General features: G+C 38.9%; 14 protein-coding genes and 1 long non-coding RNA gene across 26 annotated transcripts; 7 read left to right on the top strand and 8 right to left on the bottom strand.

Annotated features, from left to right (window-relative positions):
- Positions 1-10,390: 10,390 nt before the first annotated feature.
- On the bottom strand, positions 10,391-11,317 carry LOC149947803 (uncharacterized). Its single transcript, XM_090170969.1, has one exon. It carries the CDS (start codon positions 11,315-11,317, stop codon positions 10,391-10,393), a length of 927 nt encoding a protein of 308 aa, XP_090027095.1.
- Positions 11,318-11,334: 17 nt separating this feature from the next.
- LOC149947802 (uncharacterized) lies at positions 11,335-13,847 on the bottom strand. The gene is made up of 3 exons (XM_090170968.1): positions 13,227-13,847; positions 12,016-13,161; positions 11,335-11,952 (listed from the first exon to the last, which is right to left on the bottom strand). The coding sequence occupies exons 1-3, from the start codon at positions 13,845-13,847 to the stop codon at positions 11,335-11,337; spliced, it is 2,385 nt and encodes a 794-aa protein (XP_090027094.1).
- Positions 13,848-25,916: 12,069 nt separating this feature from the next.
- Positions 25,917-26,393, bottom strand: LOC149947801 (uncharacterized). Its single transcript, XM_090170967.1, has one exon. The coding sequence runs from the start codon at positions 26,391-26,393 to the stop codon at positions 25,917-25,919; it is 477 nt and encodes a 158-aa protein (XP_090027093.1).
- A 28,969-nt stretch (positions 26,394-55,362) lies between these two features.
- LOC149947800 (DNA cross-link repair 1A protein-like) lies at positions 55,363-59,190 on the top strand. Of its 3 annotated transcripts, XR_016480409.1 has the most exons (10): positions 55,363-55,508; positions 55,590-56,489; positions 56,588-56,721; positions 56,794-56,912; positions 57,069-57,212; positions 57,273-57,418; positions 57,620-57,774; positions 57,842-57,989; positions 58,057-58,140; positions 58,215-58,310. XR_016480409.1 is itself a non-coding variant. In XM_090172350.1 (9 exons), exons 1-9 carry the CDS (start codon positions 55,379-55,381, stop codon positions 59,056-59,058), a joined length of 2,022 nt encoding a protein of 673 aa, XP_090028476.1. In that variant the 5' UTR covers positions 55,363-55,378; the 3' UTR covers positions 59,059-59,190. The 3 variants fall into 3 exon arrangements, 2 of the variants coding, with proteins under 2 accessions (XP_090028476.1, XP_090028477.1); XM_090172350.1 differs by lacking the exons at positions 58,057-58,140; positions 58,215-58,310 and adding an exon at positions 58,913-59,190; XM_090172351.1 differs by lacking the exon at positions 58,215-58,310 and having other exon boundaries at positions 58,057-58,183.
- On the bottom strand, positions 59,139-60,974 carry Ykt6 (YKT6 v-SNARE homolog). 2 transcript variants are annotated; one of them, XM_090172354.1, is made up of 8 exons: positions 60,759-60,974; positions 60,541-60,704; positions 60,293-60,476; positions 60,175-60,233; positions 60,054-60,099; positions 59,642-59,707; positions 59,445-59,546; positions 59,139-59,267 (listed from the first exon to the last, which is right to left on the bottom strand). In XM_090172354.1, the coding sequence occupies exons 2-8, from the start codon at positions 60,645-60,647 to the stop codon at positions 59,229-59,231; spliced, it is 603 nt and encodes a 200-aa protein (XP_090028480.1). In that variant the 5' UTR covers positions 60,648-60,704; positions 60,759-60,974; the 3' UTR covers positions 59,139-59,228. The 2 variants fall into 2 exon arrangements, with proteins under 2 accessions (XP_090028480.1, XP_090028478.1); XM_090172352.1 differs by having other exon boundaries at positions 60,541-60,680; positions 60,759-60,973.
- A 9,126-nt stretch (positions 60,975-70,100) lies between these two features.
- Positions 70,101-71,772, top strand: LOC149947798 (pseudouridylate synthase TRUB1-like). Of its 4 annotated transcripts, XM_090172394.1 has the most exons (8): positions 70,101-70,336; positions 70,564-70,673; positions 70,749-70,832; positions 70,910-70,965; positions 71,021-71,102; positions 71,162-71,380; positions 71,451-71,507; positions 71,577-71,772. In XM_090172394.1, the coding sequence occupies exons 2-8, from the start codon at positions 70,625-70,627 to the stop codon at positions 71,753-71,755; spliced, it is 726 nt and encodes a 241-aa protein (XP_090028520.1). In that variant the 5' UTR covers positions 70,101-70,336; positions 70,564-70,624; the 3' UTR covers positions 71,756-71,772. The 4 variants fall into 4 exon arrangements, with proteins under 4 accessions (XP_090028520.1, XP_090028519.1, XP_090028523.1 ...); XM_090172393.1 differs by lacking the exon at positions 70,101-70,336 and having other exon boundaries at positions 70,470-70,673; XM_090172397.1 differs by lacking the exon at positions 70,101-70,336 and having other exon boundaries at positions 70,470-70,673; positions 70,744-70,832.
- A 201-nt stretch (positions 71,773-71,973) lies between these two features.
- LOC149947797 (uncharacterized) lies at positions 71,974-73,884 on the top strand. The gene is made up of 2 exons (XM_090171770.1): positions 71,974-73,031; positions 73,252-73,884. Exons 1-2 carry the CDS (start codon positions 72,250-72,252, stop codon positions 73,259-73,261), a joined length of 792 nt encoding a protein of 263 aa, XP_090027896.1. The 5' UTR covers positions 71,974-72,249; the 3' UTR covers positions 73,262-73,884.
- Positions 73,885-74,086: 202 nt separating this feature from the next.
- Positions 74,087-80,632, top strand: LOC149947796 (transferrin 2-like). Its single transcript, XM_090171536.1, has 9 exons — positions 74,087-74,358; positions 74,438-74,737; positions 74,800-75,054; positions 75,829-76,169; positions 76,247-77,026; positions 77,109-77,248; positions 77,419-77,534; positions 77,600-77,893; positions 79,451-80,632. The coding sequence occupies exons 1-9, from the start codon at positions 74,307-74,309 to the stop codon at positions 79,966-79,968; spliced, it is 2,796 nt and encodes a 931-aa protein (XP_090027662.1). The 5' UTR covers positions 74,087-74,306; the 3' UTR covers positions 79,969-80,632.
- Positions 80,633-81,651: 1,019 nt separating this feature from the next.
- On the bottom strand, positions 81,652-85,533 carry LOC149947795 (ATP-dependent DNA helicase DDX11). The gene has a single exon (XM_090171537.1). It carries the CDS (start codon positions 84,482-84,484, stop codon positions 81,896-81,898), a length of 2,589 nt encoding a protein of 862 aa, XP_090027663.1. The 5' UTR covers positions 84,485-85,533; the 3' UTR covers positions 81,652-81,895.
- LOC149947794 (DDRGK domain-containing protein 1-like) lies at positions 85,253-87,566 on the top strand. Of its 3 annotated transcripts, none has more exons than XM_090171538.1 (8): positions 85,254-85,957; positions 86,065-86,199; positions 86,365-86,474; positions 86,532-86,633; positions 86,693-86,815; positions 86,877-86,915; positions 86,982-87,038; positions 87,108-87,565. In XM_090171538.1, exons 1-8 carry the CDS (start codon positions 85,849-85,851, stop codon positions 87,306-87,308), a joined length of 876 nt encoding a protein of 291 aa, XP_090027664.1. In that variant the 5' UTR covers positions 85,254-85,848; the 3' UTR covers positions 87,309-87,565. The 3 variants fall into 3 exon arrangements, with proteins under 3 accessions (XP_090027665.1, XP_090027664.1, XP_090027666.1); XM_090171540.1 differs by having other exon boundaries at positions 85,256-85,957; positions 86,982-87,061; positions 87,108-87,288; XM_090171539.1 differs by lacking the exon at positions 86,877-86,915 and having other exon boundaries at positions 85,253-85,957; positions 87,108-87,566.
- Positions 87,567-87,907: 341 nt separating this feature from the next.
- LOC149947793 (uncharacterized) lies at positions 87,908-100,217 on the top strand. The gene is made up of 3 exons (XM_090172298.1): positions 87,908-88,278; positions 97,597-97,990; positions 98,117-100,217. The coding sequence occupies exons 1-3, from the start codon at positions 88,145-88,147 to the stop codon at positions 99,809-99,811; spliced, it is 2,223 nt and encodes a 740-aa protein (XP_090028424.1). The 5' UTR covers positions 87,908-88,144; the 3' UTR covers positions 99,812-100,217.
- Positions 100,218-102,739: 2,522 nt separating this feature from the next.
- On the bottom strand, positions 102,740-104,805 carry LOC149947792 (uncharacterized). Its single transcript, XR_016480308.1, has 3 exons — positions 104,565-104,805; positions 103,872-104,061; positions 102,740-103,154 (listed from the first exon to the last, which is right to left on the bottom strand). It is a non-coding gene; the product is annotated as an uncharacterized LOC149947792 (long non-coding RNA).
- Positions 104,806-110,268: 5,463 nt separating this feature from the next.
- On the top strand, positions 110,269-113,854 carry LOC149947791 (UBX domain-containing protein 1-like). 3 transcript variants are annotated; one of them, XM_090171709.1, is made up of 9 exons: positions 110,269-110,369; positions 111,240-111,321; positions 111,568-111,621; positions 111,685-111,831; positions 111,907-112,038; positions 112,103-112,222; positions 112,870-113,101; positions 113,434-113,614; positions 113,685-113,854. In XM_090171709.1, exons 2-9 carry the CDS (start codon positions 111,269-111,271, stop codon positions 113,729-113,731), a joined length of 966 nt encoding a protein of 321 aa, XP_090027835.1. In that variant the 5' UTR covers positions 110,269-110,369; positions 111,240-111,268; the 3' UTR covers positions 113,732-113,854. The 3 variants fall into 3 exon arrangements, with proteins under 3 accessions (XP_090027835.1, XP_090027836.1, XP_090027837.1); XM_090171710.1 differs by having other exon boundaries at positions 110,282-110,403; positions 111,239-111,321; XM_090171711.1 differs by lacking the exon at positions 110,269-110,369 and adding an exon at positions 110,503-110,635.
- Positions 113,714-116,775, bottom strand: RNaseX25 (Ribonuclease X25). 2 transcript variants are annotated; one of them, XM_090171712.1, is made up of 9 exons: positions 116,237-116,760; positions 116,088-116,166; positions 115,976-116,022; positions 115,096-115,168; positions 114,968-115,035; positions 114,797-114,910; positions 114,289-114,337; positions 114,150-114,221; positions 113,714-114,088 (listed from the first exon to the last, which is right to left on the bottom strand). In XM_090171712.1, exons 1-9 carry the CDS (start codon positions 116,314-116,316, stop codon positions 113,939-113,941), a joined length of 732 nt encoding a protein of 243 aa, XP_090027838.1. In that variant the 5' UTR covers positions 116,317-116,760; the 3' UTR covers positions 113,714-113,938. The 2 variants fall into 2 exon arrangements, with proteins under 2 accessions (XP_090027838.1, XP_090027839.1); XM_090171713.1 differs by lacking the exons at positions 115,096-115,168; positions 115,976-116,022 and having other exon boundaries at positions 116,237-116,775.
- Positions 116,776-133,216: 16,441 nt separating this feature from the next.
- LOC149947789 (uncharacterized) lies at positions 133,217-134,284 on the bottom strand. Its single transcript, XM_090170966.1, has 4 exons — positions 133,969-134,284; positions 133,802-133,920; positions 133,443-133,522; positions 133,217-133,373 (listed from the first exon to the last, which is right to left on the bottom strand). Exons 1-4 carry the CDS (start codon positions 134,282-134,284, stop codon positions 133,217-133,219), a joined length of 672 nt encoding a protein of 223 aa, XP_090027092.1.
- Between the last annotated feature and the right edge of the window lie 5,548 nt (positions 134,285-139,832).

Genomic DNA, 139,832 nt, shown 5'->3' with positions numbered 1-139,832 from the left:
AGCCTTAACCGGTTGAAAATAAAAATGTTAAGATACTCGAAAAAGATGACTTTATCGCCGATTACATCACCGCAACACCAACAACATCAACAACTCAAACCGGATATTGACACGGAAATGGCGGATATTTTAAAAAGCGAATCGATCGACGACCGAACCAAGTGGAAAATATATGAGGAAATGTTACTGAAAAAGCAAGCTCGAAATAAAACGACTGAAAATAACGAGTCGCCCAGTTTCGAAAAATTAGTCAATCTGTTCCCGTTAGGGTATAGAGCTAGCGCCCGAGAGATATTTAATCATTTGATTTCGGACAGCGCTCGACTTAGGTGGGATAACCTGCAGGGCCAAATTTTATTAGACGGCGAAATACAAACGGATTCTGACATTGTTGATTTAGTGTATTATTTAATAAGTACCTACGCGCCGAGACCCCAGAGTTGGTCAAAATTTAATAACCTGGTTGGTAAACTACGAAAAATCCCCCCTCAAGCCTTCCCCACCTCGCTGTCTTCTTCGGTCGCGAATGCTTCCGCCCCCGGCCCCCATCTTTCGCTCGCCTCATCCAATCGAAAGAAAACTTCATCAGCGGCTGGACCTAATTCTTTCGCTACACCTCGACAATCGCCGAAACTTTGGCTTTCGCCCGTAAGGTCTCCTCCTATTAAGAACCGTTTACGTAAAAAAAAAGACCGATTGCCAAAATTTTGAAATGGGAGAGTTACCTATAGCCTTAACAACGCGACTCGAAAAAATATATTTCGATTCTCGAAATCCAGCGAGCTACGGGGGTGTTGAAAAATTATACGACGCTGTCAAAGAGTTCGGAATATCTCGGGAGAATGTCGAAACGTTTTTGCAAACTCACGATGCCTATACGTTACATAGACCAGTCGTTCGAAAATTCCAAAGACGAAAGATTCGTGTAGGAAACTGACTAGACCTCTATCAGACTGATTTGGCGGATATGCGCTCTTTAGCGAGCGAAAATTCCGGCTACACATTTATTCTTACGTGTATAGACTGCTTTTCGAGGGTGGCATTTGCCGTCCCCCTAAAACGTAAAACTGGCACATAAGTATATGTATTTGTACCCCGCTGCTCCGCCTTAAGCACTACAGCGGCTACCTCAAACAACCAGCCCTGGACAAAAGTGCGCTTTGCGAAACAACGTTCGGCCAGTGAGACAGCCATTTTGACCGCCTCACATATAGCAAACAAACGCCCTCATCACGGCCCAACAAAAGGCGACACCATGGGCTGCCCGAGACCCACCCTCGCACAGCTGAGGACTAGAGTGGCTTCCTCTTCCACTGCAAACTACCCTCCTTAGTAGGTCACAGAATGACGAGTGTGGAACACCCATGAGGTTCCAGTGACCCAGCGCCCCGATCACATGACCTTGAGAGCCGGGTATGGAGCCCCCCACAGGCTCCAGTGACCCCATCACACCACTAGATAGGGACAGTGGGACGTAAAACTGGCACAATGAAAATGGCGCCCGTCGCCGTAAACGACAAAAATATTCTTCAAGTTTATAGAAATATTTACAAACCAGGGCAGTCTCAGCACGCCATCAAGCCTCGGAAATGCCGTATCAAAGTCGGCGATTACGTGAGGATTACCAGAACGGCCAGACCGTTTTTAAAAGGGTACAGCGATCAAAATTGGGGGGGGGGGGGGGAGGGGCGAAATTTTCAAAGTGGTTTTCAAGAATACTAAACGACCCCTTCAATTTAAGCTCGTTGATTTGGCTGACGAAGCCATTACGGGATATTTTAATTTCAAAGAAATTCAACGAGTTATAAAACCGGACGAATATAAAATTGACGAAGTATTAAAGAAGAGACGCTCAAAGGGGAAAGTCGAATATTTCGTATCCTGGATAGGGTATCCGGCTACTTTCAATTCTTGGGTTTCTGATAAAGATGTCCGAAGCCTTTTACCTAACGATCCCCAGTAATTCAAATCTCGAGATATTTCCAAATAATACGGTGGCCTGTTTCACGATAAAATTACCCGAGCCTATTGAATTAAAGGGGGGGGGGGTGGGAAGTCGCGTAGGTGGAAATATTGTATCCCTTTTCGTTTTACAACGTGTTGCCCTATGACAATTACGTTTATTTCCGCGTTAGTCCTGCCAAACAGGGGGAACCGACTGACACTGAAATGGTCGGGACCATGAGAGAGATCCCTCCGGGCCATTACTTGAGTATAGACCATTTACTTAAAGTCGTAAACGACAATGCGTTATGCACCCACGATCCACTGAACGGTCACGTGGCTCTGGTTGGAAAAAATATTACTCCCTATGGTGTATTTATGAGTGACGGATTGAGCACCACACTAGGATTTGAAAGAACTAAAACGATTGCCGGTAGACGCGAGAAACCGGCTCGCTTAAATTTCCACATTCCACCCCAAATTTTCGTTTATTCCGATATCGTCGCTGATCAAGTGGTAGGGTCGTCGCTCGTCAAATTGTTAAGAATAATCGCGGTTGACGAATCAGCCCGATTTGGTACTCATATCGAGAAAACGTACATTTCGCCACATTACGTACCCATTGAGAAGAAATACTTTGATACTATCCAAATAGATCTACGCGACGTTTATGGGAAACCAGCTCCTTTTGAGTTTGGTAACCTAACCGTAATACTTCATTTGCGTCCAAGATGCCCTTAAGACACGTTCTTGAAAAAAGACGCTGCGCCGCGTGTCCCTACGCTCAATATTACGCAACTCAGGCGGGTGGCTCTATTCCCGAAGTATACGTAGGGTCGCCGTATCAACGTGGCCACGGGCAATTCGGGAGCGGGTTTGGGAGTTTTTTCTTCGGCCTGTATAAGCTAACCAAACCTTTTCTTTTACGTGGGGCGAATGTTTTGGGGGGTCAAGCCATTTCCACGGGGAAGCAAGTTTTGGATGACGTGTCGACGGGGTCAACTATACGGGAAGCCACCAAACGGCGCCTCACAGAAAAGTACGAGGACCTCAAGCAACAATACGGGACTGGAAAACGTAAACGCAAAACTAAAAAAAACAAAAATTAAGAAAAGAACAAAACGCGGTGGAAAAAATCATTAGTCGGACGGAAACGAGTTAAAAAGGTCGTTGATATTTTCTCGTAAAGTCATGGGGCACTGCGAAGCGCTGAAAAGTGAACTTGATATTTTTCAAAGCGCACCTATCCAGACGTGAATTGAGGGAGGAAAATGGACCACTTTCAAACCCATCTCGTCTCTGAGAGGCGACACCGTAGAGTTTAATATTCCTGAAAGCGGGCACGAGTACATTGATTTACCGCTTACTTACATACTTGTTAAAGCTAAAATCGTAGCCGATGACGCGGGTAAAAGTTTATCAGCGCCAATAAATCGCAAATTGATACTAAGACGAATACCGTGAACAATTGGTGGAAACCCTGCCATTGGATGTTGAGAGGTTGCATAACACTCAGCATTCGGTCCGTCCCAAAGTCATTAAGTAGAAGCTGGAGAGAAAACGCCCGTACAAACACAACATACTCAATATCTACAACCATCATAACACAGACACACCACAATCTCTACACCCACAACCGACATAACACTAACTCAACATGCACAACCATCAAAACACAAACACAACAAACTCAACACTCACAACCGTCATAACACGAACTCAACATTCACAACCTACGCATAAACATTACAAAAACGTAATACACCAAACCGTCACGACGGTGAGCGAAAAAACACCATCCAAACCAAACCGCAAATGAATCCGTTAACGCTCACCGTCACACGGTGGTTTTGCCAACCCTTCGAGAAACTGCGAACGCAGAGATTTCGAGAAACTGCGTACGCAATGATTAACCTTTGCACGGAAAATGCGAACGCGTTCGCAGGACAGACCCACAGACAGACCCACAGACAGACAGACAGACACGGTGATTGTAATACCCCTCCAGGGTACAAAGTCCCCTCGGAGAGGTAAAAAGTCATAACAACCTTTTTTCTTAAAGGAAAAGTTCAGGTTGGGTAAGATTTGGATTTATTTGAAAGATCATGCTTAAATAAACTCAAAAATATCAGTCGTAAAATTGTATCTTTTTGTAATGACGAGAAATTAATTTTTAAACGAGCCAAATTTACCCGCCAAGCGACCTGCCATTTTGTTTTGCGGTGACGTTTTAGGACTTTAATTACGCGCTATAACAGCGCTCTGTTCCCTGCGCAACGGGGGCGCATTCAGAACTTATTCTGGGGAAAATTCGCGTAAAGCTTTTCTCCCGCGCCAGTGACGTCATTGGGTTCCAGTAACTCGAGCCACGGCCGTCTCGAGATCTGCTTCGCGCTCATAGCGGCCCAGGCAAAGATTTCCTCTCCTATGTATTTCCGCGAATACCTTCTTTTAACACTAGGAGCGCTGTCTGAGCCCCCCCTTAAATGTAAAAAATTAGCGGGATATTTAATAGTTTTCTATGGCGGTAAATTCAACTAGTTAATCCTTTTTGCATTGTTGTTCAAAAACTTCTGGAAAGTTTGGGATATACATCTTATGATTTGATCTTTATCTAATAAGTTTTCATTTAAAACATTTATTTAATTAAAGTAATATGCTTATATTGAGTTTTATTAGTTAATTGCTAAGCCTAACCAAAGTTTCTTTTGTTTTTCACAATTTTCAAACCAGTATTCGCATTTTTTATCAGAATTTTAAATAAAGAACCACAATATTATTCATATTATTTAATAAATACCTTTATTATTCTTTAAATTAAGTTCACATTTCTCAAACTTAAGTTTTAAAATATTGCCTATTTTTAATTTGCAAAAATGCCCACCACAAAAATTTGTTGTGTTCCATTCTGTGAATCTAAGAAGAATATCAATGTATAATTTCATCAGTTTCCAGTTGATGAAAGTTTATGCAAATTATGGACTAAGAACATATCTAGAAAAGACTTTGGGGTCAATGAAGCTTACGCATCACGCAAGATTTGTTTGTAGTGGGACATTTTAAGGAAAGTGATTACTATCAAGGTCTAAAGATCCGCAAATTAAAGAAAATATTGACAAAGGAAACATGAATCTATAATATCTATTAGAATAACTTCATTGTCTACAATATCTTGCGTGTCATACCTCCTTAAATCTGGTTTCCAGTTTGTCTTGACAAGAAATTTAACGAGCAATGCTATTGAAATGTTTTTCAGCATTCTCAGGAAAATGGCTGGAGGGAATGACATGCTTGATGCAAGATAAACTATATTCAGTTTGGAATACTACTTTAAGAGAGGCACTATATCATTAACAAAACCTAACATCTAACGTTCCCAAAGACAGCTTCACAGATCTATCAGCCATGATTGATACTAGACTCGATGGATTTTCAACTATTTTTAACGGCAATGAAGTTACGTTACCATCTGAAGTTATGAGTACCCAGATACACAGAGATGCACCTTACGGCTAGCAAGTATCGCATACTTGGCTGGTTATGTAGTACAAATCCTAGAGGAAAAACATTTTTGCGAATTGTGCCTTGAAAATGTATCACAGCCTAATTCTGACTCACCATTAGTTGGATTGATAAAATTGTCCGACAGAGGAAACCTTAGGTATCCGCAGCAAAGCTTTATCATGTTAATGGCTATAGTAACAACATTCATAGAGAGAGCTGTACCCTATCTCCGGGACTCACCTGCCATTTTAAAAAAACATTGAAATCCACTTGTGGCCAAAAATTGCTCTATGCCCTTACATCCAATGTGATTTGAATAATAATCACCGAATGAAATTGCTGATTTAATTTGTTGAAAGGTCGTACTTCCAATTATCACAAATATTACCAAAACTCTGTCCGCAAAATTTGAGAAAGTGAAAGAACTTGTGCATAAGCCTCTTTCTTGAAAAGTACTCAAGTTGTAAATTTTAGTTTTCTAAATTTTTAGTTGTGTATCATTCAGTGGGAAATTCACATTGGTTTATTATATTTATCAGATTTAAATACCTTCCAAGTTTCCATCACTATTTTCATTCATAGTGATCTTCCAAGTGTCAGTTAGTTAATTAAAATTCATTTATTTCACTACTTTAATTAAAATAAATTTTTAAACATTAATACAAAACAAAGGCCTCTGGAAGTTACTACATAGCAAAAATACAGCTGTAAGGAGAACCACGTGTTTATGTTTACATTTATATACAGAAAACGTCGACGGCGACTTCTGGCTCCAGAATGACCAAATTTTAATAACGTTTTTCAAAACTTTACTTTGCGTTAAAAAATCTCAAGAGGTGTTTAACTTTTTTATTATGAATTAACTTAAATATTACAAAAAAAATATTTTACAAAAAATTACACATTACGCGATAATAATTGAAATTCCAAAGTTCCGCGCAGTTCCTCCCATTCGATAACATGGCTGCGAATTTTCTCAAGGGGGGGCTAGACTAGCGCCATAAAACGATGTGAGACGTTTTTGAACTAATTTCCCATACGCGATTTTCGTACGATCGCCTGGGCCGCTATGAGCGCGAAGCAGATCTCGAGACGGCCGTGCTCGAGCAGACGGGCGAGAAAGATGGCTTATATTTATTTTAAAATTGTCTGTCTTTAAAGAATTTATAGACCCATAATATAAATGGGTTATTTCAAGATTCCAGATCTTTAAACTTTAATGAACAAAATATGAGATATATATTTTTTAAGCAAAATCTATTAATTTTCTTAGGTGATGTAGTTTATGTAAAATATAAACATGAATCTTGGCACAATACAGGGTGTCCACTAAAAAATGAACCAGGGCGAATATCTAAAAATCTGTTTTAGGTACGATTTTGAAATTTTCAAGTCGTATACAAGATGTAGGGTGAAACCTAGTGCCAAAATGTCGATGACCTTGAAGACATGGTTCAAGGTCATCCAAAATCTAACTCGAGAACCGTAAGTGGTACAAAGTTGGTTCCAATTAGAAAAGTGTTCCACGTGACGTTTTAAGTACAAATAGCTTTGACCTGATCGGATTTGACCAATAAGAAGCCGAGAAATGCTAGGTGAAAACCAAGAAGGTCGTTAAGTTGATAACGTGTCGAAAGCGAGGTTCGGGAGCTAATAACTCTAAAGATACTCGTGTTAGAGTACTGAAATTTGCTATTCATCCTCATCGGGATTGAGGGTCTTTAGTTTAAAAATTTCAATGACCTTGAACCATGTCTTCAAGGTCATCCATAAACTAACGCGAGAACCGTAAGTGTTAGAAAGTTGGTTCCAATTAGACGTGTTTCACGTCACATTGTAGGTCTAATTAGCTTTGATTCGATCGAATTTGACCAATAGGAAGTCGAGGAACTCTTTTTCAAAATCACAAAGGTCGTTAAAATGAAAATTGAAAGAAAACGCACATAACTGGAAACCAATTCGTGTTACATCGAAATTTCCAACAAACTCATTATGGTGGGAGTTTTCCAAGTTTGTAAAATTGGATGACCTTGAAGAAATGTTTTGATAAATTTGTAAAATTAATCGGAAAAACGACGTTTTTTTCGATAAAAAGCTCAAATTTTAGGAATAATACATGTTTTTTAATCATTTTCCGAAATATTAACCAGTAAATTTCTTTGTTTAATTTTTTTCCCGAAAAAATAACTTAAACATGGATAATGATTAACTGTCCCCGACCTCTACAACTTTCTAACACTTACGGTTCTAGCGTTAGTTTTTGGATGACCTTAACTAAAGACCCTCAATCCTGATGATGATGTGTAGCAAATTTTAGTACTCTAACACGAGTATCTTTAGAGTTATCAGCTCCCGAACCTCGCTTTCGACACGTTATTAACTTAAAGGCCCAGTTTTTCTTCTGCCTGTCCGCCTTGAATTTTTCTTACCTGCAAAACTCCCCTTGCATTTATATTTCCCGCAAAACATGATTTTGGCGAAGATTGAGCGTCGTGCCTGCTTCTGCGACCGGGACATTTTCTGCCTGCCTGTTGGCACCCCGCTGAGTTTGGGACGGGGTTGCTCGGGGATGCTCGCTCCTCTATTCTTTTCAACCTCTCGCTCTTCGCCGGACAGCCGGCGATTATAATACCTTCGCCTTATTGCCAAGTGTATAAAACCGAATTCGTAGAATTTGAGTTATTGAACTCGTACCTCCTGTCACAATGGGATAAAGCTTCACTACCATCGCCTTCGCTATATCTATGTATATATGTGTGTATATGCAGTAGCGGCGCTAAGGTTTTTTTTCACAGGTAGGCTAGTTGTTTGGTGACCCCTTACAACTTTAGTGACCCCTTATAGATTTTCCAGGAAGTGAGAAGACCATAGTCGTTTTATTGTTTGGAAATAAAACTTCGAAAAACTACAGCTGAAACAATTCGATATATTTATAACATTAGCTTTTTAATATGGCGTTGTGTGGTATTTCCAGGGCCGTGCTTAGGGGGTGGGGAGCCGCGCGGTCGCCCAGGGCTTCTAAAATTTTACCGGAGGGCCGCTACATTCAGTTTCGCCCATGCATTTCGCCCGGGGCCGCGAGACTTCTAAGCACGGCCCTGGGTATTTCAAATGCTGGTACCAATTGTGTGCGGAAAAGGCTCTCGGATGGAAGTGTTAAAACCTACAAGTATCAAACTAAAGCCAGAAAAACTATATCGATATATTTTGCTAACCAATTTAGAAAGAAATGTTTTGAAGAAAACTGGAACAAAGCAAAAATAAAATAAAAAAATCCTCGGCTGAAATAATTGACAAATCGATAATTTGATTATTGAAAGGGAAAATTGCGATTCTGAAAATCAACACCTTCCAAAAGTAGGAAACAGCAAAATTCAAAACAATCGAACCTCAATTGAAAAAAAGATAACCCTCACGTTCCAATCCAAATACGCTAAAATACAGGCTGTCCCTGCTGACTATTGACGCGAGTTAGGCAATGAAATATCTATAAATTAGTCAATGGCACTTTGCAATGAGGCTATTTCCATGAGCGTATTTTAGGGCGACCTTTCTGTGTCGACGCACCTGCACGGTCATGGAAACGGGTTTGCGCGATAAAAAGGAGCGATCTTATCGGTACGACAAAAATAGGTGGTCTGAGTCCAAAGATAGCTCTTTTTTTCCATGGAAACGGTCATAGTGTCGTACCCCCTGCATTTTGGGTTTTTTCCTTTAACAAATTCTACTATTTCCTCACTGTTTGTTTAGTTAATTTTAAGAAAGGTTAGAAGCTTAAACGGTAGTCATTTTCCTAATATTTTCGTAAACATATCAGTAGTAATTATGGCTAATAGTTTTACTAACGAAGAAGTTATAACAATAATTAACATAGTTAAGGAGTTAAATGTAATTGCGGCGCTAGACGGAAAACGCCAGAAGAATGCCGAAATTTTAAAAAAATGTCGTGATTGAGTTCGAAAAGTCCGGATTTAAAAATAAAACTTTTCCGGCTCATCCGGTAAAATTAAATTTAAGTTTTTCAATGAAATGGATGAGTTATTGGGCACGAGGCCAATGGTAACTTTCAACGAAGACGGACTAGAAAGTAACGCCATTGTTTCAGAAGGTAACTATTAATTACTGTTGGTTTCCCAAAATGATGGCGTGATTTCAAGAACTTCGAAATGACGGGACTCTTGGTTCAAATTTAAAAAATAAAACATTTATTTTAACAATAGAATAAACTTGAATGATCGTTACATGGTTGACTGGTGAATGAATTAGATAGCTTAACCATATATAGTACTATTAAAAATTGAATATTTTAATTAACATAAAAAACGACAGTTAAAAAATAATTTATCTTGACTCGTTGCGCTGCGATAAGATAACGCCTCTTTTGTAAAAAGACGATACCTCGCTGTGCTGAACATTCCGGGCACCTTGGAAAGTAGACTTTTCAATCGTCCAATGGTAAGTGGCACAACTTAACTGCAGGCCGCTTGAGCTCCTTGTCCGCTGTTTTGACGGTGGTGACTCGAACAAGGTTATCTTCTCCGATATGAACCTTGGTGATGCGGCCCATCTTCCATTTAGTTGGTGGCGTATTCTCGTCTTTTACCAAAACGAGGTCCCCGACCTGAAAGTTACGTCTCGGTGCAACCCATTTGGGGCGTTGTTGTAGTCTGGACAGGTATTTTCCACTCCAACGTTTCCAGAAGTGTTGTAGCAGTTTTTGACTTAGCTGCTAGCGTGTCAGGCGATGCTGCGGCTCATGCGTGAAGTCCGGTTCCGGTATAGCCGTGATCGGGCCTCCGATCAAGAAATGTTGTGGGGTGAGTGCCGCCAGGTCGTTGGGATCAGAGCTCATCGCTGTCAATGGGCGTGAGTTCAAGCATGCTTCCACCTGACACAGCAGCGTCTGAAACTCCTCGAAGTTGAGAGTGATGGATCCCATGACTCACTTCAAATGGTGTTTTATAGATTTGACGCCGGCTTCCCAAAGCCCTCCGAAATGCGGTGCTCCCGGGGGGTTAAAATGCCATTGTATCCCTTCTTCGGCGGACCATTTTGATATCGTCGCAGCTGTGGACGTCGTCGCGAGGAATTTCGTGAATTCCTTCAGTTCTCGATTGGCACTCTTACCTCGTCGGGCCATGAATCTTTTAAGCGCTGCCAAGAACGCCTCGGTCGTCATGTCACTTACGACTTCGAGATGGAGCGCTCTGGTGGTAAAACATGCGAAAACAGCTACATATCCCTTGAAGGTGCGTTGACCTCGGCCTTTCAGGACTCGCATCGTAAACGGCCCGGCGTAATCGACCCCGCAGTTTAGGAAGGCTCGCGCTGGTCGGACTCTTCTTTGTGGTAGCGCTCCCATTAATTGGTTTGCCATGGTAGCTTGCTGCCGAACGCATTTGACGCATCGTTTGACATGGTAGCGTATTACATCCCGCAGGCCGACGATCCAGTAACGTCTTTCGAGGACAGTTGCCATTAGTTGGGGACCTCCATGCAGATGCTTGAGGTGTTCATGTTGGATTATCAGGTCGGTCAGCTGACTTCTCCGTGGCAACAAGGCTGGATGGATTTGATCGTGAGAGAGTGTGGAATGTTGGAGGCGACCGCCCACTCTAATGATGCCTTGTTGGTCTATGAACGGGTATAGAGACCGTAGCTTGGAGTTTGCCGGCAGGGTACTCTTCCGTCGTAGCGCATCGTACTCTTGCGGAAAAGCTTGCTGCTGGACGACGTTGATCCAATGGGACAATGCCTTGGTTCGTTCTTCAACGGTGAGAGGACCGCTGCTTCTGGTCTCCTTGCGTTCTTTAGCGATCCTTGAGTTATGAATGAAACGTAGTGCATAAGCGGTGACCTGGATCAGCATATGCAGCGTCGAGTATTTCACATGAGCGGGTCGGTCGTTTGAGCAGTCACTGCGGTCGTGGTCGTACGTTTCTCTTCTAGCCTACACGCCTCTGGTTCTGGCGGTAGTACAGGATTCGCTGGGGTGTCGTTGGTTTGGAGCCACTGCGGCCCTTGCCACCAAAGGCCATGGTTATGTAGTTCCTCGACCGTTACTCCTCTAGAAGCGCAATCGGCTGGATTGCTTTTCCCTGCGACGTGATGCCACTTGGCTGATGGTAAAGTGTTTTGGACTTCAGTCACCCTGTTCGCTATGAACGTCTTCCAGCGCAAGTGTGATGACTTAATCCACGCCAGCACGATGGTAGAGTCCGACCAGCAATGGATCTCTTGATGCTTCTTCTTCAGGGACTCTTGAACGAGGTGGATGAGCCTCGCCAACAGCACGGCTCCGCAAAGCTCCGGCCTTTGTAGGGTCGTTGGACGCAACGGGGAGACTCTCGTCTTGGCCACTATCAGCTGCACGTGTACCTCTCCTGAGGAGGACCTGGTCTTCAGGTACACCGCCGCCACAAATGCTTTCTCAGAGGCATCACAGAAGCCGTGCAAGCTGGACTCTTGTGCGGAAGTTTGTCCAGTGTGTCGAGGTATGGAAATCTGCTCGATCTTTTGTAGGTTGCCTCAGAATGCTTGCCATATGCTCCCAAGATGTCCTGGTACTTGCTGGTCCCAGTCCATTTTGAGTTGCCACAACTCCTGTAGAAATATTTTCGCGACGACAGTGAGCGGCGCCAGTAGGCTCAGAGGATCGAAGATCCGAGCGGTATCCGATAGGATTGTTCGCTTCGTAATACTGTCTTGAGCAGGTGACCAATGCAATCCTAGGGTCTTTACTGTATCGTCGCTGTCAAACTGTAGCTTCTTCGGAGTTTCCCGTAGCTCTGGCTCCAAAGTCTCCACTAACTCTGGCGCGTTCGAGACCCATTTCCTCAGTTCGAGCCCAGCTCCCGCCGTCACCGTCAGTAATAATTTCTGTAACTTGAGGCAATTCTTTATTGACTCGACCCCAGTCATCAAGTCGTCCATGTAGAAATCCTTTGCTAAAACGGTAGCTGCTAATGGCGATCTTTGTTGTACGTCTTCTGCCAGCTGCTGTAGTACTTTGGTTGCCAAGTAAGGAGCGGCCGAAGTACCGTATGTGACTGTGAGGAGCCGGTACTCCGCTAACGGCTCCGAAGGTTCCTGTCTCCAAATTATCCTTTGCCAGTCGGCGTCTTCGGGGTGGATCAGGATCTGCCGGTACATCTTTGCGATGTCCGCCGCCATCACTATTCGACATTCACGGAATCTGATTAATAGGTTGGTAAGATCATCTTGCAACTTCGGTCCGACCATGAGCACATCATTTAGGGATACTCCAGTAGACGTCTTTGCTGACGCATCAAAGACAACTCGCAGCTTAGTGGTAGAGCTGGATTCTTTGATGACGGCATGATGCGGCAGGTAGTACGACATCTTTGACTCTTGATCGTGTGGAATACGCTCCCTGTGCCCCAGCTCGACGTACTCGGTCATGAATGCGCAGTACTGTTGTTTAAGCTCTGGATTCGCCTGCATCCGTTTCTCCATGTACCGGAACCGCCTAGTTGCTGCTTTCTTGGAGTCGCCCAGTTGAGCGGGATCACACTTAAAGGGTAGCCGCACCATGAACCTTCCAGACCCTTGTCTTGCGTGCGTTTCTGCGAACACCTGCTTGCACTGACTCTCTTCTGCAGTCAGCACTCTTCTGGGATTTAGTTCCTCCAACGCCCAAAACTTTGCTACAGTCGTGGGCTTGGACTGCTTCAGGTGTTGCGACAACGCAATCTGTTTCCAGCGGCCCTCCGATAGCCCAGCCAAAAAACGAATGCAATTGGTGAATCCTTTTGAACACGGCGGTCCGCACTCTCGACCACGTCGAAGTAAACGTCAGCTCCAAGTAGGACGTCCACTGGGCTCGATATGTGAAATGCGGGGTCGGCTAGCTGAAGCCCTTTCATATGAGGCCACGGCTTTGCTTTGAATGAGTAGTTTGGTAGGTCGCCAGTGACTGCGCTGAGTATTAGAGCTTCTACAGACAAGATGTTGTCTTTACCGGTTCTGACTTCCAGCCGCACGCTGCCTCTTGTAGTTCCGATACCGCCGATGGTGACGCTATACCGTGTGCGCTTCAGCTGTAACTGACGGACGCCTCGCTCGGTAATGAAGGTGGATTGTGAGGCCGAATCCAGCAACGCCCGCAACGCCCAAAACGGGCCAGAGCTTTCTTTGACTTGGATGATTGCCGTTGGTAACGGTACTTGAGCGGTTCTGGTCAAACTACGATCCTCTCGGGCTACGTCCTTCATGATATGTACCTTAACCTCGGCGTCCTCCTTCGTTGGCTCTTGATTAGCTCGGTGCAGCAGCGTGTTGTGCTTGAAATTACAAAGCCTGCATGTACCGGACTTGCAGGCGCCCGTCTGATGATGAGACCGCAGACAGTTGAAGCACAGCGAGTGCCTTCTGACCATCTCCCACCTTTCGTCGATTGAAGCTTCGATCAGCGATGGGCACTGGAAAGGTGCGTGCTTTTCCCCACAGAATACGCATTTTCCATTGGTGGCTAGATGAGCTGCTGTCTTTGGCTTCCGTACATGTGATGACTCTTTCGTCTTTGAGCAACCAGTGGCAGCCTGGGAAGCGTCCAAAGCAGTGCCCCCACCAGCAGTAGGCACAAGTAGGCACGTGCCTATGTTCAAAAATTTTAGGCCTATTTTAGGGGCCTCTAAAAGTTTAAAAAAATTGCCTCTGGGGCCTCCAAATGTGATTTTTTAATTTTATTTATTTTTAAAAATTAGTCATCTAGCCCCCTAAAAAAGAACTCCCATTCAATTCCAATTTCCAAGAGTCCTAAATGGCCCTAACAAAACGTTCCCTTTTGAACCACCTATACTCGAAATCAATATTACTTGAGTACACAAACAAAGGCAGCGAACTCTGTGGTTTCTGCTTTTGGTAGTGTACTCTGTTAACATTGATATAGAGTATATGACAAAAGACTGGCCCGGGACGGGGAAGTCCGTCGTGCAAGGAAAGCAGCAAAAAAAACCACCTGTTCGCCTCAGTGATAACTTAGCTCCAACCAACACAATAAACATAAGCTTAGTTTCTAGGAATTCTACAAAAGGGGGCATAAAGTGGGAAACTGGATTTCTTTAATACGCGGAGCTGAAGTCGAAGCGTAAAGCATCGTACCAGTCACTACTTTGAATAGAGAGCGTCCTGGGGATTAGGGTTTTTTCTTTTTTACTCCTTGTCCCTTTTGCGAAATCACGTGATATCAGTGACCACTGATCGTAGAGAAAGGACTTAGACCTTCGGTGGTCGGACTTGTCCCAGATAACGCGCGTTTTTTCATTTCGTTTTCTGCTCCTGAACAAACAGGTAGTTCTCAATTTCGATTCTCTCCCAGTCAAATTTTTTCTAAGTTTCTTCCGAGACTAACTTTGCCAATACAGCCTTTTTAAAGGCTACTTAGCTGTTTTAAGCTAATTTTTAAACATCCTTTTTCAAGGCTAATTAGCTATTCTAGCTAAATTATTCAAAAAGCCCCTTTCAAGGCTAATTAGCTATTCTAGCTAAATTATTCAAAAAGCCTTTTTCAAGGCTAATTAGCTATTCTAGCTAAATTATTCAAAAAGCCTTTTTCAAGGCTAATTAGCTATTCTAGCTAAATTATTCAAAAAGCCTTTTTCAAGGCTAATTAGCTATTCTAGAAAAAATATTCAAACCGCTTTTTTCAGGGCTTTGATATAGCTGGTATTATTAAAAAGTCTGTTTGAAGGCTACATAGCTTTAACTAAGCTTTATTTTCTTAAACCTTTTTTAAGGTTATTTCGCTATTAGTATATAATAGTAGCATTTCAAATATGAGTACCAGAAATTTTTTATCTGGGTCCCAAAAATGAGAAAAATGGAAAAGGGAAGATAGTTTCGTTAGTAATCAGAAAGGTGCAATGGCACGTTTTTTGAAATCGTCGACGCAAAGCCATAACTATAGTTCTGAGAAAAACCTAGTCAAAGAATTGGGAAAGGGTTTAGAATCCTTGGAGACTGATAACAGTCACTGTTTTAGTAATACTGCTGAAGTTCTTCCAAACGTCAGTACTGATATGGAAATGGAACTGACTCATGAAGGAGAAATTGCAGAAGTAATTGCAAACCCCAACTCTAACCATGCACAAAATACATCAAACAACGTGTCCAATTCAAAATAAATGGGCTTACACGCGTTGAATAACTTGGATATTAGTCTAGATAAAGATTGCCTTCCAGTTCAGCCTAAACTAAATCCTTTCCCTAAAAGATTAATTGGCGGTAAAAATCGAGGTTTCAATTCTTATTGGTATGACAAATATCAAATGATGAATATTCAGTTGCAAAGGATGCAGTGTATTGTTTTTGTTGCCGTCATTTTTTAGGCAGTAGAAACACTGCATTTCTAAAGGGATTTTCGGATTGGAAAAACATTCGGACACAATTCGAAGAACACTTCACTTCTAACAAATCTTCTCACCAACTAGCCTACAAAATGTACTTAGACTACATGGAATCCAAATCCCGTGGAGCAATAGTTTGCCAGGTTAACGACCACCATAGACTAGACGTTATTAGAAACAGAGAGGTCCTATCTACACACGTGGAAGTTATTATTTTATGTGCCCAACAAGATTTAGCCCTTCAGGGGAACACTTACACATCCGCCGACAATATTGGGAATAGGGGAAACTTTATTGCAATATTAGATATTTAAAAAAAAATGTCAAGATTTAAAAGCAAGTTTAGTGAGAAAAATTATTGTTCAAGAGGTCAACTACTATAGGGTAGTTTGGGCGCTTGCCCAACGTGTTTAGCTCCGGGGGTCCGAATTAAAAGGTAGTAATTAGATTACTTTGAAATTTAAAATTGTCAAAATTATTTTAAGCACTAAACAAGAGGCTGTTTTACACATCAATATTAATTTAATAAGTTAAAACACAACAATAAAACAGTTCAGCTTGAAATAGCGCGAAACTAGACAATGGCCACTGTAGTCTTCCCCCTTAACAATGGGGGAGACAAGCCTAAATAAGTAGTTGATGAATTTGGGTAAAGAGGTAATCGTAGGGTGGAATTCTTCGATTAAAAGTAAAGTTGGTAATATATATTTGTAAATAATATACTTAATAATAAAAAATTTATTAATTTAATAATAATAAAACTTTTATTAATTTAATAATAATAAAACTTTTATTAATTTAATAATAATAACATTTTTATTAATTTAATAATCATAAAAAAATTTTAATTTAATAATAATAACATTTTTATTAATTTAATAATGATAACATTTTTATTAATTTAATAATAATAAAATTTTTATTAATTTAATAATAATAAAAAATGTATTGATTTAATAATAATAAAATTTTTAAATAATTATATACAATTTGGCTAGTTAAAGAACAACAAAAATTACAAAGGAGTTTTTTATGGGGCCTCTTAATCACGCAGTGCCTACTCGCGAAAAAATCCTGGCGGGGCTACTGGTCCAAAGCCCTTGCGCGTTTCTCCAAAAACGTTGACAACTCTTGATACTGTGGAAGCGTGGTCCCCGATAGAGTCAACTCCCATTGGTGCCGTGATTCTGCATCCAACTTCTTCTTGACGATATGGAGCAGCACCGCGTCCCAATGCTGGACTGGAACTTGAAGAATCTTCAGAGATCGGGTACACTCCGATGTCGTATCGATTAGCTGACGGATGGCGAATGAAGATGCTTCTTTGATCACTGGTTGTCCGAAAAGCCGCTTGATATGGGCGTCTATGATCTCTCTCGCGTTGTGGTATCTGGAACTGTGTATGTCCCAAGCTTCGCCGTAATTGCTATTCGTCAACTGCAAGGAATGGACGAGACGTCCCGCATCGCCATACGTGGCATTCTTGAGGTAATAGAGTTTCTGGGCTCCCGATAACGTTGCGTTATTGTGGACTGTGGCCAGAAACAGGTCGTGAAACGGTAGCCATTCAATCCGGTTGCCTCAAAAACTTGGGTAGATCGATCGGCGGTAGACGGAGATCTGACGATGGAGACACGGCCGGCAGGATATTCGCTGCCGCTGCAGTGTTCTTACTTCGGGCCATCTGCAGCAGGACCTACAGGTCCTCGATCCTTTTTACGAGACCGTCATACTCCGCCACTTGGGCTTCCAAATCCTCTGGCTTACATTTGACGTAAATGAGGTCCTGTACGGAGTCTAAGTCGACGGCTAGCTTCTTGACTTTCTCATCGTACAGAATTACCGCTGCATCTGCTAATGGAACCAGACTTGTGAGACCCGGTGCCTGAAGAGTCACTGTCTCGATCCTGGTGATCTGTGACTTGACGACTTTGCGCTTCGACAGTAGGGCATCCATGACTGGGATCGAATGCTAGGACGCAGTGGGCGTCTGTCCCTCCGATGTTCTTGATGTATCCCACGGAAAAAGAAGCTGGGACTCGTCAGTTGAGGCGTAACTTAAACTGCTGCTAATATCCGGCTCGACGGACCAAATATTTAATCGGTGAAGATATTCTCGATTAATCCTATTTACGAAATTAATCCGCGAATTTCTAAGAATACGATCAGTGTCGTCATTGTGCTTACGCAAACCTAATAATAGCGAATTTATAAACAAATATCCCGCGTTATTGAGGGCCACTAAATCAAAATCCATTTTTACTTCTTATTTCCCCGTTAATAAAAATAAACTGAGTAGTAAAAGAAAATACTCTAAAATGCCAAAGGGAGTGTTACTCCCCGCCATTACCTGCGGGGAGGGGGGGGGGCTAAGCTCGGCCAGAACGGCGGCGCCCAGCGAAATTCCTCAGAAAAGAGTGATCAAGCGAAGCGAACTCCTTGAAAGCCAGCGGGATGCCAACAGTCCGGCAGAAAATGTCCGAGTGACGTCACTCGACCCTCTGCAAAAAAACTGTTTTGAGGAAATTGTAAATGCAAGAGAAAGTGTTGAGGGTAAGATAATTTCAAGGGGGACAGGCTGAAGAAAAAATCTTTACCTGACCAGTTGATGACGGCGCTACCAAGTTGTCGTGTGGTTTTTCACGTTTGCTTATGTTCTGCGACAGTTTAAAACTGTAGCGTGATTGACGCCGAGAAGATCAGGAGAGATAATCCGATTAGTGGCGAGAGCGGGACGGTCAGCGCGAGCCCAACATGAATAGAGGGGTCAGAAGGGGTAGGCACATACCCGCCTGAACCTTTTTTTCGGGATTCGAAGTGGAACTTGGCCTGTAATAAATAAACTGGATTTCAAAGACGAAAATTATTGTAAATCATTTTCATCAGGCATATCAGAAAGTCATTTTATAAGAACAAAACCGTACAAATTTATTTTATAAGTAGTATCCTCCGGTAGAACAAAAACCGTACTTACAAGTGTTTTATAATTAAAAAGCACGTTTCAAACGAGGGGCTAACCACTCTCTGAAAATCTGTACACCGATTACATAAATATGAAAATGAGTACAGCCTTTGCTAGTGCTAAATCTGTACTCACTTACGTAATCATTTTAGTGCAGTCAAAGCTACAGGCTTGTACACCGAATACGGGGAGTGATCAGCTCCTCGGTTTCAAACGAAGAAACCTTCGCCGGTTTATTTCCAGGGGTACAGGCAGAATAAAACTTGGGCCTTTAAAAATATTACCCACGATATCACCATCTATACTTAAAAATATAGTGTAAAACCAAAGGTATCAGCGCGTCTAACTCTTCGTTCGACATTTGAATTCTATCATATTTGTTTCCTGTAAGGGTTTCCCTGTCGAAATAGTAGGTTAATTATAAACCAAATACGGGCGCATGTTACCTAGTAGCGAAGGCGAGGGTAGTGAAGCTTTATCCCATTGTGACAGGAGGTACGAGTTCAATACCTCAAATTCTACGAATTCGGTGTTTTACACTTGGCAGTAAGGCGAAGGTCGAAAAGAATAGACCAGCGAGCATCCCCGAGCAGCCCCGTCAAAAACTCAGCGGGGTGCCAACAGTCAGGCAGAAAATGTCCCGGTCGCAGAAGCAGGCACGACGCTCAATCTTCGCCAAAATCATGTTTTGCGGGAAGTATAAATGCCAGGGGAGTGTTGCAGGTAAGAAAAATTCAAGGCGGACAGGCAGAAGAAAAACTGGGCCTTTAACGAACTTCTTGTTTTTCATCTAGCTTTTATCGGCTTCTTATTGGTCAAATCCGATCAGGTCAAAGCTATTTGTACTTAGAAAGTCACGTGGAACACTTTTCTAATTTGAACCAACTTTGTAACACTTACGGTTCTTGAGTTAGATTTTGGATGACCTTGAAGACATGGTTCAAGGTCATCGACATTTTGGCAGTAGGTTTCCCCCTACATCGTGTATACGACTTGAAAATTTCAAAATCGTACCTAAAACAGATTTGGAGATATTCGCCCTGGTTCATTTTTTAGTGGACACCCTGTATAGTTTTAATGTCAAGTTTTATTGATACTTAGAAAAAGTATCAAACATTTCAAATGTCAGATCTTTGAAATCATAATAAGAAAAATATAACATTTTAAATCCGAACTCTTTGCACAATTATAAATTCCTGTGTTATAAACAAGAGAAATGAAGTTTAATATTAAAATTTTTACCAGTAGTTTTGATTTGATTCTTAGAAGTTTTTAGCGTACTTTGGAAATGGCACTCGTGTAATTTTGACATAAATGAACTTTCGTTGTCCAAGGAAGATTTTATTGTTTTCTCAATTAGAGTTTCTCTAATTTGTAATCAATTAGATTTGATTGGTGTTGAAATATTTGGGTTTTTATCACAGATTTTAATTTTCTAGCATTAGAGCTGGAATTGAATTTTTTTACGAACATTTTTGGTTTTAAATTTAACAGTTCGGATTTAAATCTGAAATAAAATTATCTTCTTTAAATGGCAGGAACAAATTTTTGCATTTCTAGTTCAGCTCTGACTTTATTTTTTCTAACCATATCTGTCATAGACTCCTAGATCGCTTTCCACAGGAAACCTATGTTATGATATGTCCTTGATTTTGGTTTTCTGGACGTTGTTTAAAAATCCGGAAACTGCACATGTGTAACCCGGCATTTTGGAGAGCTAGAACAAAAATATTTAATAACAAATATAGTTAATTATAGAGCAATATATTAAAAAAAATTGATTTTGTACTTACCAAAAATAAGCCTTGCCACTTTATAACTTGGTAACGTAGCCGCTGCATGGGCCAAATAATGATAAATTTTTCATTTTTTGGCCTATGGCATGATGGCCGCTGTGACTCACGGTCCACGGAAGACGGGAAGAGAGAAAAAATGGAGAGGGCAGAGGGGCTTATTTCGTGTTTTCTCTTTACGCGGAACATCTTGGCTGGAACCCAATGACGTCAAAATGAGGGGGCGCTGTCTCTACCCACCATACCGAAACTCGCGGATTTACGTTTTAAAAACCGGCTCCATCAGCCAACCTCTTATAGCATGCACGATTTACGAACCTTGAGACCGCACGTGGAGCAAGCGCGCGCAGGGAACAGAGCGCTGTTATAATGTAATTAAAGTCCTAAAACGTCACCGCAAAACAAAATGCAGATCGCTTGGCGGATAAATTTGGCTCGTTTAAAAATTAATTTCTCGTCATTAAAAAAAGATACAATTTTACGACTGATATTTTTGAGTTTATTTAAGCATGATCTTTCAAATAAATCCAAATCAGACCCAACCTGAACTTTTCCTTTAAGAAAAAAGGTTGTTATGACTTTTTAATGATTGTAGACCATTGGACCGAAATCCGATTCGTCCGAATGTACCATTCAACCGAATTCCCATCGACCGAAAACCGCGTTTTGCGCGGTTTTCATTCAATATACCGTTAGTGATACATATTTATATATCGTAGGTTACGTGACGATAGTATATCTAATTTGGACTAAACTATGTCTTAAATATTTATTATTTTGTACCGACGTGTATTTTTAGACCTTTTCCCTTGAAATTTGATATTTTCCGGGTTTAATTTTGGAAAATAACCTTGATAAGACCCGACGTTAAATAGTTGCCTACCATATCTAACCTAACCCAACCTAACCTAACCTAACCCAACCTAACCCAACCCAACCTGAACTAACCTAACCTAACCTAACCCAACCTAACCTAACCTAACCCAACCTGAACTAACCTAACCTAACATAACCCAACCTGAACTAACCTACCCGAAGTGAAAACGAACCAGATTTAAATTTCCCATTCAACTGAATCCCGCCATGTTGGGCTATAAACGAAAATACTTTTCGGTTCAATGGGATTCGGTCGAACGGGATTCGGTCGAACGGGATTCGGTTGAACGGGATTCGGTTCAATGGTATACAACCCTTTTTAATTTGTCTGTAGCAGACCTTTTGTTGGGCAATAAAAAAGAACTTAAGAACGCTAGATCTTAGGCCCAACCTCGGAGAAGCTAGCGCCGTTATGCCAACAAGACTCGTTTTGATCGCGAATGTAATTTGAAAAGGCTAAATGAGCTTCTAGAAATGTTTTAGATATAAGTGGGCGCTAAAGTTCTAAAATTTATTGAAACCAGCCAAAGGCAAAGCCCATCACGCTGGTATTAAAAGACTACAGAAATAAAAATAAAAAAATTGTGAAAAGCATAAAAAAGCAAGCAATTACACAAAATAAAAGTAGATAATATATATATAGTACATACAAGACAAGCAGTATTAAACAAAAACTACTAATATTCAAATCCCAGATGCAGCTTCACTTCTCAGAAGAGCCTAAAGCGAAGAGGAATGCATTTTAAGTGGTCCGGTAATAAGTTCCACTCTTTGACAGAGTAATGCACAAAAGAGTTGTTACAAATCGAGGTCTTCATGAAAGGAAGACAGCAATTAGGGGTCCGAATATGCCATCGTCTTTGCATGTCGCATGAAACGATGAGCACCAATTAATTTTTATTTATCGCACACGCTTTAACTTGATTTTATTCCCTAGTGTAGTGTAGCTCCCTTTTATCTAAAACCTTCCAAAAACATCAGAGTATTATGAATTTATAGGCATAATATTTGGTTGCTTTTAAGTTATTTAGCTAATACTTCTTTTATTTAAAGGCTGCCACAATTCACTATAATATTAAGAGTCCGCGATCAAAAGAATTTGCGACTTCGACTTCATGCATATGTTTGCCTATTCGCTACCGAAACGAGTCTAGGTGGTGTAACGGCGGTAGCTTCTCCGAGGTTGCCCCTAAAATCCAGCGTCTGCTACAGACAAATTTCCAAAGTCATAACTTTCATAAGAACGGTTTTTCTAAAATAAACTTATCAAAATACAAGTAAACGATGCAAAAATTATACTAAACTGCAAGTATCATTATTTATAAAGTCAAATTTACGAATAACGATACGTAAAAACTAATAGCGTCTGCTTTAGCCGCTACCTATCTAGGTTTCATTGGCGAACCAAAGGGCTCGTAGAGAAGGTTTTCGGTTGCGAATATACATTACATTATAGAAACATCTATTCTGATTATTTACGCTCGCAGATCCGGCGTTTTGACGAGCTAGGTCATTCATATAAACCAATACCACTAGTTGAAACAGCAGTAGACGCTTTATAAAGCACGACCTGCACTCACTATGCGCTACTGAATGGCTATAGCATCTGAGACGAATGCGATAAACGATTTTTCAAGACGATTTTATATTACATTTAAGTTCATATAAACGGGAAAAATTGTCAGTGGAATATTTCTTATATCATTTGGTAGGTTAATTAACGTTTAATTATCGCCAACTTTACATTAATTTCAATGGGGGGGGGGGGAAAAACTTTTAACCAAGTTACGCGCGAGCGCGCCTCTAGAGGCAGCCCAGATGGCGTTACTGTCGTTTTAGCCAAGAATCTAATCGGTGCATTGTCAGCCATTCGATTAAGCGTTCTAGTTTGTTATCCGATTTCTATGGAGATTACCGGATATCGCAGTGGTTCTAGTCTCAGTGACGGCGATCCCGTGGGGGCTCTGGGGCTCGAGCCTCCACGGGGAAAAACAAACGAGGGCAGAGAAATAAAATGGAGGAAAAGTAGCTATCAGCGAACAATTTATAATCAAATTGAGTTGCGCGCCTTTTTGGTTTACCAAGTTATTTTGAGATTGCAGATGCGAGTAGCATTAAGATGATATAACCATAAAATCATAAGCAAAGATAATTTAAACTCGTACCCTAGATTCGAAATCACTCTCTCGCGCGTTGCCGATAGTCTTTACCCACTTCCCGCCGGAACTCAGAAAAAAATTCGCTCCAAGGTTTGCGCCTTACCGCAACCGATGGAGCCCGATTTTTCTGAGGTCACGTGCCGGAAAAGGGTAAACACTTCGTAACAAAACCGTCAGTGCCGTATTTCCGCCTAGGCCAACCTAGGCCGTGTCCTAGGGGCCCATCCTTTTAAGGGGCCCTCCAGTGACCGTAATTACTGTATTCGAAGGCATAAATCTATGATATCAATCTTAATTTATATTGGAGAAGATTTTGTTTTAAAATTAGCAAAATTTCTGCCTGGCAGTTTACGGACGCAGCTTTAAATCGCAATGTTGCATAATTATCGCATATTTTGTCGACGATTGTTAAGAGCTTTTATTTAGTTATATAACCGTAGAGCTCAGACTTCTACGCTGAATCAGGGAAATTCAGGCACAGCCTAGTTCCAGGGATAAGAGTAAATGCAGCACGTGAAAAGAGGGCCCAGACTCATAGATATCTCATAGGTAACTAGAATGCTGCCGCCTACGGCCGAGCTTGACGCCAGTTCGCCTTGAACCTTCAGCCAATGAGAGGCCGTAGAGTGGTTCCGCCAAGGAGGATAATAATCCTCCTTGGATCCGCTACTATAGCGGGAGATAGGTGACGTCATTCTCTCTGGTGACATTAAATTCTTGGCAGAACCACTCTTTGAGCTCTGACTGGCTTAGATCTGGCTATCGTCTGCCACGGCGTTTGGCCCATTTGCCAGTTACACGGCAGCATTCTAGTTACCTATGATATTTCTATGGATAAGGCTGATAAGTGATTTGGTACTAGATTAGAGGAAGTTATCATAGAGTCATAGAGCCTGTGGGGGCATTTGCCTTACCAGAGAGAGAGGGGAAAGACTAGGTGGGATGCAATTTTGGCCCCCCAATCAGGGGCGGCTGAAGGGCCGGGCAACCCGGGCAACTGTCTGGGTCGCCAGTTTGAGAGGGGCGCCGAAATTGAGTTGCGCGCCTTTTTGGTTTACCAAGAATTGGATTTGTTTATAAAAAAATTTATGAAAGCATAGCATAATTTGAAAAATCCTTAGCTAACGAAAATGTCCAACATCATCGCTGAACGTTTTTTCTCTACTATTTACTTTACAATAGCGATACTACAACAATAGAAGGAAGCCCAAAGGAATACAGTACTTCAATGTACTTGCTTGCTATTTCGTTGTCGTTTATCCAGCTTTATGATAAATAAACTAGCAGGCCATCTTAAAGAATTCTATTTGTTTTTTAGGCTCTTATGAACCGGCATTCAATCTTCTAAAATGCATTTAAACCGTTTTCGATGGCTAGTTCCAAAGATAGGGAATAACATAGGATTGGCCGGTTTTCAAACCACGGGGGGCACGCATCCACGATGATATTGTATGCTTGATTGGTGAAAGCGCCCCATTCGCTTTATGGATGATGGAGTTTATCGCCACAAGACGTTTGATGCGGCGACGTGACGCGAGAGTGCGCCAGTTAACATTCTTAAGTACTTGTGAGATACTGATATCCCACGAGTACCCGACCGATGTGGCAAAACGGACGGCCTTTTGTTGAACCATTTCGAGTTTGTGGGTTTCCGCCGCGGTGTGAGGGGACCACACGGCTGAGCAGTACTCCAAAATCCGAGTGACGTAGGTTTTTATGGCTGATGCTTTCGTGGGAAAGGAGTAGCCGTGGAGGGTTCGGCTGAGGAAGCCGAGAGCTCGGTGGGCCCTAGAGACAGTCATAAAAACGTGGACATCCCAGGAGAGCGTGGCAGTTAAAGTAACACCGAGATACTTGAACTCTTGAACGTGATCGATGGCCGTGCCTTCAACTTGGTACCCGAAGGAGGTGGGTTTAAACCCTGGGCGGTGAAGGCTTAGCACTTTGCATTTTTTGGAGTTTAGTTTCAGCTTCCAGTGGCAGCTCCAGAGCATGATTTGGTCGAGGTCCAGCTGCAAGGTGACGTGATCGCCAGGGCAGCAAATTGCTAGAGACAGGGCGACGTCGTTGGCGTAAATGGACAAACGAGAGAATACACCGGAGCCTACGTTATTGACATAAATTGTGAAGAGAAGAGGGCATAGTACTGAGCCCTGTGGTAGTCTGAAGTGACGGGATACCAATCTGACCCGGCACTAGGAAGGACTACACGGAACTCATGCCCCTCCAGGTAGGAGGCTAGCCACCGTATAGATAGCCGCGTACGCCGTAGCTATCTAGTTTCGAAAAAAGAAGCTGATGAGGTACCGTGTCAAATGGCTTTCTGAAGTCTAGGAAGACCACATCCACTTGGGGGGGCGGTCTCCAGACCGGTGCACCAAGCGTCCACGCTGGAGAGGAGCTGGCTTTCGGCACTGTAACCGCGGCGGAATTCGTGCTGGGCTGGAGTAGTGGCATTATGGAGCTCCAAGTGGGTGGTGACGGAGGAGGTGACAACGTGCTCAGCAACCTTTAGGAGTTGGGCCAACAGGTAGATTTGTCTGTATTCCTTAGGATCATCTGGGGGCCCTCCCTTTGGAATATGCGTTACAATGGCGCGCTTCCAGTCCTGGAGGAGTGTGGCCGTGGAGAGTGAGCAAGCAATCATGTCCGCCACCGGAGCGGCCAGCGGTCCCACGCAACGTTTCAGGATTGCCGGGTGAAGTCCATCGGGCCCTGGCGCTTTATGGGGATTTAGCTGGTGAAGGAGCTTTAGGATTCCCGTGCTTGAGATTGTGATATCCTCCATAGGGGGGGGGCAGACCAGGGGAAAGAGGGGGACACCGAATCTGGATGAGATGCTGCGTGAGGGGTGTGACTTTAGACCGCGTCAGAGAGGGTAGCCTTAAAAGTGTTCCTCTTGTCACACATATCCTGGTTTGGGAGGCACAGTAACTGAAGTTCAGCGGAGATAGCTTCAGTATCGCTAGGCAGGTGCGGGGGGGGGGGCAGTCTAGGTGGTGAGGGGAGAGCCGGCAGAGTGAATTGAAATAAGTCATGGTCCCCGAGACCTGGGCTGTGTATCACGTCGCCAACAACTCCTGCGGGAGACGAGAGCGCTAAGTCGAGAATGCTTTCACAGGAAAACGTAGTTCTGGTAGCACTAAGAACGTGCTGCGTGTAGTTGCACGAGGACACAGTGCCCAAGAACTTCGAATCGAGAGTTAAAGGGGTTTGTAACAGATCCCAGTCTATGGATTTATAGTAGAAATTGCCAACTACTAGGATATCAGAGACACACTGGGACAGCTTTGCAAGTAAGGCGTTGACCCGGGTGGAATACGACTTATTGGACGAGGGGGACGATAGACGCAAGCGACTCACAGACATTGGGAGCCCATAGTAAGTCGCACCACAACCACCTCAACGGTATCCTCGGAGTGCACTGGATAAAATTTTATGCTGTTGGCGACCGCGATCAGGACACCACCACCGTGTTGATTTCGGTCGTGACGGTATACGACAGTCCGAGTCAAATATTTCCGAGGAATGTATCGAGGAGTCCAGTTTTGTCTCAGGTAACGCGACAATAGCAGGGCGCAGAGTTGAGAGGTAACCTCGGAAGGCTGGGATCTTATTGCAGAGCGATTCCATGTTGGCGTAGAGGAGAGTCAGTGGAGACCATCGGGACGGTCAGGCTGACACGGTCGCTGAATTGTAAGTGTTTTTTGGCGCTGATACTATTCAGTATGGACATTATAATTAATGAACTTTAGGTATACTAGTCTTGCCACCTTACCAAGTGTATCAAGCTCCATGTAAAATGACCATGTACCATAAAGAAGGTATTAAATATGTTTACACAAAGCATTTAGAAAGTGATTAAAGGGATTATTTATTGTTATGAAAACCTTCGACGATGCATCAACTCAATATAGTTATTATTTAATTAGCAAATCTAAAACAAAAAATATTTACATAATATAATTCTACATGATAATTGAGCGGAGCGAACGAGCGAAGCGAGTGAGTGGAGATCTCACTGTCGTGACTTCAATGGGAAAGTTGGCTGTGTGTGTGTGTGTGTGTGTGTGTGGGTATGTGTGTGTGTCGCACTTGGGGGAGAAAAGAAAGGGACTCTGAACGAGACGGAGAAGAGAGAGGGAAATTCGCGGTAGACGACCGCCCCCCAGTTTTCTCCCCCCTCGCTCTCGGTCTCTCGCTCTCTCTTGAACCCGTTCCGGTTGTCCCTCTTCGTTTTCGCCCTCCCACAGCCGCTAATTAGTCTCGGGCCAACAAATATTTTTTACGGTATTATTTTTCGGTATTCTTTCGCGCATTGAAAGTTAGCGAGTTTTGCTTTTCGCTCGTATTCTTTACCGTATTATTTTTCGATATTCTTTCGAGTTTTGCTTTTCCCGTACCGTATTATTTTTCGGTATTCTTTCGCTCATTGAAAGTTAGCAAGTTTTGCTTTTCGCCCGTATTCTTTACCGTATTATTTTTCTATTTTTTTCACTATTAATAAAGAGTGGACTAATTATAAATTATAAAAAAGATTGGACTAATAATTCACGATTATCGTAGCACCCACGTTCCGCTCAAGTCTTTGTCGAGAATGCCGGCTCCGGGTTTTGAGACGTCCTAGTTAAAATTGATCATCTTTGAAATATCACAAACTAATGTCCCAACTACCACTAATTCTGTGAGGGTGGATTAACTCTTTTTGATGCCAACATTGGTAAATTTGTTAGCTTTTGAATCGTTTTTACACACAATCCTAAGGATTTGTGTGTATTAGAATCTCACGTACAGTGTAGCCAATGCCGATGCCGATGCCGATGCCGATGCCGCCGTGTCGCGCATACCTCTTCAACGGTTAGGGCTAGAAGAGTCAATGATATCTTGTTCGAATGTACATGCATCTCCATTGATAGCCTTTCATAAAGTTTTGAAATCGAAGCCCAAGAAGTTGGGCATTTACCGTTTTCGGTAGTTTGGCTTTGTGTGGTTGATATTTTGTTAAAAATTAAGACCGGTAACGTTAAAAAAAATATTATTCGATAGGTTAGGATTCGTTTGAACTACAACTTCGGTTATATCAGTAAATATTAAATTTAAGTATAGTTTTCGGAGTTATTTACGGGACCCCAATGTTCGTGGTTTTATATTTCCGCCTGGAAGTCGACATAACGTTCCTTAATTTAAGTCCGATTTTCATGAAAGTTATATTTTTGAATAGCTGTGGTTTACATATAACCAAGAGTTGCAAATACGTTGCTTAATTTTAATTCTTAGTAGGGGTGTGCAAAATATTTGGTCAGACCAAATAATTCGATCGAATACCAAATCGAATATTCGATTCGTCGAATCGAATAGCGCTTGGAAAAGTTCGCGAATAATCGATTTTTTTGATCAAATAGTCGAATATTCGAAAAGAGATGGAAAAAGTATTTGGTATTTTCAAATAGTTTGCAAACTGGTCGAATAACCGCGGGTCTTTTTCTAATTTGTTGAAGTTCAAGGCCATCCCAGGAAAGCGTAGTGAAATTTCCGAACTAGTGCTTATTTCTAGCACCTCTCTTTAGGCCGCAGCGTGAAGGACCATATAAAGAGTAGCTTGCACGTCCGTTATCCATACCGTTTGTATTAAAACTTCTTAGCGAAAGGCAGAAGAAGAGAAAGAAATGTAGACTGATCCTCCTAACGTGATTTTTATGTTGATACGTCTTTCTTGGGCCCTGCGTTTGGATATGGTATGCGTCTCGGCTATAGAAAATGAAAATGTTAAGCCTTTGTCTATTGAAATAGTAATAGTATTAATAAAATAATGCTTACCAATAGATCGTTTTTCCATGTTTACGGTAGATGACGGGAGCAAAGCGGATGCACTTCTTTTCAGTTCAGCGTCTCGGAGAGAAATGACGCGTGGGAGATTAATCAGTTCCTATCTTGTTGAGATTAATTCATCACGTGATCTAAACTTCAAGTAACCCTCAAATTCTATCAGCTGTCTCTCTGAGATAACAGTTCTAGACACTCGAAATTAAACCGTCTCGTGCTCGAAACTGCATCTAATTATTCCCATTGACGTCACATATTAATCCACTTGAAAAAAAAACTCCATTGTAGTTTCCTCTCGAGAGCTTGTGATGCAATCATATCCTAGAAAACAATACAATTAATAGAAATTAACATAAAATTAGTATACTTTTAATACCATTTTGTGAACTACAGTGAAAAAAGTTACAATTTTACGGTAGAAACGTTTTCAAAATACCACAAAATGAACTCAAATAAGAAAATTGTAATTAAAATAATCACTACGGCTATAATTTTAGAAGGTTGTTTCAGGACGGCGTTTATGGCTGATGTTTGTACTTCAGTGTCCATATCGGAAATGAAGTTAAATGGAATATTTTGCGTAAATAAGTATAAATTTTAGCATAACCCTAATATATTCTCGAGAACTGAACAAGTTCTTTGGGAATAAGAGATAAACTTACTATCTTCCCCTCGGCCCTATATAAGGAGGTGCCTGAACCGGGGGAACGTCACTCTATTGTTGTTCTTTGTGCGTCTAGTACCAGGATTTTTGAAGCGCGCTCTCTCTCTCTCTCTCTCTACGTAAGTTTATTTTGATTTTTTTTATCGTAATTTTTGGAATTAGGTTTCATTTTCAAAGTAAATTGGCATTAAAATGAAAGGTGTACAATACCCAGAAATTAATTTAGTTGATACCCCGGAAATGATTATAATCGACTCCCCTGAATTGATTTATATAACTGATAACGAGCTCCCGGAAGTACCCATAGTAACTTTACCCGATTCTCCAGAAATGGAAATAATAGATTTAACTGATACCCAAGACCCTACCCTTTCCTTAACTACAGTAACTGATTCGCAATTGGAACGTTTAAAAGAAATGACAATGGTACGAGATTATCTTAGAGAATATCAACTAACCCATCAAATCTGTTCGCCCCCTATCGTTAATTTACCTTCACCCCTTTTAAGACCTAGTTCTATCCCACCTGACGAAGTACGTAATTCGCCCTCGTATACGCCTATGGATGCTCTCTAGAATCAGATGACACGTGTCACTCTTTATCTTTGGGAGATAATTTTATCATGGCGTCCCCCAGTACGGACAGCATTCAGCGCTTAGCTGCGAACGTACAAGTTGCCCGACGGGACGCGGAGGAACTTCCAGCCGCAGCCGAAATGTTCGAGGAAGCTAAAGCGTTGTTAGCTGCTCGTACGGCTAGTAGTAGCAGGCCCCCTCATAATATTTCCCCTCAGCGTAATAATGACCCTATAGCGGTCGCCGGCCCCTCACGAGCTCCGCAGTATTCACCTCCACCGTCTCAGAGTGCTGAGAAAAACGCGAACCCCGAGAACGCGAATTTGGCAGCCCCCACTTCGTCTCCTCCTCAAGTTGGAGGTGGGCTGGTTGACGTTCCAATAACGCCTCCGTCCTTTCCTAATTTACCAGGTTCTGTTAAAATATTGAATAATAATATCCAAAATTTCCCAAATTTTGGACTAATGGGACGGACTTTAAATGTCCAGTTAGAAAATAATATAGAAAATGGTATTTATATATTGATGGAAACCCTATTGGAGGACTGTTTGCCTTCAGATATGGTTTCGGTTTCATTCGTGAACGTCACTAACCCCGGCTTTCAAATTAACGTCAGTTTCCGGCGTCGGGACCAATTAGACTTGCAATGGTTGATGACGTATATCGATGAAAAAAGCTATAGATCCGAGAACGATGGTAGTTTTTTTGAAGGAATAGTTACGGTTACGTTTAACCGAGTCAGATTACCCCATGGAGGAACTAGATCAGTTAGGTTAGGGATTTCCCTCGAAAAAGAGTTTTCTTTTTATAAACAATGCACGATAACGATAAATAACCAGGATAAAATTTGTTTAGCACACGCTCTTGTAGTAGCCATAGCACATAGAGAATACATGGATAATAAAAATGATGGAGAACTTAAAAGAAAATATACTACTATAAGACAGTGTAGAGGAAAAAATATTGAGACGCAATTACAGACCCGCGAAGCTAGGACCCTTTTGGTATATTCTGCATTAACAGACGAAGAATGCACTGGTCCGGACGCTTTAACTCGGTTCCAAGAAATCTTGCCCGAATACAGTATTATCGTTTTTCGATTACGCGATCCCGTACCCTTAGTTATTTTCGGCGACGTCGAAGAAGAGAGGGAACTAGAAGGGCCTCTCCGCAAACGTCTTTATCTTCTAAATATTGACACACATTTCAACGTAATTACTAACCCCAAACCCCTTTTCGCCTTTAATTACTTTTGCGAAAAATGTTTGATAGGTTTTAATCATCTCGCTGACCATAAATGCCTTCTTTTCTGTCGTAGTTGTCATAGACAGCAAGATTGCCTGAAGGACGTAGATAAAATAACTTGCCATACATGTTTAAGAGTTTTCCCTAATCAAAATTGTTACGATTACCATTTATCAGGACCCGAGCCCTTATGTAATAAAATTTACGATTGTAATCTTTGTGGAAAATTTATCAGTATGTTTAAGCGTAAGGCAGTACACGTTTGTGGAGAGACCTATTGTCTTTCGTGTAGTGAGTTTAACCCCGCAGGTCATCTATGTTACATGCAACCTTTAAAGACCGACCGTAAAGATTCTGCCGATAAAACTACTCGTTCTCGAATAAATAGCAATAATAAACGGGTCCACGACTCCGACAATGAACAATCACCACTGACCAAGAGAAGTACTCCAAAAACGGAAGTCTTTGTTTTTTATGACTTGGAATGTAAACAAACAAATCGTACTGACGCCAATGCTTTGATTCACGAACCAATTTTATGCGTTTCGCAAAAAGCGTGTAAATTATGTTTCGAAGAAAAACATAGTCAGTACGCATGCGCTAAATGCGGTAGTTGGCCTCGGGAGAAAATATTTCTCTCAAAAGACCCCGTCGGCGACTTTCTAGAGTATCTTCGTACGCTTAACAGAGTGGCTGATAAGATAATATGTATTGCCCATAACGCTAAAGGTTACGACGCGCAATTTATAGTACGTAAAATGATCGATTTAAAGTGGACCCCTAAAGTCTTGACAGACGGGACCAAATTCATGAATGTACAGTATAAAAAATTAAAATTCTTAGATTCCTTAAATTTTATTCCCTTTGCCCTTTCTCAATTCGTTTCCACATTTGGTTTAGATAATAATTTAAATAAGGGACATTTTCCGCATCTATTGTTTAATACCGTAGACCATGAATTTGATCCCGGCCGTTCAAACGAAACCAATTACGTAGTACATAATGACATGCCTCCGATGGACGCGTACGACGCTAATCGTTTAAGCGGTAAGGCCTACGATTAATTTATCCAGTGGTATAACGATTCCCGGTCCGAAGCTTGCAGTAATCCGGACCCCAACTTTAATTATTTTGATTATAAAAGAGATTTAATCCGGTACTGTCGCCAGGACGTAAACATTCTTTTGCAAGGCTGTTTATCGTATCGTTCTATTTTCATGGATAAATTCGAAATAGACCCGTTCTTAACAGCGATAACGATTGCGGGAGTATGCAGTTTTATCTTTAGGAAACACTTTTTACAGCCCGATACGATTGGTGTAGTGCCCCCTTTCGGCTATCGTATGAACTGCAACCAGAGTTTTGGAGCGATCGAATGGCTTGAATGGGAGTCTCACTTACGGGGGAAGGAAATTTAGTCTGCTTTTAATGGATTTGAACCTAGAATTCTTAACATTAACGTGGACGGACTTCTCGATAACAAAGTGTTTCAATATCACGGATGTTATTTTCACGGCTGTAAAAAGTGTTTTCCTATCAATAGAAACTTAGCGTTATACGGCGACCACACACAGACCCATAATTTGCGATACGCCTCAACCGTTGCTATCACAAACCGCTTGAAACAATTGGGATACACTGTCCATGAAAAATGGGAATGTACGTTCAAAGCCAAGAGGAGTACTAACCCCGCCATCGACGCCTATCTTTCTACCGAAAATTTAAAATTAAAAATTAAAGAGCCAATCCGCCCCCGCGAAGCCTTTTTCGGAGGACGTACGTCAGCCTTGAAATTACATCACAAGTGTAAAGAGGGGGAGGAAATTAAATACATTGATCCGTGGTGTAACAAGTATTTCAAGTTACCCGTGGGACACCCTAAAATACATGTAAAAGCTCCTTTCCCTGACATTTCTACCGTAAACGGTTTAATAAAAGCCACAATGTTACCGCCTCAATCTCTCTACCATCCCGTTTTACCCCAAAGAATAGGATCGAAACTAGTGTTTGCCAACTGCCAAAAATGTAGTGAGTCTCGAAACCAGCAGGATTGTCCCCAAGAAGACTCAGAACGAGAAATAACTGGTACTTGGGTTGCAGACGAGGTACAGTTGGCAATCGAAATGGGTTACAAGGTCATTTCTATTCACGAAATTTGGGAATACGAGGTAGTAAAATACGACCCGATATCGAAAGAGGGCGGTCTTTTCTCCGAGTACGTCAACGCGTTTCTTAAACTCAAACAGGAATCCAGCGGCTTACCCAAGGGAATAGAGACCGATGAAGAGATTAAGAAATACGTTGACGAATATTACGAAAAGGAAGGAGTAAAACTTGATCCTACCAATATTAAAAAGAACCCTGGACTTCGTACCATCGCGAAGCTTTGTCTTAACTCTTTTTGGGGTCGTTTTGGTTTAAACCCTCGCAAAGACCAATCGGCTATTATTAGCGATCCCAAAAAGTTTTTCGATTTATTCTTAGACCCCGACATAGAAATTAAATCGGTTATTCCCTTAAGTCAAACGCATTGCGTGATCAAGTGGGCGTTTTTGAAAGATATTGATCTTGTTTACCCAAACACGAACGTAGTAATTGCAGCCTATACGACCGCAATGGCTAGTATCAAGTTATACTCTTATTTAAGGAGATTAGGCCAGCTTACGTATTATTATGATACGGACAGTTGCATTTATCTAAAAGAACGTAATGGGATAGAGATAGAGATTGGAAACTATCTCGGAGACATGACCGATGAGTTGGAAAAGTACGGAAAAGGCTCGTACATCCAAGAATTGGCAACAGGTGGCGCAAAAAATTACGGCTTTAAAGTACTGAATCCTACGACCGCTAAAGTCTCCTACGAAATGAAGGTCAAAGGGTTCCGTATAAATCAAGGCATTAAAGATTTGGTTAATATGGACACGCTTAAAAGATTGATAGGTGTCGACGGAGAAACGAACGAGCCAGTAACCGTACCCCAGCCGAGGCAGATTTTGCGTCTACCCGATCATACGGTCGTTTCCGTCGACCGTACTAAAATCTATAGACCCGTCGTAGACAAGGTACGGTTACTGGACGACTTCACTACGGTACCCTACGGCTATAAAGCGAATCTAATTGGTCCTGAGGACGGGGGCGTACAGGCCTCCATTCGTTAATTATCGCTAAAAATTAGTCTCTCTCCACTCTAAAGTGAATAAAGGTTTCAGTCTTACGACTCTAAAGTGAATATAGTCTTGCGACTCTAATGTGAATATCAAACCTATACGGGGTAAGGGACGAAATAGGTTATTCGAATATATTTTTCCTCCGCTGAAGAGTCCCATAAATTTAACCGAATTTTAATTTACATTTTCATTTGTACGCTAGTACTCGAAGGGAGATAACCATGCACTTTATTCATCCGTTTAATTGCGTAACGGCAGGCCCGAGTCAGAGTGGTAAAAGCTATTTAATTGAATCTATAATTAATCACGAAGAGGAAATGTTTGTTCCTGGTTTCAAAGAAATACATTGGTATTACGGAGAATGGCAAGCTCTATACGATAAAATGAAGCACAGGGTAGTTTTTAAAGATGGATTGCCTGTTTTATCTGATTATGACGGAAAAAATCCTATATTATTAGTTATCGACGATCAGATGAGCGAGAGTAAAGGTCAACTTGGCGATTTATTCGTGAAAGGGACCCATCACCGTTCTCTAAGCGTAATTTTTATTACACAGAACTTATTCCATCAATCAAAAGATAGCAGAACAATTTCCCTGAATTCGCATTACATAATTTTATTGAAAAGCCCCCGAGACCGTCAGCAAGTGGCTTATCTCGCTAGACAAATGTTCCCTGATAAGTGGCGTTTTGTAGTAGACGCCTACGAAGACGCGACTTCGAGAGCTCACGGTTACCTAGTATTCAATTTAACTCAAAACTTGTCCCGAAGATCAAAGAGTCTTAACTAATATTTTACCGGGAGAAACGTGCTACGCCTATCTCACCAAATAATTAGAACGAACATTTCGTAATTTCAATCAGTTATGAATCATGTCTCGTAGAGTACGTATCGAGAGAGACGCTCTCCGATATCTCGGTCGTTGCAAACCCGTTCAAAGAAAAGCCATTTTAGCTAAAGCCGACAAATCCCTCATAGACGCTATCAGTGAATGTATTCATAACACTTTAATTGGTAACGTAAAACTATCAAATACCCAAAAAACCAGGTTATCTCGTCATAAACATACCCTTAGAAAGCTAGCCAGTAAGCGGGTAGCTTGGAAAAGTAAAAAGAAATTGTTAGTTCAGTCTGGGGGCGGATTTTTCTCGTTTCTTCTACCCGTCGTTTCAACCCTTCTTGGTTCTATATTCGGTAGTAAACAATGAAACACACCAGAAAAATGATTCTCGTCCCTAGCGGCGTTTTAAAGCCCGACCCGTTCCCGCACCCCCTCGCTCTGACAGTCTCTGAATTAGACGTTAAGATGGACCAAATATTAAATATGAAAGATTTAGACGACGCCTCGAAATGGATTTTATACGAACAAGCTTTAATGAGACACGGAAATCTACGTAAGCAAGCCTCGGCTCCTAAAGAAATCGAAATTGCCCCCGCACTCGACTCGCTAAGTAGGGACTGGATAGACGATTTGCCTTTGATATATTACCATAAAGCGCAAAGCATGGTGGATCAGTTGGAAACTGTACCCGAAAGAATACGGTGGGATGAAAACGGGGAGCTCGTAATAAACGGTCGACCTATTAAAGGTTCCAATATTAGCGAAATTGCCAAAGCGTATTGAAAATCCTAAAGCCTACCCAAAACCTATCGGATATTTCGCGTTTATTTCCAATTTAACCCAATTTAACTCTTCACCGGCGATCCCAGGCTTTCCCTCCCCGCTAGCTCCGAGCGCCCGACAACGACGTTCTCCCGTTAAGCGCGAGTATCCGGTTCCTCAAAGAGGGCGCGCGCGCCGGACAGATAAGCCCCTCTCCACTCGTAGACTCGACCGAGATCACTCCACGTCTGACTCTTCTCATCACTCTTATAAACAAACAAGGAGTCGCGCGCAAAAGTCGAAAGTATGGGCGAAGCTATTTTAGAAAAAATATATTTTGACCCGAAGCATCCGGCGTCTTTCAAAGGCGCTGAAAGGTTATTCCAGTCCGTAAAGTCTCACGGCTTAAGTAGGGAAACTGTAGAAAAATGGTTAAGAGGAATCGACGCTTTTACGATGCATAGGCTGAAATATAAAAAGTTTCAACGAAATAAAATAGTAATTAGTAATATAAGGGAACAATACCAGGCGGATATTAACGATATGCGCTCGTTAGAGGCTGATAATGACGGATACAAATACATTTTAACAATTATAGACTGTTTTAGTAGAAAAGCGTGGGGGTTACCTCTTAAAACTAAATCGGGGAAAGGGGTTTTGAAAAATATAAAAATTGTTTTTAAAGACGGAATTCCAGATAAATTTCAATCGGACAAGGGCACGGAATTTAGGAATAAAGAAGTACAAGGATATTTCAAAAAGAATAAAGTTAAATTTTTTAGTACCGAAAATGACGAGATAAAAGCCTCTATCGTAGAAAGGTTTAATAGAACGTTAAAAACAAAAATGTATAGATATTTTACCCATCACTCCACAAATAGATATTTGGAAGTCTTACAGGACTTGGTCGAAGCGTACAATTCCTCTTACCATAGCTCAATTAAAATGGCCCCTAATGACGTTTCGGAAAATAACGTATTACGTGTGTACAATAATATCTACTCTAAATATTATGCCGAGAAACTGAAAATGAAACCGCAATTCCAAGTAGGGGATTTGGTTAGAATAAATACAACTAAAATGATATTTCAAAAGGGTTTCGAAGCTAATTATACCGAAGAAATATTTAAAGTCGTAGCTATAGTTAAAAGACATCCTCCCGTTTATAAAATAAAAGACTTATCAGAAATCGATATAAAAGGGACGTTCTATTTTCGAGAGCTTCAAAAGGTCAGCGCGCCTCGTTCGTTCAAGTTAAACAAGGTTTTACGACAGAGAACTAAAAACGGAGTAAAACAATTGTACGTTAGTTGGCTAGGATATCCTCCATCGTTTAATAGTTGGGTTAATCAAGATGACGTCTGGGATTAAGGAATTACTATCGAACCCTCCAGCCCACATAGTAGATTACAAATATACGTACGACTTCCGCGAGATTCCTCAGGGCTACTACAAAAATCCTCATGAACTTTTGGCTGTACTTAATGAAAGTATTAAAAGTTTGAACCTTGATTTAAAGGAAAGCGCTAATTCAGAGTTCGATAATGATTCATTAGGAAAATTTTAATATAGTTTAGAAAGCGGACACGTACAATACACTTCCTATTGTAAACATTATTGCAAACTCGAGTTAACGCCAGAGTTGAGGAAAAGTTTAGGATTTAGAGATAATTTTACTGATATTTCTCCTAAGCAAGCAATCAGATCAGATACCCCTATGCAATTAAACTTATTCGTCCCCGATCTTATGTTCGTGTATTCCGATTTGGTTGGAAATGAAATGGTTGGGGATACATTAGCCCCCCTTTTGCGAACAATTGTTGTAGACCAAAACGCACCCCATGGATCAACCGTTTCAAAAACTTTCGATTCTCCACATTACCTTAAACTGAGTAGAAATTATTTTGACAGTATCGACATTAATATAAGAACTAGTTTAGGTGAATTCGTGCCATTTCAGTTTGGTTCAGTCACGTGTAAAGTACATTTACGACGAGCTCCGTAAAAAATGGCTTACCAGTACGTTGATAGAAATTGTCCCTACATGCAATATTATTTAAATCAGGCGGGGGGTGGAGTAGATTTACCTTATTTATCTGGGTTTGCGGGACAAAAAGGACACGGAATTGGTAGCTTTTTTTCAGGGCTAGCTAGGTTTGTATTCCCATTCCTAAAACAGTCTGCCAAATACGTGGGAAAAAGGGCTCTATCTACAGGAAAGAAAGTACTCGGAGACGTCTCGCAAGGTCAGGACTTAAAAACGTCAACCAATAAACGAATGACAGAAACTGTGGACGAAATGGCTGCGCAAGAAGGTTCGGGTCGTCGCAAGAGAAGAAAAACTACTAAGAAAGCATTGAAGAAGCCCCGCGCAAAGAAAAAGAGTTCAGTTAAACGCCGCAAGTTCACGCGTACGGTTCGCGATATTTTTGCTCTCTAAAAATGGAAGTATTTAAAAGCGAATTAAATATATTCAACGAACTACCAACTCAACTCAGCGTTGAAAAAGGTCAAACGGTATGGTGTAAGCCAATTTCATCTATCGACAGCAGTTCTATCATCGAATTCGTGGTACCGGGTACGGGAGACTCTTACACAGATTTGGCAATGACAATGATATATTGTAAAGTCAAAATCGTCAAGACCAACGGTGACAACTTGGATGCCGGGTCTAACGTTTCGCTCGTGAACAATTCTCTGCATTCGCTATTCAAACAATGCGAAGTGAAACTCAATGATACGACGGTTTCACCATCGGCCTCGAATTACCCCTATAGGGCCTATATCGAAACCTTGCTCAACTTTGGGTACGATGCAAAAAACACTCACCTAGCGACATCTGGATGGTACGATGACACGGCTGGAAGTATGGATCTGATAACAAACGCCGGATTCATAAAACGTCAGGCTCTAGCCGCTGAATCAAAAGAAATTGAACTTTACGGGAACATTTTTTGTGACATTTTTAATTTCAACAAATATTTAATTAATGGCGTACAACTTAAGGTTTCACTAACTAGAAATAACGATAATTTTACCCTTTTTAGCGACACTGTCGACGCGTATAAAGTCGAATTTATAGACGCTGCTCTAATTGTACGTAAAGTTAAAATTATGCCTAAAATTTTATTAGCCCATCAGCAAGGATTATTACGTAGCAATGCCAAATATCCCTTTACTCGTACCGAAATTAAAGCTAAAACATTGGCTAGTTCTATTCAGAACGATAGTTTTGACAATATATTCTTAGGTCCGATGCCCAACAGAGTCATTATTGGTTTAGCCACCAACAAAGCGTATAAGGGCTCCGTTAAGTCTAATCCTTATAATTTTGAAAATTTCGACCTAAATTATTTGGCTCTATATGTTGATAACGAACAAATCCCTTCGAAAGCGTTGACCCCTAATTTTAATAGTGAACAATTTACGCTAGCCTATCATTCGCTATTCTCGGGAACTGGGATACTCTACAAAGACGAGGGAAACCACATCGCTTTGGCTCACTTTCCTCTAGGCTTTGCCTTATACGCTTTTGATTTAACCCCTGACAATTCGGCCAGTGACGTCACGTTTTGGAACCCCGTAAAGAGAGGGCAACTACGTTTAGATTTAGGATTTGGTACCCCTTTAAAAGATTCTACGGTCGTTATCGTGTACGCCGAATTTCAATCTTGTTTACAGATAGATAAAAATAGGAACATTATTCGAGACTATTAAAATGACTACGACAAACGTTGACTTATCTCAGGCACTGTATAAAACACCGAACTTTTTAGGCGTTTTTTCTTCCGATAATTTAAAACCCATGGTGAAATATCCACAATCGCTTATCATTAATTTTGAAGGCCGAAAACGAGGATTCTACTTTGATTCAATGGGGCTTCCTCCGTTTTTATCACCAATCAAAAAATATTTAAATTCAATGTGTAAGACGTGGACATTTAGTAAAAGACGATTGCAAGGACTAACTAGTAACGTTTGCGGTGAATATTGCGTAATGTATATTTTGCATAGAACTAAAGGACAGAGTACAAAAACGTACTACCAAAGGTTTTCCAAAAATTGGGAAAAAAACGACCGCAAGATATTTTTATCTTTCGCAAATCATGCTAGAAAAATCATCACGTCGAATTTGGCGAATCCATTAGCTAGAGAGAGAGGTATGTATGGTGACTGACTGGAAAAAATCCGGTTCCAGAGGATAAAACAATATATTCCCACGCTATCTGGTATCTTTTAGAGATATGACCCGACCTCTCTCGAAAACATGCGCGCGCTTCTACGAGCGCCAAACCATTTACTTTCGAATAAAATAAACCATCCAAAAACAAAAAAATTAAAATAGAATCAGAAAGTATTGGTATAATAGTTAGGACAACGGGGTGGTTTACGCAATCTAGCATGAAAACAAAACATTGGTAGAAATATATTATTGCATTATTCCCGCACGTTCTATTTAAAGTACTTTCTAAAAGTCATTGAAATCTGTTACCGTCTTGAACCATTGAAAGATGTTTTCTACCCGTCATTAACAAAATATCTTTAGTACACGCAAAATAAGATTGGTGGAAAAAAACATTGCCTTAGATTATTTAACTGAGATTTAGTTAGCTTTGGGCCTTGTAATGATAAAAAAGATTGAAATTTGACTCAGCCATTTTATTTAATAATATAAACTCATGTACGCGAAAAACAATTGTAAACAATTTTTCCTATGTAACTTTTTTCACGCTTAATAAATACTTTAAAATGTAACAAAAAAGACTCTTTATTGAAAATCACTTACCCCTTTTTTCCAGAATTTCGTTAAGTCAACCAGTCCTCTGCAAGAACGTACTACAATGCGGACTCTTATCTGTAAATTTGTTAGACTTTGCACGAACCTAAACCATCTTCTCGTGACGTACGCTAAGAGGAAGATGGTGGAAATCCCCAGTCTCACGAAATTAATTATCTACGAACACTATTTAACACATGGAAAAATTTACCGACTTTACCCACTTATTTACACACTGAATAGATTCCACACTCACTAACTTAGATTTCATCAAGGGAAAGAAGTAGATAGGCTATAGGGGCTAGGAATTGGTGGGGAGGGAGAAAGGTATAAAAACGGGTGGTAAAAAATTAGAACAAATTATTCTGACCTTTTTTCGAACCGGATCAGCTCCAATTAAAAGAAAACAAGATGCGGTAAATATTATTTTAACATTTAAATAACTTTTGGGGACAAAAAAATTTAAGATTTGAATTTTCTTCATGTAGAATTGAAGAGATAAATAGGGTTTTATGGGCAAGCAGGAATGACGATTCTATAAAATTTGAGCTTAGAATAAGGTAATAAATTAAATTTCACGAATTATTTATGCTGTACTAAAGTTAAAATTTTATGTATTGTTCTGTTAGCATTGAGGAGAGAGAGGACGCCGCCGGAAATCGGATGTTCCTACAATTTGTAGAACACCAGTTATACTGGGACGATAGGACCTCCGTGCATAGTAGTAGGATTCTACTCTCCATACCAATTATTATGGAATAAAAAAATTTACTTTTATCACGATTCTTTTTTTTTCCTATCCTACAATAATCATTTCAGTATATATCAACCATTACAATAACCAGGATTATATGCAATTGCTAAAATAGTGTATTCTGCCTAGTTAATAGTCTCTAAGATTTCCTCCAGCGGGAGCCCCGAAACAGGATTAATTTTTATCAAAGTTGTATCAGAAGTAACTTAGAGGCGAAGTAAGCGCAATGTATTTTCAGCTATTCTAATTTGCCTAATTTAACACGTGACGAATTTTTTATTGCCAACCAATGAGCAGTAACCTCTATTTTTGGTTATATTTTACAATCTCCCGTGAAGTCAATTTGTTTCAGCCAATGAGAAATCAGGATTTACTTGTAGTTTCGAGTGTTATTTGATCTCTAGATATACGACTCAGCGTTCTTTTAGTTCCTGGACCTCCTCGAGAAGAGACACGTAGATTTTTGCGCTCCGTACGCCGACCTCTCGACTCTATTTACAGGCAGAGGCTTAAGGATTTCCGTAAAAGTAAGTTACTTTATTATTTTACTGTAGAGGGAAATTAGGCCTTGTTTAAATTTAAGTAAATAGATTTAGATTCTAACCAAATAGTCTTAGAGTCTAACCAAAATAAATAGAAAAACATTTATTGAAATTTAGGCTTAACCAATTAGGCTTAAGAATGTTGACAATAGCTTATAGAAACTATCAGTTTACAGTATGGACATCGAAGCGTATCGACTTGAAACTTTTCGTCACTGGAGAAATCCACACGTCACTAAGGAACAACTAGCGAAGGCTGGATTCTACTATATCGGGGCGATGAAGTACGATGTTACAAGTGCCATGGAATCTTAGAACACTGGGAATCAGGAGACGTACCAGAATGGGAACATGCTAGATTCTTTCCACACTGTCCGTCGAGGGATAATTCACCATCGGAAAAAAAGTACCTTTCGCAAGAATGGGAGATCCCGGCACCACCAAGGTCAGCGGCACTGGAGGATGACGATTTCATATCTATTCCGGTCAGACGTGGTGAGGTAGAACTTTTAATAAAATTATTTATACAAACTGCACTTGCAGAAGGTAGTTCGTTTCAACCCTTTAAATGAAATTGTACATATTCCTTACGAAGATCGAGTTAATTTTTTTTATATTGATAAAATACGATTTAAACGCGTTATTTATATTGTCGGTCTAATATTAGAACCTGTTTTACGCAATCATGTAATTAAAAGTAAAATAAAATTGGAAATGTATATTTCTTGTTTTTTATTGCCTAGAGATTAGAAATTAAGGGGTTCGGAAGCGATAGTGGAAATTATGGTTAACGAGGGAGGGGTAAATTCCATCCTTCAGAAAATCTGCACGAGCAAAACAAATTCTGGAGAATGGGGATGGGGGAAAGCAACTGGTGAACGAGAGAGATAAAGTATCCAGTGAATGGGGATGGGGGAAAGCAGCTGGTGAACGAGAGATAATCTGGTGATTAGAAATTCTGGTAATTAAGAAGGGTGGAAAGCAATGGGGGAAAGGAGCTGGTGAACGAGAGAGAATCTGGTGATAAGAAATTCTGGTGATTAAGAAGGGAGGAAATCAATGGGGGAAAGGAGCGGGTGAACGGCGGGAGCCAAGCAACAGCTTTGTGTCCATCCGGTGAATGAGAATTTCATTCTCATTCACCGGATGGACACCCCCCTCTCTTGAAACTGATCGAACTAGTCTTTGTCGTATAACCAGAATAAATAAGTGTGACACTCAACGGCTGACTAGTAGTAACAAATACGTGTGATCAGAAGTAAAAAATAAGAGTGACACTGATCGAAGGAATCTTCGATGCTTTCAAAGTATGACTAAAAGTAACAAATAAGTGTAAATACAATTGTGTGACCGTGGATATATACTGGTTGTGATACTGGCGTTGCAGGTTGCTGTGAATTGCTCAAACAAACTTAACACATTAGAAGGATTGTGTGTATTCTGACCGTCGTACGTCTTGTTACAGCGTAAAATTAAGATTAAATTCGTCGATTTAAAATTAGCTAACCCGTCTTAAGCGCTAGAGAAAAGTTGTAAATGTGGAAAGGTTATTCGCTTTACTCGGGCCCTTTTCCGCCTTGATTCTGAGAAATTAAGTCTCTTACCTCGGCGTACCCCGCGAATTGTTTAATAGAACGGAAATTTAATATTTGTACGTCGGATCCGGCGAAAGTAATGGAAATTTTTAGCACCCTTACGAAAATGAGTTTTTCGCCTTACCCTTCGAGTACGCGAAATCTTCAAATCGTTTTAGAAAAAAGCGTAGTTTAACGTGACCCCTTCAGCGAAATCGTCCTCATTCCTGATGCTTCCCCGGTTACCGAAGAGGAAATTTTAATTTCGCCCAGGAATATATGGTACGGAAAACCGGGAGGTGACGGCCCGAACCCCGGCTGCAGTTGGAACGGCTCGGCCATTGCCGTCCCGACGCGAGCCGTGGAAACCAAAAAGGGGGATCTCTTTTCAATTATTTCTTCCGACTTAATTAGAAGGAATTTCACCGAAAGGGGGGAGGGGGGCTGGTGTCCCGGTGCCTCTATTCTGCTCTCGTAAACTATCTGGCGCTAAAATGACATAATTTCCGAATTCGTTTTTATTGGCTTAAAAAAGTAAATCACTCGGATGGCGCGAAAATAGGCTCCGCCCCACGTTCTCTCAGAGTATACCGTGGCTAATGATAGAGTTGGATGTTCATGGCTTAAATAGATTCATGATATTACTCATCTGGATCCGTGATGAGATCTTCTATGGCTGTATTTATTCGATTTATTTCATTCTGCTGTCTCGTAATTGATCAATGTATTGCACCCATGTCGGTCCTAGTTGTTGCTGTAGCTGACGCTCCGATTGAACTGGAAATTTTATTCTCCAGCTTAGTCGGGAGTCTTCTCATTGTAGAATGCTTCTTCGTTAACTTCATTAGCCCATTCATGGTCAGTTTGGTCTCTTAAATACCTTGAAATTCCAAAAGTCCTAACTACGACTGAATTTATCTAAAGGTCGGAAATTGAAATAATAAAATATACAAGTAACCTTTAAGAAGTTTATTCTACGATAGAAATCGCACGTTACATAGTTGAGCACATAGATAAGACGGGTTATTTTAAAAATTATGTTAACTATTTATTAAAAATAAAAACACGATAATTAGTTCACTCTTTACTTGATTGTAGAGAACTTCACAGTTTCTACTAATTGCAGTTGGATGCAGTGGCAGACTGGGTCTAATAGTTTGGGCTGCCAGAAGACAAAGGGCCCCAGCTTTAACAACTATAACGCTATCATGTTTGAGGGGCCCACTTCATGAACGGTTCGTGGGGCCCACCTGCCATCGGGCAGCTTCACTCTATGGTCAGTCCGCCACTGGTTGGATGTGGAAGTACTGAGGACGCGTCTATATTTCCATACTGAGCACCGACGACTATTAGTGAATTTGTTTCAGTTTTTCCTTAGAAATAAGCTCACGGTCAGGAGTTAATATATCCTCTGATTCATAAATCATACTAATAATAATAACCGATAATTTGACAATAGTTGTCCTCCCAGAAAAACCGTTTTGAGGAAATCGCGGGAAGGCTACCGGGTACCGAAGTCAAACCAGAGATCCTATATAGCCCTTAGCGTAGCTATATAGACTAGCGATGACGATGACCGCCTATTGGAGAACTTTCAAAAACGAAACTAAAAGTAAAACCTCGATTTTCCATTTGAAGGACGCCAACACGTACCCTCTCTGACTAGAAAGCCCCCCCTTAAAGGGCCCCACCGGCGTTTGAAATTCATCAGTTTCCCGCGCGAATAGCGGACATATTGAAAGCTACGACACGTCGTCTGCTACCTGATTTTCTGGATGAATTTTTCAAACACCGGTGGGGCCCTTTAACGGTCATTCCCCGTTACAAAAACAACGTACGAACTACGAAGTTACGTAGGGGAGGGCGCTGGGTGAATGCGACTAGCAAGCGCGTCGCAGACTGAGACTCGCTAGAGCTCGAAATTTCGATGTATTTACCCCGAATTTCTCTGCCGGCTGCTTTCTCGAGTCACTAGAAAGTGAAAAATCCATTCCCGACCATTCCCGAACTGAAATTTTCCATTCCCATCCATTACCGACCCGAATTTTTTCATTTCCATCCATTACCGAACCGAATTTTTTCATTTCCATCCATTCCATTACCGAGTATAATTTTCACTTCCATTACCGACCATTCCCGCGGTTACCGTGGGAATAGGGAAAATACCGTTTCCATGTAGCTCTCCCATTCAGAACGCTCATCGTCAACAAACAGATTCATTTCTGAATAGTTTTGCTATTGAAGCGTTTGTTACAATTTAGAATAAGTTTGCCTCGTCGGTTTATTAATATTCAAAAGTAATAAATAACTGAAACTTGTTGAAGCCGTTTATGGCCAGAAGTTTTAAATAAGTGTGGCACTTACTTATCGAAGCCGTGTATGGCCAGAAGTAATATTTCACTAAAATTCAAGGTTTATTACTAATTCATGATTTTATGCTACTTGCTTAAATAGAATACGGGCACGAAATTATATTATCGCCTTCTTGGTGAGCTTGTTTTATTCTTGATGAGGCGTTTAAAAAATCTGATCAAGAAATATTTTAGCAGATAGTACCTAAATGATAGTCCGTGATGGTAGCGTATTTTCACGCACAAAATTAATTTGAAGATCCACCATTAAGGGCTGCGTTCAGTTACTCTCAACGAAGTATCGGAAAAATTACTTTCGTTGAGACCGTTGCCAGGGCTGCCTTATCCATAAGGCCAGTGGCGGACTGGGTCTAATATTTTGGGCTGCTAGAAGACAAAGGGCCCCAGCTTTAACAACTATAACGCTATCATGTTTGATGAACGGTCCGTGGGGCTCACCTGCCATCAGGCAGGTTCACTCTATGGCCAGTTCGCCACTGCATAAGGCAGACTAGGCAAAGTGCCTAGGGCCTACACAAATTATTGGAGACATTAGGGCCTACGAAGGTCCGAAAAGTCGGTAAATGAGATATTTTTGCCTAAGGTCTAAAGAAAGTTTAAAACGGCCCTGAGCCCCTGACCGTTGCTAACGTGACGTAGGATCTTGTTGAACGCTTTTTACGCTTGTTGTAAATTTTGTAAGATATGGTCTGTTGCGGCGTCTGCAGCTAGCCTTACTCCGTGCTGCGACTAAAAGTTCTGTTGGTTTAAAATTATATCTAACTTTATCGAATACATTAGATACTTCAACTGAAAATATTGATAAATAACTTAAAGCTTCATCCGTAACACCAGGTATATGATGTTCCCTTAAAGGGAATAGAACCTCCAACGCGTTCTTTATGGAAGACGCCATCAATTTCCTTTATTCCCATCACAATCAGCGATTATCAGCGCCGCAAGTGTGAAAAGTCATGGGAGGCAGCTTACAATATTGGAACCCTCGGAGGGTGACAGAAGAAAGTCTATATTAACAAGAGTATTTGAGAAATGCATAAGCTGAAATATGAATCATGCAATTATTCACTTTCACAAATGTCATATCCCGTGCTTCAAATCCTTAAATCTCCTCTTTTTGTAACGACATCAGTTTCGATGCATTTTCCAAAATCTTATTTAAATGTTCGTTGATAGAATTTTCGTTCAATATTACTTCTATTAATACACGTGTTTATTATACATAATCATACATTCATGATAAAAGCATAAAATTCCAAAAGATAACCTAAGATTATATTACTCACCTTTGGTTTTCTTTCGTTTAGAAACCTTTTTAGAGCTATAGCCTATAGGCATGATCCATTATTGTTGTAAAACAATTTAACGCAAAAAGTATCTGGTATCTTGAAAACCGCAAGTTAACTAGATGACGGTAGCGCTGCCAACTCCATGGAGGCAGATTTTTCCGACCTCCGCCGGGAGCTCAGTAAGAGCCTGCGTTTACGCGCAAGGAGCTTGATTTCGAATCTAATGTACGTATTGTCTCAACGAAAATAATTTTTCAGATACTTCGTTGAGGATTACTGAACGCATCCAATTTACTTCACGATCAGGGATTCCACTTTGAGGGATTTTATTTTTGAAGAGAGGGAAAAAGGGAAAATTAAGTAATTTTTCGAAAATTAATGATTTTGAGAATTTTCCTAATTTTAACTAGAAAGATTTTGGTCTAGTACTTCAAATAACGCGCCTCTTCCTTTATTGGAATCCACGAATGTAATTAACTGGGATTCGGAAGCGTGTCATAGATTTTAAATTTTTTTGAAGAAAATTATTTTTCTTTATATAAGGTCTAAATATTATAAATCTTATTGTTTTAGTTTAAAAAATGTGAAAGGGATAAAAGGGGATTTATTAGAACCGACAGAGGGAGAAATGAAATTGTCCAAGACAGTGGAGTGATGTTCCAGGCGGTACATTTGTACTTTTTTAATACGTATTTAATACATTTTGTAAATTTATGATACAGAAGTAAAATTTTAGATACGTAGTTAGTACATTGTGAAAATACATGAAACGAAAATACATTTTAATATTTTTGACATATATGTAGTACATTTCTTAATTTGGGGGATTGTTTAAAATTTAACAATCACATATTTTCTGCTTATCTCCAAAATCCCATTTTTTTAAAACAAAGGTGGTTAAATTTGGGTAGACATCTAATTTTGGGTAAATATCTAATTTTGGCTAAATCTCTAATTTTAATGGTCAGATGAGATCGGCGGAGCTCAAATTGTCGGCTTTCCTAGCGGAACATAATGTTTCATTTAACGTTATGGAGCATTTGCCACAACCAGAATTAGATCTAATTCTGCCACAACTGTTAAAAAGTGCGTTCCCCGACTCTCAAATTGCGCAAGGTGTAAAATGCACAAGAAAAAAATGAACAACTCTTGTCGGTATGATAGGGAATGAAGCTCTGGAAAGTTCAATAGTTGATTTTATAAAATAAAAAGTGGTCTTGCCCAACTTGTTAAAATGTTGCTCTTATGTCACAAGACCCAGCTTTATTTGTGTATTCTTCGCACGAGCGATTTGCACGCGCTCTAGAAAAAGCTATATTCCTCGATCGCGACTGTAGCGCGCGCTAGTAGGCTTGTCAAAGTAAGAGACTGTGACGTAAGAGCAACATTTCTACAAGAAGGCCACGTTAGTTTATAAAAAGAACTATTAAATGTATGGCCGTTGTTGCCAGATATTTTGATGAGGGAGTAGAAAAAGCTCAAGACAGTTTTGTAGGAATGGTTGAGGTTCCAAACGCAAACGCTGAAACTCTGGTCGCGGAACTGTTCGAATTATTGTCGAAATTGGAAATACCGCTATTAAATATGATAGATTATGCCGCGGATAATGCCCCCGTAATGATGGGCAACGTAGGAGGAGTTAAAGCCCTCTTAAAAAAGCAACGCCCGATTTATTTGTAATGGGTTGTTCGTCGTAGGCGTGTTTGAAATTGCCGCGAGCCATGGAAGATCTTTCTAGAGATGTGTATTCTTATTTTAGCCATAGTGCTAAACGCATAACGGACTTCAAGCAGTTTCAAGAATTTGTTAGCGTTAAATACGATGGCTATCTTTAGGGGCTGTTGTATTGAAAATGTTGGAACAATGGCCAGCCCTAATTCTCTACTTTCAGTCTGCTGCCCTTGAGGATAACATTGCCAGATTGCCTCTGCTGCAACCATTTTAAATGCCTTGAGAAATACGATTTATCGGCTTAAACGGCTTTATTATGAATTTTTGAACTATGTGTTAGGACGGATTAACAAAATGAACATCCTTTTTCAAAGTGAATCACCACGAATTACAAGACTTCACACCGAATTAAGAGCGCATTACTTAACAATGTTAAGAAACTTTCTACAAAAAAATATATTGATGAAACTCCTGTAGAAAACATTAATCCAAAAAATCAATCAAAGAGGCTAGCTCCAAAAAACGTTTACGTTGGTTCAGGAGCAAAAAAAAATGTTTTCCGATAGAAAAATATGCGAAAATGACTTAAACATGTTTTTCAATCGAGTATTTGATTTTCATGAGGAATTATGTGTCCAAATTAAGGAAAGATTTCCATTTGAAGACACAATTTTAACAAAATTATCTTGCTTCGAACCAAAAGTAGCGGTGTCAAAAGAAATAACGAGTATAGCTTTATTAGCTAGACGATTTCCCAACGTAATTAAATCAAAGATAATATAACTACGTACCCTAGATTCGAAATCAATCTCCTTGCACATAAACGCAGGCTCATAGATAAAAAAACTTCGTATATAGATAGGAAACTTCATGTTGTAGAAGTGACGCCAGAATTTTGGCCGACATCTGGTGGCGGCACCCGAATAATATTATTTGGTGAAGTTCGCACTACTCGAAGTCCGTATTAGAACCTTGGTGTAACGCAATCCCAATTGCAAAGGCTTAAGCGAGCTATATGTATTAAAAGTACTTTTTTCTGAACTGAGAGCAAATTTAAAATAATAGCACTAAAGAAATAGCATTCAGTAAAGATTTCAAGTTTGTTTTAAACGCTATTTCTGGTATATTTGAAGACATTTACCTTGCAAAATAAGTTTATTCCCAAATTTCCGACCTCAAATTCCTCAATACGTACTACGCTCTTGAGAGTCAGTTTGCCCCATTGAAGTTTCCTATCTATATACGAAGTTATTTTATCTATGCGCAGGCTGTTACTAAGTTCCCGGCGGAAGTCGGAAAAAACTGCCTCCATGGAGCCAGTGGCGATTTTCCCCACAGGCGCACGAGGCGCGCGCCCTAGGGCCCCCGATTTCTAGGGGCCCCATTTTAACCGAAAAACCGAAATTCATTAGAAATGTTTAAATGTGCTAAGTAGCTTCATTTTTCGTAATAAATATTTTAAACAAAATTAAATTTATAAAAATTAATAATTATTTATTTACATACAACACTTGTTTCAACATGAAATAAAATTTTCAGGCCATACTAAGCTACTCTTTACGTTATCGGAAAATTCCCGAAATGGAATCCTGGATACGCCCTTGGCTTAAATGGCCTTGTGAAAAAAGGGCCCCCAAAATCAAACTGCGCCTAGTGCCACAATTTACCTAAACGCGCCGCTGCATGGAGCAGCTGGCAGGGCTACTGATATCTTGTTAAACGTCAAGTTTTAGTGAAAATTGCGCCGTGGTTTATGACTTGCTGTTTTCAAGATACCAGATATTTTTGCAGTATATAGTTTTAAAACAATAATGGATCATGCCTGTAGCTCTAAAAATGTGTCTAAACGAAAGAAAACTAAAGGTGAGTAATATAATCTTGGGTTATCTATTGAAATTCCTTATTTCTCACCCTGCTATGGAGCCCGATTTTTCCGACTTCCAGCGCGAACTCAGTAAAATCAAAGATAATGGCTACGTTCAGCAGCAGTCAACGAAAAAAAACCCGATGGATTTGATATTTTCCACCGATGAGCTTTTTCGTCATAATGACGTCGTAAGTTGCTGAACGCTTTTATTCAGTCATCGGTGTTTTTTAAAATGCCGTAGCTTTTATAGTAGTTTTACGTCAGAAATGACGTCAGTCATCGGAAAAACGACTCTTCCAACCGATGACTGTCGTGACGTCAAAACCAGAAACGCGACAAAGCGTACAGTAGGAAACCGATTAGTAATCGGTGAGTCCGATGAGCTCTGCTGAACGTACCCAATTTAAACTCGTACCCTAGATTCGAATACTGAGAGCTTTCCCATTGACAGTTTTGTTACGAGGCGTTTACCCTTTTCCGGCACGTGACCTCAGAAAAATCGGGCTCTATCGGTTGCGGTAAGGCGCAAGCCATGGAGCGAATTGTTTCTGAGTTCCAGCGGGAATTGGGTAAACGCTATCGGCAACGCGCGAGAGAGTGATTTCGAATCTAGGGTACGAGTTTAAATTATCTTTGTTGTTACGAAGCGTTTACCCTTTTCCGGCACGTGACCTCAGAAAAATCGGGCTCCATCGGTTGCGGTAAGGCGCAAACCATGTGGATAATTTTTCTGAGTTGAAGCGGGAAGTAGGTAAATGCTATCGGCAACGCGCGAGAGAGTGATTTCGAATCTAGGGTACGAGTTTAAATTATCTTTGTTGTTACGAAGCGTTTACCCTTTTCCGGCACGTGACCTCAGAAAAATCGGGCTCCATCGGTTGCGGTAAGGCGCAAACCATGTGGATAATTTTTCTGAGTTGAAGCGGGAAGTAGGTAAATGCTATCGGCAACGCGCGAGAGAGTGATTTCGAATCTAGGGTACGAGTTTAAATTATCTTTGTAAAATCCTCACGAGAAAACGCCCAATCGAGAAACGCCGTGATTTCGAATCTAGGGTACGTAGTTATATTATCTTTGATTAAATCTAATGAGCTCGAAACTCTGAATGAAGAATGGTGAATGCTGCCGGATTTTGACATTTTAAAAAACCTGGGAAATTGTAATGCCTCTTTAGAGGAGTTTCGGTCTGAAGTGGGGAAAACCAAACACTAGTTGGGAAATGAAATGTTTCCAACACTTTTTAGCTTTGCGAAAGCTATAATATGCTTACCTCATTCGAGTGCAAACGTGGAAAGAATATTTTCAAATTTAAATTTAATTAAAACAGACCACCGTAATTTATTATGCACAAAAACATGCGAAAGAGTTGGTAGGTAAAGGGTCAGACAAGTGTTGTTTTAAATGGCAACCAAGTGATAATTTAATTAAGAAAAAAATTTTGAAATCTAATAATTTTAATTCCTTTTTGTATTCACAGATTTTTTTTAAATGTCATAATCAGGGAATATTTGCCATGATTCTTTGCTTTTTTTTCGAGTTAAGCTGTTGCGATGTCTCTAATTGAATTATGCTTGGAATGGAATTTAATCTTAAACTAATCTTTTATGTGTGTTATTACTCTATAATAGTTCATGGAAAATGTCTTTAGTTGTTTCCTGTAAACCAGTTTTTGAAAAATTACACATTTTTGTTTCCACTCATTTCTTGTATTTGCAATTTTCGCGTCCATCATCTAATTTTGTGTATTGTAACAGGGGGTAGAAACGTACGCGAAATGCGTTGCCTCATGCGATTCATAACTTTTATATTACATTAAATCTCCTAGTTATGTTGTATATTAAATCTCCTTATTGGGTTAAATATTAAATATACTTGTTGTGTTAAATACTAAATCTCTTCGTTGGGTTAAATACTAAATCTCCTTGTTGTGTTAAATACTAAATCTCCTTATTGGGTTAAAAACCGTTAAATACTAAATATCCTTAATTTCACCTAATATATATTATATTTAAAATTTCAAGACTTTTCAAATTATTTAGAGATGTTGTGCATCAAATTGTCCAAAAGAGGGGGAACTAACTGATTTACAATATTTCTAGCCAATATTTCTGTGTGTTGGTGAATTTTGGAACTCTTCTGCAGTTTCAGGAGTGTGTCTTGCCAATTTTTCATCCAAAAACTGGGTTATCTTTTATATATAGAAGTTGGCTATTCAACGACATCTCATCATTTGCGATTGATACCACTTTCTCGTGATAGTTTAATTTTTCCGCTTCTTCTTGAATTTGTTACTCATTATTATGTTGGTCAATTTTCTTGTTTAGTCTCCAAATTGTAGAATTGAGTTTATTTACAGTTTTCTTTAAAAGCCCATCTGATTCTTATTGAGTAATTATTTTTGTCATAAATAAATAAATATTCTATGGTTTTATTTAATACTTAGATTGAGTGCGCTTCTGGGTTTTCAATGATAGAAACTTTTGAATTGAGCATAGTTTTTTCACTGTTTTCGGATATAAATAGAGATAAATCAGATCTCTCTAAGGTTTTAATTGTGTTCTTGTTATCAGTTATCCAAGTAGATGTGATCTTGAGACTTTTTTCCCCTCACTTTTTCTAGACATACTTTTCGACTCAAATCCAATTTATTTTATTTTTTTTGGTAAACTATTTTCCTTGCAATGGCTTTAAGCCATTCATTACATAAGATAGGATCATTAGGAATCTCAAGGAAAGACAACCCAGCGGTTTTATTTTTATCTGTAGATTTACAGAACGGTAAACAACAAACTATTACCATTTTAAATGATGTTTATTACGGGTTTTTTATTGAAACATAATAATTGAAGTTAAAAAAAGAGGCAAAACTGTGTTTTATTTACTATTCTCAGTTTTACATTTTTAAATCTCACGCGCGCGATACGACTCCAAGGCTTAAAATCCGATGAGGAGACGCTTCCTCACCTTAAAAATATCGGTGATTTCAAAAATAGATTGTGAGCGAACCAAATGATGGAAAATTACGATATTAGGCTTGAATTTATTAATGAAACTTACCTGAAATCATATAAGAAACTCGGCACTGACGTAAATCGGTAAAGTTACGAAAAAGGTTCGGAAAAGTGATCCACTTTACAAAATATTTTCCCATAGGAAAGCATTAGGAAGGTACTCCCGTATTTTGGCGCCCCAAGCGGAATATTTTCGAGTAAAACGTGAATTTCTCATACGCTCGTTAACATTGAGTCGTTTCAAGCTGGCGGGCCTTCTTGTGCGAGTACAGCGAGAACAGATCTAAGTTGGCCGTGGTTCAAGCCAATTATATGAACCTTGCGTTCAAGCGTCCGTAGCGTCACGTGGTCTGTCCAAAGAATTTAGACCCCAGGAATGGAAACTGCAGCTCTATCTAGTATAATTTACTTGTCCCTAGCCTCCAAAGGCAAACCTAGGTTGACGGGCTTATTTCCGGTTCTATTGATTCGCCTAGCCGGAAGCTCTCCCGTCAACTTGAGAGGTGAGACATTAACGGTTTTTCTTTCGATTCCTGGGGTCTATATTCTTTGGTCTGTCACTGTTGCCGGCAGTTATTTATAAAAGTTATTTACTATGGTCGAATGACAGGTCAAGTATTTCAAGAACATGTAAATCTTTGAGGAAAACACTTAAAACGACTACAGCATTACTTTTAGATTTGAAATTCCCGCCAAACTAGCTAAATACGTCATAAATGGGAGGTGCAATAATTTTGCCAAGATTTCAATAATTTTTTACCGTCGATACCATAATTTCCGTTTTAAAATCTGACAGCGGTGATCCCAATGGAATACGCTATCAGTCGGTGGAAAGTCATGGCTATGGTCATGGCGAGTGATGATCGTTGTAAAATTTGCCTAGTTCCACTTTTAAGTTTAATGAATTATGGTGATAATTTGTTATCTCATGAGAGAGATTGTGTTAAATCGAAAATTTCAAAGCGAGGTATTTTTTTTATATGTTAGATTTTATATTTAGTTATTAACTCTTTGAAAATTAACCAAATTTCAATTAAAAATATTCTAGCCTGTTCCAAGGGAATAGAATGTCAGGCAACTTTACCATATCATTATAAAAACTTTTCCCATGATGTACTTTCAAAATACCTATTAAAATGCATATCAACAGTTGATTCCAAAAAGACCAAAAGCGAACAAACTGTGTGTGCAAAAAGAACATCAACAATACTTGATTATGAAAGCCAACAAAAGGTTAATAGCGAGTCAAAAAAGATGAAATTCAGATCTTCCAAAACCATTCCTAAATTAGAGTCTCACACTCAACATCTTCATTCTGATAATCCAATTAAACCAAAATCAAAACTATCTACAACATCAACTTGTGGTGATATAAGTATCACAAGTTGCAATTTTTCAAATCAGGATAATGAATTGGAAAAAATCACATGTGATGTTGATGTAAATAGCTGGTCTTTTAGTGACTTTATGGATGAAGATACTCTACCTTTAGAAAATAATGATGTGAACCAAAATAACTTTCAAAAGAGTTTTGAACACTGTTTGAACAAACTCAATGAAAATGTTGTTGGGGAAATAAGTTATGTTGAAAATGACCAAGCTACGAAAAACACTGGTGATGAAGTTGAGTTTCAAGTAACAGATTCATTTGATGAAGAGATGTGTGATATAATTGCAGAAATTAACAAGGCGGATTCTCGGAAGCCTAATTTTCAAACAGTAGAAATAAAAAATGGTGGACCAAAGAAACAAGTTGCTATAACTTCTTATTTTGGAGGAAAAACTACTCTTAAATTTGTTGAAGAAAAACCAAATGCAAAATCCCCTAAAGCCAAATCTCACACTCAGAAGACAGAACGGAGTGTACATGTTAATGAAATAACATCAACTATAACTCATGAACCTCACAGAAGGCAATGGCCTTGCCCTTTTTACAAGAAAATTCCAGGTATATTTTGTAAGCTTTTATGAGACATAAGTACTTAAGATGGTTAGCAAAAATGATACTGTAAAACTGTTTAAGCTTAAGTCAGTTATACAATTCAGGAACCACCTTTGCTGTGGATGCATTTTGTTATGGAAATGTTCCTGGAGTAAAGCATTATTTTCTCAGTCATTTCCATTACGATCATTATAGAGGTTTAAACAAGAAATTTCAAGGCAATATTTATTGCAATAATGTAAGTTACAGTTCTACCAGAGTGCTACTATTTCCTAATTTATAAAATTTAATTTTTATTACTTTTAAATAGATAACTGGAAAACTCATTTCATTAAAACTTGGAATACCAGCTGCTTCCCTAAATATATTACCTATGGAAAAATCAACTGTAATTGATAATGTTGAAGTTAAACTCCTTGATGCAAATCAGTAAAACAATTTTTTTTATTTTTACTTTTAAATATACGTTGTATTCTATCAGAACCAGTTAATGTCAAAGTCAAAAAATGTGTGCAAAAGTTTTGATTCTCTACCTGTTTCCTTGGGATTTTCTAGTTTAATTTGTGTGTTTTCATAAAATGATAGTTGCCCAGGATCGGTTATGTTTCTATTTCGCCCTTGTACTGGCCCAATTGTTCTTCATACTGGTGACTTTCGTGCTCATCAGAAAATGGAATCTTATCCTGACCTTCTAAATTGTAAAATTGATCAGCTTTACTTGGACACAACGTAATGCAGAGATTTAATATATTTTATCTCTTTTTTTTTTTAATTCAAAATCATATCTAGGTATTTGGATCCGGTGTATAATTTCCCCTTACAAGAAGACATCATACAATTTGTAGTTACTCTTGTTCAACAAAATCTTTCAAGAAACCCAAAAACTTTATTTATTTGTGGTAGCTACACCATAGGGAAAGAAAGGGTTTTTATTTGTGAGTTTCATTTATTTATTACTGTTAAGTTCAAGCTTGTAGATGAAGCTTTATTGTGTATAATCATCGACAAATAACATGTTATTTGTCGATGGTCTAATTTACGTTCCGACAAGTTGCCCCTACACGTTTTTGAGGGGTGGCTTAACCTGTCGAATCTCACTTGAACTTTGACATATAATTTTACTTTCCATTTCTCAGCAATTGCAGAGAAGTTAAATTGTAAAATTTGGGCGTCAACTGAGAAATTAAGAATTCTTTCCTGTATAGAGAATACATCATTAGAAACAAGGTTAACGAAAAATCCTAATTTTGCACAAATACATGTTCTTGCTATGAACCAACTCAATTTCAAGGTACTGTAAATGTTTTTTGACAGTTTATTTTTTGAGATGAAAGAATAATCTAATGAAGTTTTTGCAGGGACTCCAAGATCACCTAAATAAATTCAATGGTATTTTTAACACAATATTAGCTATAAAACCTACAGGTTGGGAATATCAAGTAGGAAGTACTATTTCCACCTTAGCAAATACTAGGCCAAAGTCCAGTGGTTCGGTTACTATTTATGGTATTTATTTTTAAAGAGTAGTAGCGCTTTTTCACTATTTTGATTTTGTAAATTTTGGTGCTATTAGAAGCTAAAAGTTAGCGTGGCAGATCGAATTAAGCTAATAATATTTATACATTTTCTTTACATCACACTCCTCCAATAATTTAAGGTGAAAGACTACTATATAAATGGCGTTTTAGTTCTAGTAATATTTACACCCAAAATCTTTATTTCTGTGTTTAGATGAAGCTTTCCTTCAGTGCTTGAAATAAATTTGGTGATTTTTAATTCAATAGTTTAACAGATATAAAATCATAATTCAAGTCTAGTTTTTAGTGAGTCCACCTTTTTTACACCTTGGAATTGGTTTTACATAATAATAATATAATACTAATTTTATTTTGAATGTTAAAATATAAAAACTATTTTAACCACTAGAGGAAAGTGCATGAAAACTAGTATTACGAATGTTGGTAGAAAAATTAAAGCTTTCTACTTTTAATAAAACTATAGAAGACAATGACTACAGTTCAGGATACATATGTCACAGATCCCAGCCTATGCGTTGGATCACAATGTGGTGTAGCCAGCAACTACTCTTTCTGCATTGCGTTTGCAAGTTATCTCCCCTCTGGTTAAGGGGGTTTTCCCCTGAGTTCTTCAGTTTCCCCTTTTGATAAAAACTTGTGGAGGTTAGTGTAGGCAGATTTTGGCTCTCAGCCTCTACCCTGCTAAGCATTGTAGACCGGCCAAATGAAATAAAAGTCAATAAAATTCTCTAATGACTTGGGCCTAAGGTGGTGCTTTGGGTATTAGCGTAGCTGGTTATTAACTCTTAAATTGCCCTGTAATATGCTAAAACGTTTTTATTTGGTGAAAGAGTGCTCATCCATTATTTAAGCAATTAACAAGTTCATTTTTAATTTTATAATTTTTTACAGGAATACCTTATAGTGAGCATTCTAGTTTTAATGAGCTGAAGAAGTTTGTGAAATTTTTACATCCAAAGAAGATAATACCAACTGTTGGAGGTAATCCAAAAAAGAGGAATGAAATGCACAGTATACTTAACTCTTGGTTGAGCTAATAAACATTTGCAAGTTTTTTTGTTATTAAATTCTAGTTAAAATTTTATAAAAGATTTATTGTAATGAATAATAATTACTCTATGGTTTGTGTTTTTATTGTATTTTAATTTCCACATTAATAAAAATAATACACAAAACAGACACTTTTTACAATAAGATGGTTTAATTTTTACAATATGACACATGAACATTGATTAGTCTTCTTCGCCTGAAATGTAAAAATTGTAGATTTCCAAATTATTATCTTGACTGAGAAAAAAAAAGTTATTGAAAGAAACAAATTGGTTTTAATATCCTAAATTGAATATACATGCGAAGTAGATTTTTACTGAATTTTTAATCACTCTTAATTCTGGAAAGGGTAAGAAAAAAAATTCCACTGTACCGTTTTATAGAACGCTTTAGAGTGGTCAGTTAGAACAGCAGATTTTTGGACCAGTTCATCTAGGTTCTCTCCTCTTTGCAACACAGCTTGTATTGTGTTGTGCTTAAAAAGCAAACATTATTTTAATGCTGAAGTTTCTTATATGGCCATTAACAAACCAATTGCATGTTGGCCTAGAGTTGGAAAATTTTTTATACCATTATAATTTTAGTTTCATCAAGATCCTCCTGAATTTTAGTCATTGCATCCGCTTGTTTAGGGTTCTATTCAAAAATATTAGTTAAATATTCATATCATAATATATATTTAGCTTGTTGATACAAATCAAGAGTTCAAAGAATACTAAAAAAGGTTAAAAATTCCATAAAATAAGGGGTAAATAAATATAATTAAACCATAATTATTATTTTTTATGCGTTTTTGATTCTAAAACTTATTTGTTCAGAGTTTCGCCCATTTGTTGTTCCCAATGAGTCAATGACCTATTGGTACAAGTAACTCTTAAGTTTTTTAAATATCTTTAAATTCACCTAGGGTTTAGCTTTTTTGGCGTTTGATTTATGGACCTTTTAACCTTTTCACATTTTTATATTATTTAATTTAATTTACTTGGTAAGTGGCCAAATATTTATCAAGGCCTATGAAGGGTGTTGCACTAAAAATTAAATTAATTTACATTTACTAGAAATAAACTATTAACCCTCTTATTTCCAAGTTTATAAATACTCACCTTTGCTCACCTTCAGACCATACATGTGCAGGGACTTTTGAGGCAAAATCATCTAATACCTTAAATAAACAATTTAATACAATCCCAACAATAGGAGGAACACTTTGATATTACTCACTTTCATTAAGAGTGTATGTGCTACTCTGCTTGGATATTCTTGGTCTGATATCACTACTCCAGCTAAATTGTCTGCTCTTACATAACAGTGGCAGGTATACTCTTTTTCATGAACTGATGAACGTGTAGTTGACAAAGTTCTTTCTACAACAACTTGACTGGTGAATCGCATAAATTCTTGCACACTAGTAATAGGTATGAAATTAATTACTGATCATCTACAAGTAATTATTATTGCTCAATTAATACCTAGAACGTTGAAAAAAGCTAAATGATGATACATCGCTACAAGATTTGAGGTGTGTTGCTTTAGTTGGCATTTTGTAATACACCCCAAGATAATATAATTTGACCATTTTGATTTTTAATTTCTTCAGTTCCAGAAAATCCTATGAAATATGGAAGCTGTTTAACTGAAGAAACTAACTGTATAGTCATAAATCTTTTATTATAAACTTAAATTTTACTTTGAACCAATGTGAAGCAACTATAGTGAAAAAAATGGAGTCTGGCCTAATTATTTAATTGGTTTCTACAAATACAAAATTATAATTTAGTGCTTAAATGAAGCCTTTCCTTACACGACCATTTAACACCATTGTTGACTCAGTGTTGCCAATGTTCGAAACTTGAAATTCCGATTGCTGAATTGTAAATTTACCACGAATTCCCACAACCCTATTTAGCCCAAGTGTTTCCACTTTGCGGCGAAAACCATAGAAATCTCATAGGTAACTAGAATGCTGCCGCCTACGGCCGAGCTTGACGCCAGTTCGCCTTGAACCTTCAGCCAATGAGAGGCCGTAGAGTGGTTCCGCCAAGGAGGATAATAATAGTACCTACAATACTTTCACAATGGATAATTGCTGTAAATCGCGACAACTGGACACCTTCAAATCATGATTTAATTTGTAATGATCACTTTTTAGAACGGGATATACAAATTGTAAATGGCAAAAGGTGGGTCACGCGGCAGCCAAAAAACTCCGGTTTTGTTTCCATAGAATTAAAACAAGTAAAAATAGTCTACATTATTTTTTTATTTAATGTAAAGAAATTACATCCACTTGAAAGTAAAATAGAAAAAGGCGGTGATGCTAATGTCTCACCTTTAAAGGGGTCCCTCACTCACAACAGGGGGAGGCACAGGGGTCACAAAAAAACTGGTTTTGAAGCACACTGCAAGTCTGGATTTTATGTTACTACTATGCCTCCCCCTGTTGTGAGTGATGGATCCCTTTAAGTTTTGATCAAGGATCATTTCGTGTAGGTTTAATTATGTTATTATAATTTGAGCGAGATCTCTTTGGTTTTTAGCCAACTTTGTTAAGTTGTTATGAAGAGATATTCCTCTCTCTATAAAAGAAATGTAGTCTAAGAACTAGAACTTTCTGTATTACAAAATATTGTTCCCAAATCTCCAATTCTCCGCGAACATTTGTTTGATGCTGAAGTTGGAATCTAACATCATCGCATCAGTTTGATTAAGAAAGTTATCAATTTATATTACAAGCTCAGACTCCACAAATTAGCGCAGGACAAAAATATAGAAATGATGGTTCAAGCTATCAGACTTAAATTGTCAAAGCTAATTTTATTTCAGGGACAATAGCTACATACCTTTTGTAGAAGCATCCATTTACTTTTGTTTACAATTTAGAATCGCAGAATATTCCCATAACAAGCCATAACCACAACACCTGTATAGTAAACGAGTTACTTAAGCCTTTGACAAAATTCGTCAATTAGAATTTTTTAATTTTTTATTAAAAGATCATCTGCTGCTTTTTATTAGGGTTTCGAAAGAATTAATTGACTTATTAACAAATTATAATTAAAATTAACCTTATCACAGCCGAAATATTCGCGAATCACGTCTGAGTACCTAAAAGATTACAAACACGAACATGTGTGACGTGTCACGTGATGATTTTATATTTTATCACCTAATCGACAGGCGTCACTTAAACGTGGACCACAGGAATACGGAACAAATACCGGTTGTCTGCTTGGCGTCGCCTCCCTATTAACCGCCCGTAGAATCTTGGGTCTATTTCTTTATTATGTCTATGATAGGACCGGCGAAAACTGGTAAAATTGCCCCTAAAATAGGCGAAAATCTCGACGGCCGAGTGGAAACACTGTTTAAACCCCGCCCACAACGAAAACTCTACGGAAAACATGCCCAAAATTAAAAAAAAAATAATTTTAAAAAGAACTTTTTAAAACTAAGTTTTACACATTTTGATTGATTGTAGTATTACGAGGCGCCTCCTTTATACTTTTAAAAAATTCCAAAATTCACGAGTATACACTGTCATAGAAAATTTTGATCATACTATTGATAGTCAAATAAAAAAAATAGGATAAATACCCGCAGACATGGAAATACCATAGTTATAAGAAATGTATATAAAGGTCTAGATAAATTTCGGGGCGTCTAAGCCTAACATAAAATACGGAATTGACACCTAGCAGACACCGAGGAAGGCACGTGACCAAGAGCGCGAGCTCTCTTAGCATTTTAGTACTAAGTGCTTGACCTTTCCGCAGGCCGTTGTCTTTAGACACCATCTGCTGGTGACTTTTAGTATCATTTTTAAGCAGGAGACAATGGCTCTCGCGACGATAGCACAAGAGCTTTCTTACCGATAGATAGCGCCTTATAAGGATAGCCTGCATAAATTACGCGTTTCTGCTAGCTGTCAACTCCGTATTCACTCCCTTTGAAATATTTTATCTAGACCTTTATATACGTTTCCTATATCTATGGGAAATACCCACAAAATCTACGTTTTTGAAAAAAAAAATTACTAGGGATGTTAATTTTCCGGAAAAATAAAATGCGGAAAATTTTCCAGAAAAGTTTCCGGAAAGTTTTCCGAATTGCGGAAAATTTTCCGCAAATCGGAAAAATAAAAATTTGAAACATAAATTACCTTTTAAGGGTTTTTAATGTTTTTAACTTTTTATCGATATAAAATGTCTAATATCAGTAAACATACTACAAAACATTAATAGCGTTACATTGTTAATCGGTTTAAACTAGTCTAGAGGTTTAGTTTTACTTTCAGATTCGAAAAAATGAGGAGAAAATACCGCTTTATTTCAATTTGCAAACAAAATATTAGACTAATCATGGAATGAAAACTTTTTTTTATTTTTTTCGGAAAAATACGGAAAATTTTCCGGAAAAGAGGCCTCGGTCATTTTCCGGAAAATTATCCGAGCCGGAAATTTTCCGACTTACAACACTAAAAATTACCCTTTTCCCACAGAGTCAAAATGGTCCCCAAAAATTCCCACAATATGGGAAATTTCCACAATTTAAAAAACATATTAAATTAAAATTTAGAGGGCTGGTGTGCAAATATCATTTTTTGGGGATCGAATCGAATAGCAAATATTATTTTTCAAGGCACGTCAAATATCAAATCGAATATTTATAACTTCATATAATTTGGTCGAATATTTTTAGAGCAAAATTTTAAACCAGTTAACTGATCAAATACCAAATAGTATTTCGAATACCACAGAATTCAACGTATTTGGTTTTGAAATAACCAAATAGCTTGCATATTTGTCAAAAAAATAAAAAGTAATAGAAATCACTGTTCATTTTACTTGCAATAGTAAAATGTATAATTTATATTTTATTTTATTTAATAAATTTAAACTATAATACTAAACTTTTTCAAAGAAAACGTTTACAAACAAAATTTGAAATACATTTTTAAAGTTTAACTACCCCAGGTCCAAGTCAGCTAGCGACTTTTATTTTTTAGTAACTACTAACTACAATTAAAATCAAAGTATCTGCTATATTTTTCATGCTTCGGCCCATGCTTTCGCTAAGAAGTTTTAATACATACGGTATGAATAATGGACGTGCAAGTTACTCTTTATATGGTCCTTGTCGCTGTGGCCTAAAGAGAGGTGCCAGAAATAAGCACTAGTTCGGAAATTTCACAGCGTTCTCCTCTGATGGCCTTGAAACTCAACAAATTAGAAAAAGACCCGCGGTTATTCGACCAGTTTGCAAACTATTTGAAAATACCAAATACTTTTTTACTATCTTTTCGAACATTCGACTATTTGATTAAGAAAAACAAGTTAGAAGAATCGAATATTTGATTTGGTATTCGATCGAATTATTTGGTCTGACCAAATATTTTGCACACCCGTAGTAAAATTATTGCACTAACCCCTTGCGTAGTTTAAATTTTTGGCATGACTAAACTATTAATAATAATACCTTATTGTCAGGATAGAGGAAGTGAGATACACTTATTGGGCTCCTGAATACGCACTTATATTACGTACACGAAGCAGTCAAAGACAAGAATAACATAAAACCAAATAAAAGAATACAAAACAAGATTATCAATACCAACACAAGAAAGAGATTTTAAAAAAATAAACAAAGGGGGCAAGTGATTAAAGAGACGGGAAATGACATACAGTTACGAAAAATTAAATTGTGTTTTCCATTGGGATTGCTCAAAGATTGACAAGCAATATTTATGGAAGACCCCTTCAATTTTTAAATTTCCCTGTACAGTGGCGCCAAATATTTTTAAAGCCAAAGGCAAGAGCAGCTAGAGCTGCAAGGTTTGGTGTTCCACACCAAATACCTGAGGTTATATTCCCTTTAAGGCATAGCAAAAACACGACGTTCTATTAAGAGGTGAAAAGATTCCATTATTTTAACAAGCAATTACTTGTAGGTCCTGGCGCTAGAAGATAATGATAATACAAGGTGGAGAATTCGAGTGAGCTTTTAGAGTTCGAGTGACTTTATATATACATTGTTAAAAATTAAACGTTATCCGTTAAAAAACTCCGTTACAATGAAAAAACCATTAAATCAGGGGGGAAAGGGAAAAATCGATATCGTTTTTTTCAACCGTGCAAGCAGCATGTCTTCTCTGCACGAGACGAATATTCATAAAGGCCAGTTATTAGGCAACGACTGCCATGGTCTGCTGTCTCATTGCCTGGGATACCCACATGAGCAGGGTACCACAGGAAGGTGATTGAGCTTGGGTATTTTTCACATATATCGTGAATAATCGTAATCACAGGATCCTTAGACCAAGCGCAAAGTTGGAAGAGGGTACTCATTGAGTTCAAACAAACCACCAGGGCCCCAGTGAGATGAGCTGACCCATTGTATCCGAGATTGCGATAGCTCCGCCCGCCAATCCCGAATCCAGAGTAGTGGAGCTGTTTGTATCACTGTGGCCACCCAAGCTTAAGGTTCGAGAGTCGCGTACGCAACGCCTCCAAGGTACTGTGGGTTTTTGACGACGAGAGCCACCGCGGGACAAGTTCCGGCATTACAGCCACATCGCCTCACTCCCAGGTGACTGATGAAATTGCACCAACTGCAGCAAAGATCATGCCTTCGATCCGCAACAGTACTACGAGGCTAAGGCTTTCTGCGTAAACTGTAAGGGACAGACAGTTTTAAGTCGCTGTACTACCACTCCTACAGGAGAGAGAAATCGGTGCTACATTTCCGGAAAGAAGGAAATGTCTCCAGGGACATAGTGCGCCAGAAATCGTACGACATAGAAAGCAGGCTGACATAGGAGTCCAACACCGAAGCGCCCCCTCCACCAGCGGGTGCTTCTAGGAAATTTTGACTTCTCTCGGGTGCGGGATCTGCAGGTATAGTGGAGCCCCTTCCTGGTAACAATGGACATGATCAGACGTCTTAATAAACTCCAGTGGAACATAAACGGCCTACCTGCGTGGCTTTGAAACATTTTATCGCCTTCGGATACTTTGAACTTTAATTTCGGTTGCTACGAGATATTTTGAGCGCACTATCTTTCCAAGCCTCCTCTCGCTATGAGGGCTTCGACGGAATTCTTCACACACCTATTATGTGGCGTGGACACATCGTCCATCATTGTAGGGAACTTCAATGTGCACAACTCTCTCTTGGATCTCCACCATACTGACACTCAAAGGGACGCATACTGACTTGGTGGCAGGCAATTGACTCTCTGGTTCTTCAAATTACTGGGAACGCCACTCGTCACCTAACTCATAAGTCTGATGGTGTATTAGATCTGGCCTTCACTAGCCCGGAACTCGCCCTGGATCTTCCCTGGGTAGTCTTAAACCCAGGTACCAAACCACCTCCCCATCTCTATTGGTGTCTCTCAGGCTGGCTCTACTCGTCAGGCTGGGCCTGCTCATTGGTGCTACCAAAGCGCAGATTGGAAACGCTTCAGAATATCTATGGATAACTCCCTTGCCAATACTACTCTCACATACGCACTACGCAGTCCGTGGTGGAATCGTTGGAAATTCTTGTGTTAGAAACGGGTCTCGCATCAAGGATAATCTTGTATTATCCTTCCATACCATACAGGTGAAAAGTTTCCATTATTCTAACAAGCACTATACAAATAGTAACTTGCAGGTCCTGGCCCTCGGATATATTACTTTTTGACGATTTCCTTGAAGATGTTTAATTGAAGCGCCTCAGGAATCCATATCTCTACTTGGAATGCTTATCCTGCCGTATCGCGTATGGTAATTCACTCCTGACGGCTTTGGTCCCGCCTATGAGAGAAAAAACCCCTCTGCGCGCACTTCCCTCTCACGTAGTTATTTGTTTAGTCAAAAAAACCGTCAGCCACATCGAGACGAAAATCTGCTGCCATAAGCATTCCAAGTAGAGGTATGTATTCCTCAGACCCTATATAATTTATATATTGTATATTGATTTTGGTGTGAATGCGACGTTGCCATATACACCAATAAATCCTTTTAAGAAAACGATAAAACCCCAACTATCGCACGTGGTGTGAAGGCTCACCGCCACATACACCATATTCACTGCCTAACGTTTCAGAAACGCATTATCACCAAAAATGGCATTTCGAGATAAACCGATTTTTTTAATTCTTATGAAAAATAACAATACTACAGTATTTAAGTAAGTGAAAACCATAGAAATCTCATAGGTAACTAGAATGCTGCCGCCTATGGCCGAGCTTGTCGCCAGTTCGTTTTGAACCTTCAGCCAATGAGAGGCCGTAGAGTGGTTCCGCCAATCATCCTTCTTGGTTTCGCTACTATCGCGGGAGCTAGGTGATGTCATTCGCTATGGTGACATTAAATTCTTGGCAGAACCACTCTTTGAGCTCTGATTGGCTGAGACCTGGCTATCGTCTGCCACGGCGTTTGGTCCATTTGCCAGTTACACGGCAGCATTCTAGTTACCTATGAGATTTCTATGGTGAAAACTAGTTGTTAGGGGTTTCTTTTAGTCGAAAATCCTAAAAATAACCACGAATATCGCCAAAATTAAGTAAATCTCAGAATAATTTGACATAATGGATTTGTACGTTTATATTTGACAAAAATCTTGGAAGAAACGCATTATGTGGTATAATAATACTGAGTAACGGCCATTCCGACTGTTATCCATAGAAATCGGATAACAAACTAGAATGGCTGGCAGACCACCGATTAGATTCTTGTTTAAAACGACAGTAATACCCTTTATTGCCTAAAATTTACCAACCTTGAGTAATACCATCTACACCGCGCGCACGAAGCTTATTTTAACTGGTGATCAGGTCTACTATGTGAATAACGTATTTACAGGTGTTGTTGATTCATTAGTGGTCTTTTTCACTTTCTTTAACGGTTTTAGCTGTAAGTGCAAAGCAAGATGTGGTTTCGGATTCATATTTTTTGAAAGGTAAATACAGCATTTCTTTGTTATTTTACGAGATGATAGATTATCTTTTGAATAATTGTTGTAACTTATCTTTATTATTAAAAAAATAGTTTAAGGTATTTAGGTCTAGTAAGGCCTAGCCGTAAGCTAATGTTATGCAATTATATGTTACCTAGTTAGCTCATATCCAAAGTTAAATTTTTCTTCTCTGTTTGTTGGGAATTTGACCTTGGTCGCATTGGCCTAACTATTTATAATACTTAGTTTATAGTAGGTTTTCAGTTGGCTTCTGTTAAAATTAGATGTACTTTTGTTTAGAGAAACTGTCTTTGCTAAAGGATTATATAAGGTATCAACCAAGTATATTCTTGCTGGCTCTGAGGTCTACATCTAGCGTTGAAATAATACACAATGTATATACTAATTTAAAGTATTAAATATAATTTATTATACGTTTGATTCGCTCGCGTTCTACAAGTCAAAGAGTCTCATCAGTGTCGTGTTTTCTTTTCAAAGCATTGTGGATTTAATCCTTATTCAGACTCACATCATTTTATTTCACACAACCTTCACAATAGCTTCATTTTCAAGCGATTTATTGCAGAAATAACAAGAGTTAGCTGGGTGGTAAATTTTAAACGCGGTTACATGAAGAGCGGCGGACGCGTTTTAAGTCAACGAAGGCGCAAAATTGTAAGACGCGTTTCGGGTACAACGTTAAAACCGCGAATACGACACAACGATTGCTCGTATGAAAAATGTTCATAGAACATTTTATGTAGGAAATAGCTGGGCCCTAATGTTCGTAATTGGGTTTATAGCCGTACATACAATACTAACGTAGATATTCGCGATAAACAATTACTGTAAACCGGTTTCCCTCATAATCATTGCGGGTAAAACAACTATTTCTAACAGTAACCTGTGAAAAGATATGTTTTGTTTGAGTAATTACTCCTAAAATATTTAATTAACCACTCTTCATTTCTTTATTTAAAAAAAAGCTTTCTATGATTTGAAAGAAACGCGTTTTCTAGTGCGTTCTTAGCGATTGGAAATTATGTTAAAAGAAAACTATTTCTAACACCAAAGATAATTTAAACTCGTACCCTAGATTCGAATACTGAGAGCTTTCCCATTGACGTTTTTGTTACGAAGCGTTTACCCTTTTCCGGCACGTGACCTCAGAAAAATCGGGCCCCATCAGTTGCGGTAAGGCGCAAACCATGGAGCGAATTTTTTCTGAGTTCCAGCGGCAAGTGGGTAAACGCTATCGGCAACGCCCGAGAGAGTTATTTCGAATCTAGGCCTTCTAGGGTATGAGTTTAAATTATCTTTGCTAACACTAACCTGTGAAAAGATGTTTCCTTTTGTGTATTTACTCTTACACGATTTAATTGCGCAATTTTGAGCCATTCTTCAACTTTAATTAAACATAAGTCGCTTTAAAGATGTAAAAAAAACCGCGTTAGCGTCGAGCTAAAGTCGCCCATTTAATCTTAGGTGAAAATAGAGTGTTAGTTCACCAGTTAGGCGCAGATGGCGTAACTTTCGTTGCCAGCCAAACGAAAAGCATGGGCCAAAGGCAGGGGTTTTTTTAAAGTTCTAATCGGACCACGCCACAAAATTTCAAAAATCGTTCTAGTTTGTTATCCGATTTCTATGCTGTTATCCTGGAAATTCCGCTGAAGAAATTAGAGCAGACTAAATTATACGAAATGAAGACTAATTTTGGTTAATAACAAGTTTAACAAGCCAGGAGTAGTGGCTCACTCCTGTAATCCCAGGCGTCCGGGAGGCAGAGTTTGTGGATGGCCATGTGAGGACGACCACCAATCCCCCAACGGGTGGTCGGAATACTTCCGCCACGGGTGTCCCCACCCCTGTCCCCACGTATCCCCCCGCTGGCGTGGCCGTTACACATATCTCGCCCTGATTAAACAGATGGTGTCTTCGCCGGGCCCGCGGTCTTCTCAGACTCATATCAGCCCTTTCTTCTTTGAATAAAAAAAAAAAGTTTAACAACATAATACGTTTCTGCAAATTTCAGACGGTCGTTAATGCGTTTCTGAGGAGTATTTTCGAAAACTTTCGATTGTAATGCATTTTTGCATTTTAATATCTCTGAAACTAGACCAGATAGAAAAAAACGTACTTCAAAAGTTCAAATTTAGAATCAGCGCCCTAAAATTAAAATCTGAAACGTAGGGCAGTCCAACGTATTCTTCTGACCTCCCCCCCCCCCCCGGGCCCTCCCTCGAAATTTGTGCGGTTTTTCAAGCCTTCATTAACTAACTAAACTAAAAACAATGAATACCAAACTTTCCCAGAGTTACTAAAGTAAATGTTCACGTAAATATGATTGTTTTTGCAGGGAGTACTACCTGGCTTAGTAAAACCAGGGCAATTTTGTCGCGAAAAGAGATCTGGCATCACTGTTCTCTTGCACAATTTTGTGTTTAAGAAGTTATAAATTAATTTAGATTACATTAAATTTTTATTTCCATGGTTTTCCTAAGCATTTTTAAAAGACAGTGTATTAAAGTGAACTCTAAAATTCTTTCCAGAAAAGTTAAGGAAGAATCAAAAAATTTAAATGGATTTTTCGCGGTATTTAAAGAGAAAAATATGTCACAGGATGATGTTTTATTACTCATATCAGTAACATTAAACAATGGTATGAAGATTATTTTCTTATTTTTTTTGCAATATATGTTTTATTTCTTACTAATAATAAAATGATGTAGAGTAGAGTTTGGATGGACCCTTGAGAATACTAGTCATAAACGATTTCATCTGGGACCATTCCTGGGCCCAAGCAGTACTGGAGTTATGGGTAAATATAATTTGAAATAAAATAGAATAAACATGTGTACTTATATACATATATAAATATATTTATTTATTCATTAGCGTTGCACTTTGGTCAAGGCGTAATCTACAAGTTATTGTTTAAACATTCAGATAAGGTATCAATTTAAGTAAATGAAATTTTTTTAATTACAATATAGACAATAATTTTAGAGGTATCAGTCAATTTTTAAACTTGGAACTGAAACTGAAACATGTTGCACAATTGGGAAAATTATTAGTGAAAAATCATTTGGTAAGGAAAGCATTGCATATTTTGGTAATAAATTTTAAAAAAATTACATTTTTGTTTAGATCATATAACTAAAGATAAAATAGATGAAACCTTAAAAAAATATGTAGGAATACCTCTAATGCAAGTGAGCCCACCTTATTACAGTCAACCAAAGGGAATCATGTTTGATAAAATTGAAAAAATCCAAGATCAACCATTGCTAACACCAAAAATAGTTAAACGTACTGAAATTTATGGTGTTCAGTGCAAATCTTATAATCCACCTTTAATAACCCTGGGTATAATATGGCACTCGTTAAGTGTAATTCAAAAAGTTTAAAAAGTTGTTTTTATTTGCCCACTTTCCAGAATTTCACACAAGTTGCTACTTTAATGTTGAACGGTTTTCTTCGGATTTAGGAAAAGGTTTGTGTCAATTATGGAATATGGTGTCATGTCATATACTTCTAATATTTTTAATTAAAAAAATATTAGAACTGGGTACCTGTGCACACGTTTTAGAAATAGAAAGAACACATTGTGGTTTTTTTGAGAAATCAGATGCTCTCCCTCAATACAAATGGTATAAAAAATATATTGAAGAAGAAATGAGAAAAAACCAGGAAAAAGCTTTCCTTACTTATAAAAACTTAAAAAATATTTATATTGAGTAAAAGAAAGTGTAAACAATTAGCGTAATTTATTTGTATTTTATTTGAAATAAAATAATTTTCCAAAAATGAATTAATGTTTAAAAAATAAATTATTTTATTCCGAACTCAGAAAACTATAGTATCAAAGTATTTTTCCCGCCAAAAACCGGTAAACATTTGATTTGAAAACCAGTTCGCGCTGGTTTGGGGGAACGTATTGAAACGCAGTAGACCGATTCTCTCCTCTCGCGCAGCGTGCTTGTTCCCGCGCTAAAACCGCGGCACGATCGTCCCTTGTCATTTTAGGACCGTCGTTCGCTTCGCCATTGTATTGTTTCGGAAAGTGTTTTCGGTTGTCCAGTTTTAATTTTCTAAATTAAACTGTTTTTTATCATTCCGGGAGTATTTTAACACGGTCTTTTAGAGTACCAATTGATCTCGAGTCTTCTTGCGAATTGTCAGCCATTATTTTTGAGTAGGAGCTCGATTTTCGTCAAAATAGAATATCGACAGAAATGGCGGGTAAACGAGGAGCTACCAAGAATGCTAAACGCGGCGGAGCCGCTAGCAACCCCAAGAAATCCAAATTGGAAGACGACACTAGTTCCAAAAGCGACGGAATCGCCGAGGATATTGAGGATAAGGTGGAAGAAAAGGCTACCGAAAAAGTAACCGAATCTTCCGACGAAACGAACGAGAAAGACAGCCGCGACGGAGAGGAAGATAGCGGAGCCGAGGAAGAGAAAAAGGTACCGGTGAAGAGAGGCCGCGGCCGCGTAGCCAAGAAGAAGGAAGAGTCGGAGGATGACGATGCCGAAAAGGATTCCGAAGAGGAAGATGTTAAGCCGAGGAAAGGTCGCGGAAGGCAGAAGAAGGCCAAAGTTAGCGAAGAACCAGTGAGGAAGGTTCCTGGTCGGGCCAACAAAACTAAGAAAAATTACAAAGACGACGACGAAGAAGAGGAGGAAGATGAATTCGATGAAGACGATGATAACGACGTGTACGAACCAGCAGAGAAGAAACGCAGAGGCCGACCACCGGCGAGAAAGGCTCCCGCTTCACCCAAGAAGAAACCCGCCGCCGCTGAAAAGAAGGGAGATGGGAAGGCAAAACGCGGTCGTGGACGACCCCCAAAAAAAGTCGAGGTAGCCAACGGTGATGGGGAAAAGTCTGCCGAGGATGAGAAGAAGAATTCCGCGGGCGAGGAAGAGGAGGCCGAGTCCGACGGTGCCGACGAGATTGCCGCCGCCGACAAGAAGGAAGCTAGGAAAGGGGGAAAGGTCGAGGTAGAACACTGGTAAGTCGCCATGTTTATCAAAACTAGATTTTCCAAGGCTACCTACACTCCATATTTAATTCATTGATTTTTAACCGTTATTCCCGAGACCTTGGTTTTATTTATTTTTCCCATTATATTTAACCAATTTTATTTGTGTTTTTAAATCAAAAATTATTCTTTAAAATGTTTTGTTATATTTATTAAAATTTTAATAAATTTTTATTTTAATATTATTTAGCACATCGTGACAAGTTTACAAGAAAAATGCCCTTGGTTTGGTTGTTACTTTGCGAGAAATATTTCCCAATATTGAAGCAAATATCAACCCAACCAAGCCGCGAAGAAACTCCTTTGAGATAACTCTTGTGACTGATTCTGGTGAACGATTGCTATTGTGGTCTGGGTTATCTAAAGGACCTCCACGTCGTGAAAAATTCCCTGATCACCAAATAGTCATCGAAAACTTGAAAAAATTGCAAGGGTCTGTGTAATTTTTTAAAAAGAAAGTTCATTTCGTTTGTATAAAGCAAAATCCGTCATGTTTAGAATATTTAAGGAACTTTGGGAAACATCTGAGTAATCTTAACTGTAGTTTTCAAACAACCTGCACCACCAAAAAGAACACAAAATAATTTTTGCTTCATCGTTTTCCCCTTTATATGATAAAACTTGTACAAAAAAAAACATTTCAAACTGTTGTACTCAAGTTTTTGATGCTTTGTTGTGGTTCAACAGATGCGCAAAGATTTTTTGTGTCCTAAACACCAACTTGTATTTTTTTTACCATCACTTTTTACCTTTATTTGTAATTTCAATCATTTAATTACAAATGTCATTTGTGTTTATAAAGTAGTCAGTTCAGTTCCTTTTTTAAATAAAAAAATCGAAAACTGTTTGTTTCCAAATTTTTGAAATCTAGTACTTAAATTTAAAATTAAGCCCATAAAAGTAATGCAAGAGATTTGAATAATTATATTAAGCGTACGAAAATAAACCGAAAACCTAGTTAGAATTGTATTCAAGGTTTTAGGGTTTTGCGTCACGTCTGTCTCGTCTCTGCCTTCCCCCTTGATCGGCGTCCTATGCTTTACCTGGAAAGAAACCACGTTGTCTCTACCGCGCGTATTGAATTTGAACAAATTGACCAATGAATGAATGAATGTTCGTAGGGGTATGCACTAACGCCCTTAGTCCGAAATATTTGGGTAGGGCTGATAGTTACTAATAGAGCAGTTGAAGAGAATGGCCAATAAAAAGTCTACTTTTAATTAATTTTTCGATTATATCCTAACAATGAATTGTATGTGCAATATAGTATTATTGCTTGTTAGTCTTTTAACAGCAGGTATGTTTATGCCTTTTTTAGTTTTGAGTGCCTATGCCTTTGCATGGTACCATGCCTAATGTACTACGATCTTCCTAAGGTGACTGTGATGCCTACAATCCACCAATACATCCAATTAGTGATTCAAAAATAATTTCATGGTGTACCACAAGCGATGAAGAACAGCTAAAATGTGAAAGGTTTGCTAAAGTAGTCAAGTTAGCCAATCGAACACCGCTGGCAGAAGAATTTTTATGTAAACAAGCTCTTGATAAAGAGCAATGTATGTTGCTACTTGAGGAACGGGCAGCTGATTTAACTGTTTTGGATCCTGGTGAAGTCTTCATTGCTGGTCGATATCACAGTTTAGTTCCAATCATGGCAGAGAGATATGGCGCAGGTAACATTTCATTAATCATAATCATTTTATGAAATATTAAAATTATTTTAAATAATTTTCAGCTGAAGATTCTGGTTATTACTCAGTAGCTGTTGTACATGCCAAAAATGATATTCGAAATCTGTATGATTTAAGGAACAAATCTGCCTGTTTTCCTGGGGTAGCCCAACTGGCTGGATGGGTTATTCCTTTAGTGACGCTGATGGAACAGCATGTGATGAATATAACAGATTGCAACAATCTTGTAAAATCTGCTTCAAACTTCTTTGGGAATAGTTGCGCTCCTGGATGTCTTATAAATAAATATAACCCATCTGGTAATTATTAGTCAATATTGCATTGTAGATCTGACCAGTGGTGCATCCAGAAATTAAAACTGGATGGGCAGGGGTTTATTTAAATCTAGGATGAAACGTAATAACTAAAATAAAATTATTTAAATCTATGTTCTGGTGCGGCTCCCGCCGGGGTGCACCACTGTATCTGAATTTGTGTTAGATCAGCTCTTGGAGCTACAAATTCAAAGCACTGCATCATTAAACAGCTCTATTAAGCAGTATTAAAAATACGTAACAGTTATACAATATAATTTTTTTTTTAATAGAATAGTAGTACTCCGTAGCTTTGGCCATGGCTGCCATTTTGTTCGCAAATTTTATTTATAGGAGAGAGTGTGGGTGACGTACTAGCACGTCACAATGGGGGTAGTTTTGTGTGTACAGACTTTTCATCCTAAAAACAATCAAAGAGCTTTTAGCAGCAAAAACATGAAATTCATTGGTCCACCATTGAACAGCATTAAATGTTTTGACAGCAGTCTTTGAATCTTGCCACTAGGGATAAGTTGGGAGGTTGTAAATTACATAAACCAAGGCAATTCAAAGATATGAAAAAACCTTATAGGCTTTATACATAATTTGAATTTCGGTCACGTTTTAAATTTAATTTAGAAATCAATCAAAATTATCTATGTTTATGTGCTGAATGTTTTAACCTGAAAATCATCAGTGATATGCTATTTTACCCACTAACATATTTAGCCAAATAATTTACATTAATTTGATCTATATAAAATCTTTTTCTACTGTTAGGGGACAATCCTTTAAAAATGTGTGAATTGTGCAAAGGCAGCAAAGGATCAAGATGCTCTGGGGGTGATCCGTACGCTGGTTTTCAAGGTGCATTCAAGTGTTTGGTGGAAGGTGGAGGAGATATCGCATTTTTAAAACATGATACAGTTTTGGAGGTGACAAATCAACTATGGTATAGAGGACCAAGACCAAATGAATTTAGTTTACTCTGCCCTAATGGCCTGGTCTCACGTTTTGACCAATATCGTTCATGCAATTGGGGTTATGTACCAGCCCATGCGGTAGTTGTGTCTTCAGCAGTTTTACCAGAAAGACGTAAACAGTTGCAGAATTTTTTAGAGGTAAGATAAAAATGGTATGTGGCAGAGCTGGTGAATTGGCATTATTTCTTGAAAATGCTTTTTTAATGTTTCGTTAGAGAGCTGCTACGGAATTTGGAAAGAAAAACTTTTCTGGGAGTTTTTACAACTGGAATTATGACAAAGATCAACCTCCAACATATGGAAATTCTTCCACAAATTATTATAATAGAGATCGCAGTGATGCTTATAATAGAGATCGCAGTGATGCTTATAATAGAGATCGTAGTGATGCTTATAATAGAGATCGTAGTGATGCTTATAATAGAGATCGTAGTGATGCTTATAATAGAGATCGTAGTGATGCTTATAATAGAGATCGCGGTGATTCTTACAACCGAGATCGTAGTGATTCTTTCAACAGAGATAGAACTGATTATCATAATGACGGGTTCAATAGAAATCAAAATGAAACAAATTACAACAGAGAACAAGGAAACAATACCAATGGCCCTTGGAATAGAACCACTGATTATAGGAATCGTCAGAATACTACCACACTTGATGACCGATGGGGTGATTCAGATCGAAACACAAACCAAACAACTGATTATCCTTATAATTGGAACAGAAATAGCCGTGACATGAGCTATGGGAATATTTCCGAAATTTTGTCCAATTTCAATCTATTTACATCAAGCTCTTATGGGATGAAGATTGATTTGTTGTTCTTAGATTCAACTTCAAATTTAGTTCCTATTTCTGAGAACAGGCAAACATTCAAAGGATATCTAGGAGACTACTCAAATTTAATACGAAGACAAAGAATGTGCCCCAATCCGCCTGCGAGACTGTGTGTTGTTTCTGATAAAGAATATGAAAAGTGTCTCAGAATGAGGGTGGGTTTGTAGTTTTTTTTTCAATAATTCATATGATAGATTGAGTGAATGCGTTAACAAATTTTAAATATTCTTATTTTAGGTTGCATTTAAAGCTCAAATGTTAAAACCAGACTTAAGTTGTGTTAAGGTAGAAAGTCAAATTAGTTGTATGTCGTTGATAAGAGATAATGCAGCTGATCTGGCTGTGTTGGATGCTGGTGATATATACAAGGCTGGACAGTAAGTTCACCAATTTGGTAATTAACAGGGTTGCTACACTTTTTAGAAAGGTCAGGATACTTGATAATGACTGCTAAAAGTCATGAAAATCTTTATAAAACTGGATTTTGTTTAAACCCTAATCTAATTGAAAATATTTTGTTAAAAGTCCATTCTCAAATCCTTTGTAGGCTGTACAACTTGATTCCTATTATTAGTGAGCAATATGATTTAAATGAACCTTCTTATTACGTTGTTGCCGTTGCCAAACAACCTGATAAAGAGACCGATTTGTTATACCTTAAAGGTATATTTGCTTGTACTAAATCTTGTCTTTCAGTAATTTTTAATTGCTCTTTCTTGATATTAAAGGAAAGAAATCGTGCCACACGGGCATAGGAACAGCAGCTGGATGGGTTATTCCTATGGGATTTTTATTATCTAGTGAACGTATGAGAAGTTATGGCTGTAATTCTGTCAGAGCAGCTTCAGAATTTTTTCAAAAGAGCTGTGTCCCAGGAGTTTTGTCACGCGAGTATACTCATGGAAGTTGGGGCTATGATAATCTTTGTGATCTCTGTCATGGCAGCAGCAGCCATTATTGTGCTCGAGACAGTCATGAACCTTTTTATGGTGATGCGGGTGCACTACAGTGCATAGTTGAAGGTATGAACTAGATTTTAAATACTTCCAGATGTTGTTTTTGAAAGGGGACAGCTAATTTTGAAAATCGCTGTGGGGGGGTCTGTAATTCTAGTATAGGTAACACTGTAAGTATATAATATTATTACATAAGTGTGACACTTCCTATTTCACATGCAAAAGTTTTACTGAGAGCTATTCAGCTCACACGTCACACGCAGCCTTTGACAGCGCCTCACTAGAGGGAGATTTTCTTCTTGTGATGACGTCACTTCGTTACTAACTCTCAGTAAAATATTCCCCAAAGTGACAAACTTATGGAAAATATTATAGACTTATGGTAATACATTAAGAGATATTCAACAAAATAATAAAATCTGAAATATATTTGAATTATGTTAACTGATACCGTGAACCCTCTAATACAAGAGTAGTACCATAGTTAATATTTACGTGTTGCTTATAAATAAGAATACAGCAATATCTAAAATAACTTTGAGAAGGGGGTGAAATTTTAGTACAGCCAAAGTTATACCCAAGGGGAGGGGGGTTTGGACATGGAAACCATCCCTTGTCTACGAATCTGCTCCGTCATAACCTAATTACAAAGTGCATGTTCCGTGGTGGTTAATCGTCGACTGCACGTTACTAGCTGAGCTTGCTATTTTAAAATGTACAATACCTAGCGCCCTGTAGCGAGCACTCCCTTGACATCTCACCTTTTTAGTGGTTTTCTTTTGCTAAGAGTGACCTGGATAGACCTTTATTGGTTCTCATCTTGTAGTCCTTCTACCACGTTGATTTTACTCTGTGGGTACTTGGCCATAGTCTCGGGAACTGCACTTCGTTCCCTCCTGTAGACATACTCAAATGTCGAGCTGATCTGGAACTGTCAACAGTTAAAATGTGTAAAATTAATTTCTTCTTACGTAACTGAAACCTGGCACACACTATTTTAAATTTGTCCTGATTTCAACTTGCGAATACAAGTCAAGCGAGACTATAAGTACCTATTTTAGAAAAATGAATTCTTCTTTTATATCTCGATTAATAACAATAAAAATCTAACAATGGATATATACTAGTAAGGTTAATAAAATATTTAATTTAATTAATTTAAAAACAAACTGAGATTCTTATTTAAATTTCTTTCAAAAGTCATGTATCTCAACTTTCTTCATTTTTGTTCTCAGGTAGAGATGTATATAATATCATCATTAATTTCATTTAGGTCATATTAAAGTGATTTATTTTGGGTGAGGAGTAATGGACTTTGGTTTTCAACATCATCAAATTAGCGACCTTTTTAGGTTAAGTAAAAAAACTAGTAGAGTTGTGGTGGAAGGATTATGACCTATTTGTGTGGCCCCTGGTTTTCAGTCTATAATTTTAAGAAAACACCTAAAAGAACGTTACTGATATCGTGGATGAAAAAGAAAAGAGAAAAGGTGGTACATTCTCTAGGAGGAAAGTAATCTCCCAGGGCCCCATATAATGGCCACTCTAGTACTTCTACTCTTTGCAAAACAATTGTTAACAGAAAATTAAATAAATATCAATTTTTTTTTGTGTATTTTCTAGGTGGTGGTGACATTGCATTTGTCAGACACACTACTATTCTGGAAAATACTGCTGGAAAAAATACGGATTGGTGGTCTAGGCCAATGATGCCTGATGACTTTGAGCTACTCTGTCGTGATGGAACTCGTACACGATATGACAAATACACAACATGCAATCTAGGAAAAGTTGCTTCTAATGCCATAGTTACCCTTCGATACAAAAGCCAAGAAGAAATTGATTCTTACATAACTTTGTTTATGTATGCTCAGCAATTTTATGGGTCGAAGTACAGTGAAGATTTTACTTTTAAAATGTTTGTTTCGGATGACAACTATCATGACTTAATATTTCAAGATGCAACTCAGTTACTTAAAACTGTACCAGATAATAAAAGGGACTATAGGTCATATTTAGGACCCAGTTTTGTACAGTCAGTGCGTTTAGTTGATTGTACTGCTGGTACCTCATTAGTACAGTTCTCTTCATTTTTAAGTTTTACTTTATTTTTAAGTTTATATTTCACTATATTGGTATAGAAAAAATGATAGGTACTTTCTGTTACACAATTAACCTTTTTTCCCTTTAACACTTCCTGGATATACAACCAGCATAAACTCGCTCGATGACTGGGGCCTAAGGTGGTGGAGCTAAATATTGTGTAAAAGGGCAATATTCAGGAATTGTTACTTAATAATATCAGAAGTAAATGAACCGAAGTTATCGAAATAGTGCTCAGAATCTGAGGGCGTTTTCCTTATGAATTGATGATAAAATAGAGTCAAATAAAAGCTGTTTTGCATCCCCGTCTTTTGACGCGATAAATTGCACTTGGGAATTGAGGCTATAGCAATTTCTATGTAGAAAAAATGGTTTCATAAAACAAAAACGTTTTTTTCGGCTGAGGAGCGCGCAAAGTTTTAAATTCGAGGTCAAAATGTAACTTATAAGGTAAACGCCTCCAACATGGGGAGTAAAGCAGCCTGATCATTTACTTCTGATATTATTAATGCAGAAGCTTAGTTTGGTAATGGTATCAGAAGCAAATAACTGAAGTAACTGAGAAAAACCTACTTATTTGCAAACACAGTATTAAATGAAATAAGGCCGTAAAGAGTCACGGTTAACACCCTTTAGAAACGTTCTTTAGTTTTAATTCGTATTAAAACAATGAAAATAACGGAAACGTGTATTAAAATAAAAGCCTACCTAATATCAAATGTTTGCTTTATTTTATGTTTCCCTTATTTTCAAAAATATGAATAAGTAAAATTATCATTGTAAAAACGTCCAAAACCTCCATTAATAATAACTTGACACTTATTGTTGGATTTATTTTTCATAAGTGCAATATGAATACAAGGACTATATTGATAAATAAAATAAAACTATGCATAGGAAAGGTTTTGATAGCATTGATCATTGAAAGCAATGATTGTTTGGTTACTTACTTCTGTTAGCATGTCAGAATCTCATTTTGATTGATCTGTGCAATTTTAAGTAGTTAAATGTGTTTGTACATGTAACTGAAAACCTTGAATTTTTAAATCCTATCCACATGAGTCAACATTTTTGCTTTACTTTGTCAGTGAGCATAGTTTTTCAGTCTAGTTTGCAAAACACATTTAGTGTGTTAACTGGTGAATAAAATTATTTGTAATTCTTAATAAGATTAAGGTATTTACCCCCCCCCCCCCCCCCCACAAGCTCTTCAATTTCCCCTTAGTGTACAAAAATTACTAGATTTAAATATTTGGATCTCAACATTGATCATAAAAATGGCCTTTGTTCAAATAGTTTTTGTACCCAACATGTGGTGGAAATTTGGCGGCATTTCCACAAAGGAATTGTTTGTGACCCATTTTGGCCAATTATGTTTTTGCAAAAATGTTGCCCCTTGTGAATATACCATTGCCATTCAAACTGTCTATCATTAATGTTAAAATATTTTTACTCAATTTTTGTTGCCAAGAATCTCATATTTCTCAAGGCGCTGGACATTTTATTCTATAAAAATGGGATTTTGTTTTTTTTTAAATTCAATATTTTTCTTCGTGTAATCTATAATTTTGGATTTTCATCAGTTTTGTGAACTGGTCAGACCCCTTGATATTTCTCCCTTCACTAGATGTTTAGCAAATTTTATTTCTTTTTAACATTAATTCTACCCGGTTAACATATACTTTGGGAACTCTATTAATATTTAAATTAGTTTATTTTGAATAACTTTTATTATACACGCAAAATGTGGCAGTTTTAAAGAATGTTTATATTGTTAAATTAAATTCGTCCAAAATCCATCCATCCATAGGCTCCTAAGGCCTTTTGAAATGAATTCATTGTGCTAGCCAAAATGTTTCATAAAATCAAACTATTTTCATAACATTCCATTTTTTAATCCAGAAACTTGTATACACATTTATAAAAAAAAAATCACTATATATTAAAAGGTTTTTACAGAAAGGATCACAGGATATCTTTTTTCTTATCAGTATAAAACTTTTTTAATGAGCCAAACATGGGCCCAAACTTTTCATAGCTCTTTAACTGTTGAGAAATCCATTGAGGCAAAGCTGATTGTACCCATTGTTTTTCGTATCTATTATCTAAAAGTAGAATAACTGCATAATCGTGTTTGTGTCGAATGGCCCTTCCAATTGACTGATTAACAGCTCTCATGGTGAGAGTCTGTGGTAATTGTTTGCCATCCTTGCCAATTGATTGCATATACTTCATTCTTTCCTTCAGTTCTGGAGATTCTATGTTAGGATAGGGTAACCCTACCATAACGACTAATCTTCCAAGATCATCAGAGAAGTTTATACCTTCGCTCATTTTGCCTCCAACAATGCTTAATAGAATAGCACCATTTTGGGCATATTTCTTATTATTGATGGCTTCAGCATAATCATTTAATACTTGATTTGTTTGAGATGATACTTTTGGTTCACGGAACACTCGTTTCTTGCCACTTAACGTAAGAATAAGGCCACTTTTTTCCCATTGAGTGTAAACCTTTTCCTCATAACTGTAAGATGGGAAAAACAATATGATTCCACCAGGTGTAATGGAACACAAATTGATGATTAATCTTCCTAACTCATCAATAAGTTTGACACTATCTCGGTTCTTATATGTGAAGTCAAAATTGACATTACTGGGCCCATATAGTAAAATTAATGGGAGTAAGTGGTCTTTCTCTATAACATGGCCACAGCTAAATAACTCTATATTTTCATCCTTTATACCACCAGCTTTAAAGAGGGACTCTGTAAATTCTGATACTGGATGCATGGTTCCACCAGCAAGTATAATAGACCGTGCTTCTTTCACTATATCTAAAAAATAGAGTGCTGGATTTAAAAGTAAGAACTTCATGGATGATTCATTCAAGGTTTCTCGTTTATCCACTATAATTCTTCCATCCTTGTTTGAATTTGTTAAACATTTTAAAAATTCTTGAATAGATATGAATGAAGAGGTGGATGAAAATTCTTCATTACTCTGTTGAACTGTATTTTCTGTCACTTTTTTGGGATTTTTTAGATTTTCCAAAAACGTTTCCAATGGAGTTTTACTATTGATAGTACTTTTTGAATAAGTAATTGCTGGGTAATTCATGGCTGAGAAACTACTTAACTTATGAGCGATTAAGCTTTTCTCACAATATTGCAAAATGTTAAAAAAATTCAGGTTTTCAATCTGTGTAGTCATAAGGAACTGGTCTAAGCTGTAAATTTGTATAGATGGTTCCTGTTTCGACAACTTAGGATTTAGAGTACTCTTGGTGGATCCACCCAAAACTTCGACAAAAGCTGATAAAATGGAAAGTATTTGTTTAATACACAACAGATTGAATGCATTCAGTCGACTAAGGTATCTTTCCATGTAATGTGTTAATTGATTAAAACAACTGGAAATTTGAGATCCATACAAGATTACACTATGTATGTTTGAAATTGTTTCCAACAAGTTGTGAGCTTCATCTACAATCACAATATTATCTTTCAAAATAATGCCACTAGCTTCCCTCATGGATTTTTGCAATAAGATGTTGTAAGGAAGAACAACAATTTCTGCATCCGGGACACTCAGTCTCATGCTATAGTATGGACATGCCTTCATTTCTTTTCCAGACTCAACTATTTGCTCAATATCCTGCACTTCCACCAAAGAATAATCTCTCAAATCATCCATAGTGAATCGTTTGAAAAAAGGGCAAGTTGATTTATTTTGTGGCTTTTTAATTTTCATAAGGTCTTTTTCAAATAGTTTTTTGTTCTTTTGCAACTCGACACATTTTTCATTCATGAGAGATAAATTATTTAATTTCCTAACATTTTCATTTATGCATAAATTATTTCTTGATCCAAGAGTAATAACCCGAGCATTTTCACCAAATGGACTTTTCTGAACTTCCCTCACAAATTGGGCCAGTTGTGAATGCGTGCGACTGCAGTAAAATATTTTTAGACAATTTCTTTCTACCGGTGTATCATCTCCATCATCACTTGGGTAATCATCGTCACTTTTCGATTTAAAATCAAATGGTAAAAAATCGGAGTCACTGAGATTGCCTTCTTCATTTACCATATGATTATGATCATTTTCTGGAATTTTTTTTGCATTTCTCATCAAATCTCTAAACTGCAAATCATCTCTTTTGCGTTTATTAGTGGCTTGTTTTTTCAGTTGTTTGATTCTTTCTTCCTCTTCTTTCAGGAAATTTAGTTTGGTTTTTGACTCTGCTAGTTGTTCATGTTTTTCCATTTTCTCACTATGTGCTGCAAACCAGTCCTTTGAATTGTCATTTTTGGATTCCATTTCATTTATTTCTTTTCTAAGGTTATTTCTGTCTCTTTCCTTGAAATCTCTTAACCATGTAAGTGAACCACAAATTATGCTTAATGACTTGCCAGTACCAGTTGGGCTTTCAAACACTCCCACTTTTCTTTTTTCCAAAGTGTCAAATAAGCAGGACATAAATTTTTCTTGAACATCATATGGTTTGAATGGAAAATTAAAGTTCCTACTTTCTTGTATCGCATCACTCATTATTATTTTAAATTTGAGTGGCTTCAACCAATCTCATTAAACGAAGCAAGATTTTCCCGCCAAGCTTTTCCGCTGTTCCTTCCACCATAGAGGCATAGACAATATTGTCTATGATAGAGGAATCCTCTATGCTTCCACCGTTGCCTCCCGCAGCCTCCGTGATTCTCTCTGATTGTGATGTTAGAAGGATATGAGGCGAGGGACGAAAAATGGCAGCACCGTCGGTGGGTCATGCGCGATCATAGAAATCTCATAGGTAACTAGAATGCTGCCGCCTACGGCCGAGCTTGACGCCAGTTCGCCTTGAACCTTCAGCCAATGAGAGGCCGTAGAGTGGTTCCGCCAAGGAGGATAATAATCCTCCTTGGTTCCGTTACTATAGCGGGAGATAGGTGACGTCATTCTCTCCGGTGAAATTAAATTCTTGGCAGAACCGCTCTTTGAGCTCTGATTGGCTGAGATCTGGCTTCGTCTGCCACGGCGTTTGGGCCATTTGCCAGTTACACGGCAGCATATGTGCGCGATAGAGAGTCCGTCTTTAGATTCCGTCAAGGACAAAACTTGGAGGAAGCACCGCCAAAATTTGTCCTTGAGGGAATAGAAAAAAGACGTCCCACGTTTAGAGGCTCTCTTAATATCGACGGCGCTGCCGGCGTTTTGAAAACCCGGGCTGGCCGGAGGGCTACCTATCCTTCTAACATATAGGATCCTTGATTGTATGGTCTAAAGGCTAGGTGCGACAGTGCGTTGTCCTTGGCTTCCCACAAAAAATGCCTCACCGGCTTCCAATCGGATCCATCTGCTCGCCGAGCCGATGGATCCGATGACCATCGGTTTTGTGACGTCATTCGACAGTGAAAGGCGCGGTAGCAGACGATTTTTTTTTCGTTGAGGTTAAAAGTTTACGGAAAACGAAAAGCGTACAACAACCTCTGATCAGCGCTTAAACATCGCGGAAATTGGAATAGCTTTTTAGAAAAACCGTCTTATGGTTGTTGAACGTACCCCTTGTGTTTGTTGCTCCTAGAGTTATGTCGTCTGCTAGATCTTGAATCGTGGAAGAGTTGGATCTTGGATTAATAATAGTAGTTCCTACCTGGATATATCACTTGGAAAAAAATCTGATCAGCAAATGGCTTTTGCGATAGCAGCGTCGCTTCGGCAAAGTTAACGGAGAATTTCCGAAACTCCCGAAACACGTAGCCTTCTACAAGGCAGAACCCGTAACAAACACTTAGCAAATGCACGCGGAACTATAGAGTGATATATCCTGGTAGGAACTACTATTATTTATCCAAGGTTGGATGTTGACAACGACTCTCACGTTCTCTTCCATAAAGCGTTTTCTATTTAGTTGAAGTACAATGGGTGATGTTGTACTAATTTTATCAATTGCGATATCGTTTTTCTCCGTATTATTCATCGCATTATTAGTTTTCAAAGGGTTTTTTTCTAAAAAGGATGATACAGATGGTGAGCTTTTGTTAAGCCTTAGTGACTCTCTAGAGGGACAGAAATTAAAGAAATTATCGAATGAAATTTATAATTATTTTTATTGTCAACATATGCAAAACAATTAGATCCTCCTAATGCACCATTCAGGCCACCACCTGCTCGATTGGGTGGTGAACAAGGGCCAAGAGTGGTTCGACCTCAACGTAATGTTAGAGCACGAATGAGAGCAGCTGCTAGAGCACCAGATCCAGAAGATGATGGTTGTCCATTTGCGTAAAAATTAAATCATTTCAGAATATCTCCACACCCACCTAAACAAACAAAATTTATCTAAACTTTGTTAATTTAACACAATTATACATATGTGGAGATACTCTGAAACTAAATAAATATGTTATATAACCATTAATGCCATATAATAACAGAAGACGAAATTGACATACTTGGTGATGAAATTGCACTTCCTGATGGCAAAATTGGAGCTAAGAAGAGGAAAAAGCTTGAAATGAAAGCTGAAAAGAAAGCTGCTAGAGAAGTAAAACTTCGGAAATATTAATTTTATATTTTAGAAAAGTGACATTGGTCATTTTAGAGGGAACTGGAAGAAAGGGAAGAGAGGAGACAAAGGCAAGAACAACAGGAGGAAGCACGCCAGAGAGAAGAACAAAAGGCTAAAGAGGAAGAATCCAAAAAGGTTTGGTTGGTCATTAATTAGTTTATCACTATTTGCTTAAGTACCAAGCTTAATAATAGGAAGAAGAGGAAAAAATATTAAAAGAAGAGAAAGAAAAACAAGAATTGGAAGAATATCTCAAAATGAAAGAAGCTTTTGCGGTAGAAGAAGAAGGATATGATGAAAATGCCAATGAAGACCAAGTACATAATATTTTTAAACTCTATGCCATTTTTTAATTGATAACCTTTAATTTTTTAATAGGCTCAAAACAAGTTTCAAGAATTTATTAACTATATCAATGTAATTCTAATGGTGTTTTTAGAATGTATTTCACTGCTAAAATATATTTTTAATTATTTTATGTAGAATGAAAAGGTTGTTCTGCTTGAAGAGCTTGCTGCACATTTTAAACTCAAAACTCAAGTACAATGTTTTCATAAGCATAGGTAATTAAATAATTATTTTCAATGAAAATAATATAAATTTTTTCAGGAATGCATTGATAGGGTGCAAGCTTTATTAGAACAAGAACAGTTAGTAGGAGTGATTGACGACCGTGGAAAATTTATATCTATTACAAATGAAGAATTGCAATCTGTTGCAAAATTTATCAGGCAGAGGGGAAGAGTTTTAATATCAGAACTTGTAGATAGCAGCAATCAGTTAATTAAATTGCAATCTGTTACCACATAACAAACGATATTTAGTTTTAAAACTTGACTTTTGTACAGATTTATAGTTATTTAAAATGTATAAATGGTGAATTGAAAAGTGCATTATTTGTGCAATGATTGAGTTACATTAAGATCATTTTTGCATGAAACACTGATACAAGTTTATTGTTTAGGTATAGTTGGTTTATTTACCTGCATTTTAGACCCTGACATGTACTGGTATTTTCACATGCAAAATTTATTTAGTTTGCACCATTGTTTTTCTTGGCTAAGCTTTGTGACCATATAATATCATGGCAATTAAGATAATTATACACATTCAATAAAATGGTTTTTTCTTTGCATTTTTAATGCAGTTTTTACTTTATTGCTACGCATACGCGAAGTCTAAATTACTTTGACAATTGATTTCTGAGTAAATTTTGCCTGATCATTTCGTTTAATCAACATTTTCAATCTAGGCCTACACATGTATAGTTTTATTTACACAACCAGTTGATGACTAATTTCGGGATATCCCAAATACCCATTCTCGCTTCACTCTCTACGTATCTTTGGAACTTTGAAAGTGATTTGGTTACATTTCACAAGGATGTACCAATAAACCCGAAAGCGTTATCATAAACTGACGATTTTATTTGATTATTTAATAATCGAGTGGTATTTTAGTGTAATTCTTGTAAGGTTTTAAAATGAATCTTTTTATTAAACTCTACGATAAAGTGGACTAGTGTTAGAAAATATAGTTGTAGGCAAGCATTTCCTCGGGAATTTCGTGATCTGCGCATGCGTAGATCATTAAAGGAGAGTTTTTCGCGATAGTGATGAGGGAGAAAGGCCCGTCTAAGAAAAAGTATGGCGGACGTTAGAGAATTGAAAGGGACTAGAATTTTGGTTAACGTAGAGGAAGCATTATTGGACGTAATTGTTGTTGCCTTTCATTTCGGAAAGCATGTATTTCAAGGTGCATTGTTGGACGTCGGAAAAAAGTAAGTTTGCGTCTTTATTATTTTAATTTGAAGATTAAAAAGAGTGTACTAATGGGCGCGATTTGGAGAGGGTCACTTTTTATCACCACGCGCTCTCCCCTGTTGCCTTTGATTTCTCAAAGCCTACTGGTCGTGTGGCGATAAATCATACATCAAATTAAAGTAGAGGTTAAGACCTAGCGATTGATGTATAATACGTTAGGATTAGTTTATTTCTTGTGATTTTGCCCAAAAGACTAAAATCACTCAGTTGGAGAACAAAGAGAGGTCCCTAATGTGAGACGTATGGGCCCCTTAAAGTTTTTTTATTTTAGAGTTTAGTGCCATTTCTTTTAAGTATTAATTTCAGAATTTGTTTAATGAATATTAGAATTTCCCTACAATAAAATTTTCGCATCATTTTAATGTGTACAACATTCCTCTATTACCACGGTGTATATATTCAAAATTTGATATAGTAGCTTTTCAACCAAAATTTGTTTAACTGCAGTGCTCGTCGTGGCATACTAAACAGCAAACATTTAGGATTTGTACCTATTACTATTTGTAATTAACTACTATACGAACTAACAATTACTCTAGACCGACTACTGCGTATTAAAGTTTTGATTTGCTTTCGTTTTGTTGACATTTGGTGCTAACCAAATTTTTAGGTGTATGGCCATCTCAATTAATATAACTTTCTATAGAAGCCTCATGATAGCATACTCAGTATAAAAAATTATTTCCCAAATTAATTTAAAATACGGGAGTGTCGATATATGAAGCCGTTCACGTTACCTATGTTTAATGTGAACAGGTGATTTTATAGGCTGATCAAGCCTTTACTTTGGGCGCTCGTGTGTTGTATTCACACCGAAAAGGACAACTTTTTTCTGTTAATGCAAAAGATGCAAACTAAGTGCTAAAATACGTGATAAGATAAATGTAATGAACGCCGGCAATCCGGCATATACTCCGGCGCCTCGACGGCCCTTTCGTTATACGTACCCGCCAAATATATCCTCAGTGCAGCCGGCGATCAAATGGTTATCCTAATTTACTAAGTACTAACAAGCAATTAGATACCGGTTTCTTTTCACCTTCCCGTTTGTCTTATGATCCTTCCTTAGTCTTTCTCTGTACAGATTTATCGAGGTAATCCGACAATCATCGGAATTATTGGAAAAATTTTACTTCATTTATTTATAAAGTTATTTAGACATTTTCCGAAGATTCACTGGTTTTAAAAATGGGCATCATAGGAGGCCACAGGAATTTTTCAGGGGGGGGGGGGACTTAATACCTTTATTAGAGCATTAAAAGCTCAGCAAAGGGAAAGGGAATTTGCTCCTCCACTTTTTTAGAGAAAAATCTATGTTAGTGGCAAAAAGTGGCTAGTAAATAATTTATTGCATCAAAAATCTGATGTAAATAAGTAATTTCCGCTAAACTATTTCTTTTTAAAAAATGTATTATCCAAGTATAATAAGTGGTAACACCGTAGCCTGCTGAAATTTAATTCGTCATCCGAACATCCGTCTTTATTCTCACTTAGGAATTTACGTTTATGTGATTTACCGGCGTTATCGCCAGAGTTCCGAAGTGGAAAGATCCAGGTGGAAAATAGTGGAAAATTCCGGCCTGGACAAAAGTTAATTTAGTAGCTAATTTGGCCAAAAGTTAACAATATTTTTTTTACTAGAAGGATGGTCAGATTCTAATTATTCTGTATTTTTCTTTGGAAAATATTAATACTATCATTGTTCAGTGTAAACCAAGTAATATTCAAAATAAAATAATTAATTTTCCCTTATTAGCCACTTTTCCCCAATTTTCCACTTTCGGGCCCTATTTGCCAATGGTCGGGACTTTTCTTCGAAAAAGTGACTTTTTAGAAACACTGGTTATTTCTAGTCGACTGCTCATTCTAAAAAAGCACAAATCTTAAATGTTTTTTATGACGATTTTTTGGGATTAAAAAAATATTTGCTATATTAGTCAGTAAAGGTATTATTATTCGGAACACTTAAGATGTGGGCAAGAAAATATTTAAGTCCCTCAGAATAAACATCTCGCCAATGTTCAATGGATAACTTTAAAATGTATATACTAGTAGTAAGAAATAAGTGTGATCAGAAGTAAAAAATAAAAGTGACACTGATCGAAGGAATCTTCGATGTTTTCTAAGTATGACTAGAAGTAACAAATAAGTGTAAATATGTATATATGTGTGACCGTGGATATACTTTGGTTGCGATACCGGCGTTGCAGGCTGCTGTGAATAGCTCAAACAAACTTAACACATTAGAAGGATTGTGTGTATTCTGACCGTCGCGTCCGTCTTGTTTTTAAATAGTACCCGCGACACTAGCGTCCCTAGTAGGAATTCGGGCGAACTCACGAATAACGCATTTTCAAAGTGTTACGTTCGTCAAATGTAATCATGCGCGAGGGGAAAAGAACATGACGGGGTGTTGGAAATTTTCATGGCACACGGGGGCAGCGTCGAGGCAGACTCTTTTTCTTCTTGCTATAGTAACGAGCGGGATCCGAACTCGAGCCTTCTTGCATGACAGGCGAGAACCACCGACACATATCATATTACAACGATATTTAGAGAAACAACTTTGGTTAAAGTCCGTCTTCCTTTACGTTTTTATGAACTTATTAATGTCAATTTATTCTATAATAAATTTACGTTAGTAAGTTTATGAAAATCAATTAATTCTATAATTTTTTTAATATTTATAAATATAAATAAAGTTAAAATTAATTAATTATTTTAATTTAAATACCGTCGTGGCTCATGAATCGAACCCGGGTCATATTCTTAGCAGTAGGACCTTTTACAGCTTAGGCCAGGCGCTCACAGCTCTTCGTAACGTCTCCGTCCTACCTTTCACAAGCCTTTGCTTCGAAACTGAGACAATGCCTTGAGGAAGGCAGGACGGATACGAAACGGAGAGCCGTTGGGCTCCTAGCCTTAGCCATTGACTTCCACGTCTTCAAATTGAAAATAAATAATATCATAGACAAACCATGGAGGAATAACAGGAAAAGTTTAAATTTAGTACAGCCAGTTGACGCTAGCATCTCCTTTCAAAATAAACTTGCATAGTCCAAAGGCTGAGTCGGCCCTCCTGTTATTTCTCCGTGGACCTTTCGTGGACAAACTCTTCCGAGGAGAGGTATATTTTGGTTTGCCAACTTCTTCATTAACCAGATGGTGCTAAAACGTGTAGTAGTATATATGTAGCTTTATTTCGCTGACTTTACGTAGTACTACGCTTCCCTACTTCACTTGTTTTCTAATGCACACACGGGGACGATCTCTCGGGGGATCGTACAGCGCCCGGAATTTGAGAGAAAGAGAGGCTCGCTGTCTCGGCGGCAAAGAACGTTCCTCCGCGGCCGATGCCATCTCCTGTCGCCCGTACAAAGGAAATAGGCGCTTAATAAAACATCATTCAAGGAAATCGCCAAGAAATATTTCCGAGAGCCAGAACCTGCAAGTAACTGCTTATATAGTGCTTGTTGAAATAATGGAAATGTTGATTCTTGGCTATTTCCTTGAAGATGTTTTATAATAATAATAAAATAATAATAATAATCAGCTAAGCTAATACCCAAGGCACCACCCTAGGCCCAAGTCATCGAGCGACTTTTTAATGTTTTTAAACAAGTGTCCGGGTTGCAATGTGTAGGCGGGTGGTGGAAAGCCCTTCATGTCACGTGAGCCAACCGCTTCCTACACTCACTATTACCGTTAACCACTACAAGATTTAATGGAAAAGGGAAACCGAAGAACTGGGGGTAAAACCCCTTTAACCAGTGGGGAGAGAACTTGCAAACTCAACGCGGAAGGAGTAGTTCCGAGTTTTCACGCAGTGCCTATTGGGTAAAGGGGAACGCCGTTAAAGATGGACCCAGGAATCCACACCTCTACTTGGAATGCTTATCGCGTCAGATTTTCGTCTCGATGTGGCTGACGGTTTTTTTTGACGTCACTATGTTAACTTAACAAACAACAACGTGAGAGGGGAGCGCGCGCAGAGGGGATTTTTTTCTCGTAGGCGGGGCCAAAGCCGTCAGAGTGATCTTACCATACGCGATATGGCAGGATAAACATTCCAAGTAGAGGTATGGATTCCTGATGGGCCACGTGGTTTGGGTCCAATTGCGCAGTTTCCATTTGCGCACTTCCCACCTGCGCAGTTTCTGTTTACGCACTTTTCCATTTGTGGAATTGCCATTTGCGCAGTTTGTCAATTTGGTGGTTTTTCCCGTTAGCGCGGATTTATCATTTTCGTGACTTAAATATTCATTATTAAGCCTTTTTTCCTTGACAAAAGGGTTATTTCTGGCAGATAATTTTGAACATGACCTTGTTTACCATCCAGCTGCACTGCTAGTCTATGTTTAATGTCCGGTCGCGCTGTAAATACCAAAGTTTTTCATGTTTCGCTTAGGGGAAATATCATTTGTTGAATGAGTCGCTTGAAAATATATCACCAGTCAAGCAGCGACTCGTAGCTACTCGGCCCTTAGGCTAAGATCGTTGTGTAATAACTGTTTACTGTCTCGTTCCAGAACTTATAGCCTCGACTTTAGCCTATAATATAGCCTGTACTATGTCTTCAGTTTCAAGTTGACGTATACCAAGTATTGGCGCCTGACGGCGCCGCGCACTATTCTAAAAAAAGCGGTGGGCCGTCTATAACACCACCTAGAGGACAGTACCAAGCCTTCAGGGGCGTAGGAACGTTCTAGAAGTTGGAGGGGGCAAAGAGAAACGAAAAGGGGTTTAAAGAATGGTGTTGAATTTTTAATGGGGTGTAGCTTCTCCGAGTGCAAGTGTAATTTTTACTTTTATGTGAATTGGTGGGAAAACCCTGAAAATTAAACACAGTTTTGGTTCTATAAGCTTTATATGCGTTTAAAATAGGCATTTGAGCCTTTTGAAGATTTCAACAGACCAAAAAGTTGGAGGGGGCAATAACGTTAGTTGCCCCTCCCAGCAAAATTCTAGGGAGGGGCATTTCCCCCCCCCCCCGGTTCCTACGCCCCTGAAGCCTTACGCATCAAGATTTGTCCAACCCGATACTAACCCAACTAAGCACTTTAACACTTAAATAACCTTTTTGACCCCTAAGAAATTAAATTGCAGTATTTTGGAAAAAGTGACATTTTTTGTGGCAGGCACTAAGCAATATTGTGTGGCAGGCATTCGCTTAAATTGTTAAATTTTTAAACGAAAAATTCTTAATAAGCTGAACCTACGCCAAGGTAAGCTAAATCTAGTAAAAAATAGTCTTGCCTAAGCATGTGTTCTTTAACAAGCCAAAACGTTTTCATAGCGAGTGCCAGAATAATTCCGTTAGCGTTGCAGATATTACATGTTTATCTTAGCCCAAATTCTGAGAAGCTAGGGTTCGCTGTTTGACTGAAGATATATTCCCAACAGAATAATTCAACAAACGATATTTCAACTAAGAAAAACTTAAAAATTACTGGTATTTACAGCGCGACCGGTAATTAAAACTACACCAGAAGCGCAGTTGGATGGTAAAAAAGTTATGTTAAAAATAATCTTCCAGTAAAAAACCTCTTTCAAGGTAAAAAGGCTTAATGTAATTAAAGTCGTGAGAAGCCGCGGAATTGAAAAACCTGCGCAAATGGAAAACCGCGCCATTTAGAAATCGCAAAAATGGAAAATATCTGCGCAAGTGGAAAATCGCGCCATTTAGAAACCGCGCGAATGGAAAATATCTGCGCAATTGGAAAACCGCGCATATGAAAAACCGCGAAATTGCGTATGCGGTAATGGGAAATGCGCAGTAGTGGTTTTAATAAAAATCTCCATCAAAGAACTGCCTAGGAGGTGATATACTCTAGGAAGGGACATGGAACGGTCTGTAGTCTTTGGTTTTTATTGATTTTTCGGGAAACATGTTTGCCAGCTTGGTGACGTTTTTAGAACTGGGGGGCGATTCTGTAGAAATTCGAATGGGAATTCGAACTCGATACCCTATACCATGTCGAGATCGACTTCGACAATTTGCATTGATTTATGCTTATTCGAAATCTTTACCGAATACCATTCGTCGAGATCTCGAAGTTCGAAATGTAGTTTTCGATCGAAAATTGGATTTCGAATATTTACAGAATAGGCCCCCTGGAACGAGCTGAACTGAACTCCCATCAAAGTCTGAGGGGGCAATTTTTGTAGGGGGAGAGAAACAAAACAGCCTGATTTTATGAAAACACCTGTTGGCCCATTACCGGGCCACGTAGCAGCGTAGCAGTGTATAGCGCCGATTGAAAGGGATAACAATTTTTCCCCCTTGTTTGAAACTTCGATTCATTTTTAGTTCCACATGATATCTATATAATAAAAAGCTGTTGGTTGGGTGGTAGGTTCGTTCGTCAACCGATTTCGGCGATTTATTTATCTACGTACCCTACGATTCGCGTTGTCGCATCTTGGATTAATAATAGAAGCTAACGCTAGCTTCTATTATTAATCCAAGGTCGCATCGAGTCGGCTTCGATTTCCGATTTGGTTTTTAATTTTATTACAAATTTTCAAAAGTGACGCAAATGTCAGTTTCTAAAAATTATCAAAATCTGTCGCCCCTTAGAGTTGGGCCGTGTTTGTCCCAACCCGCAATACACCCGAAATTTTCTCTCCACCGTGAATTTCGGAGGGGGCGGGGAGGAAATCGTACGGGGTAGTTTCAGCTTGGAGGAGGGAATATACTTCCCTCCTCCAAGGTTTCAGAAGGCCTGTGAGTTTCGGAAACGGGGAGGTGGGGGGGGGGGGTTAGGTGGTCGTTCCGATTTGAAAGTCCCGTGGCTCTCTGGGCGTACGTTAGTCCCGTGGCCTTTATGCATCAGCCATTGGATACAGGGGGTTTAAAGGGGTACAGGGTTGTGTTATTTTTGCGGGGAAAAGGGTGCCACGGAAATTCTCGCATTGGAAAGGAAGAGGGGAGTACTACGGAAATTCTCGCATGGAGAAAAGGGGGAGGGGGTACCACGGTAATTATCACATGGGAAAAGCGGAGAGGGGGTACCACTGTAATTATCACATGGGAAAAAGGGGGAGGAAGGGCCTTACTGGGGTGGTTCTACTATGGGGAAAAGGGTACCACGGTAATTATCACATGTGAAAAGGGGGGAGGTGGGTACCACGGTAATTATAACATGGGAAAAAAGGGGAGGAACGGTAATTATCACATGGGAAAAATGGGAAGGGGGTATCCCGGTAATTATCACATGGGGAAAAAGGGGAGGAAGGGCCTTACTGGGGGTATATATATATATATCGAGTGGGACTTGTTTTCGTTAGAATGTTGTTAAGTGTCGTCGTCGTCCACATTTGCAACACCTTCCATATCTTTTTAACGGAGTGACATAACCAGGCTGTTTTTTCTAAGAATACTTTATAGGGTTTCCACTATCTGCACAACCAAGTTCCGCGCGTTAAAAGTAGTTAGCGGCGATGTTCCAGCCCCTTCTATCCGACCCCTTAAGCACTTTTAAAAAAAATACGCAGTCTAACAATTTTGGAAGTGTGACATTTACTTAACGGAGCCGTGTATGGCCAAAGCAATTCGCGTGCGATTTGAGGTATAACTTTGAAACTGGATGTAGTAATTAGGATGGGTATTGCGGATATTTTAATAGACTTAATTTTAATTTAACCAAGGCTTAGCATGTTTTGGGCTAATTTTAACGCAATTCGCGTGCGATTTGAGGTATAACTTTGAAACTGGATGTAGTTATTAGGATAGGTATTGCGGATATTTTACTAGAATTAATTTTAATCTAACCAAGGCTTAGCATGTTTTGGGCTTATTTTAACGCTATTTGCGTGCGATTTGAGGTATAACTTTTTACAAGACTTAATTTAACCAAGGCTTATTAATTTAAAATTTATTTTGTAACAGCTTCATCCCTATGTCACTTATACTAACAGCTTAAAGTGATCCTCGTTACTTTCGGCAGTAGGGTTCCGTTTGCATTTGCTATATCCTCCAAAACTTTAGTTAGCTTTGATTAACTATGCTTGAATCTTATATAACCCGTAAAAAAGGTTAGTGAGCGTATGCGGATTTTCTTCGTAGTTCCTAATGGATTTGAGACACAGAGCGAAACTTTGAATATAGATAAAGAAGTTAACGGCTCACGCTATGCTTCACAATTTTAACTAGCGACAAGGCTTACCGAAAAATTAAAGGTTTTTTGAGCAGTCTTGTTCAAATTCGATTTTTCATCATGAATTTTCCCACTTTCTTTCCCGCGTGGGCTTTCCCGATGTGGAACTAATATTACGGCCTTGGCTGACTTGTTTTTTAAACAAACGTAAATACTTCGGCGGGGGCAAATAAATAATTTTGGTGACGGCTTTTGAGCAACGACACTACGCTCTAGCACATAGGGATAATGACTATTATAGCTATTGTTATCCGAAAACTATGGAGTTTTGAGTGTCGATTTCGCTTCCGAAATGACAGTAACAAATGAGAGTAGCGTCGGACAATATGTTCTAGTTGCCCCCGTCACGAGAGGGGGGAGGAAGGGAAAACGTCACCGGCGTGTGTCGCGTCGTAACGGAGGTCTTGGGGATCCGATGAAGTACCGGGCTGATTACCAATGGATTGGGATCACAGATCTTATTTTTCGGTTAGGGAATAGAGGGAAAAGGTCATTGTGAGTTCGAGAATCGTTGGCAATGGATTTTCCTCCTAGTCGGTACGAGGGGTCGGACACTTGCCATTATTTTGTACGGGATTTCGGGATTTCGTAGAGATTTTGGCGATTTTATCATTACTTTTTGAAGTGATTTTGTGATTTCAATGTTAATTTACCATAGAGTGAGTTAAAAGATTTTGAGATTTTAGACAAAGTGTACGGGATTTTGGTAAATGTCCGACCCCTGGGGTCGGGTTGCGTTGAATCGGGAATGATAAATTTGATGCAAAATTAAATGGCTGTAAGACAAGTATTTCTCTACTATGAATAATGAGCGATAAAATCTGTCGTTAATTGTCCAGTTGGTTTTATCCCCTCACTCCAACTCGTGGACGGAGAAAAGTTTATAGTCAATAGGGAAAAAACCCATTGAAAATTCCCGTGTCTTCCGTCTAAAATAATTATTACGATACGTTTGGGAGTGAAATGTATAATATGTTAAACCCGAGAAGAGAGATAAAAAAATAATGGTTACCAACTTCCTTGGGTATAGCGAAAATTATTTTCAAGCACCCCTCTCCGGACGTAGATCCGGAGTAAAACGAATCATTATTAACCAGAAAATTTGATATTTTGTAGGAACTGTCCTTTTGGGATTGATCCGTACCAACAACTTCCCGGGCAAAAGTCTAGTTTGTCCGGCGAGAAGACGTCAATTAGCGGCGGGGAGAGGAGGAAGGGTCCGACGAAAAGCGAAGAGGCGGATGACCCTCTGCACGCCTTGAAGCAGCGCTTCACGTACTTCCAGCAACAGACAGCCACCCTTTACGCGCCCCTCCACCTGCACTCGCCGTCCTTGGTCGTGGGGAAAAATGGTCGGCGGGCGGCGGGCCGCGGCGGCGCCCGGGATCAGGGCGTCCGGATGAGACGACTTCGACCCCGTCAGGTACTATGCTCTCAGTGCAGATCCATATGCAACGAAAATTCGGACAACGTGCAGAATATCAATACAAAGAACAAAAAGAGCGAAGAGGTAAGACTTGGTCGCGTCAAAGTACTCGCCATGTAAATAAAAGCGATTCCTCACCCGCGTCTTGTCTTGTATTTTTGAACTATTTTGCTACGGGACCGCTAACCATCTTCCGTTGACCTTTTCTAGCAGGCTGATACGGGTAAAAGACAGGAACCCGGGGATAGCTCGGTTCCCAAACGAGATGTGCACCCCATAGATTTCCGAAATAAGCGCCCAACCGCGATGGACAACCGGCAAAAGAACATTGACGAATACCGCTTAAGACCGGCGGGCGGGATTCCGGGTCGCATGATCCTTCGCAAAAGGAAGATCGAGGACGACGACGACGACGACGACTTCAGTCGGGAAAGTAAATCGCTCCCGCCGTCGACTTCCGTTCCACCGGAAGAATTCCAAGTTGTGGAAGACGAAGAACCGGAAATAACCTCCGACGAAAGTAACAAAACGACGGAAACGGAAAATGCCGTGGCCAATCAGCGTCGACCCGTCATAAAAATATCTTTCGCTAATCCCCAGGGACACGACACGGTGGTTGAAATTCCCGCCAGACCCTCTCAACAACACGCTTACAGCGACGCCAGTGCCAAAGCGGCCAAAAAGGCGCTGAAAAAAGCCAAAAAAGAAGCCCAAAGAAAAGCCTCGTCCTTAAATAACAATTTACAGAGTCAATCTCAACATCCGTCGCAACAGTATTCCGTTTTGGTTCCATCTTTCTCCTACCCCGGTTCCTCGCCTTCCCCCCTCTCTGAAGCGACCAGCAATAGCCCTGGTATGTGCGTAAATAATCAGCCGCAACCACTTCGAAGGCATAAGCACCATAAACATCATAAAGTCAAACGAAAGAGACGCCGAAGAACTTTATCGGGTGACAGTTCTTCGGGTAATGGAAACTCTTACGACGGGTCCCAGCAAGACGAAAATCGCATGATAGGCGTAGACGACGATTGGGGTATGGTGAAAACGACCGCGTTTACCGTAGCCGACATAAGACCGTCGGATGGCTTATACGAAGAGGTACGCAACAACTGCTTGCGCCAGAAATTGTCGATCAGTTTGAAGCGGTTAAGCGCCAGGGCTTACGCGCGGTGCAGCCCCAAACCTCATCGCTCTCCAGGCCACTTCCAAGAACGTGACGATCCCTTTAGTTTCGCCGGGGCGAGCGCCATAGGCTCCGAAAGCGATAGCGACACCGAAGAAGTCCCCGATTTTCCTAAACACGAACCGTTGAGTTTGCGACCGAAGGATGTCGTACACAATGCCGTCGCCATCTCGCCCGGTTCGCCGGTCAACGCCGCCAACAAAACCACCAAATTAATGATGAGAATAAGCACGCGAAATGTGACTCATTGCTATTTGGAAGGCGGTCGGGAAATGGTGATCGGGGATATTGTATGGGGAAAAATTCACGGTTTTCCCTGGTGGCCCGGTAAGGTTTTAGCCCTCAGCGTTTCTCAACGCGATAACGGTATGACCATCAGTCAACAAGCGCACGTAGCGTGGTTCGGCTCTTCCACATCGTCTCTTATGCCTTGTCAACAACTGTCACCTTTCCTCTTAGACTTTAAAAATCGTTACAATCGCAAAAAGCGTGGCCCGTACAAGGAAGCGATTAGACAGGCCACCTTGGAGGCTCAGCAAGTGAAAATGAAGCAAACCCTTCAGGCATCCGTCACCTCAACAACGGGTAGCGACGAGTCGGCCTCCTCCACGTCCGGTGCTGTGTTGTTCGTCAATTCCAGTCAGGATAAAAGCTCACAGCCCATTAGGAATAATTTGGCGCCGCCCGCCAACGTGGCAACCGGCCTAAGCCTAGTCACGTGATCCGTGTGTGTCTCTTCCTCGGCTTTCCCACACCAGGAGGCCCTCCAGTTGACTTTCGTAAGCGTTAGTGGCGTAAGTCCTTTGTCCAAGTCAAATGATTCATCTCGATTTAGCCTATTTACAATTTGCTCAAATCTCCCAAATTTCCTCAGAATTTGAGCTAGCGCTGGATGGAAAGAGAGTTGAGAAATTGGTGCTTTTTGATAAAAAAATGAGACAAAAATGCAATGGTTGATTATTTGTAAACATGTACCGTGGTTCTTTACTATCGTATTTAGATGTTATAATCACTATGAATAGCCATATCTATTGATTTTTAATGGACCTAAACAAATTGATACTAAATATATGAATTGAAGAGCGGGCATTAGTCATTACTTTTTCTTTTATTGCTTTATTTTTATAAAGTTTTAGCCCGAAAGATGTCGTTAATAAACACAAAGATTTGTGTAATTTCCCTGCGCTTAATTTCACAATGAATGCTAGATTAGTTCTTAACAGTTATCTGATATATAATTTATGCAAATTTTATTTCCGAATGCAAGATAGGAAAAAAAAAATGAAATATTTTGTAGCTTATTAGCTAAATGGCTTTTCGTCGAAACAAAGAAGCTAGATACAATTCGGGAACCAACTCCGCGAGCAGGATATTTTATGCTTATATTAGGGGTCACGTGGGATAAACAACAAGCAGTTGATAGAAATCACTCTTATGACTGACTAGCATTCTTAATATTATCATAAGTTACGTAACAAAATAAGTATAACAATTAGCAAAAATTATCACAAGTGATTTTCAGAGTTCTTGCGCAATCAAGGTTTAGTTCACCACAGAACCCCCTAGTGTCTAAATATATCAAAGGCGAAGTACACTATACTACTAATAAGGATAATATACTACTACAAGTCCAAGTCGCAGAGCTGGGCGAAAGTATCAGTGTTGAAAAAGGTTCGGTAACAAAATGGAAAAAACTACAAAACAAATAAACAACTGGACCCGTGCTTGGTTTTTTTAGAGCAGCGCCACAGTGTACGATATGAACAGATTTCCACCTAAATATTAAACACGTGAGCAATATAATAAGCCTATGTAGGGAAGATAGCCTACATTTCGCAAACGGGAAGCCAGTCGAGGTACGTGACTTTTGAAAGAAATTAGAAAAAATAACCCTGCAGTGGTTTTACAATATGCTAACTGATTATTTTCTATATTTAACCCTTTTAACTATATTTTCATTACAAGATTATTTTTGCTATTATTACAGATTTTTTTTCAAATAGGAGTTATAGATTTGGTTAGCTTTTACTCTAAGGCAGCGCGTTGTTAGGTTCTTAATACTTCGTAACGAGTCTTCAAATATCCACCGACGATTTTAGTCTGAATAGCCTTTGGCGGACATACAGTACTAGCTTAGGGCGGGCTTCAGCTAATTGCTTTGGGGATTATTTCTTCCAAAAATTATTTAAACAGCATGAGCAAGAGCAATAGAATATAGTTCTGTGCTAGCCTAAGTAAAAAGAAATATTTTAAAAAAGCACTGAAATCGCGTACAATACAGTTATTGTTATCATTTAAACTTTTTACGTACCTTAGAATAATTTCCTTATAAGCTATGAGTTTTCGCTTGGTTGAAATTAAAAGAAAATAATTATTTTGGGCCAGCACAAAATCCGAATGGTCAAATCCATACGCCACAGATAGTGGGATGACTCTCCAGGCGTAATATAAGACTAAAGCCATACGCCACAGATAGTGGGATGACTCTCCAGGCGTAATATAAGACTACACTCTTAAAAGAAATTGTTCAAAGTTGAACAATTTAGTGTGCAAAGGCTCACCACACCAGTAGCACGCATTATTGTTTAAGTTTGAACGCGATTTATTGCGTGCTACATCGCACACTAAGACGGTGTTCAATGGTGATCACTTTTTTGTGGAATGTAACACGTCTAAATGTTCAATAGTGAACGGTTAGCTTGACTTAAATAACCGATTTGGTTGGAAGATTTGGTCACCAGGTGTGCAAGAAAAAACGAAATGGTTGGCATTATTAAACGTATTAGTTACCAAAAGCAAACGCTGGCATTATTAAACGTACTAGTTACCAAAATCAAACGCATTAGTTTTCAAAATGACACGTATTAGTTGGCAGAATTACGCGCATTAGTTGGCAGTATTAAACGTATTAGTCACCAAAATCCAACTCATTAGTTTTCAAAATTACACGCATTAGTTGGCAGAATAACACGCATGAGTTGGCATTATTAAACGTATTAGTTACCAAAATCAAACGCATTAGTTGGCAGAATTATACGCATTAGTTGGCATTATTAAATGTATTAGTTCGCAGAATCGCACGCATTAGTTGGCAGAATCGCACGCATTAGTTATCAGAATCCAACGCATTAGTTAGCAGAATCAAGCGATAAAATTGGCACAATAAAACGTTCTAACTGGCGCAATCGTACATTTAGTTTGCTGAAATAGGACGCTTATTTAGCAAAACCGCACGTTAACGCGATAATTGTGGTTAGCAAAACCGAACGTTGCTGTTAACATAATCGCACGCTGTGCTTAGCAAAATTAATTTTCATTGTTGACTAAATAGAACGCAACAGTTGGCGAAATAAGATTTTTAAGACATTTTAACCAATTCGTGAAAAAAACGAAAGTGCCTTTGACAGCCGAAGTCAGTTTCGTTATTTAACAAATTTTTTAAAATGTCTCTTGAACATGCCCTTAGATTGTAAAATTGTCTTGTTAATTTGAAATATGTAATTCGGACGCCGTTAGTTGTGAAGCCAAAGTTACGACTGAATGACGTATTTCAAATCGACTAGGCCTCTCTTGAAAGTCCCTTTAAGTAATTTTAACGATAGGTTCCTAAGATTGAACATTAGGGTGATAATTTATTTTGAACCTAAAATATTATAAATACATGATTAATTGATTTTTTAATGTTTTGATATCGATTTACAAATTAAACAATATTTACTTATTAAATTTTAATGAAAGTTTGTTTATCGTATTTATGATAGGCGTTGACACATTTTTACAATCAATTTTAAATACAACTTTTTGCAAATATTCCATTGTCTTCGATAGTTTCTTTGGGTACTGCAATTGGAAGGTGTAGAACCCAGAAAAAATGGAGGCAACTGCGCTTTCTATAGTAGTAACTTCACAGCTGGCCTTCTTAATTAAAATTTCAAATGATGATGTAAATAAATCGTGTATGCTTTAGCCATTTTGAGACCGTGTGACGTTTTACCACTTCAGTGCAAATAGTACAAAAATAAACCATGTTAAATATGACCACTCTTTCCGTTTTCTAATATATTTCTGAAAGTAAAGTAATTTCCTAGTCACCTGACAGTTATAAAAAAGAAAGTAATAAGTAATTTGGTCTTGCGTAAAACAGAAGGCCCCCAAAACTTCAAACACTGACGAATTTTGGGTTTCTAGTTCTAAATCATTAACCTTAAGCTCGAGACTCGTGTTTTTTAATTACTTATCTTTTCAAGTAACATCTAGAACTAATCGAAAGTTTTAAATAAAAAAATAGACAATCAAACAAATTATATTAAGCTCTGATTGGGTGTTGGCGAAAGCTTTAATTAAAAAGGGCTGGCAACCTACGTTGCATATTTGAATTTCTAGGTCCTTAAATTATTAGCTAATGATTCCCTCTGCGAAGCTTCGCGCCTACTTCGTATTCCCACTATACCCAACTTTTCACAAATTTCTGCAATACAGGTTGAGGATCATTTAATAAATTTAACTTTGTTAATAATCTACCTTACTATTAAATACTTTTTACTTTTAACAAAATAACAAATGCAATAAATGACTGTAGTTTACATCTGTCCCAATACTAGTTTTGGGTGACGTAGGGTACGCGACGATTGTATTAATAGTTGTAGACTAAACTAAGATTTTAGTTTCTTATTATCTTAAAAAATGTTTCCTATTTGTCATTGTTAAGTTAGGTTAGGTAAGGTTGGGATAGGTTAGGTTAGCAATTTCTGGTTCTTTTGTAGCTGATTCGTAATTAATTACCTTGTTATACATTGGAATCAGTCATCTTTGGCTCTTTGTAGCTTCTCCGAATGTACATTCCCTGTTTTTCATTGAAATAAGAAATTTCTGTTTCTTTTGTAGTTATTCTGTATTTAATTACTCTGTTTTCTATTGAAACAAGCCATTTCTCGCTCTTTGGTAGCTGATCCGTATTTAAATACCCGGTTTTCTATTGAAACAAACATTAGTTTAGTCTACAACTATTAATACAATCGTCGCGTACCCTACGTCACCCAAAACTAGTATTGGGGCAGATGTAAACTACTTCCCATAGAGATAGAAAATAAGTAGAGGCCCAATGAAATCTGAGGGTTTGTTCCGCGCTGCTATCCCCCTTCACGAGCCATGCGTTATAGGGAAGAAATACGTGGCGCCACAAACGGTCATCTAAGAAACTAAACTCCCTTTGTGGCAACCAGCTGGGCTCTACGACGTCATTGCAAAATCCACGTAACTGCTTAATACTTGCGTATATAGTTACGTGGATTTTGCTTTCAGGCGACGATTTCTAGTTCCTCCAGAACGGTGTGGTGGCGCTACGTGCTTCTTCCCTATAACGCATGCCACGGGGGGGGGGGGGGGTGAAATTTCCATAACAGAAAGCAGCTCTTTTTTTCCCCTGTCTGGGCCTCTACTTATTTTCTATCTCTATGCTACTTCCCAATAAATTACCTTCGATTTAAACTGGGTCTCCTAAAGTTGAATCGAGTTGTTTCTTGGACCGTAGATTTTTCTTTAAATCCCTTGCGTGGCTTTGCCGAAATTGCCGTTGACCGTCTCTTCGCGGAAGTTTCCGAACATTCTGATTAAACCTTTAGACCCCGTAGAATATTTCGGGATGGGTGCCCAACGAACCAGTATTAAAAATACAATAATTTAGTAATATCAATCTTTGAATAAATTAATTTTATATACATTACCTGTAGATATATGACAAGGCCTAAAACACAATTATCACCACGACTTACGCTTGGAGGAATAAAACAAGTATACAGGAGTTGCGGAGAGCTGCGAAAACGATTTCGTCAGTGACCGTGAAGTCGCGCGAGACGGAGGGGTTCAAACGCGACTAGCGCCAACTGCATACGGAATTTTGCAACTATTCTCATTTTATAACATTGTTTTCGCGTCGTCTGGTTGGTTTTGAAACATTTCAAAATTCATTGCGCCTTTTTCCAAAATGCATCGTATTTGTTTGGAGGAATAAAAAAACCAGACGACGGGAAAACAATGCTATAAAATGAGAATAGTTGCAAAATTCCGTATGCAGTTGGCGCTAGTCGCGTTTGAACCCCTCCGTCTCGCGCGAGTTCACGGTCACTGACGAAACCGTTTTCGCAGCTCTCCGCAACTCCTGTATACTTGTTTTATTCCTCCAAGGACTTACGGTACGAACGCACGAGGCGACTTGCCGATAGCTGGAGCAGTGTTTCCCTTTCTTTGGAGCGGATAAATAATTTTTTTCCGTTTTCGAAAACCGTTTTTCCCCATAGAAATCTTATACTCCTACCTAGAAGGCTCCCGTCTGCGGGAGAACCTGACGCCAAGACATTTTGTAGCAACGACTAATGATTATATAGTCTTTGCTTAAGCTTCAGCCAATCAGCGGCCATTCATTGACTACGGCAAGCCGCTAGCGCCATAGCATGGCGGTTAAAAATAGTAAAAGATCAGACGATTCTTACAGGATCCATCCGATCCAAGCTCGCAAAATTCCCATAGGTTTTTGCTGGAATTTTTCACATGAACCACTTCAACGTTTTTGGATTTTTATTTAATAATAGCAGAAGAAAATAGGGGAAGTACGTATCTGTAGCTTTGAGCCATAGAAGTCGTCGTGTGACCCACGAAAATGCCTTTTTACGCATAATAAACCAAACTGAAAAAGTAGTTCCACTTTTGTTTTGATTCAACTCGGCTATAAACGACGAAAGCAAATACGCCTTAGCTCAATTAGCAGAGAATGAGAAGGACATTATGTTACAATTGATCTATTTAAGAAAAATTGATTTTTTAAACGATGTATTCATCCGCGATTTCCCGCCAAACCGTTTTGGCGCGAAAATTCGTGAAAAGTGACGCCTTTCCAAAGCTGACTAGAAGCGTACTTCCCCCTATTTTCTTCTGATAATAGTGTTAAGATTTTTGAACTTTTAGTTTTGTTTTAATATTTACTTATTATATGGAATATTTAAATGCCATTATGAGGAAGATAAATAAGATTTCGTTTAGGTTCACTTTGAAAATATTTAAGCCTAGGCCTGACATAGGCCCAACTTTTAAAATAGCAGACAATGTCAACGGAAGTTTTGGGAGAAGCAGTGACTGAAGGTCGTTAGTATTAACCTTTGTATTTAAAGGTTATTTCACATTTAAAGTAAGTAATATTATATTAATTATTATGTTTGTAGATAAACAAAAACCTTATGAAAGAGTAATTATATCCCAGAAAAAATACATTACACTAAAGAATGACACTTATGACGAATTGACGACAGTCATTGAATTAAACAGCAACAATCATACTGATAATTGTCTAATTTTTCAAAACTTTACCTATATAACTTTACCTTGCATATAAGAGAAAAATCTTTACGATTAAAGAAACAGTCTACCATGTTTAAAAACTACATTAAATATATTTGTAATAAGGAATCTGTAAAGCTATTTGGAAGAAGATAGCTCTGTTCATTTGCAGGTGCGCTTCATCTAAATTTCCCGCCGTGTATTAGCCGAGGCCTAATGTTTATTACCTGAAAATTACATATTTTCGCGACCGGAATATCGACGCTTTTTACACGATGGAATAAAACACCGCAAAGGCATTTTTGTACATAAAATATCAAAAATAATTAAAAAAGTTATGTCTGCAGAAAACTTGTCGTTCGCCGAGAGCGCCGTATTTGAAGAACTATGATTAAATTCGGTTTTGGTAACGTAATAAAAAATAATGAGCTAGGTGACGTCATTCTCTCTGGTGACGTTAAACTCTTGGCAGAACCACTCTTTGAGCTCTGATTGGCTGAGATCTGGCTATCGTCTGCCACGGCGTTTGGCCCATTTGCCAGTTACACGGCAGCATTCTAGTTACCTATGAGATTTCTATGGACTACCTAATGCAGTTCGATTTTCATGGTTGAATTTTTTGAAATGAATACATTCATGGTCAACGATAATTGCCTGTCTCCGGTGTGTGCTCAAGTGATTACGTAAAACGCAAAAAGGCACCGCCCATCTTAGCCACAGATGGTAGAAAGGGTAATGATATAGTTCGATATTCATGGTTGAAATGAATACATTCATGGTTCAGGGAAGAATAAAGTTCGTCAGTTTTGAGGCTGTGTAGGGGTTTTTATGGGAGCTCATATTTCTGAAATGAAGCACTTTAGGACCTATTTTTATAAAACATTTTATTACTCATAGAACACGCCCCTGAATTTCTTACATACTTATCCGTAAAAACCTGTATTTTGTACATACATTTCGCTAGACTGTGTACACCTTTTACGGTAAATTTAACAATTCGCTTGTTCTGGTGTATATAATCAAAGGTAACGGCTACGTTCAGCGGGACTCAGCGGACTCAGCGCTGAGCTCAACGGTCAGCGGTTTTTTGCTGAACGGGTTTTTTGACTTCCGGTTTTGACGTCACGTTGATCATCGGAGACTCAGCGGAAACATCGGCTGAGCGAGATGGTTTTTCCGTTACTCATCGGTGTCGTGACGTCATTCGACAAAGTTAAAGGAGGGGTAGCAGACGATATTTTGTTCGTTAAGTCAGCGAACTATAAATCGTACAACAACTTTTAGATTTTTGTGACGTAGCGTTGATTAAAAGAACTCAACGATAACTCAACGGTTTTTCTCCGTTGATAGTTGTTGAACGCAGCCAACGTAACTACGTACCCTACATTCGAACATAGAAATCTCATACGTAACTAGAATGCTGCCGTGTAACTGGCAAATGGACCAAACGCCATGGCAGACGATAGCCAGATCTCAGCCAATCAGAGCTCAAAGAGTGGTTCTGCCAAGAATTTAATGTCACCAGAGAGAATGACCTCATGTAGCTCCCGCTATAGATACGCGGAACCATGGAGGATTATTATCCTCCTTGGCGGAACCACTCTACGGCCTCTCATTGGCTGAAGGATCAAGGCGAACTGGCGTCAAGCTCGGCCGTAGGCGGCAGCATTCTAGTTACCTATGAGGTTTCTATGGATTCGAAATCACGGCGTTTCTCGTGAGGCTTTTACTGAGTTCGTGCCGGAAGTCGGAAAAATCGGGCTCCATAGCAGGGTGAGAAATAAGGAATTTCAATAGATAACCCAAGATTATATTACTCACCTTTAGTTTTCTTTCGTTTAGAAACCTTTTTAGAGCTACAGGCATGATCCATTATTGTTTTAAAACTATATAACGCAAAAATATCTGGTATCTTGAAAACCGCAAGTCAAAAACCACGGCGCAATTTTCACTAAAACTTTACGTTTTAACTAGATGTCGGTAGCCCTGCCAGCTCCATGGAGGCAGTTTTTTTCCGACTTCCGCCGGGAACTCAGTAAGAGCCTGCGTTACGTGAAAGGAGCTTGATTTCGAATCTAGGGTACGTAGTTATATTATCTTTGATATAATTAACTTACACTGTGAATTATTCGTCAAGTTCAGATTATTGGGGGCCACACTTTTTACTCCTCCTCAAAAGAAGGAGTAAACTTATAAGATCGTCTGCTTATCCAGAATTTATCTGGTAAATTGGCCACAGGCAGCAATTTAGGGAAAACTTATTTATCCTGACTCGAACTATAATTCGACACCACAGAATCTGAGAAAAATGACGTCATATGGTATTACTTCTTACCCTAGCTTCTACGAAATCCCAGAAAAAGCGAAAAGCATCCACCTATTTTATTTTGGACAATAGAATATAAGCTGCGTTCAAATACTAAAATCGTAAAATAATCAATAACATAAACCGTTTGGTTCGATTACTTATAGTGACGTAAACGGTTGTTGAACGCCAAAACGCTCAAAACCCGTTTATAATGAATCAATAAAAATGACCCATGCTTATACACTCTTTTTCGCAGTCTTTTCGACCCCTCTTTTTGGCTGCCCGAGCCATTACCTGAACCACCGGTGGGGGGTTCTAGGCTCGGGTCTTTGGTCCCAGGATATGGAGAATGGGGGTTAAGGGGGTAAACTCAACATGAACGCGCCCAGCAAAATTCCCAAAAAAAGAGTGTATAGCCTAGGAAGATGAAAGTACCGGAGTATTATATTCCTAGGTATAGCAAAGATAATCCATACCTACGTACCCTAGAGGCTTTGAGCTTAGGAAATATAGCGCCATCTGCCTTAATATCCGTCAACTAAATAAATGTTTTTCGGTTGAACTTTCAGTTGTTGCACAGAGATAATTTTGAACGAGCAGACAGCTTTCATAAATTCAATTTAAAACTCGGTTGATAGGCGGCGATACTTATGACCAAAATTTTAACTACGCACCAGACTTGGAAATAGTGATATTTTTTAAGGGGGCCCTGCGGGTCCCCGACCCCCCTTAAGTTTATTTTTATTCAGAGCCACTGGCCCAAGCGGGGGGGGGGGAATTGGGGGAAAAAATTAAAATTAGGTAGGGAAAATAGGAAAATAAAAATTGGTTACGTTACTTATATAACATTTATTAACTTTAAAACAAGCAAGTATATTATAATATCACACATAATCATTTGTAACGCTAGATACCGATTCAAAAACGGCGTACAAATCATGTTCCAGAAATTTCCGTAAAATGTTTAATAAATATTTTTTAATTAAATTGAGAGCCCCGGTGGCCCGCAACCCCCGTTCGAATGATTTATTTTAAGAGCCCACTGATTTTTATTAAGAGCCATTGGCCCCAAGACTCCCGCTAATTCCAAGTCTGCTACGCACGAATCCTTTAAGCTCTATCCATACAGTGGTGTTACTGGTGTAGGAATAGCCACTGTCCCCAATAATATTTTCATTAGACATTATTTACTCATTGGGCCCCATAGAACACACTGCTAAATTTTTTTTATAAACGTATGCGTAGCACCCTGTTTATATCTTTTAACCTCCGATATTCGTCTGTTTACGCCATTTTAAACTGGCGATGATATACTGTTTTAAAACCAAAGTTTCTTCGGAATATTTGTTATAATAAAAAAAAAACAAGTGAGACCTGATTTTCACATCGCTCCCCCAAAAAGGCGAATCAAAACCAATTCAACTTCTTTTTTTGACGTGTCACATATGAAATTTCATTTTAAGTTTGTTATGTGTTGTCTCCCTACGGCAGTCTTAGCTAAATAACTGGGTGACCACTATCCGATTATAGGGTGTATACGGCCTTTGTCTAACACCATACTTGTTAATTACACTTTTTTTAATGTTGTCTGCTGTGAAACATTGACAATTTCATTGTCGAAGAGGAACACGCAAGGAACTGAGGTTTGTTGATGTTGACTCGTTTACCTTTGGCACGAATATATTTATTGTAGTTGCTGTGTTGGATAAATAATAGAAAGGCAGTGTCTTACCCCAAATGATATAAGTAATTTCCGTTTTCTAAAATATGCCATGTCGTCTACTCTAGTCTGTCTACAATTACCTTAAATCTTGAACCTGACTGAGTTAATTTATGAGATTTTTAAGGAAGCATAACGTGATAAATTTTGGAGCCTAATCCAATATATCTTGTTATAATAACAATACACGTTAAAATTGCATATTTAAGGTTGGGTTACCAATGACAACTAATGGCTCTGCTCCCACCATAACCCTAATGTAGTAGTATAAATCTTGTTATAAAAAATAATTCAGAAACCTGAAAAGTATTTAAGTTATCATGATCATATTAAGTTACTTTTTCCAGGTTGTATTAACATATTTCTTAATATAACTTAATAGTTACCTTATTGGTTAGGATTGTGATCAAAGGCATAAAAACTGTGATTGCTCTGACCTTTCATGATCTAGTCTTGAATAAAATTTAGTAGTAAAATTGGTCCATAATTTAGGAGATTTCAAAATTTAATTATATAGCACTGATTGTCGTGGCATATGAATCATTGGCCAGCAAAGTTATCTATAGCCAATATTAACCTGTTGTTAGGGAATGACCTTGAAAACCTATATACCCTTTATATAGATGCGTTTCATCTCAAAATGTATGTTTAAAATTTGTCCTGAAGTGATAGGTCTCGACCTTTGGTCAGGCTTGCAAAAAAATTAAAGAACATAATAAAATTTAACTAATTATAAAAGGGATGAGGTAAATAATCAATCGGTCGGTAACTCGTTTCTTATATTTTATGGTAGCGGTATTTTTAAGCCACACAACAACAATTATGACAAGTACACTGAATGCCTTGTTAGAAATGGGATTTGCAAAGCTTAAAGCGTAAGTTCTGTCGATGTATAATTTACCACCACAAATTTGGCAGAGAAAAACAGTTGGACAATTATCTTAAAAGGGTTCTGAAGTCGAATTATCCATGCAATTTTTCTGCCAAATTCTTTGTGGATAATGAAAACTTTTCACCTGCGCCCCACTTCAGCTTGTGTCTATTAATCTAAATTAGAAAATGCAGGCGAAAAGTTTATAATTTTTCAACCATAACTGCAAAAAAAATTCATTTTTTTAAAGTGAAAAAGCTTTAGCTGCTTCTGGAGATCGAGGAATTGAAGCTGCAATGGAATGGTAAATAGACTATTGCTTTTTGGTTTTATGTCAATTATTTCTTGAATCTGACATTGTATATAGGCTTTTGGAGCACAATGATGATATTGAAATGGAGGATAATCAGAACCAACCAGCAGTTGAAAATAAAAGTCCAGATGTTGCTAAAGAACCTGATCAATCAGGAGGAACCTCAGTTGATGCTGAAGTAAAATCCTATAAATGCCTAGAGTAAGTTTTATGTCATTAGGTCTATTCTTGAGCATCTATAAAATTTCTGTATTGCATTTGTAAATATTTTTTTAGTTGCAATAAACAGTTCAAATCAGATGGGGATTTAGAGTTTCATGCTGTGAAGTCAGGCCATGTTAATTTTGAAGAATCAAGTGATGACATTCGACCATTAACTGAAGAAGAAAAACAACAACAGCTACGAAAGTATTACTTGAACTCGCAATTCTAAAAGTAGATTTTTTAATTTTTCAATTCTTTCGAACAAAAGTATTCAAGACCGTATGAAGTTACGGCGTGAAGAGCGCTTAGAGCGAGAAAAGAAGGAAGCCATAGAAACTGAGAAAAACCGCCGTCGCATGGGACAAGAACTTGCATTGGCTAAGCAGAAGTAAGAATTTTTACCATATTAATATTTTACAAACTTTCCAAAAGCAGGTCATGATGCCCAAATATTTATGCCAGGGTTTCCACACGTTAGGGAAATCAGGGAAAAGTCGGGGATAAAAATGGGCCTAAAAAGTATGGGAAAGGTTGGGTAATCTTAAGAATTTGTAAAATGTCTGGGAATTCAATTTTATCTTGACACTTTTTGAAGGTAATTTTACTTTCGTTATCTGCCAAATTCTTTGATTATTATTTAGTTCCTTTTAAGTTTCGCTAATTTTTTTAACGTTGCAGTTATACTTTTGAACTGAAATATAGGTTGATTTCATTTAATAAACTTCTGATAAAAGTAAAATATAAAGTTAAAAATTGTCTAATTTTGGTTTTAAAAAGTCAGGGAAAACCTCTTAAAATGGTCTGGGAATTTGAATCTGAAATTATTATGGCAACCCTGAATGCTCAAAAATTATATTTTATTCAAGAGTATAGGGAAATATCACTCCGTAGCTTTGAGCATTTCCGCCGTTGTGGGGGGAAATTTTTTATCAATAGGAAAAAGCACGGGTGACGTAGTGGCACGTCATACTGTAAACTCCCTATTCTCAAGGTTTGAGACTTTGTACATGACCTAATTATAGTGTGATAATTTAGACTTGAAGAACAAGAAATGAAACGCGTTGCTGAAGAAAAACGTATGGAAAAATTAGAAGCAAAATTAGCCAGGCAAAAGGTTTTAGAGCAAATTGAATGTGATAAGCAAGCTCGGAAAGAAAAATTTGGCATGGCAACTGTAAATGTGGATGTTCCTTCTACTCCAAAACCTGCAACTCAAATTGTAGAAAATAGTCAACCTAAGAAAGAATATGACCAATGTAGAATACAGGTAAATAATTAATTTATTAAAAAACTAAGCATATCCTGGGGAAATTTCAATTGATACTAAATCAGACCAAAATTGAATGAACCTTAACTGAGAATATGAAGGAGTACCCTGTTCGCCTCGTAATTTAGAGAAGAAAAACTGTCACTTATCTTTTCCAGCTAAAGTAGAGAATATGGTCTGTAAAATCACTAAAGCAGAGGTTATAGTTGTGCTTAAGTTATCTTGATTAAGATGAATTCATTCTTGGTCAGGCCTTTTTGGAGCTGACCAGTATTGAGCAAAAATATAACACTATCACTAGTTAAATTTTTTTCTCTTCTCAATTTGCTTAGATACGTTTAACTAATGGAGAGGCCTTAACCCAAGCTTTCAAACCTCAAGAAGAGTTAGCAGCTGTTCGACTATATATACAAATGCATCGCACAGATGGAAATGAATCCTTCTCTCTGATGACAAATTTTCCCAAGAGAGTTTTTACTGAGGAAGATATGTGTAAGCCTTTAAATGCTTTAGGTAAGTAAAAATAAATATTTATGAGGTTATATTGTTCAGAAATATCAAGATGTTTTTAATGACTTTTTAGGTCTTGTTCCATCTGCAGTAATAATTGTTAAGAAAGGTACTAGTTAAGTTTAATTAAAGGCAGTCCCTGTATCAGGGTACAGCTCCACTTTATGAAAAAACTATGCGCTTTTTTTTAATTTTATATTTCAATAAAGTTCTGTAGAGTTACAAGTTCATAATCTCCATAAAGCTTATCACAATTTAATTTCATTTAAATAAAATCTTAGTTATATTAGTTCTTAAAATAATTATTGGATTCTTCGCAATGATGATTCAGAGTTCATCGTTGCTTTTGTTAGGTGTATAAGGCCAATAAATTAGAGTTTTTTTGCAATCTAAATTTGTAGGCTTCGTTGAATCTATCAGATTTAAATCTCCATCAAAAAATAATTCTATTACTGACAGCGCTGATTCATTCACTCCCTAAAAATTGTGTTAAACTTAAATATTTATATTATTATTTTTAAGTATCTTTAATACAAACTTCAATTTTTGAACATTCCACTGATATGTTCTTTCCCAAAACTTCATTAACCTTTTGTAGGAAGACATCAGTCTTGAAAGAAAAAAACTTAATACCTAGACCGCATGGCATGAGATTTTGTTGGCTGTGAGTACAGTACCTCTAAAACTTTCTGGGTGTTAGGGTAAAATCCAGCTTTGGACAATACACTAACATAAAAAATGATATTTAGTGCAAAAGATAAAAATTAATAAGATAGTAATTATAATAAAACATTGTACATTTGTGCATACCAAAAAACTATTCCAAACTATTTGTTCACATTTTTAAAACATAAGCAAATCTCTTTTCATATACTGGATTCCAACAAAATTGTAAAGGACCATTTGTGCACAAAATTTAATGGTGGAGATACTTTTCCTGATAAAAATACCATTTTCCAAAATAGGCTTACACCATCCTCCATACCGTAACAAAATACAATTTTCAAAATCAAAATTTAAAGAGTACCAATTTTAAATTTCAGCTCTTTTGGTTTAAAATAAACCAAACTTCTCAAATTTTATGATCGTCTGAGCTGGTCACGGCAAAAATATCCATATGTATAGCCTTTCACCGATACGATATGTTCAAAGGAGTAGTACAAATTCTTGATTTCTTATACTAACCGATTAATGTTATACTGATCATGTAAATTTAAAGCTGTGGAAAAATATTTCAGCATAGAATTGAAAAGAGTGTTTTCAGCAGCACATGTTCCATGTTTTTCCCACTCATGAGACCTTTGAATCAATTAGATGATTTATATTTGTCCTTATTTACAAATGAAAATATTTTACCAAAATGAGTTAGGGCCTTTTGTTCCAATTAGTGATGGCCATTTAATTTCCATTTCATCCACAAGTGACTTTGAAAATTATTGTCAAATCATTTTAAAATAGTAACATATTATAGTTTTTAAAAATACCTCAATTTCACTTATGTTAAAACTCCATGATTTATTGCAAAATGAAACATCGTTTCCATCAAATCTATCTGGCCTGTAATGTATCAAGACACATATTTTCGTAACAGTTAATATATGACTAGCCGGCATGTGTGAAATAATATTCTTGAATAGGGTGCTACTTTTTAGTAAAAAGATCACCTAACCACATTTCTAGTCTTCCAAAAGCAGTTTCAAATTACACCCCCTACGCCTTTGTATCTCATAGTAAGAAAAATATGAACTAGTTTTAACACTTTATGGGATCAAAGAAAATATAGAGTAATAAATTTTTTATCTTGGAATATGTTAGGGCAGCTTACTTGCGGTTATATTATGACGTGACAGGAAGCAAGAATTTATATGAACAAATTAATGCTGGATGTTTCTCACTTAAAGTTCTCGACTTTTTTTAAAATAATAAATACCATAAATAATACCTACAAATATAAGAGCTTAAATAAAAATTAAATGTGGGATTATTTTATCTAAAACTTCTGACTAAACGCGTTGAAATTCGCGCCATTGGTAGTCATTGCAGACGGCGCTGGTAATACCAGGAAAGTTTCGTCTGCTCCATTGTTAGGTTTCCAATACTATGGCGAAAGTAATTTTCCAAAGGCCTAGTTATTCTAGAGTGACTAACGCTGTGCAAAATAAAAAAATCTAAAGGCTTATCACGGTCTTCACGACCGTTTGGGATTAATAATGTAGTTGTTTCTACTATAATTAATCCAAGTTAACTTTTCATAGCAACAGGTCACAAGGAAGCTACTTTTGGTGATAAACTTTATAGAGTTGTATTAATTTGGTTTCACAATTTCTAAGAACCCAAGTACTATTCGAAGATTGGTTTACTAACCATAAGCCATGAATGGTCCAAATGCTTGAATTTTTTGGAATAATACACTATTCATGGAAATTTTTATTCAGTGATGTTAATAATGTGTCGCAATTTTATATTTTAATGTTACCTTTTGTTTTTCTGGATTGTAGCATAAGGCTGGTGGCCACTCTTGAGTATATACCAAATAATCCCATGTTAATTTCTTACTAATATTAAGGTAAACTTGTATAAATATATTATCTGATAAATTACTTGCATGATTTTTATGATATTTACCTTTCTGATATTGTTCCGAAAATAAAGTACACCAAAACTAATAAAATGGTTGTAATGAAAGGGCGTTTTGACATGTTCATTGGATTGCGTAAGCAGAGTTTCTAGGGCTACGTTCAGTGAAGCTTAACGGTATTACGTTTGCGTTAATTCCGTTGAGACTTGCTGAACGCTTTTTTACGATTGTTGTAATTTTTTTTTAAATATCGTCTGCTGAGTCGTCCGCAGCTAGCCTTCCCGTGTGCTGTGACGTCACGATTCCGTTTAACAACGAAGAAGCCATGCTCTTTCAATCGTTGAGTTTGTTGAGTTAACGTTGCCAACGTGACGTCAAAATCGGAAATTACAACAAGTCGGTCAAGACCGTAATATTACCTCTCCTCGGTGCAATTGTATTAGAGTTTCAAACCTCCTGCGCTGAATGAAATAATTGAGCCGCAACAACCAAGTTCAATTTATTCAAAATATTCTAAACTACATAGTAGCAGTGAAAACATAATTCAAGTAAACTCACCATTACAACAAAAATAAAAACATATAATAACTCAATCGATAAGGTTTAAGAACCAAAAATTAACAATAGAAAAATATACAGTACCCCAATCGATAGTTTCAGAACCAAAATAACCAATAGAAATTTTTTTGATAACCTAATCGGTCAGGCTTCAGAGTCAAAATAACCAATTGGAAAAATATAATAACGCAATCAAGCAACAAATAATTTCAAATTCAAATACTTGGAAACCAAGCCATTTTAAATTAATAGATAATAATATACGGCTGAAAAAAACCCAATAATACTAATGAATAAATATTAAATCAAAACGTTATCTCGATCATTAAACAAAGGTCAACAAAATTACAAAAAGGCCCTTCCTTAGCCTGGAATTCAGCAACTTAAACATTACCATATTAGAAAAAAATTATTTCCAATATTGATTTAACGTCATAAGTTAAAAAAATTGAGATTTTTTTAACAAGCATAACAGGAATCAATGCTTTGACGGCAGAACATCGAAGTCCGAAAACCGGGTTCCCGATTTAGTTTCCGACAGATAAAACAAAAGATAATTAAAATAAAAAACTGATCTTAATAACACGTGAAATTTACGTACGTTCTACGTCACGCACATTCAGTTTCGAAAACTAGAGTATCAGAAAAAATAAATAAAAATCTATATACTTCCCGCTAAACCAAATCCTGTATTTATTTTTATCGCGGTTTTTACTTCAACGATTGTTTATGATGCTTTCTATTTTCACTACACCCGCATTAAAAAAATTATCTACATAAATTGTTTGTATTCTTCACGTAAAACATTCCTCCAACAGTCTGTTTATGACATCTTTTATTTTTACGGTAACAACATGGACGTCATTGCCCCGCGGCAAGACATCCGCATTGTAACAATGAAACCCGGGTTCTATTCCTGGTAATGATAGTATTTTACATTAACAAAGTTAATTAATTATAAGTTTAATATATACATAATATATCTATAAAATGTTATAAAATAAATTGACGTTATTAACTTCATAACAGCATAAAGGACTTTTGCCAAAGCTGTTTTTAAAAAACACCGTCGCTTAGCAGGCGCCAGGCGTCGGTGGCTCAGTTGTTAGAGTAAATCTCTGGCACGCAGCAGACCCGGGTTCGATCCAGGCCGGCGCCAATAATTCGCAAATTGACACTAAGACGAATAATTGGTGGAAACCCTGCCATTGGACGTTGAGAGGTTGCCATAACACTTAGCACTCGGTCCGTCCCAAAGTCATTAAGTAGAAGCTGGAGAGAAAACGCCCGTACAAACACAACAGACTCAACATCCACAACCATCATAACACTAACACCACAAACTCTACACCCACAACCGTCATAACACGAACTCAACATTCACAACCTACGCATAAGCATTACAAAAACGTAATACACAAAACCGTCACGACGGTGAGCGTTAACGAAAAAACACCATCCAAACCAAACCAAACCAAACCGCAAATAAATCCGTTAACGCTCACCGTCACACGGTGGTTTGGCCAACCCTTCGAGAAACTGCGTACGCAATGATTAACCTTTGCACGGAAAATGCGAACGCGTTCGCAGCCCAGACACACACAGACAGACACGGTGATTGTAATACCCCTCCAGGGTACAAAGTACCCTCGGAGAGGTAAAAACCGTTTATGAAAAAGTTGTCAACGTTGAGACCGTTGAGCTTCACTGAACTTAGTCTGAGTTTAAAAGGAGATTATTAAATGATTTCTCAAAGACGAGTCATAGCCCAAATAAAAATAGAAATCGCCCAAAAACCGCCCGCCGTTTATATTGTTTTTAAAAAGTAGCCCAAAATTCGCGACGATTAGTTTAACGAAAAGGAACCTCATTTTATAGCCTAATTTAAATATACATTAGATAATAAACTTTTAAGGAAGCCCACATTCTCGTGTAAATAATTTTTAATTAAATAAATAATAACATTTCCCATTAGGAACCTCCGAGCACTCCCGGAGTGCTCCTAAATCAAAATCGTATTCCATTGGGAAGAAAGGGGCATCTCCGAGAGGGAGGATCGTCTATTCAGCCCTTGATTAACCATTAGGCAAAAAAGCAATTGCTTAGGGCATCAAGAAATATAGAAATTAGGGGCACCAACAAAATTTTATTCATTAGGAAAAACTAAAAAATGTGATAATGATACAATGGAACTAAAATTAAATAAGAAATAACTATATCAGTATAATTATATAATATTTATAATAATATACTGTACTCCTTTGAAGCGTCTACTGACATCGGCAATTCGCCAAAACGATTTCCTCCATAAATATATTGAATACCGCAGGCCTGGTGGCGGGAACCAAAAGGCTACATGAAATGTTTTGACTATACTAAATATACTAAAGTGACGTATTTTGGTAAAATTTTTAATTATTAAAACTCACAGTTCAGTAAATACATTTAACTCGGATTTTTTTTTTAAATAATGGTAGTCTGGCATCGTCTATTATACTTTAGTATAGTCAAAACATTTCGTGTTACCATTTTGTTATCGCCACCAGTTTTGCGGTATCCAATATATTTATAGAGGTACTGAGGTAGGGTGGGGTGCATTTGTCCGCTTGCTCATATGTCTGAATGCCCATTTGGCCGACAGCTCATTTGGTCGACTTTTCGGTCGGCCAAATGAGCAGCCCATTTGACCGACTGCTCATTTGACCGACTGCTCGTTTGGCCGACTGCTCGTTTGGCCGACTGCTCGTTTGGCCGACTGCTCGTTTGGCCGACTGCTCGTTTGGCCGACTGCTCGTTTGGCCGACTGCTCTTTTGAACGACTGCTCATTTCACCGACTCTTATTGCCTGTCCTTCTCTCTATGTCTTTAGGGTTAGGTTGACTTATAGAACGGGCAATGTATTCTAAGTATTGGCGCCGCGAACTCACTTCGCTCGAGCGCTGGGGGCCCGGCCCGGCGCCCCCTCAGCCCCGTTTTTATAACCAAGCTGGACCTTCTAAAACGCGACCTAGAGGACAGTACCCAGCCAAACGCACCTAGTATCATCCTAGTGCTCGGCAGTCGATTAATTTTTATCCATGAATAAAAAAGCTCGGCTATATTTAAATAATATTTATTTAAATAACCAATAGTTGAATAAAAATTGTAAAATGTTTAAATATTCGAAAGTGAATAAGCCTATTATTTAAATAAATACCACTTTTATTCAAATAAATACTTGGTTGCGTAAAAAACATAATTAAATAAGTTAAAATGATATTCTTTTTACCAACGTTTTTAAAATAAATCGGAAAATTTGTGGATAAAGAAATAAACAATTCCGAACACTATATCATCCAAATGCCAAATGAGCAGTCGGCCAAATGAGTAGTCGGAAAAATGAGCAGTCGGTCAAATGCACTGTCCATTTGGCCGACTTCTCAGTCGGTTAAATGGACAGTGTGTCAGAATTTATAGCCCGGTGTACCTAGTAACAGAGACCATACCACCGGAGGCCTATCATCATAGTGCCCTACGCCACCGTCCCCCTAGCCCGGACAGGTGACAAATCCAGCATGGGTAGCAGAACCCTACTACTGATGGTCTCACCTTTGACGCAAGCCACTCACCCCAGCAGAATGTGCAGCAATGGGTGGACCAATACCCACTTCGCACACAGCAGTGGGATTTAGAATGGATGCTATAGCAACTCCAGCCGACACCCTACCTATGAAGGTAAGGAGCCAAACCCTTTGGAAAGAGCTCCTAAAGGGGAACGACGAGCACACAGCAGCCCAAGTAACCCGGCACAGCTGGCACCGGAGAACCCGGTGGGCTCCAAAAGGCCGGGAAACAGGACCGCCGTGCCCGCATATGGAGGCTCGCCGCCCCACAGCAGGCTACCCAATCCGCCGAGGCGGCCAGTTTGCCTGGACCCTCTCCGTTAGCCTGAACCGAAGTTCAGTATCCAGCCCAAACCTCACCGAAGTCGGAGGTGGAGATAGGACCATTTGATCAGAGCTGACATCTCCCAGTGCGCCACCGCCCTTATGGGTCACAAGAGCCGGACCCCGACTCCCCGGTAAAGCCACCAGTTATTGCACACTCTAACCCATTTAGGGCCCGGTTAAATGGACAGTCGGCGTAACGTGTATTTTGTGGTCGGCCAAACGAAACTCTCCCCTGAGGTAGTCGTTTTGGCGAATTGCCGATGTCAGCTGTAGACGCTTTGCCTTATTTCAGTGGCGGATTTACCATAAAATTTAATTTAAAAAATATAAAAATTTATCCTACAAAATGTATCTCATACACGTTAAAAAAATTAAGTTACGGAGTAAAATATAAATAACATATAAATGCATCGGTATTAGTATTATCCAAGATTCCAAATAAGAATTTTGTTTTCCTGAGTCCGGCGTCTACTAACTAATTAGGGGGGGGGGGGCACAAAAATTCTTAAATTGCTTAGGGCAGATATTGGGGTTAATCCGGCCCTGGGGGGAGTAGTGTATCAAAACTGACGTGAGTGCACACCACCGGTGGTCCTCATCATATTGCCCTACGCCAGAGTCCACAGACCGGACAGGTGAAAAATCCAGCATGGGTAGTAGCATGCATGTATTCATTTCAACCATGAATATCAAACTGCATAAAGAAGTCTGGCCTCAGTCGCTAGGATGGGAGGGGCTTAGTTATTATGACGGTGGTCACGCGCCACCGCTCAAAAATGGTAAGAATATTAATAATAATTTAGTGTATTTATGATTATCAAGTAATTTGGATAGAGTACAGTTATTTTTCTAAGAATCACGAGTCATTTTCTTCGCCAGTTAAATCGCGCAATTCCGGAAACGTTTTGTGGATCAACTCAACAACAAACGCCTGTCTTCTGATTGGCTCAAGCGATTACGTAAAACGCAGAAAGGCACCGCCCATCCCAGCCCCAGATGGCAGAAAGGGTAATGATGTAGTTCGATATTCATGGTTGAAATGAATACATTCATGGTAGTAGTACCCTACTACTGATGGTCGCAACTGTGACGCAAGAAACTCAACCCAGCAGAAGGTGCATTAATGGGTGGACCAATTCCCACTTCGCTTACAGCAGTGGGAGTAAGAGTGGATGCTATAGCAACTCCAGCCGACACCCTACCTTCGTAGGTAGAGAGCCACACCCTTCAGAAAAGCTCCTAATGGGGAACGCTGGGCACAAAGTGGTCCACATAACCCGGCACAGCGGGCATTGGAGATCCCGGTCTGCCCCAAAAAGCCGGCAACAGGACCACTGCGCCTCATACGGAGGCCTGCCGCCCCACAACAGGCTACCCAATCCTCCGAGGCGGCCAGTTTGCACGGAACCTCTCCGTTAGCCTGAGCAGTTTCCAGCCCATACCTGACCGAAGTCGGAGGTGGATATAGGACCATTTGATCAGAGTTAACATCTCACAGTACGCCTCCGCCCTTATGGGTTACAAGAGCTGGACCCCGACTCCCCAGTAAAGCCACCAGTTATTGCACACTCCAACCCTTAAGGGGGAGTAGCTGTTTTACCAAGTCTACCCGGATATTTTTCAAGTTAAAAACTAGACCTCAGTTTACCGACTATCCAAAACTTTGGGGGGAACCTCGCACATCCCCTAAGGTACGCCTCTGTAAATAACGATTATAATATAATAACTTATTTTAAGGCGTTTAAAATTATTTAAAGCCTTCAATATGTTTTCCCAATTCTAATACGTTAAGTCTAGCAGGCTGCCCACAAAGTTGAAATGTCTGGTTTCAGCGTTTTATCATGAATATATCTAGCTATGAATATCCAACCCTACGATATAGCCCTTCTATCATGTCGATTTGATTTGGGTGGCAACTTTAGAGACCAGTGAAGCGTTTTCAGCCAATCAGGAGACTGAGGGAAATGACGGCATGCTCCTCACTCGGTCGGAGCAGATGTGATTGATCACGTGACTAGATAAGCCCAACCCAAATTTTAGCGGGAGGTTAGAGAGGCTATTGCTATTGTATATTCATAGCTAGATATATTCATGGTTTTATATATTAGCCTATATGGAGAAATGGCCCTACAAAAGAAAAATGAAGATGGCGTCAACGGTCACCGTCGAGCAGAGGATGTGGCGGACGACTACCCGCTGGTTGGTCGGAGTACAAACACCTCTTATTTTCTTGGGGAAAAGAGGGATATAAAACCTTACGAAGGTACTTTTTGAACTCTATACAAAGTGACTTGTAGGCAGTGTCCACTTAAGTGTCGCGTTCATACGTGGGCTTGCAAACCAAATGTTCCAATTACAATATCAACTAAATTCTCCGCCAAAGAAATGCGGGGGTAATTCGTTTTCACTGGAACTTTATTGTTTTTTTACATACAATCCCTAAGGTATTTGTTTCTATTGATATAAAATAGCTGTTTTTGGGATAATAATATGATGTAAAAATTCTGGCATATTCTCATGTTTAAAATGGATATTTGCGGTTTTTAAAAGTATTTGGATTAAGTTTTTTTTTACAAATGACCTAATTGCCTTTACGGCATTATTTACTTTTTCAAGTAACAGTCTTCTGACGGATTTTGTTTTATTATGCCCACTCTTTATAAAGTGTTAATTGATGTTTTGTATATGGTAAGTTGAGTTTTTTTATTAGTGCTTTAACTGTTAATGTAGTGTTGGATGCGGTTTTATAACAACTATTTTCTCAATTGGTTTTTACAGATAATTGTATGTCGTTTGTCAAACTAAAACAGAACCATTTGCTTTTCATCTTTTTATTAACTTACAAAATCAACCAAGTTTAGCTAAATATTTCCCGTTCAAATAGTTTTTATTTATATTTATGAACACGCAATTTATTAAACACTATCAATAATTACTTCTAATGGCGTATACAAAGCTAATTTTTATTGGAAGTACTAATACCCGGCTTAACCTAGAGACGAGTCGGGCCCCCGATTGAATCGGGCTTTTTATGCCCGACCTGGCCCGAGCCCGCTTCGGGCCGGGTCGGGCAGAAATAAATTTTAATTTTTACGGGTCGAGTCGGGTCGGGCAAATTTAATTTTTGAAAATTTCGGGTCGGGCTTATTTTCCAAAGGGCCGGGCTTTCAAAAAAGGCCCGACCTGACCCGACCCGACGCTTACCCGCGACTGCGTACGGCTTGTGAAATGTTTCGTCCCTTCGGGTGTTGTACGAAGTGGGATAGATGAAGAGAGAGGGTGTGGGTGAGAGATAGACGTAGTGACGTAATGAGTACTGCAAGTAGCGCGACTAGCGTCTATTGACTTTCAATTCAAGGTCGTCTCAGTCTTCCGATTCGTCTAAACTTCCCTTACGTTTAGTTTTTGTTTTACTTTCGATTTCCCGGCGTTAAATTGCGAATTTGCAAGTCGCGTGTCTCGGCGCACTTTGAAAAAATATAGCTAGAAGAATTCTAGGTATTCCCGCGTCACAAACGAGTGACAAACGCGTATTTTCCAGCACGGGACTGACACTTGGTCCTCGAAGAACAAATTTCAACTGTTTCGCAACTAACTTTTCTTCACAAAAATTGTTTAAATAAATAAATGCTTCTTGTTATATTTTATAATGCCTATCTACACCTACACTATATAATAAAATAAAAAAAAGCTTCGTGCTATGGGCTGTGGCGGTTCTTCGGGTCGGGTTGGGTTTTCGGGAATTATCTGGTTTTCGGGTATTGTCGGATTTCCGGGCCGGGCAAAATCGATTTTTTAATTTATCGGGTCGGGTCAGGTCAGGTCAGGTAAATTTATTTTCATTTTTTACGGGTCGGGTCAGGTCGGGCTAAATTTAATTTTAAAAATTTTGGGGCGGGTCGGGTCGGGCAAAATTTTATTTTAATTATTTCGGCCCGACTCGTCTCTAGCTTTGTCCGAAGTCTTAGTTTTAATGAATTAGATCTGATTTGTACGTAAGAAAGGTAAACGCTGTAGCAAAAACGCAACACGCGTAGCAAAAACATAACACATGTAACACGCGTAGCTAAAAGTCCTGAACTACTTAAAAATCCCAACTAAACATCCCCTTCTACGAAGTCCCTTTCTTTCACACTAACCCGTTAAAAAAGTTTAAAGGTCGGGACGGGTGCAAGAAACTCAAGTGAGGAAAACCAACCGGGCGACGTTTTAAAACAAATAACGGCGTGACCACGCGACATTTTTTCAAAATAAAATAGATCTGAAAAATGGACAAGGGAAGTAAAGAGGTGCAAGTCGGAACCAGCGGGGAGTCTAGCCGCATCCACTCTTTGGGTGTCTTTAATGGAGGATGGGGCTGAAAGGGGAAAACCAAACATGGACGCGCCCAGGAAAATACCGCCGAGACCAGCCGGTAAATAGATAAGAGAAGCAAAGAGGCGAAAGTCCAAAGTCGAGTAAATAAATAGTAATTGATTACTATTTGGAATTAGGCGCGTTTAATTGGAAATCAGGCCCTGGACATAGAGTTAAAATTTAAAATCTCTAGAGCTAACCATTCTCAAGTTTTTAGGAACATGACAACGGATTGCCATGGCGGTGCAGAGAGGCAATGCGGCCTCAGTATTAAACGCTTTCCCTCCAGACGCTTCACTCGGTGATTGTTTGTACCCCCTAACGCACCTTGCACCTATCCAATGCATTCCAATTCAGTGGTCCACCTTTCTTGAGGTTTTTTCATATCTCGACACAGGTGGTCTCCAGACATTGAGGCGGCCCTTCGACCATTTCGACATTAGAACTCAGGAGGGCCTAATCTTTCACGTGCTACCTAAGGTACTTGCCGCAATAGGGTAGAAATATTGAGCAATTAATTTGTTCTTCTGAAATGTATTTTACACTTTTTTCCAAGACGAGTGAAACTACATTGTTAAGTTCTAAATGTAAACGAGAGTTAAACGATTGAAAACTCAAAAATAAATTTAATTATACATCCTACATTAGCAAACAATATACTAGGTTAGTATTGTTATTGCACAATTCGTATATTTATATTCCCATTTTTAACTATACATACTTAGTCAACAATATTATAGATTTATGTTTACACTAAATACCAAAATGAAGGTGAAAGGGAGAACTCGTTCGAAAGAATAGCCGACCGAACATCCTCCGCTGAAAATCAGAGACTAAGTTTTCAATTTCAATAATATCGTTACTACTTAACGTCGTAGAGAGAATGACCAGTTTCCATCGCCCTTATCCGGAACTGGCGCTAAGACTTAGGCTCTGCTATGGTATTGAGAACTTGAGAATAATAATGTATTCTTGCTCCATTGTAATATATTTTACACTCTAATAGCACCGTCCAAAACAGTGTAAATGTAATGGTTTGAATGATAACCAGCTTAAGGTTAGACGACGGAACACACGACGTTTTCGATTGTGGTCAAAACTCGTGTTTGATAGTGCCCAACTTTAGCCATACAAAAATAAGATAATAAAACAGCAGCCTACAGTATAAGCACGGCTAAAAATCTACTTATCAACGGTTAATAAACAGCGTTTTTAGCATTCCGAAAACTGAATTCACTACTAAAAATACCTCAGCTAACCGTAAGGTTTTATATCCCCCTTTTCCCAAAGAAATAAGTGGTGTTTTTACTCCGACTAACCAGTGGGTGGTCGTCCGCCACATCCTCAGCTCAGAGGCGGATTAACCCTTTCGGCGCCTTTAGGCACAGAATAATTTTCCGCCCCTGGGCATTGTCTAACGGGTTGGTCAGCTAAGTCGGGGCAAGCCAAGTACTTCGACCGTGCGGCTTTATCAAAGTTTGGCGCCCCTAGAAAAATGGCGCCCTAACCACGTGCCTACTCTGCCTAATGGTTAATACGCCCCTGCCTCAGCTTGACGGTGACCGTTGACGCCATCTTAATTGTTCACTCTTTTTTTAGGGTCATCTCTCCATATAGGCTAATATATAAAACGCTGAAACTAGACATTTCAACTTTGTGGGCAGCCTGCTAGACTTAACGTATTAGAATTGGGAAAACATATTGAAGGCTTTAAACAATTGCAAACGCCTTAAAATAAGTTATTATCAGAAATACATGAACCGAAATTATCAGCGACCTATCCCGCTTTTACTAAAGGCGTTTTCCCCGTCTCCCCCTCTCTTTACTCGGTTGTAGTCCCCCCCTCCGCGGAATGCAATCCTCTACGGGTCCGTGGTACAGATTTGAATACTCACCCTGGTGGCCGCCGTGAGAAACTTTAAAAAAACACGGACTAAAAAAATACTTAAAAAGTACCTTTTTCAGTCAGTGTAAAGAATTACAGCTACCATTATATCAGATATCAATTTAGTTAAAAAAAACCTGCTTTCTTGACGCAACAAACGGGCGGTTAAGGTTTTTTAAATATCCTATCAATTTATCACGTATTCTTAAGTTTTCTTCCATTATTTAAAAAGTTAAACTACTTTCCGACTGCATACTAAATGATACTACAACTTCACAATCTATCAACTAGTAAGCCTAGGTTCGCAGACTATAATACGTTCGATAATTTCAACTGGAACTATTTCATTTTTCACTCACTAGATGGCATAATACTCTACCCGGCATGCACTCAAAAATATACCTTGGCCGCGGGTGGGTTGAAATATTTGAATGCTTCCTTGTCACCCTCCCCTAGCGCTGTGGGAAAACGCCTCAGAATAAAAAAGCAGTCGCTGATAATTTCGGTTCATGTATTTCTGTTATTATATTATAATCTTTATTTCCAGAGGCGTCCCTTAGGGAATGTGGGAGGCTCCCCCCAAAGTTTTTGATAGTCGGTAAACTGAGGTAAAACCGCTACTCTCCTCCCAATCCGACCACTGATTACATTCGTAGACGATAAAACCAGTGGCGGCTTAAGAAGGCTGAGTCTCCGGGGCGGCAATGTTTTGTGACGCCCCCCAGGACCGTGCAGAAGTTTTCACTGGTCCATCGTGTTGCACCCCCCCCCCCCTCTAGCTTATCCGATGGCACCCCTGGCTACCCTGCTACCCGGGGCGGACCGCCCCCCCCCTTACACTGCCACTGAATAAAACACTAGTGTAACAAAAATTTGGTTTCTTAAAGGGTCATATGACGTAAACTAGCATTTACTAATTGTGAGATAAAAATGTTTGCAGCAATCAAGTCCCCGAGATTTCGATGAACCTGTTACATACGGGGGTAAAATTCAATCTGGAAGGGGTTTCGTCGTTCGATATCTCGACGGCCGATATATTTTCATAATAAAAGAGTGCAATATAGATACGAAACTTTGCGTTTTATTTTATCCAATTGTTTTTCGTATTCCTTTATAATATTTTTTAATTTTTGCGGTTAGTATTGGGCACCCTCGGTTCCGCTTTTTATTTAATTTTTAGAACGCACAAATCGAGGAGAAATTAAAGAAAAATATTCATCCCGTCACTGATTATAACAATTAAAAAATAAGTTATGATGATAAAAAATTAATAATTTGGACACGTAGACCTCCCGCCGAGTGAGCGGTTGTGGTCGAAAAAACCATCCGGTCGCTCACCGTGATTGAGATTCGTCAGCCTTAAAAAATGAATTCAATCGCTCAGGTAGATCTCTCTCGACTTTACGGCAGCGCTTTTTATTGAACGAACTATTTGGCCGCTAGACGACGCGGCGCGCCGGGAGTAGTGGCTCACTCCTGTAATCCCAGGCGTCCGGGAGGCAGAGTTTGTGGAAGGCCGTGTGAGGACGACTACCAATCCCCCAACGGGTGGTCGGGTTACTTCCGCCACGGGTGTCCCCACCCCTGTTCCCACGTATCCCCCCGTTGGCGTAGCCGTTACACATATCTCACCCTGATTAATCAGTTATTGTGTGTGTGCTGGTGTCTAAGGCCTCGGGTCGACACCGATGTTTGTGTATCTCAAAAAAAAAAAGACGACGCGGCGCTCAGAAGCGAGCATGGTAACGCGTCGATCGGCCGATCTCGCTCAAAGCGCCGTGAACGATCTGTGATTGAGATAACTTTTTGGCGCTCGGCCTGAGCTGGCTCAGTTGAAGAAAGATTGAGACGTTTTTCAAATAGGATGAAGCTTAGATTACGTACTCATTCAACAGATTAAATTAATGGGCACAGACTTCAGGAATTAGTTTCGTCATACTTTAATACACTAATAAAGATAATTATACACACCAAAAAAAATAAAGTTAAACAACATTCTACATTTACTAACCTACACACTAAAACCTAACCAAGACTTTAAAAAGCTAACTTAATTAATTATACTAAATACATTGTTTTACGTTCGAACTGGCTGGTTCCCCAATTAAATTAAATTGATTGATACGGTACCGCATGAATGTTTATGAAGTTACTCCACGGTGTTACGAGTCCGACGAGAGGATCACTGGCGTCATGCGGGGCTCCACGGCCACGGCATTACGAGTCCGACGAGAGGATCACTGGCAACATGCGGGGCTCCACGGCCACGGCGTTACGAGTCCGACGAGAGGATCACTGGCAACATGCGGGGCTCCACGGCGTACGAGTCCGGCTAGAGGATCATGTAGTTCTCATGGCGTCACGTATCTCGTTTTCCTCGTGATATCTATCCTCGCGACTATTGTCTAGCTTTTTCAAGATCTGCCTCCTTTCGTCTCCCAAACTCTTCTGCCCATTTTGGCGCGCAATCCTTGCTCCTCAAAGTTTTCCCGCCAAAATATTTTTGTGATGCCAGCTAGAATGAACTAGTTCCATCGCGGAACTCGGGCCTTAATCCCTTCAGGAATGTCGAGGGACAAACCCACTAACGCGGTTCTCGTTTTTCGCGCACAACACAGGTGTTCACATATTAGAAACTACGTTTTTGGGAAACCAGCCTTTTAGGGTAAACCAGCCATTGCCTATTGATTGACGTCAATTTATATTCCCTACAAAAACCCTCATGTAGGCCTAAAAGTATGACACCAATAACTAACAACGAATAAACACGTTACAAGATAAAATAGCGTCACGTGTATTAAGGACTCGCTCCCTTGATCACTCAAATTAAAATCGTCTGAGCGTTCATTTCGGAATTCGCTCACAATTTTTACCCACCTCTGGTTTCAATGAAGTTGAATACCTTGACCAGCAGCTATGGGCAGTATAACCCAATAACTGACGCATGTCTTTATCGTGGAGTATATGTGCACGTAACTCGGCCTCACGGCTGGTCGATAAAGTGGTTAGAGAGTGTAAGGCTGTATTAGGACCCTCTAAATAGGAGGTATCAAAATTCATATTATGACTGCGAGTAAGTCTCTTTCTGTTAATTTTTTAGTGAATCAAATGGAAGGTAAAGACAAAGAACTAGAAGCTAGTTTGTTTGCTTACATGCAAAGTATGCGTGGTACCCAGGAATTTTGGTATAAAGGTTTTGGCGAAGTTAAAAGTATGTGTTTTCAGTATGTGCCTCCTACGTGTTTTGTTACGTTGAAAACAGCAGAGTACGACTGGTTGGAACTTCATGATCATTTACGATCTTTTTACCCGTTGATAGAATTTTTTTTTTTAAATTCCGTTAACTGACACTACGTCCGTCTTTTCCCCCGAAGAGTCCGATATCTCGAAATCGTTTGACGCAGTTTTACGAATTATCCGGTAAGGGCCAGCGTATTGGTGGAGAAGTTTTTCGCACCGTACTGGGATGCGGCGTGGCGTGCGCAATAATACTAGGTCGCCTTCGTTAAAATCTGCCTCCCTACGTTTCGAATCGAAACGATGTTTATGTTTTGTTTGGGAGATGGCGTGACGGTCGGCTGCTATATCTCTAGCGTGCTCAGCGTACGCGATGTTTTCGAATCCGAACTGGCTTGCAATAGTAGCAGCGGGTAGGTTCAGAGCGGCATCAAGCATCAGGTCGGCTTCGTAACCGTGTAGTAGAAAGAACGGTGTGTAGCCTGTGGTGTCATGTATGGAGGTGTTATAGGCAGACAATAGGTGGGGAAGAAAACGATCCCAATCCCTGTGGTTGTCAGACACGTACTGCGATATCATATCAGGCAAGGTTTTATTAAATCGTTCAACTTGTCCGTTGGTTCTAGGATGATAGATTCCGACGCCATTGATGATGTGGCCCAAGAATCTAATTTCCGTTTTGGCGAAGGAGCATTTGCTGGGTTTAATTTTCAAATTCGCGCTACGCAGGCATGATAAGACCTGCTCGAGATGACCTAGATGGCTTGTAAAGTCTTTGGAAAATATGATGATATCATCCAGGTACGCAACGACCACTTTCCACATTAGAGCACCAAGGGTCCTATATATGAGCCGTTGAAAGGTACTCGGAGCGTTACAAAGCCCCATGCCAAGAACGTTGAACTCGTATTGGCCGCCCGGAGTGACGAAAGAGGTCTTTTTCGGAAACTTCAACCTGGAAGTAGCCGGAGGCTAGGTCGAGAGTGGTAAAAAGGGTAGACCCGGCGAGGCGATCGAGTGCATCGTCGATTCGTGGTAAGGGATGTACATCTTTTTTGGTAATCTGATTCAGACGCCTCGACCCATCCACGCAAAACCGCCTGGAGCCATCACGTTTTTTGACGAGGATTACCGGTGCGCCCTAAGGGCTGCAAGACTCTCGGATGATGTTAGCCCTATGTAGTTTCTCAACTTCATTTCGGAGTACTTCCCGTTCCTTAAGCGATTTCCGGTACGGATGAAAACGTACTGGCGCTGCGTCCCCGGTATTTATTTGGTGGGTTATCAAAGAAGTACGTCCTAGATCATTCTCGTGTTTGGAGAACACGGATGCGTGTTTTTGGAGAAGACGGCGGATGGACTGCGTTTCAGATTCAGACAGTTGCTCACCGATATCTAAGTGCTCCGGAAGGTGGGTGTCGACAGTGGGTTCCACTGGGTCCAGAAGTTGTAGTTCCAGGACGTCATGAGCTCCTGGTGCTAAGGCGGGCATATCCAAGATTTTGTATATATTTCGTCCTTCCTGACCTATTACATGTAATAACGTATTGATTTCAATAGTATCAGCTTTACTTGTCAACTCTGTTGTCTCTGCCAATATTCTGAACTCTTCAAAACAGTCATCCCAAGCATCAGCAGGTTCATCACCAATATGTTTTGGCGGGAATGACGACGAGTCAAGGCCCGCGAAGTAACCCCTGTCGCACATGAAGTCGTTTTAGGGTCGGGGTACGGTCGTAAAGTCGCTTTATAGTCGACGACCAAATGCCGACCTAAAAACGTCCGAACGTTTTTCGATACTAAAACCGTAAATCCTTTTTTGGGACTATTTATGGTCGGTATGCCGACCATTTTCTGACTTAAAATAGACCTCACATTTAATTATTGGATTCGACATTAACTTTATGAAACAGACCATTTGTATTTAGGAAAAGGGGATATTTTAATTATTTTCTGACTACTTGACTTTCTGAGGTAATTTTTTATTGACTTTTATTTTTTCTTCAAACTTATTTGTATTCTAAAAACGCGGCATCTAATAATTAGATCAGTTTTGTGTCGGAAATAAGCATTAATTAGGTCTATTAAAATGCGGTGAAGAGTCGACGTTTTGTAGTCGGCCGACGGTCGGCTGACCCTTTTACCATTTCGACCCTCAATCCCAAGGTCGGCCGACTTTAATGTTTAGTACCTTTGACCGACGTCGGCCCGACTCTAATTTGCTACAGGGGAAATAGACCGAAAAATATAATTCGGAAGTTAGAAAGAGATCAATAATCGAGAAAGATACGTGAACGTCACTACTGACACCATGTTATGTTAGTTGTCGAATGAATAATGACATAATTAAACAAATAACTTTAGAGACAATTAAAGTGATGTTTATTCTATGACTAGTGTTCCGTCTCTGGTCTATCTCCTCCCGTCTCTCTCTGCCTCTACCAAACCTGGTGGTAGTTATTATAAACCCAGATATAACATCACATGACATCATTAACTGTGTGAGCTGATTCCAGAGTGGGACAGTGCGAGTGCAAAAATGGTGCTTGCGGTTCGATGTAGTCACACGCGGTACAAAACTTTTTTTTGTCGTGCCCTCGAGTAGAAGAACGAGTGAAAAAATCACCTTCTTGTAAAATACTTATGCCCGATAAAATTGAAAAAAAAACCTCTCCCAAGTCTGTAGCCGAATGACGCTCTTGAAGAGTTGGTAATTGGAAGAAAATTACGTCGGTACGCAGCTGTTTCGTTCCAAAGGGTTGGCACTAATTTAGTGAGTTTGTTGACTGACTTGTTTATGAGGTCCAAGTATCTTTTTAAGTGGGGGACCAAACTGGTGAAGCAAAATCCAGTAAAGGTAAGACAAAAGTCGTAAAAATGGTCTTAATGACTTTAGGTGTTTTAAAATTAAAAGTGCGTCGGACAAGACCAGTGAACATGTTTGCAATGATTCTGCAATGATCAGAGAAGGATAGATTTTCGTCCACTTGCACGCCAAGATCTCGAACAGATTTTACTGACGGCATCACTTGTCCATGTAGGTAGTAAGTTATCTTTGAGTTTTATTTTCCTAGGTGAAGAACATTAGATTTTGATGTGTTGAACCAGAGACCAGACTCAGCAGCCCAAGCCTCCACACGGAAGAGATCTTGTTGCAGTTCGGTAGAAGAGGTTATATATGCCAGAGCTTTAATGAGTCTAGTATCATCAGCAAACAGGCTGGCAAAAGAGTTTAAGACAGTAGAAGGTAGATCATTAATATAAATTTCGAACAACAAGGGAGCCTACACGGACCCTTTGGGGCACACCCCTGGAAACTGCACAGGAAGTTGAACTGGAACCACGTATAACAACGCGTTGTGTGCGATCTGAGAGAAACGCCATTAACCACGTTAATACCTCTCCGGTTATTCCTGCAGACCGAAGTCGTCGATATAATGTATGATGAGGAACTTGATCAAAAGCTTTTGTGATATCAAGATAGATAATGTCGACAGGTTGACCATTTTCTAGAGCAGCAGTTCAAATATTTGTAGCCTCCAACAGGAACGCGATGGAAGAAAGCCATGCTGATGACTTGAGAAAAAGGATGATTCAAGTATCACTTTTAAAAGCACGTCGTTTACAAGCGATTCCAGAATTTTTACGACTTGGTTGGTAAGGCTGATTGGTCGATGGTTTTCAGGAAGAGTCGGGTCACCTTTTTTTTGGATCGGAGTGACATTTGCAGAAATCCAACAATCAGGGATTTCCCCAGTAGCCAGACCTAGATTAAATATATGAGTAAGAGGCCATGATATTTGGTCAGAAGTACATTTTGGGAGGTTATGGTGCAAGTAATCCGGGCCTGGCTCCTTAGTTGAGCAAAGACCATTGAGTTTTTTTAGGACGTCACGCTCGGAAACTTGCAACCGGGCAATTAAGGTAGGCTGTACGTTGAAATTTGAAGACGCATGAACCGTTGAGATTTGTAGTGGAGAGAAGACGGAAGCAAAATAGTTGTTAAGGGAATTTGCAATGTCAACATCTTCAGTGACAGTTGTTCCATTCACTCTGAGGCTCTTCACGTAATTTGTAGACTTGCGATTCATGTTAATGAATTTAAAGAAAGCTTTAGGATTCTCATTCATGGTTTTAGTTACAAAACTTTCGTGCCGTTGCCGAGATTGTCTAGCCAGGTGAGTGAGGTGGTTTCTAGCTCTCTATAGTTATCACGTAGACCGGCTATGTTGGGGGAGTTTAGTTTCCTATGTTTACGAAAAAGTCGCCACGCCTGTTCCTTGGTTTGCTTTGCAAGTCGCAGTTCTTTATTAGGAAATTTGTGGTGACCAAGAGTTTTGATAGAGAGATATGTGGCGGATGCAGAGAGCATTTCAGCTTTGAAAATTTTCCAGCACTTGGTGGTCAATTTATTATGAAAAAGTTCTTTCCAGTTAACTTTAGATAGTCAACCTGAGTGACGGGACTTTGGCGAAGTGGCATAGGCAGACGTAGATCAAAAGAGACCACGCAATGATCACTAGTGCAAAACGGAGGTAAACATTTAACACCAAAAACCAATAATTATGTTACATATGATAAAAGCATTTATGGGTAAGAAAAACGCGAAAGCTGCGCGTTAAATTAATTTTAGTTTATATAAAATGAATTTAGCGAGTGAAGAATTGACCCAAAAGACTAGGTTAGCCCTTGATAAGGAAGAAGGAATTTTAAAATCACAAAGGCTCAAGCATCTAGACCATTTTGGTTTACGTTTATTAACAAAAGTGAATGAGAAACCCAGTCTTGACTGTGATACATGTACTTATCAATCAGGTATTTTGACTGAATTAAAAATTATATTTCAAAAATTCAAACAGAATTCCTAGCTGTAGCCAAAGATTTAAAAATTATTCAACCTGACTTCAAATTATGATAAGCCTAGGTCCGATAAGTTACGTAAATGAACTAATGATAGATTCTTAAAATTATCACAAGAGGTGGAAAGAATGACTTTCAAAAGATTCACTTTTGAACTAACTAGTCATATTGGTAGAAACAGACATTTTAAAAGCAATTTTTAAACCATAATTAATGTAAAACTTAGGGAGTCTAAAAACGAAACGCAAAACGCAAAATTACTCACTGTAACTCCAGAACGCGAGCGGGATTTTCTGCGTCATTCCCTTTCACCTCCGATTGGCTCGTTTTAATAGTCATTGTGACGTAAATCGGCAGAAAGTCCAGCCTTTTTTTAAAAATGATGGTACCAATAGGAAACTATATAGGTATACACTTGGATTCAAGCTTAATTAACATACATGCGGAAAGGAGAGAGGTGCTTCGGGCAACCGATGACCCAACTGCTGACGAAACTGCTACAATTGATGTCATGGTAGGCGGTACAGTGACTGGTGATGAGACCGCTAACGATACTGGTCCTGGTGATGTGATAAGGGACGGAGCTGCAGCTACATGATCTAGAGGTAGAATGGAAGCGTGAGACCATGGGCCAAATAATGATAAATCCAGGACATGACTCAATGCGAAAAACCCGTCCAACAGCGCTAACACCCGACCACTATTGCCCCCTATTGGAAAAATGCGCGATCGCGGACCTACGTCATTTTGGGGGCAAATTTTTTAGGGGCAGTTTTCAAAAATAATACACGTGGTCGTCGTAGTAAATATCCTGGAATATTTATTCACGGTTATCATATCTACGTGTGGTTATTAATGTAAGTACTTTTTTTACGTACTAGGTTCATAATTAGTATAATACGTATAATTATATAATTTTAAACATATACTTTCCTAGAATCGTTAACAATAATCTAAAAATGAGGGGCCAATATGGCAGGATTTTCAAATTACAACCGCCACTTTTTTCCGTGTTATTAATTCCCATGTTAGATACAGGGACGAGAAAGCAGGAGGAAAAATTCGATTTTAAACGTCTTCATATTCACGGGGAGTTAGATGTAAACAAACCGCGGCCATTGTTAAGACGTGGTTCACCAAGGACAGTATTATTGTAGTTAGTTTTTACCATTTTCATGTTAAATTAAAAATAAAACTACGAGCGTAAATAAAAAATGCCCATTAGTTTTGAACACTTAAGCCTCGTCAAGAACCGCTAAAATTAGGTGACCGCCATTTTTTTTGTTTACAACTAACTCTCCTTGCGTTTAGGTCGTTTTAGGTGATATATTCCAACAGAGGCCGCCAATACACTTTCTCGTCCCTGTATCTACTGTCCTTGGTTATTCCTATAGGGAGCTCCGAAAGACTCTTGTTAAATGCTCTTCCTCTTTTTATACCCCCCCCCCGGCAGAATTTTACTCGGGTCAAAACGTCACAAAAAGGAAACGGCTACCGCCATCTAGTAGTTTTAATATCACTTCTGAATTTTGAAAAAGTAGCAGACGGTTCTATCTCAGGTTTTACAACGGTCTTTTTTTGCTGCAATAATATGTTTTATGATCTTTTTTTAGCATTAGATTATATTTTTATTGGGAAAAATTAAAAACTCTGTAAATCTTGTAAAAGTTATTAAAGATACAGCATATGAGTGGAGTTTTTTTAAACCATTCTCTAAACCCTAAATCATCATCATCATCTACAAAATAAAATCAATATTACCAAAAACAAAATCGACATCCAATTCATTTTTTCCCTTTTTTAAGTGGAGAAATAAACATCGCTTCATACGTTTATGAAGAAAAAATCATTTTCTATTTAGTTCAAATTAAGAAGGACAATTCATGGATTAATCCATGGACAATTATAACTAATTTAAATCCGAAAAACGAAACTGTACGCACCACAACGTGGTAGCCACATGGACTAGCTTTATGTTCATCCCCCCCTTTACTCATCCCCGTTTGACCCTAGTTTTCCGTTAGTTCTTAACTATACCGCCAGAGCGCACATTTAACAATAGTCCATGGTTGTAGAGCCGCCACTGACTTACGAGAGCTTCCACCGCGTCTCCCAGAGGGTGCAATGTTGATAGTAAAGTATCTCACGCGACGGCTGAGAAAAAAGGGAACGGTAGAGAGAAAATTCGAGGGGTGGGTAGAAAACGGGGGTTATTGGGAAAAACGGGTTTTTGTGTTCACGACGCCGGGGTCCATTCACCGCGGCAACCGCTGTCAACTCCTAGTCATGTCTCCCGATGAAATGGCATACCTCAAAGAGAACTACTACTACAGCTACATTTCAGCCAGACCAATAGTCCCACTCGAAAGAAATTTCCATGTGGAAATAAAAAGCGAACTTTTGATTAATCAGATTCGCTTTCAGGATTCTCATTATCAATCCGCTACCGTTCATACCGAAACGCCACAAATACCTAATACCCTGGAACCTGATATTCGACACGGATATTCGCCAGGATTGCATAGTCACCCTCTGGTAATATCACAGTCTGCACTCCTACGCAGTACCAATGCAACTCTGAGCGGCGACAATAACACTGCTACACCTAGTTCACATTCCAGACCAGCGACTCCAAGTTCCTATACGACACACACACCTGCTGGATCATCTAGTTCGAGTTTTCCTGCAAAACTCACCAACCACCGTCAACTCCATGCATTCCTCTACGCAAATCTTCGCGCGTACCAAAACCGCGAGTTTTAATGGACATATGACTCCCCTCCATTATGTACGCGTTCAATTTTTTTAAGGGAAAAGTGATGTTGGGATTTATATTATTTTAAAAGCGTGGGTGCCATTTTAAAGTTTAGATGGCACCACTGTCTCCATATTTGTAATTTGAACTGAATCACATGATCACGTTAGTCACGTGATCTAAAACCAAAACGGCTACGGAAGAAAGTTCAAGAGGACACTTTCTCCCCGGGCGCGACGTGATCAATTATCTCAATTTTAAATGTATAATTGTTATGACTTAAAACCTGTAATAAAGTAATATTTTGTTTAAAAGATTGAGACTTAATTGTTAGTAGACAAAACCTAATATCTCTTAATATCGACGGTGCTGCCGGCGTTTTGAAAATATGGGCTGACCGGAGGGCTACCCATCCTTCTAACATATAGGATCCTTGGTTGTCCCAACAACTGGACATCCCGGCGCCAAAAGAGGGGGAACCCCGAAAAAGAAACGGGTCTAGTCGCTTTTGTTACGAATTGGTATGAGGCCCAAATAGATGGCGATACTGTTCCTACAAATTTGGTTGAATTCCGTTACCAGTCAACGGCGGCGGCGGAAACTGTGCCGGTCACGAGCCTAGTATAGGCAAGGGTAACTTGTAAGACTAATTACTCTTGCCTATACTAGGCTCGTGCAAGGACAGTAGATACTGTCCTTGGCTCGTGTAAGACTAAAAAGACCAGCGGCGGCGTAGTCTACTTTTAGAGCATTTGGCAATTTATTTTCGGTGGTGGCTTTAGGGGCGTTTGCCAGCATAAGCATTAAAAATGAGTTGAAGAATATAAAAAATAAAAAATAGTTAACAAACTAACGTCCACATTCTTTATTCTAAAAGAAGTTACCAATGCTTCTGTTTCCATACCTTATAAATAAAGTTTGAGGTTTAAATTTTTAAAACTATGAACTCATAGCGAAAACGGAACCGCTCGTTACAAAGAAGTTCTTCAGGATAATTTTTCTTCCCCTGAGAACTCGCTAAAAAGTCTCAAATGATAATTCGTTCTTCTCAAAAAGGCAGCTAATGGAAAGCCCTCGAACCAAGTAGTTTAATTAAAAAACTAGCCACTGGTAACTTACCATTTTTAACCTTCAAAATCAGGCTTTCATAATTTATGGTCAAATAATCTATTCTTGACAGTATTTGCTATAGACCCGACCCGAACACGCCTACTGAGAAAGAGACTATTTATATTTATTTTTGCTAACTGCTAAATTCGCTTCTTCTATACTGTGTAGAAGCTCGGTTTACAGATGTTTTCCCCCTTTGTCAACCGCCTCGGTGGTGAAAATTTCGTTGCGGACCTCTAACGGTTGTTTTATCTCTATTTCCTCCATACTCTTTGATAGAAGAATAATAAAAAAAAATAAAAAAGCCAAAATATTTTCTCACGCATTGTAACCCGGCCACCTGAATTAATGGCTTTAAAATGTCGCTTATGACTCAAGCCTAAGGTGGTGCCTCTGGTATTAGCCTAGCTGATTATGTTTATGTTTATGTTTTTTCGCACCTAAATTGTAGTGTTAATAGTGGCCGCCATGACAGTTACCGTTTGTTATCACTAGGCAAATTACATTGGTGACGTCGTGAGTTTCGAATTGAAAGCACTCTAAATGACATAATGGCTGCGTTCAGTAAGAGTAATCGGACCTGCAGATTTGTATGTTCTGAACCGTTGCATATCATTTGCAGCGTTACGTCAAGAGCTACTGAACGCTTTTCTGTACTCACGCAACCGGTTAAACGCCATTACTTTCCTTAACGTTGTGACGTCACGCTGCAAATGAACCGGCTCGCCCAGACGATTGAACTGGGCTACGTTCAGCAGCAGTCAACGGAAAAAAAACCCGATGGATTTGATATTTTCCACCGATGAGCTTTTTCGTCATATTGACGTCGTAAGTTGCTGAACGCTTTTATTCAGTCATCGGTGTTTTTTAAAATGGCGTAGCTTTTATAGTAGTTTTACGTCAGAAATGACGTCAGTCATCGGAAAAATCGACTCTTCCAGCCGATGAGTACC

The sequence above is a fragment of the Leiobunum rupestre genome, chromosome 4, assembly GCF_980474605.1.
Source record: "Leiobunum rupestre chromosome 4, qqLeiRupe1.1.hap1, whole genome shotgun sequence".
Lineage (NCBI taxonomy): Eukaryota > Metazoa > Arthropoda > Arachnida > Opiliones > Sclerosomatidae > Leiobunum > Leiobunum rupestre.
This window is presented reverse-complemented; position numbering and strand designations above follow the sequence as displayed.

What these genes read in the sequence shown, in the direction of transcription:
- LOC149947794 (XM_090171538.1), top strand. Translation starts at nt 85,849, where the DNA reads ATGGGTGATGTTGTACTAATTTTATCAATTGCGATATCGTTTTTCTCC. An exon ending in AAAAGAAAGCTGCTAGAGAA is followed by an intron (nt 86,475 to 86,531) that starts GTAAAACTTCGG and finishes TGGTCATTTTAG; the next exon opens with AGGGAACTGGAAGAAAGGGA. An exon ending in ATTTTAAACTCAAAACTCAA is followed by an intron (nt 87,039 to 87,107) that starts GTACAATGTTTT and finishes AAATTTTTTCAG; the next exon opens with GAATGCATTGATAGGGTGCA.
- LOC149947789 (XM_090170966.1), bottom strand. Translation starts at nt 134,284, where the DNA reads ATGAATGAGAATCCTAAAGCTTTCTTTAAATTCATTAACATGAATCGC. An exon ending in TCAGCCTTACCAACCAAGTC is followed by an intron (nt 133,523 to 133,801) that starts GTAAAAATTCTG and finishes CGTTTCTCTCAG; the next exon opens with ATCGCACACAACGCGTTGTT. An exon ending in GTGTGCCCCAAAGGGTCCGT is followed by an intron (nt 133,374 to 133,442) that starts GTAGGCTCCCTT and finishes CTCTTTTGCCAG; the next exon opens with CCTGTTTGCTGATGATACTA.
- Ykt6 (XM_090172354.1), bottom strand. Translation starts at nt 60,647, where the DNA reads ATGGTCAAATTATATTATCTTGGGGTGTATTACAAAATGCCAACTAAA. An exon ending in CACATACACTCTTAATGAAA is followed by an intron (nt 60,234 to 60,292) that starts GTGAGTAATATC and finishes TGTTTATTTAAG; the next exon opens with GTATTAGATGATTTTGCCTC. An exon ending in TGGTCTGAAGGTGAGCAAAG is followed by an intron (nt 60,100 to 60,174) that starts GTGAGTATTTAT and finishes TTTAATTTTTAG; the next exon opens with TGCAACACCCTTCATAGGCC.
- LOC149947797 (XM_090171770.1), top strand. Translation starts at nt 72,250, where the DNA reads ATGGCGGGTAAACGAGGAGCTACCAAGAATGCTAAACGCGGCGGAGCC.
- LOC149947796 (XM_090171536.1), top strand. Translation starts at nt 74,307, where the DNA reads ATGAATTGTATGTGCAATATAGTATTATTGCTTGTTAGTCTTTTAACA. An exon ending in AAATAAATATAACCCATCTG is followed by an intron (nt 75,055 to 75,828) that starts GTAATTATTAGT and finishes TTCTACTGTTAG; the next exon opens with GGGACAATCCTTTAAAAATG. An exon ending in CGATTTGTTATACCTTAAAG is followed by an intron (nt 77,535 to 77,599) that starts GTATATTTGCTT and finishes TTGATATTAAAG; the next exon opens with GAAAGAAATCGTGCCACACG.
- LOC149947793 (XM_090172298.1), top strand. Translation starts at nt 88,145, where the DNA reads ATGGCGGACGTTAGAGAATTGAAAGGGACTAGAATTTTGGTTAACGTA. An exon ending in TTGTTGGACGTCGGAAAAAA is followed by an intron (nt 88,279 to 97,596) that starts GTAAGTTTGCGT and finishes GATATTTTGTAG; the next exon opens with GAACTGTCCTTTTGGGATTG. An exon ending in AGAACAAAAAGAGCGAAGAG is followed by an intron (nt 97,991 to 98,116) that starts GTAAGACTTGGT and finishes GACCTTTTCTAG; the next exon opens with CAGGCTGATACGGGTAAAAG.
- LOC149947798 (XM_090172393.1), top strand. Translation starts at nt 70,502, where the DNA reads ATGGTTTTCCTAAGCATTTTTAAAAGACAGTGTATTAAAGTGAACTCT. An exon ending in ATCAGTAACATTAAACAATG is followed by an intron (nt 70,674 to 70,748) that starts GTATGAAGATTA and finishes GATGTAGAGTAG; the next exon opens with AGTTTGGATGGACCCTTGAG. An exon ending in AAGCAGTACTGGAGTTATGG is followed by an intron (nt 70,833 to 70,909) that starts GTAAATATAATT and finishes TTTATTCATTAG; the next exon opens with CGTTGCACTTTGGTCAAGGC.
- LOC149947795 (XM_090171537.1), bottom strand. Translation starts at nt 84,484, where the DNA reads ATGAGTGATGCGATACAAGAAAGTAGGAACTTTAATTTTCCATTCAAA.
- LOC149947791 (XM_090171709.1), top strand. Translation starts at nt 111,269, where the DNA reads ATGACAAGTACACTGAATGCCTTGTTAGAAATGGGATTTGCAAAGCTT. An exon ending in ATTGAAGCTGCAATGGAATG is followed by an intron (nt 111,622 to 111,684) that starts GTAAATAGACTA and finishes CATTGTATATAG; the next exon opens with GCTTTTGGAGCACAATGATG. An exon ending in AAATCCTATAAATGCCTAGA is followed by an intron (nt 111,832 to 111,906) that starts GTAAGTTTTATG and finishes ATATTTTTTTAG; the next exon opens with TTGCAATAAACAGTTCAAAT.
- RNaseX25 (XM_090171712.1), bottom strand. Translation starts at nt 116,316, where the DNA reads ATGAACATGTCAAAACGCCCTTTCATTACAACCATTTTATTAGTTTTG. An exon ending in GATCAGTATAACATTAATCG is followed by an intron (nt 114,338 to 114,796) that starts GTTAGTATAAGA and finishes TTTTTATGTTAG; the next exon opens with TGTATTGTCCAAAGCTGGAT. An exon ending in TGGAATGTTCAAAAATTGAA is followed by an intron (nt 114,089 to 114,149) that starts GTTTGTATTAAA and finishes CACAATTTTTAG; the next exon opens with GGAGTGAATGAATCAGCGCT.
- LOC149947800 (XM_090172350.1), top strand. Translation starts at nt 55,379, where the DNA reads ATGGCTATGGTCATGGCGAGTGATGATCGTTGTAAAATTTGCCTAGTT. An exon ending in ATCGAAAATTTCAAAGCGAG is followed by an intron (nt 55,509 to 55,589) that starts GTATTTTTTTTA and finishes AAAATATTCTAG; the next exon opens with CCTGTTCCAAGGGAATAGAA. An exon ending in TGGTTCGGTTACTATTTATG is followed by an intron (nt 57,990 to 58,912) that starts GTATTTATTTTT and finishes AATTTTTTACAG; the next exon opens with GAATACCTTATAGTGAGCAT.
- LOC149947803 (XM_090170969.1), bottom strand. Translation starts at nt 11,317, where the DNA reads ATGCTGATCCAGGTCACCGCTTATGCACTACGTTTCATTCATAACTCA.
- LOC149947801 (XM_090170967.1), bottom strand. Translation starts at nt 26,393, where the DNA reads ATGGAGGATATCACAATCTCAAGCACGGGAATCCTAAAGCTCCTTCAC.
- LOC149947802 (XM_090170968.1), bottom strand. Translation starts at nt 13,847, where the DNA reads ATGGTCAGAAGGCACTCGCTGTGCTTCAACTGTCTGCGGTCTCATCAT. An exon ending in TCGAGAGTGCGGACCGCCGT is followed by an intron (nt 13,162 to 13,226) that starts GTTCAAAAGGAT and finishes CGCTGGAAACAG; the next exon opens with ATTGCGTTGTCGCAACACCT. An exon ending in AAATGGACTGGGACCAGCAA is followed by an intron (nt 11,953 to 12,015) that starts GTACCAGGACAT and finishes AAGATCGAGCAG; the next exon opens with ATTTCCATACCTCGACACAC.